This window comes from Xiphias gladius, chromosome 16 (assembly GCF_016859285.1).
Source record: "Xiphias gladius isolate SHS-SW01 ecotype Sanya breed wild chromosome 16, ASM1685928v1, whole genome shotgun sequence".
Taxonomy (NCBI): Eukaryota; Metazoa; Chordata; class Actinopteri; order Istiophoriformes; family Xiphiidae; genus Xiphias; species Xiphias gladius.
This window is the reverse complement of record NC_053415.1, coordinates 7,371,994-7,516,172: the sequence shown is the minus strand read 5'-3', so window position 1 is coordinate 7,516,172 and position 144,179 is coordinate 7,371,994. Positions and strand designations below refer to the sequence as shown.

General features: G+C 39.4%; 5 protein-coding genes across 13 annotated transcripts in view; 1 reads left to right on the top strand and 4 right to left on the bottom strand.

Moving 5' to 3' along the window:
* The window catches only part of epb41l5 (erythrocyte membrane protein band 4.1 like 5), a 37,279-nt gene extending 5,749 nt beyond the window's left edge, over positions 1-31,530 (bottom strand). The window contains exons 1-21 of the mRNA XM_040148225.1: positions 31,340-31,530; positions 30,001-30,212; positions 23,427-23,531; positions 22,311-22,353; positions 21,985-22,063; positions 21,445-21,489; positions 20,388-20,440; positions 17,813-17,933; positions 17,395-17,482; positions 17,039-17,127; positions 16,834-16,903; positions 14,164-14,333; positions 12,853-12,959; positions 12,519-12,537; positions 11,593-11,638; positions 11,113-11,231; positions 3,932-4,083; positions 3,440-3,537; positions 2,934-3,068; positions 1,903-1,970; positions 837-959 (exon numbers count right to left, since the gene is read on the bottom strand). Of these exons, the coding sequence (XP_040004159.1) occupies positions 837-959; positions 1,903-1,970; positions 2,934-3,068; positions 3,440-3,537; positions 3,932-4,083; positions 11,113-11,231; positions 11,593-11,638; positions 12,519-12,537; positions 12,853-12,959; positions 14,164-14,333; positions 16,834-16,903; positions 17,039-17,127; positions 17,395-17,482; positions 17,813-17,933; positions 20,388-20,440; positions 21,445-21,489; positions 21,985-22,063; positions 22,311-22,353; positions 23,427-23,531; positions 30,001-30,180 (1,910 nt within the window). The 5' untranslated portion in view covers positions 30,181-30,212; positions 31,340-31,530. The remainder of the gene's footprint in view (positions 1-836; positions 960-1,902; positions 1,971-2,933; positions 3,069-3,439; positions 3,538-3,931; positions 4,084-11,112; positions 11,232-11,592; positions 11,639-12,518; positions 12,538-12,852; positions 12,960-14,163; positions 14,334-16,833; positions 16,904-17,038; positions 17,128-17,394; positions 17,483-17,812; positions 17,934-20,387; positions 20,441-21,444; positions 21,490-21,984; positions 22,064-22,310; positions 22,354-23,426; positions 23,532-30,000; positions 30,213-31,339) is intronic.
* A 5,182-nt stretch (positions 31,531-36,712) lies between these two features.
* On the bottom strand, positions 36,713-102,931 carry ptpn4a (protein tyrosine phosphatase non-receptor type 4a). Of its 8 annotated transcripts, none has more exons than XM_040148161.1 (28): positions 102,408-102,931; positions 73,822-73,976; positions 67,156-67,287; positions 66,659-66,701; positions 65,755-65,833; positions 64,375-64,419; positions 63,811-63,950; positions 60,265-60,385; positions 59,690-59,777; positions 58,024-58,175; positions 54,365-54,428; positions 53,397-53,420; positions 52,381-52,553; positions 51,208-51,276; positions 50,519-50,653; positions 49,502-49,663; positions 46,590-46,749; positions 45,791-45,874; positions 45,493-45,549; positions 45,025-45,181; positions 43,806-43,972; positions 43,248-43,338; positions 42,963-43,024; positions 41,778-41,924; positions 40,433-40,561; positions 38,079-38,227; positions 37,799-37,934; positions 36,713-37,711 (listed from the first exon to the last, which is right to left on the bottom strand). In XM_040148161.1, the coding sequence occupies exons 2-28, from the start codon at positions 73,957-73,959 to the stop codon at positions 37,316-37,318; spliced, it is 3,300 nt and encodes a 1,099-aa protein (XP_040004095.1). In that variant the 5' UTR covers positions 73,960-73,976; positions 102,408-102,931; the 3' UTR covers positions 36,713-37,315. The 8 variants fall into 8 exon arrangements, with proteins under 8 accessions (XP_040004095.1, XP_040004096.1, XP_040004100.1 ...); XM_040148162.1 differs by having other exon boundaries at positions 46,611-46,749; XM_040148166.1 differs by having other exon boundaries at positions 58,024-58,112.
* Positions 102,932-104,859: 1,928 nt separating this feature from the next.
* Positions 104,860-108,800, bottom strand: tmem177 (transmembrane protein 177). The gene is made up of 3 exons (XM_040147548.1): positions 108,647-108,800; positions 107,451-107,716; positions 104,860-106,958 (listed from the first exon to the last, which is right to left on the bottom strand). The coding sequence occupies exons 2-3, from the start codon at positions 107,649-107,651 to the stop codon at positions 106,227-106,229; spliced, it is 933 nt and encodes a 310-aa protein (XP_040003482.1). The 5' UTR covers positions 107,652-107,716; positions 108,647-108,800; the 3' UTR covers positions 104,860-106,226.
* A 553-nt stretch (positions 108,801-109,353) lies between these two features.
* On the bottom strand, positions 109,354-111,649 carry LOC120801780 (nuclear factor 7, brain-like). The gene has a single exon (XM_040149013.1). The coding sequence runs from the start codon at positions 111,555-111,557 to the stop codon at positions 110,172-110,174; it is 1,386 nt and encodes a 461-aa protein (XP_040004947.1). The 5' UTR covers positions 111,558-111,649; the 3' UTR covers positions 109,354-110,171.
* A 7,057-nt stretch (positions 111,650-118,706) lies between these two features.
* mrasa (muscle RAS oncogene homolog a) lies at positions 118,707-135,112 on the top strand. 2 transcript variants are annotated; one of them, XM_040148867.1, is made up of 6 exons: positions 118,707-118,920; positions 127,758-128,012; positions 129,042-129,195; positions 130,854-130,953; positions 132,106-132,185; positions 133,812-135,112. In XM_040148867.1, exons 2-6 carry the CDS (start codon positions 127,820-127,822, stop codon positions 133,909-133,911), a joined length of 627 nt encoding a protein of 208 aa, XP_040004801.1. In that variant the 5' UTR covers positions 118,707-118,920; positions 127,758-127,819; the 3' UTR covers positions 133,912-135,112. The 2 variants fall into 2 exon arrangements, with proteins under 2 accessions (XP_040004801.1, XP_040004800.1); XM_040148866.1 differs by having other exon boundaries at positions 127,754-128,012.
* Positions 135,113-144,179: the final 9,067 nt, after the last annotated feature.

Sequence of the window (144,179 nt, the reverse complement as noted above, 5' to 3'; positions counted from 1 at the left end):
ACAAACCCACGCACCAATGCGCGCACGCATTACTCGAACATGCCAACAGATGTCAGCAAAGACTACATAGAGAGAGCAACACCTTTTGTCTCCGATCATCGTGAAATCTGTAGTACTTATGTTTTATGTTCTGGTGAGGTGAACACAGGTCTATATAATTATCTATGATATAAAATTGTACAGTGAAGTTGATGCCACTGAAGAAGAAGCAGATGAGCACTGTACTGTGCAGTTGTTACTCTCTAAACTCCATATTTGTACCCTTACATATAACTACTTTTTATCCTCCTTTATTCATTTCTTTTTAAGATCTAAATGGTCGAAAACGTCTTTCTTTCTTCATACTCTAAAGGTCAGAACAGCTTAAGTAGGTTAAATCAATGTGATCATTACAAAAGGTGTTTTTAAAGTCACAGGTACAGTGAACTAACATCAATTTACTTAATCCCAGTCAGGACAGTTGAGTGATTAATCCACGACAAAACGTCGATACGTCTCCTGACAATACATTAAAATAAAATATTGGTGAAAATTTTCACTAAATGTATCATTTGACTTAAGGTTACAGTTAGATAAAGGGAGGGGGAAAAATAGATCATATGTGTGTGTATCAGTCCTTTCAGAAGGTTTAGGAATCTGCAGCTAGCATCAAAGATTTCCTCTTCCACTCATCTGTTCTCCCTGTTTCTCTGTCTCATGATATCTGTAAGCACATGCACTGGGAATAATGAATAAATACAGAATTTACCTGGGTGACAAATTATAGTGTGTAGTGTGCACATACAAATTAAAAACTGCACACAGAGCCTTAAGTACACACAAGCAAACTCACTGACCTGGCCCCTACTAATGAGACCAGTGAAGCTGGCTTTAGCAGGTCCCAGGAGTCCTGGGTGTCAGGGCGACTGCTAACAGAAAGAGACGAGTTACTGCCCATTCTCCCGGCACGCACCTTCAACCTGGCAAAAGACAGCACCTATTTTTGTTTGTGCCAGTTAATGTCTATAAAATGCACATGCCTGCAGGAAATATTCAGTTGATTTACAGAGAAAAAACGTGACTCACAGGGAAAATCTCTGCACAATATAGTATTCATTATATTATCTTGCTTTAACCTATATGACAGTTTCTTAAAGAATTTATTTTTATCCAGGTTTTCTTATAAGTTACTTAATCTCTAAACATAATAGATTCAGTAAATCCCTTTGTCTTTTCAAACCATATCTTGAGGCTATGCAAAACAGTAATTTTGACCAAAATTGTGACCAACAGCATTTACCAAATCCAATGTGGCTAATTCTCCAGTTTGACCCGTTTACTGTCTCTCATACAAGACAGGGACAGGACTTGCTTGTCTTTATGGCTTTGCTTATAGGGATGAGCTGCAAGTGATGTAATGTTGTGAGCTATGCTAATAATCGTCATGAATATGCACAAGGTTTATCATCTCTACCAGCCTGGATTGTGATTTGTGATTGGTTGAGACAATGCAATGACAGTTGGTATGACTCAGGGAAATGAAAGAGGAGGAGGGAAAAGGCCCAGTTTCAAGACAATGAAGCACAAGCGACAACGGCTTTTCTCCTGTCCACGTTTGCTCTATACGGATTTTGTGCTGTACTAACTTTAAAGGAGAAGAGATTAAAAAAAACTAAAAAATAAAAGATAAGTGCAGTACCATGCTATTAAAATATAATATTTTGCACAGTTAAATAAAATTTGAGAGCCTTAGCAAAATCAGTCTTTTAATGTCTAACACTTAGTTCACTCACTGAAGTTCAGTTTAACAAATATAAAAACATTTTTTAACATTCATTCATTTATTTTAATTCTGTAACTGCAGATTAGTGAACTTTGGGGGAGAAAAAAAAAAAAAAAAAAAAAAAGTGGTCATGGTCATACCTGGCAGAAACTTCCTGCAAGTTACAGTTTTTCTCTCCAACCATTACGACGTGTTCCTCCAAAGACCCCTACACAAAGGTAACAGAGAGAGATACATGGATAATCAGAAAGAAAGAGGGAAGTGTTGGGAGTGGGGGACTTATACAGACATGCATCTCCAGTCTACTTAGTAGCAGAATACCATTACAAGTTCACAACTGTGACCACTTCTGCATTTCTGATATATTTGAGGTGTGATATATTATAACTGTGATGATTTAATTCTATTGCGACACACTTCAACATCAAACAGATGCCATATGAAAGGGCTGGATAAGACCTTGTTAAGTTCCATACATTCTGGTACAAGAGGAAGCTCTGGTAGAATGCACTATAGTTTGATATACATAAAAAAGGTCATTATTTCAATTTCTTAAACCAATCAGAGGCATCAAAGGAGGGACAAAAAACCTGCACAAAGAGTTCTCTTGTTGAAATTATTTGGACAGGCCCAATATTATAAGGAATAATAAGCCTCCACCCAAAAACGGGTTAAATTTGACAAATGTTCAATCAAAACAACTTGATTAGAAACCATGGAGCAGATTCAACCACCACAAGTCCATATTTCAATTTGCTTAGATTAGTTTCAGTAAAGTTTCACTGTTCACTTATTATACTTGTGCACAAACACAGAATGTGGAAGGGCTAATATAGCTGAAAGAGCAAGGCTGCAGTCATTTCCCAAAGTCTTTTGATATTCAGTAAGTTGATATACTCATTTAGTTTGACTTATAAGGGAAAAATAAATTGGCCAGTGGTTTGTTAAAAAATAACCTGAGGCAATTCCAGATGTTGATGGGGCTTTTATCCTTACACACCTTTCAAATTAGAATCAATAAACAATACAATGCAGCACTTAATCTAAATGCAAAGTAAAATGCTTTTATAATTATCATGTGAAGTCTAAAGTATTGTAATTGTATTATCTTAGGTTTCTTTTCTTCTTCTCTCCTCTCTTTCTGTCCCCTTTAGCAGAGTCTGTTCCTCACCTTGAGGGCAGCAGCCTCAGCTTGTGCCTTTAGGATGTTACTCTTCAGATCCTCTGGGGTGCGCAGTGGAGTGACAACTGGACTACTGCTTGTACTGCTCAGAGCACACTTCTCTGTGAGCTTCACCACATCCTCCTGTTGGAACAGGGTCAGATGGGGCACACATATCCATTAAAAAAAAAAACAAAAAAAACAACAATAAATAAATAAATACATTAAAATATGTTTTTTTTTAAAAGAGGTATGTTTGTGTATACTTCCTAAACCCTCAACCCAGAAATACTCCCAAAATAATTGGTTAATGTTTAAATACTGAATTCTAGTTGATGTGCTTTTGAAAAAGCCGGACCTCATGCTATGTCACACTTGCTGTCATTTCTCCACGTTTATCTCTGCTGGTTTGGCTCAGAGCTTTACACACATGTTACTAGACTACATCTAGAAGGCACCAAAAGGCTTTTACTAGTGCTGGTTTAAGTAAAAATACTATATAAACAAACACCCACCTGATTGTTCATGGCCATATTGACATTGATGTTATTTCTCGGAGTAGCGAGAAGTGGACTGCTCTCCAACTCCAGTTGTTTCAAACGAGCTGCTGCTTCTGAAGACGCACACAGATACTTTTAAATGTTCACACATACCAACTTCATTGTAATCTTTCAGTGCTTGTACAATAAAACTTATATATTTAATATTATTATTAGGATGAAATTACAAGTACTATTTATAATGTCTCACTTTCAGTGCACTTCTCTAGAAGTTCTCTTTTGTTTACTTATTAACAACATGACGCACATAATGTGCTCTGGAGTTTTTTAATAACTGACTTAATGTAAGTCCAGTGGTTTTTGCCACTATATTATACTGCCAATTACATTTACAGGATTAGAGGAAGATTGGCCTCTAAAACTAGACTTTAAATATTTTCAAATTTGTTAGCATAATTTTCATTGTCACACTGATTCCACTTCATGGTAGGTTTTCAATTGCCTCACCAGTGAGGCTGAGCGGATCTTCTGCTGCGACACTGGCAGTGGCATAGGCACTGCTTGGTCCTGCCTCCTCTGCAGCTGTCATCGTGGGAACAACAGGAGCCCTGAGGACATCATCAATGCATGTCTCCATCAGGTCAGCAACCATGGGCACACTAGAGACGATAAAAGATCGAGGAAGAGGAAGAGGAAGATAAAAAAGAAGCGGTAGGTCAAGATGGGAGTTTACCAATAGCTGCATTTAAATATAAAACATACACAGATACCATGGAGGAGATAATGCAAGTGTTTAACCCAAAAAGGAACAGAAGAATTCAGGATTATACAGCTGTACAACTTACCAGCAGCATCCATAAGATATGAATGGACCCTGCAAAGATGGCATAACTGGCCCATGACAGAATACATTTTAGAATAATACCAATCTCCAATAAACTAACAACAAAATTAGAATAAAACAAATAAAACCAACAAATAAAACAGGATTTCCATTTAGGCTGATGTATTTGGAAAAATATATTTGAAAAAGAAAGATTTGTCATTTATGTAAAGTAACAAGTATATCTGAAATAATAACTCATGGATAAAGCAAATTATAAAGCAACAGATTTACAGAAGCACGATTCAGCCCATGGTAATAAGTCTTCAAAGCAAGTAAAAACTTTTATGGAAAATAATGTGTTGTAATATTCTTAGAATTTGAAGCACCAGGAGGCAAAACATTTGATACATGGGTTTTGGTAGAAGCTCTTCCAGCAGCCCAGTAAGTACCTCATATTTCTGTAGCCTGAAGACACAGTGAACATGAGTAGTATACAGTATATTACTATATACTGCCTGGAGAGAACAGGAGCTCAAGCACCACACGTACAAATATGTGAAGAAAAATACAATGCTTAGCCAGAGGACTCAAAAACCAAATGTATATAAACACTCCCACATGTTCAGTAATCCATGAAGAAAACAGAAGGGACAGTGTGGATGTATCAAGCCCACATGTTGGCAATAAACACAAACGTAAGACAAGAAAGGGGAAATAAAGCACAGATACACATAGCAAGGACGTACTGTGTCCTCCCAAGTAAACACTTAATAGTAATTAGGTACTCTGTTCAGCAAGAAATTCAGTTCTCATACATGATGAGTCCCTCCTCCTCTTCAATTGGTGAAGAGAACTGCTCTTTCATAGTCTTTTGACAGAGGGTCTGAATGTATTTATATAGCAATCTAAAAAAAAGAAAAACTTACGATGACTAACAAAAAAAAAAAAACAGGCATGTACAGTCGCAGTTTTCAATGAGAGATCTCCAAAGAAAATCTTTAACTATCCAGAGATTTAAAGCAGGAACTAAGCAGAAAAAAAACATGAATTTGAACAGCAAATATTTTGTCAAGTTCAATCCTAACAGTAACCTGCTGCATAGATTTCCTTTGTTAGTGTGTTTCATAGTCAACCGCAACAATTTATCAGTCCACTAGCTTGTGGCTAACATTTTAAAATTTAATTTAGTGTGCGCTCAAGCTAAGAAAGAACAGCAATAGAGGATACAAAATATCAGTCAATTTTACATACCGAACAAGAGCCCAAATGCCCGGTAATGCTTCTCTAACAGTCAAGTAGCAAAAGGGATCAAACACACATTAAAAGGGCTATTTGAAGCTACACACTCTTCTGTGTCAAGAGTAATCATGTCTTTATTCTCTGAAATGATTTAAAACATACCGTTCAGAAAGATATACATCCTTTGGTCACAGTTATGTTGTTAACATTTAACTAAGCAAAACTATTCTGAAATCATCTTAATTGGGTGGGTTGTACAAGAAACATTTGTACAGTGGTGTAGCTGAAGTGTAGGTAAGCATTCTGTGGATGTCAACTTCTACACGCTACTCTTTATATTTATCAGCCAACACAACTACTACCTTGATGGCTGGGTCATTTCATAAAAACCCTCTGAACTGTGCCGTCATCGCTGCGGTTGTGTTCACAAAACAAAGATACAGTGTACGAAAAATCGATAAACTCTTTCCATTCAATTTTGATTCCGTTTAATATTTTAATGGAGTTACTCTTGTGTGATTTCTTCCCAGAAGCTGAATGAGAAGGTCAGTGTCAATTTCATTTCTGAGTATACAGTCCAGGATATGTTTAGCACTGGAAGCAGAGACAAACAGCTAACTTCCAACAAAAGACAAAAATTTTTGTTATTCCAGCATGTTTTCAATGCACAATAAACAATATGTAAAAATAACAGATTTGGAGTTCTGCGAGATGCACCTTTGACAGAGCGAAGGTAACTCTTTCCCCCTGTTTCTGCCTGTAGTGCTAAGCTAGGCTACCAACCTATTGGACAAATCTTATCAGATGCAAAAGACATCAGCCTTCTTATCCAACCTCCTTTTAAAACAGAGTAGCAGATCCATGAAATGTGGAGAACAAATTAAATATAAAAAAGAGAAAATCATTATTTTTTCTCATATAAAAATCATTTGATGGAAGTCAAAATTACTATAGCAACAGTGTTTGCTTACAAAAACATGAAGTTCTTTTTGAGAGAGTGAAAACGAAGCACAAGTTAACTTGCCTAAACTCTCCAGGAACTATGTGACCTATTGTTTCCTTGCAGAATTAAGAGTGGAGTTGAATTCCTAGCCCTCACACTGATACCATCTCATCCCAGCCAGCCAGTTTAATAATGAGGTTAGGAGTGAAGGTCAGAGGAAGAAAAGGGGGAAGGAGAGAAAGAAAGTACTGTGGGTAGGACGAAGAAAAGGGGAGAGAAAAGAAAGTGAAAGGAGCAAAGGAAGATTATCTTTTCAGAACTGTCTGGAGCAAGGATCAAGAAAGTGGCCGGAGATGCAGAGATGGACTGAGAAACAGAGCAAAATAAAGTGTGACTGCAGGCTTGGAGAAGCTTGGAGAAGTGTCAGTCTGTGACGGGTGTTACTAGACTGCATAAGTGACACAAAGTGGTTTCTGCTGAGGAATCTTTCAGTTAATAAGGCACATGTGAATTCACACCAAGTGTGTTCTTTCATGTGGTACATTCACTACCACAAATACCAGAAGTTTTTCATTGGCGAGTCACTGCTGAGCCATTCCCATTTATTAGTGTGCTGTCCAATTCATGTCAGTACTGAAGGTGAGACCGCTGTCAGTTGGTCGGATCTTTCCAACTCCTTGTGGGGAGCTTTGATGAGACATGAGCAGGGAGGATGGAGGGAAGAGGATACCTGAGGACAACAGGGTGGAGTAAAAAGAGAAGGACAAGGGGAAGAGGACAAACAGGAGGGGGGTTTAAGAAATAAGGAGTGAGTGAGAGTGGATGAAAACCAAAAGTGAGACTTGGGGTGGGGGGTGTGAGGGGCATTCAATTAAAATAGAAAAAAGAAGATGAATGAGAGGGGGGGGGGGTAAAACAGAAACACAGCTTGTTTAACACAGGAATAAAAAATATAGAGAAAGAAGGGAGGAACAGAAGGCAGCAGAAGAAAATGTGAGGCAGCTGGAAGCTGATAACATTGGTAAAGACAAAGAGATTAATTCTTTGAAGTGTAATTCATTTCTGTGTCAATGCTAAGGGCTCTATTTTTATTTTGTCATATGACATAACCTGTTCATTTTAAACTTCTGTCTGGATAGAGAAATTGTGCCGAGGATAATGAAAAAAATGTTTTAATGGACATGAACCAACATGAATAAGTAAGGCGTGCACTGTTGTGATAAACTAAGCTGTGTCAGGATACTGAATAAGGCATACAACTTATACTACATTGCTTCCGCAATGCAGTATAAATTGTACACTAGTGTGCAGTTAAGTGTATGGTGTGTATGATGAAAAGTGTTGTGACGTGAACACTTGAGTTCAGTGAAGTGGACCGAATTTCTCTGGAGCATCAGTGACCTGGCTTTGCACCTTTAACGGCTGAGGTTTGATGGCTTATGTCAAATTGGTGTTTATATATTCAGTGCTGGAGGCACTATTCATGATGACAGCTCTACTGGGAGTGTAAAAGGTGAGGGAGCATACACTTTCCCATCGCCAATGTAACAGTGACCAACTTGATGGTCTTTGAATAGTTCGTAAGCAGATGAACTTCCACTGAACTTTTATATTTTCCATATATCCTCTCGTTAGCAATAGAGATGAGTTTGTTTTTTTTTGGTTTTTTAACTAGTTCCAAAGGCACTAAAGACTTATCTACTCACATTGATGATAAGGTTACAGAGAAGCGGAGTAATTTAGAGGAATGAGAGGCAAGAGTAAGAGAGCTGGCAAGAGATAAAGACACAGCACTACATGAGAGCATATACAGAGTCAGAAGACAGCTGTAAAGCATATTAACATAAATAGGAAAAAATACAGAAGTACACCATAGGAGAAAACATGAAATTTTGAAGTTACTCAGAGAACATTTTAAAAATTCATTGACATTTCCAATTATAATTGTTCAATTAGTATCTGTTAAAAATTTATTTTAATTAGGAGCTGTTTGATACTTTTGTATACATCCGTATGGAAAAAAAAAGTATCTATTAACTATTACAGGTTTATTGGTACTATTTCCATGTGATTCAAAAAAATGCAATTCACTTTTACAAAACTCTTATCACTGACTTGGACTATTTTTGAGATTCATTCAATCAATAAAGTCAGTGACTCCAACTGTATATATAATATATATACAATTTAGAGCATATCGTCAGCTTTAAGGCATCATATCACAAATTTTATTCTCATTTGTGCTTGGTAAAGTTAGATAATGACTGGTATACAGACAGAGAGATAGAGGACATTGATTGTTCATGTCATCAGGAGAACAGCTGAGAGTTATAGTGCTCCATGCAAAATCATCAGTGTCATCTCAGTTTAACATCTTGTGCTGATAAAATACACAGCAACTTGTATCACTTGTGTCAATGTTGGTAAAGAATTTTGTATGATTGAAGAATTTTCTGAAGGCTCGACAGCATAGCCTCAAGAACAATGGATCATATTCACAGAGCAATGTGGGCCTGTGCATGTTGTGTATTCTGAAAACAGTAGCATAATTGGCAAACTTAATCTTGCTTAAAACACACTCATAACTGACACCTACTCGGAAGTAAAAATCAAGAGCCCTTGGTGTACAGCACAAAATGAATAGAGTGCGGAGGACAAAAATAACACCCAGAAAAGCTTTAGAAATATTTCTCGTATGGAGTAACCAGTATTTGCAGCCTTTAGGATTTACAATTTACCCTTTGAGCAACAAAGTCTAAAAGAGGAGGATACAGCATAATTAGTATGATAGATAATCACACTGTCTTTGCACTAGCCTTATCCAAGATCATGCCTGTGCACCCTACTTTTATGGGTACTATATTAAAAAAAAAAAAAAAAAAAAAAGCCCCTCCTCTACAGAAATGACAGGCAATCCTCTTATTACAGCTGACCAGAAATTTAGTTTACTAGAAATAGGATAAGCCGGAGCTGTAAATCTGAATGAGGTTTTTTTTTTTTTTTTAATGAAGAGGCCAGAGTAGCCTGGTTAGGAAATAATAATACTTACTTTATGCTGGAAAAAAGCAAGTAGGCAAGTCATGTTTTTTAACTGTGTCACCACTAATAACCTGACTTTTTTTGTAAGGCCATAGCATCTCTAATATGTTAGCAATAAGCTGATTGGAAAAAAAAAAACTTCTGTTAATCCTAAAATGTTGTTATAATATCTTGTAATATCTTTACACTTTTAGAAGATAGATGAGCGTTTAAAGAAGATCGGGTGTTTCACAGGATGCACAGCATGGCATTAGGTGGCTAAAAGGAGAGACACCCCGACACGGACCAAATTCTAGAACAGAACAGATCCAAAGAATCAATCATGTCACATCGCTGATTCGTGATACCAAACACAAGATCCCCGCAAAATCATCCCATCATTTCCTGCACCGATTAGGTTGGCATTTCATGCTGATCAAAAGTGGACAAACAAAGATAAACAGGAGACAATGTAAACTGCAAGAGAGCCCTTTTCCGAAGCCAAAATCATAAAGCCCGTCACTGCACAGCGTTTGATTGGTTAGAGCCAGAGCAATGGCAAGATTCAGTGCTTGAACGTACCTACCTGGCCTGCATCCAGACAACACCAATTAGTCCTCAGTACATGCTAATACTGGAACACACAGGGGAACATTACAGGTTTATAACTGAAAAGGTTGCATACATATTTGTATGCATATGTACATTTCACACCCACACAGGCTTCACATAACACATGAAAATGCGTACTGTGAAAAAACAGATTTAACCCACACACAAAAAAAAAAACCCAAAAAATGAAATATAATATATTTATACACACTGCTCTGAGGCAGCAACTCTGACTGAGGGTAATGAAAAATGAGAGGGAAAATATGGCAGAATAGAGGAAACAATGAGCTATGAGATACTACTAAAATTAGATAAAACAATAAAAAGGTAATATGAGAGGCACTGAGAAGAAGAGTGGCAAGTACTAGGACAGTTTTTGTATATCAAATTAAAATCCGGACAAATCCTTACAGAGTATGTCTGCCTCCTCATCTAACCACTACCTGTCTCTGTTAGCTGTCCAATATCAGTCTTTACGCTATTTGTCTAACTGCAGTCCTACTTTTTTTGAGTTTAAATCTACCATCTGACCTGCGCCTCAGGTCATCGTGTTTGCAAGCCACCTTCCCATACACAGTAGAAGTACATAACCTGTATGTCCAGCAAACCTGCAAAAACAGGGCAGGAGCTTGAAAATAGGGAAACAGAACAGCCAAGCAAAGTGAATATACTCTCTCTCTTTACCTCCCTAACTCCTCCTTTCCTGCCTTCCCTGGTCACAACCAGTCAGACTCTCATGGCATTGTACCATGAAAAACACACCAACGGTAGCTATCCACCAACTTCTTTCAGCACCAAACAGGGATCAGTTGGCCCTTGCCAAGCTAACCCAACCTAACTTGCTTTTCCGTCACCGGTTTTGTAAGTTACCATTGGCAGATGAAAAATCTTGATTCTTCCATTTTTCTCTTCCATCAAGAGTTACTAGGGACTGGAGTTTATTTCAACAAATAAACTAAAAAAAATTATAAAAAATAAAATTAAATAAGATCTGAAAGACATTCGAAAGAACTGACTGCACCAAGTGGAACACTCAATCAAGGAACCAACCTCCTTTTTTCTCCTCCAGGACTCCTAGGCAGTGCCTCAATTTCCATCGGTCCACAGGCAGAAGCAGCTGCTGGGGTGACCACAGGCACGCCTGACCAGGCACCTCTACTTGGAGAAACCTGAAGGGGGGAGAGAAAGACAGGAATTATAAGAAACAGAACAAACAAGATAGCGAGTAAACATGGTAGAGGTACAGAGAAAGGCATGAAGAAGCACAAGATTAGGATGAAATGAAAATAGAGATTTGAGATTGATAAATGAATAAACACAAATTTGAAATCTTCCGATCAATAAGCCTCGCTTTCATTGTTTTTTGTCAAAGCCTTTTTACATTAGCCTGTATCTGGTCATACAAATGAATTTGTTTTCTACGTGCTGTCTATTGGGGTTCAAAACCTGCCTGGGTCAATATAATGAGGAGAGATTAAAAAAACAAACAAAAAAAAACAAACAAAAAAAAACAGCAGTTTTGCTTCCCACCTTGTTGTCTTTGCTGGAGCTGACTCCATTGCCTGAGGAAAGAACTCTGAGCAAAGAAAGAAATTGAGATTTCATTCCAAAAAATATAACAGCACAACACCTAAACACTGTGTGTTAATTTATACTCTAAATAAATTAACTGTTTTTCAGTGTCGTCTTAAGAACATTCAAGTGACACATAAACCACATTTTGGGGCAATGCAGATGTACAATTTGGATACATTTATGGCAATACTTTTTCCATAATCATCTTTTTATTTAGTTTACCAGGTTATCCATAAGCCAATCAGCAAATCTCCGTCCTTATTTAAGACGGCATTGCTACATCCTTTCGTCAGGAAAAATGTTTTGTTGCTTCAAAAGTACCGGCACCGTCAGAGTGTAGGTTTTTTTCAATTGTGTGTGATGAAAAGTCACAGGAATGTTCATCATCCCAATGCTTTGAGTCAGCTGGTCCCATGATAGCTTAAAACTACCACTGAAATAATTTCTTTAGCCCACACGCATATTCCTTTAACAAAAGGCTACCTCTGTCACATGATTATAGCAGAGCCTTGTGGTGAAACTGAATGGGGAGAGAGAGAGAGACCAAGCGAGAGAGAGAGAGAGAGACCAAGTGAGAGAGACCAAGCGAGAGAAAGAGAGAGAGAGATAGAGAGTCACAGTACTTGAAAACTGTAGAGAAATTTATATGATTTGTAAATCAAGCAATTGCAAGTCTCCCCATTCTTGTTCATTATCATAAATGAGAAAATGCAAACAGGACTACACAGCAGCTGTGCTAACACAACTGATAAATAAAATGACTTAAAAATTTCTCACCCTTACATTAAAGCTGTAGAACATGGATAGGGCAGGTAAAGTAATTTAAACAAATTTAAACAGGCAATGGCACAATCACATAATTTAAACATCAGTATACTTACTCCTGTGGATTGAATGGTCCTGTAAAAACACAAACAAAGAACAGACAGTGTTGTGTACAGATATATACTAAAATGAAAACCTGAATACATGTTTTCCAAAGAATGCATAGATGTCTATATTTTTACATCATGTATGACCTTTCTATTTCTGAATGAAAGGGTAATGTGACATATATATATATATATATATTATATATATTATATATATTATATGTATACATGTGTTTGCATGTGTATATTTTTTCTTATGTGATATGTTAATAGTTGTTTTGTACTGTATATATATAGTCAGTAAATCCCATTTGCTGTGTGACTATATGAGTGTTGTCCTCACCTCTGTTCTGCATGGTTCTTCTTGAGTAACGTCGACTGGGCCTTCTCTCAAAGGAGGCTGACCGCCTTGCTTTATTGGCCTTGGTTGTCTGATACTCTGTCTTTCCACTGGTAGCACGCACACACACACACACACACACACACACACACGCACACACACGCACACACACGCACACACACGCACGCACACAAACACGCACACAAACACGCACATAAACACGCACACACACGCACGCACACAAACACGCACACAAACTTAATTTACTCTTACAAAGATTTCTATTTGTTCCCATACTGTAAGTAATGGTAACCTTGACCAGCGCAGGCCAAATCATTAAATATAAAAGTCAACTTTTCCTGCATATTTTTATGATGTATCTCATTGTCTCAAAAACTACAGGCGCAGCGATGACCCCTGCTGAACTCTGGACCCATCCAGGCGATAACCTTCTATTAACAACGAACCCTGTAACCTCTGAGTTAAACCAACATTACTGCCAATGCTTATCCAACTGGGTAATGTTTAAACACACAAAGAGGGAAACTAGCTTGCTACTGCAGTATGTTGACACTGAGTGCCTGGTTTGAACCACTGCAAGGATCTGTGTGTACACGTGGGCTTTTTTGTATGTACAGAGGAATGATACTGTACGTCACACTAGGATTATCTCTGTTGGTATTTTCAAACACAAGGTACAGAAACAAACATGGCCTTTTATTGATGTGGCACCTAACTCATCAGAAATTTCTCGTCTCTCCTGTAAATAAGCAATTTCGAGACTTGGGAAAGCAGTTGCCACCAAGTGATGTTTTAGGTGTGCTTTATTAACGGGGCTGAATGGTTGTACAATAGTTTATTTTATGTTTTACATTTGTACCTAATTTTTATCTATGTAAGTTTTTTTTTTTTTTTTACTTTGAAATTTATTTTTTTTGTTGATTAGATTAAAAAAATCCTAATTTCATCCACTGTGAATTAATGTTGTTTAACAATAGAACATGAAAAAAATCCAAGTGGGAGTGAGTAATATTCTATAGGCACTGTAAACACTCTTACGTGCACAGCATTGTACATGGGGAAATGATGTGCCGTAAGGCATGACATTATTATGTAAAACTCATTCCCAACAAAAAACTGTGTTTTTACTGTTGGCTTTATTTTGCAAATCTATAACTGAAATAACTTTAAGCTCTGCGTATTTGATACAAAAGTATATCACAACCCTTGTTTACCAACCCTGAGCCTAGACAAAAAAGCCATTATTCAAAAGCATCCCCAACCCTTCGATTTGCCAGGATATCCATCTATTACCTGTATCTGAAGCGTGATCCCATCCGTATGAATCCAGAGTTTGCAGAGTTCTTGTGTACTGGCCCTCTCAGCCTAAAGAAAGCATGGTGCTCCACAGCACACTTCCAGAGGTGCTTACAGGCCTTGGGATGGTCCATCCTGAAAACAAAGGTGTGCTCCTGCTCTTTACCCTGAGAAGGATTGGAACAGGGTTAGATTTGGGTGATACAGAGAAGACGATAAAGTCTCAGTAGAGTAACATGAAAGCATCTCATATGACCATCTCCAGTTGGAACAGAACTTGCAATCATGGCACATTGTCTTACAATCCTCTACATTTTGAGCTATAGCAGGTTAATTTTTAAATAAACTTACGAATCATTCGAAAGTCCTTCAGTCCTAGCCGATATATTTTCCATAAAACAAAGCTCACGTGCTAGTTCTTACTTGTGGAAGGAGATTGATATGTGAAAAATGAATGGGTGCACTACAGTGTGCAGGTGCTGCCTCATTAATCTGATTTCTCGTTGCAACCTAGATGAAAGCCTTCCCGGCACCGCAGCCAGTTACAAAACATGTGTTGCAGACATTCCAGTATCACAGTCATATTCTTTGCACAGTTCTTTGCTTTGTTTTCCTCCTTTCATTGGTTATCAGGTGTACTTCTTATATTCTACACATGCACCAAAACAGGAAATACTACAAATCTACACTCTGCTTAAGAGGGACCCCTGACCATCTCACCCAAAGCTGAAAACCCCCACAAACCTTTAAACAAATGCGACAGACAAACCAAGATCCGTTCAGAGTACCTTGTCCAGAAAGCACTGCTAGTTTGCACATGCACAGCCTCCAATTTATTCAAAGTCCACGTAATATGCTTGCATGTGTGATCTAATGCAGTTCTGAACCAGCTGGGGAAACCTATTAATAAAAACTGGCACATTTAAAACTCCCAATGCCTGGTTAAATTCAGCATTATAGATGCCAAATGACTCTTGCTTGTAACAAGGTGATTTTTCTGTGGCATTGATATACATAAAAGAAGGCAAAAAATATCTATATAAAGCCCTTCAAAATCTCAACAAGCATAGCTTCCTCCAGGGCAAAAATGCTGTTCAAGTAACAGACAATCTCTAACAAGACAGAGCCACAGTTAAGTCCACATTGTTTAGCATTTTTATTGTTCAACTGACAATGTAGCATATGTTGCTTATGCTTTCACATTGATCCCAAGTCCTCGCATGCCCTTTTAGATCTAAAAAAAATATTTTGCACAGACCTGACACTTGTAGCAATTCTTAGCAGGACCCGACCACCACTATGAACGACAAAGCAAAACTTGGTCCAACTTGGGTCCTCTGGGTTTGATGGGATGGGGTCTTCCCAAAGACCTCTAATAGTAATGCCAAGAGACATATTTAATAGCCAAACAAAGAGACAGAATCTCACACACAAGCTCGCAGACATACTGTGTATTCCAACTAGCTACATTTTCTTAGAAATTCTCTTTGACTATGGGATGTGACTCTTTCACTGCCTCCATCCAACGTTAAAGAGAGCAGACACAATTTACTCTCAAAATATGTGCAACAACTGCCAATGCAGTGACCGTCTGACAAGACTCACAGCCAGCCCCCTCTCTTTTGGTGTAATTTCTAAAGCTCCTGCTGTATGTGTGTGTATGTGACAGAATAGCATCTTGGTACAGAATTAAAAACCCAGATTTACTGTACAGTGTGTACAGTAAATCCCTGCGGTGACAAGACTAGCATACAGTATACAACAGTTTAGTGCAGAGTTGGGAGGTGAGAACTGTGTATGTGTGTAGGAGAATGGTGCATACCAGAAATACCAGAGGGGGCAGGCTTCTTTATTAACCTCACTCACAGACCTCCAGGATGGGCATAAACAGACCCTCCTCTCTCATATACACTAGCCTCTGGGTACTACAATACAAAGTCTTGTTTCATTTTGATTTAGAACCAACCTTTTTTAAGGCTCGGGCACTACTTCAAACAAAAGATTTATTTCATAATTTCATTTCTTTCATTACAAACAAAGCAAGCTCTGCATGTTTGTACAGTTTCTAAAGTGGAAAAAAAAAAAGACTTGTATGGTCTACCTGAGATTGTAAAGAATAATAGCATTATCTTTGTAAGGTATGTGATAAAACTGTTGAGATTTATCCTGAAGTGCAAAGTGGTTTGTTTGTTTATTTGTTTCAGGTTTGTTTTTGTAACAGGGCAAATGAGAAGGGTTCAGTTTATTTTTCAAGCTGTAGTAATTTATAAATTTTATGTATTTAATATTTTGCAATTCACAGAGGACACAGGCTGAAGTAAGCTTGGATTCAAAGTGGTACCACAGTTGGATGTGCACAATTAAACAAAAACTGTATGTTTAGAGATAATTTGTCAAATTATCACAAGGAGAAGTTTACTAAGTTTAATGCTTTTGCCTTGAAACTGTGTCGCTATTGGAATCTATTGTTACCACCTTAAATCCCAAAAACTGACTAAATTTGCCATCCTATTAAAAGTGAGTGTTTGCTCTTTCAGATTCATACACATGCCTACACTGATCCAAATTGAAACAGGAGTGTTTATGATAAATATTAGCTACTGTAGATAAGGAGCATTGGCATTTTCAACATTTCACTGTATAGTAGGTGTGTGTGCTCATGCTCACTTGTTCATCATCCTCCACTACCACAAGTGTCAGCTTGCTCTTCTTGAAATCTAGACGAGTGATCTTGGGCCTAAAACAAACACACAGTACATCCAACACAATCACACAAACAAACACAAACAAACACAGGAATGAGTAAGACTTACAGGTGTAAGCACCTTAGTAAATATTTCAGTAATACATAAAAGGTCATAACCAAATATACCAGAAGAAGAGCCCGATCTTGGTTTGTCCTTCAAACACCAGAACTCCAGTGGGTGTCAAACCCAGACTGTACTCATTACCATCTCTTGCCTGCAGGGCAGACATGGACAGAGAGGCAGGAAAAGAAAGAAAAATGAAGAGATAGCAAAAGAGACAGCATTATGGCCCTATCATATATTTATGTTCTTGTGCACATTCCTTCTATTTCCTGTCTTTCATGAGGGACACTTCCTGTTTTAAATCTTGGCTATGCTATTGATGTGCAACTCCACGTACTACATGTGAAACTACACATAAGTGAAACAGGTAGATTGAGGTTATTCAGTACATGGTAGTGAGAAAGGTTGTGTCAGTTACCTTGACCATATGCATGTCCACCCCATACATTTCTAGCCACTTGGCTTTATTCAGGTAGTTAATCTCAGCTTGGGCCGGTGTCTGACCTCTGGAGCAGAGGACAGGAAAAAAAAAAAAAAAAAGAGAGTAGACAAAACAGCAGAAAGATTTGCATCGACAAAAATACAACTGCAGCTCCAAGTAGAGAGGATTACCCAAAAAAAAAAAAAAAAAAGGGGGGGGCATGTTAATGTATTGTTCTGGTAACTGTCTCTGCCCAAGCCCACACGACATACACACTACAGAGTGAAGCAGATCCATTTGATTTCATAAGATATCTTCTATATGTGGCCATTTTTTAAGTTCATTTCTCCTCATTAACATTAAAGTTTAACAGAATGCCCACACATATAGTAGTTTAGTAATAATGAATGCTTACCTGCAGTCCTTCCATGTGTTGTATATGGCCAGCTCCACATCCTCCGTTTGGTTGGGGATGAAGCGAAATTCTGATACCAGGTCCAAACTATGTTCTAATGGGTCACAATCACCTAGCTCAGCTGAAATCACACAGACAAACATACTTATCAGTTCAAATCCTGAGCGCAATAGGTTAACAATGACAGAATTTTTGAGGGGCTTCAGTCGTGGACTGCATGAGACTGTACAGGTGTATCTAATAAACTGGTACTTCAGTACACAGTTCAACTGAAGACCAAAAACATTTTTCAAATAATACTTGTTGTGTTCATTGACACTCTGCCTTTCAACCTCTGGGTGAGGCCCACAGGAAGAGTGCCTAATACTGTGGTGGTAGGTAATGGGAATACTAATGGACAAAATAACTAATGAATCCTTCCCCCATGTCACAGCACGCAAAGCGTCGTGTAGCGTCGGTCAGGGACTGATCTCACTCCGGACAAGTCATAGATTTTATCAGGTGAAAAAAAAGAGACAAAAAGGAGGTTGAGGTAGGAAAAAACAAATAATCTTCACTAGCATAAGAACGATAATAGTGAAAACAAGACAAAGTGAAAAACCTTATCTCTGGTGAAATTGGACAGAGACTGAGAAGTCTTGGTTCTAATTATATTTTGCAATGTTTGGGTAGACTAGAGAAACTAGGACTTGCTGAGAGCTTTCCAGCTGTTAGCAAAGCCTCAAGATATAGAGGAAAGAGAGGATAATTTCATCCTATTCCTGTCCCAGTAAATGTCAGTGGAACAGCAACATAATTCTGAAAAAAAAAAAAAAAAAATGAAGGGAAAAACTCAACTCGGAAAAAAAGAAGACAGAAAGGGTACTGGATTAGGGGGCCTCAGAGGAGGATGGAGCACTAATGAGCTGGCATTTACCCCACAGTGACTGTGCGCGCGTGTGTGTGTTTGTGTGTGTGTGTGCGGGCATGTGTTTGTGTCCCTCCAAGGGTTTATGCACGCAATCTCATTCCATAAATGTCTCTACTAACTCAATCTTTGTTCCTCTGAAGCATTAGTCTTTATGTGGCTCTTTTAGGCATTTAAAAAAAAAAAAAACAGTAAATATAGATAGTTTCAACATTTAATAGTAGAGAAAGCCCAATCAATTTCTGCTCCATTAGTGCATTTTTAAATGTAAATGTAATGAATGTAGATAGCTCTGAAATGGACAGCAGGCTGTCCTTTTCTAACTTCCAAAATCAAGTTCATTTAGCAAATAATGCCAGTAAACAAGGGAGAACATTCCTGCTGTTACACAGATATTTTACTGACACAATTAAGGAGTCAGGAAACTAAGGAACTGATAGAGGTGAGGGGATACAGTATTAGCAGAAATGCCATTAAAGAATTTCAATATCCTACGAAGAGCTTTGGTTTTTGTCTTTGACAGAGGTAAAATTTAAAAAAAAAAAAAAATTAAAAATGCTGCTGCATTTGGAGTCATGATTATTAAAATATATTTGCCCCCTAACTGTTTTTTTTTAACAAAATATTTTAGTCACTAGTCACATTATTAATTACTCATCCATCTAATCTAAGTTGCAGTGGCAATAGGGAGGGAAGTCAAACACAAATTCATTTTCCCGCCAACAACATCCTTCACGTTCTCCAGGGGGAATCTGTAAACAGTTGCTCCTCTCCTATTAAATCCCTGTAGTTCAGCAGGCATGAAACGGCATGTCGCATTCACAATGAACAGCAGCCTATGGCTCTTGCAGCTCCTTAGTCCGTATGTTAGAACAGCCCGTTAATGCAGGGGGTAACGGCTCACCGGAAAAGTTCTGTTGAAATCTTGGTATTTCCCTCTTTATGTAGTATGAGAAATCACATATCAGCCACATGTGTCTGCAATCTCATTCTCCGGCACTTTAACTAAAGCTACACCACTTTGATTTGCAATCTTATTGTAGCGGAGAGGTTCATGTGCCTCAGTGACCATGGCAGCAATGTTGCCAGGAACGTCACTCAAAGCAGATGGTGATTCACAAAGACACCCATGACCGGTTCGAAAAGATCAGGGAAAACTCCTGTGGAGCAGGGAAACAAGGGTCCACTCCTGCAGCCGGACTTGTGAGTGCATAGCTCTGTTACGTGAGTGCCTTGGTGAGACACAGCTGAGATGAGATGTGGGGACATATTTCATGGGCTCACCAGCTATAAAGTAAGCGTAGGGCTTGGGAGCAATGTCTGTCGGGCATGTGGGAGGGTTGTAAAAGCTTTGAGGTATGTGGACAAAAAGAAACTAGCTTTTACAAAAGGGACTTATTCACTGCAGATGGGAAAACCACTAGGCTTCTTGGTATACAAGTGTACCATGCTCCAAATCTAAAACTGACAAAGGCTTGTTTTACTCACACCACTGTAACTGGTGTTATATTATTGCTACGCAGGTGTGTTGGGACTCTGTGCAGCAAAGATGGCACTCATCTCAGCTCTGCAAAGCAGTGTGCACTGCAAAAAAAAAAAAAAAAAAAAAAAAAATCACAGCTACAAATAACAGAGCTGGAGAGAATCCTGGATATTTGCTGTGCTTACCCTGTAGTGAGAAGGCAGCCAACTCCACTGCTGTGTCAAATGGACATTCTAGCCTGAAAATACAGACATATAAGAGTCAGTCACAGCAAAAGTGATGAACAAACTGCCATAGTCCACCAAAATTCCCCTCTGAACTTCACTGAGTCCTACTGGTCTCTACCACTTCCCAATAGTACTCAGTCAAACAATACAAAAAAACAAGTAAATCTCTTTCTAGTTAAAACTATCACTTATGTTCCGAGTCTTTCTTACTACTGTTAATTAATCCTGTAATCCTATAACCCTGTTAAAGTAAGATGGTAGTGACTACCAACATAACTGATGGATTCATGTTTACCAGGATATCGGCTGATGAAGAAAAGCAATATATTGTGTTGGCTAAGTGATTTAGTGAAATTAGTTCTGTGAAATAACAGGTTGAATAATAAATGCAGTACCAAACAAAAATGACTGTCAGGGGGGCAGTAAAATGCTGACATGGGCCAGCAATGAGCGTGCTTGAAAAAAGGTTGCATTGTTAGTGTTTCTCACCCTGTGATAAGCTTATTATCTGTTCTTTACTGCTCAATGATTCACTCTGACAGCCTCTGAACAATCAGACTGGATACCCAGACAGAATGTGTTGAACAAACATGGGAACAGGTACCCTGAACAACAAAATAAAACATTTGAAGTTGCTATCTTGCTAGCTTTTGAGCTACAGCTTTCTTATGATAAAAGTGGCAACAATTTTTTCAGGGATTTCCTAGTAGTGTAGATAAATCTGGTGTATTTTTAAAAAGGCACCTATAATTACTAATGCATACCACAGTAAATGCAGCAACTGCTGGCATGACTGGCAAAATATGTTCCTGACACAGCACTGTCAGGTCTATTATGGCAAGCTGAATAAGTGATATGCATCCGTCATAATTTAATGGATGTGATAATAATATTTCTGTCTGTCCCTCTCTCTAACTGAATATTTATTTGCTGTACTATGACACCACCACAAGTTTTTTCCAGTTTACAGTTCTTCATTAAGGTGAATAGTTATAAATGAAGGATAATTACTTACTTGCCACTGAGGATGTCTTGCTTTAATTGTAAGACAAATAGGTATCTGTAAGTAAAATGAAACAAAAAGGGTTAATTATGGTGATAAAATGTGACAAAATTTTGCAATTTTATGGGATATGATACAAAAACAACCATCTATGCCAAAGCATAGAACACTGAAGCCACTTATGTTTTTTTTGTTTTGTTTTGCACGTACGTGTGTGTGTGTGGTATGTACAAAATAGGATTGGGTGATTTAAATAAATTCTGCAGTGATTCCTATGTGACCAAAGCATTTTTACCTATAAAACAAAAACACAACATTACTATATGGTTGTGTCTAACTTCACACACACACGCACACGCACACGCACACGCACAGAAGAAACAACCTACTTGTAGAGAGCCATTAAGAACACTGACTTTTGAAGGTTTATGAGATTAACAGATTCAAGAAGTAAACAACCCCAAAAGCCCAATGACATATGTGTTTTTAAAATCCGTGTGTAAGAGAAAGTGTACTATCGTAGGAAGTTTAAGTGCGCACGTCTTAACTCACCTGGTGAGCTCCTCGTGCAGGTTGTTCGGTTCTGAAGAGTAGAATTTCACTCTCATGTGAAGGCAGTATGGTGGGCCGACTGAAGGACAGGTCAAAATGACAGCTGAGTAAATATTATCAAGTTTAACTATGTAATTAACTATCAAAAAGTATGTAATAATCAAATTACCAGGGATGTATTAAACTTCATATATTACATAATATAATAATACATTATTGTAAAGAGAAATGATCCATTCATTGGATGTTTTGCTATATATCATGTAACTAAGCATGTGTGGGGATGGGAAAAGAAATGGGTAGAAGCAAAGCCTCTGTATACTTACTTTTCACTTGCTTTTTGATGCTTTTTGTAACATCAAGCCAATGCTGAAACATGAAGGTTATTAACGATTAAAAAAAGCACAGTATTGCCAGCAAGGTTAAGTTTAGTATTTAAAAAAAAAAATTAAAAAAAAAAATCCTTATGCTTTTTCACTATAACTATTATTATATCTGTCCCTATATTTATATGTGCAAGTGAATGAATCAAAAAATGGACAGTTAATGAAAAGCTGAAATCTGGTAGGTTCTGGGAGGCACACAGACACACACACACAAACACACTAAAGTCAGTGTTCTGTTCTGTTCTGTGCTTTAATTCTTCCTGGAAGTTCTAGCTCTACGAGGCATGAACAATGTCAAGGAGAGATGGTGGCGGTGGTGTGTGTGCATGTGTAAGTTAGTGAGAGAGACAGAGAGAGATAACAGAGGAACTCAAAGCACCTTCTAGTCTACTCTCCCCCACATTCCTTGTTACAGCCCTCCCTCTCTCTATCTCACTGCCTCTCTCTCTCTCTCTCTCAACTTCACTTCGCTCTCCCACCCATTTTACTCTCCAACTCTACCTCTCTCCTCTTTGTCCCTTCCTTGTGCTTCATCTTTACTCCTACCAGCTCTTCCTCCTTCCATGGCCTTCACAGAATATCAGTGTGAAGGAACAGGGTCAGTGGCAGATCAGTGACTTAAAACGCTTTGTCTCAGAGCATAGCCTGACTCCCAGAGCTGACAACAGTCCCATAACCAATCCCTTTAGCCCATTCACTGAAAGGAAAGTCCCTGTCTCAAGCCTTACACCAAATTGGTGAATAGTGATTATGACTGAAATTGAAGGTCTGCCTGAGAAGTGACTGCCTGAAGCACTTGCTGAAACATAAAATAATAACAATACTCAACAGACGGATCACTAGAGCAGGTATTTTAAATATCACTTTGTTGTCTTCATGTATTAATATTTTTCCATGATCCTTAATTGTGGGAACCAAAAGTCACAATACATTATTTTTCATTATTGTTCAACCCAACAAGTTATGTCAGCCATAGCACGACATGAAATTAAAAAACAAAAGCAAAGAGTACAAAATAACAAGAGACTACTGTGTAAAGTGCATCTCCAATCTTACCGGCACTTGTGCTGAGTCCATGAAGCGCAGTCCGAAGTAGTCTTTCTCTACGATGTCCAGATGGTACATGATCTGGTCGAACAGCTCCTCACCTTTGGCTTTTTTCTGACCAAATAAACACACAAACAACAGAGGTCTTACAGTTAGCTCACATCACCAAATGTTGAGTATCCTTCCTTGAAATTCTTTGCCAAGCCTTCACTGCAGCTGCCTTCAGTTCTACTGGAAATGCTTCTGTCAAACGAGATGGGTGCAAGTGGTTCAGATTCATACAGTACTGTCTCCTGCTTGGACTGCATGTTTTTGGGGTCTTTCTGCCTTCAGTTTTGTCTTCAGTGAGTGAAAAGCATGCTCAGTTGGGTTGAGGTCAAGTGACTGACTTGGCCATTGAAGAATATTCAATTTCTTTGCCTCAAGAAGCTCTCGGGTTGCTTTCGCAGATTGTTTTAGGTCATTATTCATCTGTAATGTAAAGCACCGTCATACCAATTTTGCACTATTTGGCTGAATCAGCTCCTCTTCCCATCATTCTGGTACAAGTTATTCTTGGTTTCATCTGTCCAAAGAATCTTGTTCCAGAACTGGGCGGGCTTTTTTTAAATTTTTTTTTTTTAGATGTCTTCTGGCAAAGTCTAATCTGGCCTTTCTGTTCTTGAGTGTTACCAGTGGTCTGCACCTTGTGGTAAACCCTCTCTCTACATTCATGAAGGCGTCTCTTGATTGTTGACTTTGACAATGATACACCTACCTCCTCGAGAGTGTTCTTGACCTGGCTAGATGATGTGAAGGGTTTTTCTTCGACAAAGAAAGAATTCTGCAATTATCCACTTTAGTTGTCTTCTGTGGTCTTCCAGGCCTTTTGATGTTGCTGAGCTCACCAATGCATTCCTTCTTTTTAAGAATGTACCAAATTGTTGACTTGGCCACTTTTAAAGTTTCTTCTATCTGTCTGATCTGTTTGTTTTGTTTTTCAGCCTCATGATGGCCTCCTTCATTTGCATCAACAACTCTTTGGAACGTATATTGAGAAGTTCCCATGAACAGCTACCAAATGAAAATTCAACTCTTGGAATCCAGGCCTTTAATCTGCCTAATTTGTCATGAAATAATGGGGGAATCAGGCCACACCTGGCCATGAAACTGATTGTCAGTCAATTGTCCAATTACGTTTGAGCCTCTGAAAATAAGGGATTATGCATAAAAATGGCTGTAATTCCTAAACAGTTAATGCAATTTTTTTGTTAGACCCCTGAATTAAAGCTGAAAGTTTACACTTCAATCACATCTTGATGGCTTTGTTATAAATTTGTAGTGTTGGTTTACAGAGGCAAAATTTAAAAAAAAATTGTGTCACTGTCCAAATACTTATGTCCCTAACTGTAGCTATCTGAATGAAATGTTACCTCACCTAGGGTTATTAAGAAAACACCAAGTTGCAAACTAGAGATATTAAAAGGAAATTCACAGTGAGGATATTGATACTCATTGGGGATGCTCCGATCGGATGCTGACATCAGAGATCGGTCTGATACTGATTAAACCTGTTCCTTATTTTGTCAGTTAATTGATTTTTCTTTAAAATGTCAGAGGATGGTTCAATTCAATTCAAGTCAATCCTATTTATATAGCGCCAAATCATATCAGAGGTTATCTCAGGTCACTTTTCATATGGAGCAAGTCTAGACCATACTCTTTGTTTATATAGTGAGAAAAAAAGCACTTTGTAATTCCCCACAGCCCAAGGGGATGTTGTCAAACATCTTTTGTCTAACATTAATAAACCAAAAGATAATTAGTTCACCATCATGTAAAACAAAGAAAAACATCAAATCCCCACATTTAAGAAGCTGGAACAAGCAAATATTTGCCATCTTCGCATATAAAATTACTAAAACGATTATTTGATTATCAAAGTAGTAGCCAATTAATTTTCTGTTGCTGTTGAATCATTGTAGCTGTAAAATAACGTGCTTTGGGGAAATAAATGAAAACATTTTTTAAGTGCATAGACATATACAGAGGTTCACAAGACCAAAAGATTCTAAATTGGTTGAGCCTCTCTTTTTGCACCTCTTCAAAAATATTGTTTTGAGTAGAGTTTTTTGCTTGGTTTAAGGGTACATGTTCTGATATGTGCTTTATGAATTCAAAAAGAGAGATATGAGAAATTATTAACATGAAGTATCGAATAGGTGTTGCCTTTTCTGACAAAGCCGTACCAGTTACTGCCTGTCCTGTGCCTGTGCCTGGGAGATCTCTCCCTCACATGTGCACACTCTCTCTCTCTCTCTCTCTCTCTCTCTCTTTCACTCACACTCCCAAACTCACACACACACTCAACTTCCTAACCCTACCATGAGGCACAGCGACAGGGTTACCATGGTAACTGGGGTTGAAGTGCCCCAGACACTCAGGAGCTGAGGGAAGTGGGGTGGCTGAACACATCATGTGATCATCTGGCTCTATGAATTAGGAAAAGATGCCATAGAAGATCAGCCAGCAGCTGCACTTTCTTCCTCCTCTCTTCATCCTGATTTTTTTGTTATTTGTCCTTTTTGATCAATTATCTTTTACCATATTTGCTCTCGCAATCAAATGATTTGTAACTTTAACCAAGAGTATGGCTGACTTTTTACTCTTTCCCAGCTATTTCGTAACACCTACTACAGTTGCAAACAAATTTACAAAACATTTTCACAGTTTTTTTATTTTCTTTTGTGTTTTCATCAGCATTAAAAGCATGTCAAATAATCATAACATTCACAACATTAAGCTAATCTTGTCAATCAAGTGATTGGCCTGCTAGTGGTTTAGTCTAACATATTTATTACATAAATAATGTTATTATTTATTACTTATGCAAATAATGCAACTCACTTTACTGTGCTCTAATGGTGGTAGTTTACTTCTGTAATTTTTAAGGTTAATTTACAATTTATGTACAAAATGTTACCTATAGAAATCAGGGACAAATCAAAGTGGTTAAAAAAGCAAAACCATGGATGAGTAAAGGAGAGAACCACTGGAGCCCTCGAGGTTTCCTTGTCTCTCACACACACACACACACACACACACTCCCACACTCACTCACACACACACCCCTAGAGAGCTCCTGGGCAGCTCAGGGGGGCTGGCCCCATGCTAGCTGGCATAGCTGAGAAGGCATTCTGCACCCCTACAGTACCCAGGGAGAGAGAGAGTACAATGGAGTCATTGTTTGTGTTTGTGTGTGTGTGTGTGTGTTGCACCCAAACTCTTGTTATAGTGCTTGCAGTATTGTTTGGCTGTTTGCAGTCTTTCTGCCTGCCTTTGAGCATACAGTTCTGTCTCTCAGACACTCTGTCAGAATACTGAAGTTACAATTGAGCTGATACTCTCATCTACGGTCATCAAACCAACCAGTGTGGTAATGCATCCATTTAAAAGGGCCCAGACACCATTTCTAGAATAAGTAGAAGGCTTGGGGTTTTAGGAGGGAAAATCATGCAGTTTGGTAGATGCGTTTACCTGACTGTTCTCAAAAAAACACCAACCATTTTTAACATGGCTGTCCAAAAAAGGAATAAAAGCCCTTAATTTATTATTTCCGGGCCATGGTTACCCATTTCACTAAAAGAGATAAGACAAAGCAATCATCTGTCTGTCCTCAATCATGCACCTTCTCACACACTCATTAAAGTTTGTGTGAATCTGCAAATACCACAAAGTCATCCATACACAAGGTGACCACACATACTGGTAAATGGTTTTGTATATTTTTCAGTGAGTCCAGACCATCATGGCTGCAGTATACAGCAATAATGCAACATTTGTCAATAGGCAATACTGTTCAGTCAGTTCACCAAAATTTCAAACTATTATTTTATTATTGCATAATATTCCCAACTTGCCAATGATAAGATGTACTACAATAAATTGAATAATGACTTTTTTTTTGTAAAAATTAATAAAGCCTTGCTTGTGCTTAACCTTTTGTCTGGGCTACAAATCTACCAGAGAAAAGGAAGATGGAGGAGGTGACAGCGTGAGTGGCTGTAGGGTGGTGAGTGGGGGAGGACAAAGACAAAGAGACAAGAGAAGGAAGTAAATAAATGTAAAGGAAAGAATGTGAATCATAAGGCTGTCTGGAATTATGTGTGGACATGGATGCTGCTCAACATAGGTATCCCCAGGAGACAACTTTGGGTGGCCTTACGTACTAAGGACACAGACAGCTGGAAAGCTAAAGTATGTGAATGAGCCCTATTCAGTTTAGATTGTGGCTGTATATTTACGACCACTTGAACATCTAAAAAGAAAAACAAACTGCACCATTCAGCAGGGGCCCCCCACATTTCTGCCCTGATTTGAACTGACAACTCTGTATCTGAAGAACAACAAAACATGATTCAAAACTACAACAAGGGGTGCTATAGTCTTAACTGAAAACCTTAACTGTGTTTAACTTGTTTTATAGATATCATTACTCCTACTCCACAGTCCCTAGCAAAGACAGACCATCAGCAAAAGGCAGCAATGTGCTAAGTTGAACTTTTTCTCAGGGACTGTTTAACTAAATGATAAGTCTGGCTGAAACACTGATAGCGGGAAGCTGCAATGTTTCCCTGCAAACCTGCTCAACTTCCCTCTCTGATGTCAGAAGGTTCGTCTATGTCTATGTTCACACTGTTCCTCCAATGAAAGTTCTGTTCGCTGTGTCACCCAGCTCGCAGACTATATACTTAAAAGACCCAAGTGGAACTATATACTTTTTAAGATGTTGGGGAAAGAGAGGCTACACCATTGTTGCAGGAATGTTGCTTAAAATATAGGTGGATTGCATCTGTGTTTATTTTACAAAATATTTTCTTTATCATCCACACTTCTTCCTGTGGTTGTGTCGAAATGCTGTTGGTGATGCTGTCATTAGTGCAATGGATATCTACAGCAGAGGGCAAGCCATTTAAACAGCTATATAGCTGTGCTCTTAACTGGTGTCTTTCTTTTTGCCTTATCACTTAAAGAGAGAGTTGGATGATAAGAAATAAGGATTTGCAGAAGCTACCTATATCTGGGGTAGCCGACACACAGAGAAAGCTAATTTGAAACCTAGCCAAAGTCCAGGGCCCTGCCAGAATGCATTCAAAAATCCAACTGAATTTGAAAACTTTCTTCAGGTGAAGAAGGCAAAGGTCTGGGAATTTTTAAACTTTGAAAGTGTACTTTGGCTAGGACAAAATCAATTAACTCCATCAGTTAATTAGGTATTAAGAACTAACAACTAACAAAGGCAAAAGAGCATTGTAAAAACTCCAGCCATCATTTCTGCTCAACTATAAGCTAAAGATCGAGAGCAAGAGAGAGAAAGAGAAAACCGAAAGAAAATGAAAACAGTCCAAGCAGATAACATTCCACTAGAAGACAGACTGAATAAGAATATAATCCAACCTTTCTATGCAAATAATACTGAGCTGATAGGAAGGATTTGGCCGGTCTAATACTTACAGCAGGCAGGCTCAAAAATGTGTGACATCACTTGTGAGACATGCTGAATAGTATACATTTATGCATTCTTGTTCAGGAAGCTGTTAAAAAATTTCTGAAATGCCTGGTCGTTGTAGGGAATGATATCCTTTTATTCTGAGTCAGTTAGACTAAAAATTAAAATGAGAAATAAAATGAAAGCAAATTGAAAAAAAAAAAAGAGTTTAAAACAATAACAAGACAGATGTAGTAATACTGGCCAAAGATATTCTCTTCAGCAGATCTTCCTTGGAATATATGCCAGACAGCTACATCTAAAGATGAAATCGAATCATAAACAGCAGTTAGCTACCAGACTGGCCTCACTGGGATGCTGCAGGTTTGACAGATGGAATCCCAGTGGAAACACAAAGTAGTAAAATCTGTGAGCCAGGGAAAAGTAAAGATGACATGGGGGAAGAAGATCCAGGTATTTATCACCTTGGTTCAAAATTATAGTTGCTAAATTGTTACACCAGTTAAATGCTAAATTACATTTTCCCCAGCAGAAACAAATTACACAGAAAGAGGGAGAGGACAGAAGAAGACAGACAGAGCTGCAAAGAGTGAGGTTCTGCTCTATGTCCACTCTGTGATGAGCCCGACATGTCACGTGATGTGGTCATGTGATTAAGTGTGTTCTCCAGAGAGGATCATGGAATTACAGGTGATCAGCAACGCTACCCCACACACACACACACACACACACACAGTCTTAAAAGGACTGCTCTACTGACACAAGCAATGTGGTCACTAGTTCACCTCTTGTGCTTTTGCTTTCCATCCATTCACTTAGAGAGTGAATGGAGAAAGACTGTTGGTGATGCTGAATGACCATTTGACCGAGATTTGTCAGAAACTCCAGTCATTTTACTGAGCATTAACTGTCCTCTTAACAACAGCTGATAAGTATGCACACTTGTAGTAAAGACAGGGAAATCAATTCCGACATGCAGTCTATGGGTTCACATTCCTGTTAAAATGATTTATGCTTTGGTTCATGCCTTGCTAACTAGTTTAAAACTAAGAGAAACATTAAGATAATGGCTCAAATTCCGGCAACTCTCCTTACCGGCAGGTCTACGCTGACGTCCGTCCCGTCCAGTAAGGAAACACGGCAGGTGATGATAGACTTTGCATCCCCGGCAGCAGGGATGTGCGTTGTGGCTCGCTGGGCCTCCCGTAACCGGGTTTTCTCTGCATGCTTCCGGATGGAGCGTCGCCCCAGCGTCCTGCGCAGGAAACTCAGCATGATGGGGGAGAGGGAGGGTTACAGTGCCACACCTGTGAGGGGAAGAGGGTAGAGATTAAAACGTGGGAAATTAAGCTAGTTCTGGACTTGTAAACCGTACAGGCCTTCAGAAATGTTAGATATTTAGAAACAGCGTTTACCTGTGAAAACATGTAAGGGGAGATGTGTCAGGTGAACAACAGTTGTATGCTCAACCACAGCCACAAAGATGCTGTGTGTGTGTGTGTGTGTGTTTGTTTTAGAAAATGTAGTTGTATTACATTGTCTTTGTGTGGACCCATGCAATGTCAGCTGGCATGTATCGAGTTATCCACCATGAATACCTGACATTAACTGAGAAAACGAAAGAAAAAAAAACGAAAATACTTTTGGTCCTGACGAGGCAACATCCCGCTAGCTGCCATCGTTTGGTCTTCACACTTAGTTATGTTAACTAAACAGTGTGCCTGCAGCCTATGTGTCTGTGTGGTGACAGTCGACGTTGCAGGTGACAAACGTTACGTTAAACGTTGGTTAACTAAGATAACTTGCAGAGCCTAACAAGTCAAAAATCTGATGTACAACTACAGATATTACCAGGTATAAAGGTAAGTCAACTGAGGAGAGGAAGAAAAAAAATTATATATATATCCAGTTAAAGTACATTTCATTTTGAGTCCCAGTATCTGTTGACGCTATCTGGATTATCAAAAGGTAACAATAACAGGTAAACGGTCGGATATGGGTTATAACGTTACTCGGCTCCTAAGATGTGAAAACTTGGTTTCAGGTCAGCCATGAAAAGGAACGGCTGAGATGGACTGAGCTTTCCGGGCTGCCAAGCCCCGGGATAAAAAAAAAACACACTAGAAATTGTCTAACACATCTGCTGGTACTATATTAATAAAGCAAAAGCACAAGAAGTATGACCCTTAGCTTACTGCACACAGTTAAGGCCTGAGGTACCTGGTGTAAGCAAAAGCAACAGGTGTGCGTTTCTTTTACTGCACGAGCTAATAGTTAGCAACGAACGCACGGAATACATATGACTCCGACCGTGCAAGCGTGTCCCGTACGGCAAAACAAACACTGGCTTTAGCCTTGAGAGCTGGATCAGACAGGCACTTGCTCCGCAGCCACTTGCGCGGATCCGAGGACGCCTGGATGAGGGGGTACTTACAAGAACCTCCGCGTGTGAATTCACCGTGGGAACACGTCTGCTTGCATTGCAGACGACTAAACAGCAACCCCGCTCACTCCCATGGCTCGTAACTTGTTTCTTGTTTCTATTTCTCCTTTTATTCCACTTCGCCAACCCCCGCGGGATAATTTCCTCCCAGGTCCCAACAAAAAGTAGGAGGCAAAGCTCTCCTCAGGATGTGACGTCGCGATAAATCCCTAACAGAACTTGATTAGCATTTTTAAAGCGACAATCCCCTTTTTCCCCCATTTTTTGAGTTGGTCAATTTAAATTATGTTTCTCGTAATTTGCTTTTCTAACCTCAAAACAAAAACAAAAAAAACACACGTTATATTTGCCTCGAGCATTTATATTTAATATTTTCAGTGATAGTGTCATTGTTACTACAAGGCCAGAAAAAAAGGCTGCTAAGGTATTATACATATATAAAATCAAATATATAAATATAAATTCATGAAAGAGTTTCGATTTGAAACTTGCAATGATGGAGGAGTGATCTCCTCATCCTTTTTTCCGAATTTCAGTCATACAGTGGGGTCAATCTCCATTTGAGAGCAGCACCCCCTTCCGGTTAGTTTAGGAACAATGCTTGACAAATACTGCCAGAGACAACTGTGGTTCTTTTAGGGCTTAAAGTTCATTAAGCTTTTTGAGTAGCAGAGTAGCATAGCGTGTACAGAGGCAGGTGTATTTATATAACAAGTAGTAAGACAGGTATATTTAATTAAGTGTCTTTTGAATCCGGAAAAAAGATCTGGAGCTTTTCATGCCCTCTCACCTAAATTTGAATGAAATGTGAGATAGGTATCATGTTTTATTGTGATTAAGTATATTTTATTTGATTGAAAAGATTTATATGTCTTTGGATTTTTTTACTCTGAATCTTGTCGTTGGTCCCAGTTGAGAAATGGCCAAATCTGACTTTTTATGGGTATCAACAGTATACTGTATATAGACAAGCAATATTTTGCTTCATGGGGCTTATAACTAAAATGTATGCAGACAGCATGGTGGCAGATACAGTAAGTTTGGCCTTTTACCATCCAGAATGTCTAGTTATACTGCCTACATGTGCCTGTGCTCTGCCACACAATACTAGTAATCTCATCCTGATGCATACGATACATTTAAGAATTATTCTAGGCCTACACCCCTTTTAAAGATGAGCATTGGTATACCTCAGAAAGTAAGGAGACTGTCTATTGACACAATTGAAATATAACATTTGAATCTTTTTGTGTGTGCTGAATTTACACTGGCGTTTGGGCCTTATCAGTATAGAAAGTACAGAAGATGCAATTTTTCTTTCCGCTTTGGGGCTTTAATGCACAGCAATAGCACCCCCATTGTGGCCTCTGGCTCAATGATACCATTATGAAAAGATGGTTAGAAACAATGTACATTATTCTATAAAATCATCTGACATTATCATAAATCTCTGAGGTTGACTTATACGCAACACAGAGGGGAAGCTGTTTATTCTGTGGTTTGTTTCCTTAGAAAACCTAAGGAAAGGAAAACCTAAGCAAAATTTTCCTGAAAACTCAGAAGCTTTGATTTCCTTTTCCTTTTGGATAGCCTTCCTAGTATCAGTGTGTTTGGCATTACAGAGAATTAGCACTCTGGCCACCGCGTGTGACCTAGGCTTCACTCTATGGTAATATCTCAAAAATCTAAAATCTAAAAACTTTAAAGTAAGTGATTCTTATCGAGGTCTTCAGCATTGGTGCATCTCATCTGCTCGCTCTAATGTTGCCCAACCTCACTTTTACAGTGTGGAAAAGCAAGTTGATCGGACGCCACGTCTCCATGCTTTGACAGACAAGCTTTAATTGTTCACAATCAAGCTTATAGACATGTCCAAAGCACCGTAAAACCATGATACCAGAAAGAAACAAGCAACTGAGGACAAAGGTTTTTATGACACAGGTAGAAGTTAACCAAGGATATAATACGGTAAAACATTTCTCATTATTTTGTGTTTCATTATATATACACTCGCTGTTATAGATTACGTTTCAAATAAAACAAATTTTGAAATAGCAGTCTTGAAATACACACCATTTGTGTCACATTTGAATCATCCAAAGGAAGAAAAAAAAAATCAAAAATAAAATAAAAACAAAATCTTGCTGCTCACAAATGATTTTCCCTTTTATTTTAAAGATTTTTTTTTCATATACAACATTGTATTTACATGGTCTAGTATTATTTACACAAAATTAACAAGTGGCACTGTGTAGTTAGGAGTTCTTTTCTTTTTCCCTACAGGTGTCTTATTTTTAAACAAAAAAAAAAAGAAGATAAATTAAAAAAAAAAAAAAACTAAACTCATCAACAACTCATTTTAACAATTCTTTATGTCTCCAACTGTTTTTTTTTTTCTTTTTTCCAGTAGCACTACCTGCTACTAAGCCTTCTACAAAGTGCTGTCTTTTCCCTAACCAACTAGAACTGTTTCCATCTTTACAAAAATACAACTAACCCAAGCCCTCCCCATGTCTGGTACCCTCCAAACTACCTTTGATCAGTACCCTAAACGCACAGACAGTACCAATTATGTGTCAACATCAAAACACTTTGAACACAGACAGCTCATTGCTGGACATTTTGTGCAGATGGAAACTCTGGCAGCTTTGATTGATCAATTATTAACCTTTTACTGCAGCGTCAATGTTTTGTTTTCCTGTTAGAAATTGCCAAGGATTTTTGAACTTAGATTGAAGCGTTAATTAATTTAGATTTGGTGTTATTTTTATTTGATGAACCTTGTTGCTGAATGCAAAAACTGATGGGACGACGCCACTGAGGGTTAAATAGTGTGTTTGTTCGTTTGATCACAAGCTCATGCATGTAGGGTTTGCAATGTATCTTTACTTAAAAAAAGTTAAAATCAGTTAATCAGTCAAGTCATCCACTGGTTAGCCTCAGTTTGTCATTCCACAGAAAACAAGCTGTTTGATACTGCACTACTGTAGCCATGGTATTCTGCTCAGATGTGTCATTTGCCTTGAGGCCCTGCAGAGAGAGTGGGATCCGTGTACAATGATCCAAAATAGAGGCATCTGAGGAAAAATAATGAGAAGAATGGCCCATGGATGTTGCGTGGGCTCTGCAGAAATGACTGATATTGACTGAGAGAAGGAGTTTTCTGGGTGAGGGCCACATAAACAGGAGAGATTTTAAAAAATAGAGCGAAGAGGAAAGCAGCTTGTAGGCTCTTCTTCCCCTCTCTACATGTGGCAAAAGTATGATTCAGCTGTTTGAATGGGAGGTATGACAACAGTTTGAATTGTTTTTTCACAGGCAAAGATTCAGCCTGACTAAAAAAAAAACAAAAAACTCTGCAGATAGGCTCTTTTTGCATTTTCAAAAAAACTTGAGATCATGTTAGATTAGGTTTATGGCTTTATGGCACAACCTTTCATTCCAGTTAACAAACAAGCAGGCTTAGACAAGACAGCTAACAAACTAGATTTCATAAATGGCAGAGGATGAGAGGGAGAGGTACAGAGAGAGATAGATAAAGACAAATCTGGGTACACATGCGCGCACACACGCACACACACACACACACACACACGCACACACACGCACACACAGCAGTAGGTTTTTCCAGCAGATTCCGTTGTAGGAGCCAATCACAGCAGGTACTGAAGCAGTCAATAAGAAAAATATCTCTAATTATAAAGAGGCTACACTCCATTCCATACCGCTATGAAAAACACATTGACAGCTTAACCTGTACTTGGACCAAAAAAAAAAAAAAAAAAGACTCAAAAAGCAACTTGATGCTGGGTTTTGTGAATTAAAAATACAAGTCATCATTTACTCTCTTATCACTCATAACATATCATCAAAAACAACATGTGCCTTAAAATGATGAAGTACCACACTGGGTACATGGAAAGCACTGGGAGAGATCAATTAAAAAAAAGGACAAGTATTGGTTGAATGTTCTGTTTGTGCTGCTTCTTTGAACTGTCAACTGTTCCCTGGCAGACCTGCAGACAGATTTAGATCAAATTAATCAGCAATGGCTGGTTTTAAGCTCTGCCCCAGTGACCTTTCAACCCCACTGGAACTGAACGAAAAAAGTACTCCATAAAAATATTTCCTTGGAAAAACAAATAATTCGTTTTACAGAGTTTATGGTTGGGTCACATGATTGCTCATACAAAGCAATGAGCCACCAGTCTTGACTGTAAACGTGTAAGCAGGTATCTGGGTTTGCTCCAGTTTACAGGTTACAAATGTCTTGGTCGCTGGATGTGAAAAAAAAATGTGGGGAGGCCAATGGAAGGAGCTATTAAACTTCAGTTTATACCATTCACACAAAGATTGAGATCAGTTCACTCTCAACAGAGCAAGCTAATTTTTGTGAGACCTTGGGGAAAAAACAAATACTGATTGCATAAAACTTCCAGCAGCTTTCAACCACTTGAGAACTAATTAATTATGGTGTCTGATCGTATGACCCGATTTGTTTCTTAGGTTCTAGCATAATGACCCGTGCAAAGAAATATTTGGGTTGCACAAAGAGGATCGACATTTACTCAAAGTCGTCCTGGTCAGGGGACACCAATCAGAGAGAAGTCTTGCTCTTTGCATAGTGGGGCCTCGCAATCAGTGTCTGGCTCAAGGACACTTCTGCTGCCCACTCCGTCAGTTGTAAGTGAACAGCAAGTTTGATTTAAACATTGAACTGACTGAATATGAATTTAAAGAAAGAAATGAACTGACCTCAGCCTTGTTTCTTAGCTTTATCAGCCATGACAGCTGGAAAATAGCTTAGATTGTAACTCAGTGAGACCGTGTGTCTACTGGGGCCTCTCTTTATGACACTGTCTTGGTTTTCTTATGTTGAATTCATGTTATGCAATGTGAGGAAAATTTTAAATAACTGATCAATGCTCAAAGTTCTATCAATGTTCAAAATGTTCTCTCCCCATGTCTTTCAGAAGGAAGTGTATAGTCGTTGATCAACAGTAGCTGCTGTGACTAGTACAGAAGTGAAAGGGAGATGCCCAGTAAACACAGGCCCTGAGGATTGTAAACCAGTTACTGTATATTCCTCAACACACCAAACGATGGGCACTTCAGAGCATGTGTGTCTGTAAGCTCAAAAACACAGCACAGAGCGGGATGAAGTATCCGACTCGCCACAGCATTGAACAAGAGGTGAGACACAAAGTGCTTTCAGCTGTCCATCTGTCAGTCTGTGCTGTCAGAAACATAGACAAGAAAGCTGAGAAAGATAAAACCAAGTACAATAAATTAAATCACTGTTTTTTTTTTTTCCACAAAAAGCAAGAAGAAATAAAGAAGTAGTTAGAAGAAGAGGAATCACACTACTTTACTACCTAAGATTTAATCAGGAAAGCGTGAAGCTCTGGACTCATACAAACAAAACATACAACTTTTTTTTGTTCAGTGGACAGGGTTTGACACAAACTAAAACACAATAAATACTCTTTCTGAGGAACAAAAGATAAGGTATATCTCTTTATCAGCTAAAAGGACACTAAAAAAAAGGCAGGTCTGTCTGGCAGACTCGCTCAGAAGGGGACAGGGCAACCCTTTGGATAAAAAAAAGAAAAAAAAGAAAGGAAAAACAAAAAACGGGGGGAGGGGGGAGCTTTCCATCCATGGGGCAGCCCTTCCCCTTCGTACTTATGGCACTACAGCAATTCCCCATCCACATTTTATTCTCTCATACTTTTATCTTCTCATTCTTTGTATAATTTTTTCTTTACCTGAACATACAATATCCCCTAATGGTACCTAGTCAACACAGCTCGATTTCTTTTTTAATTCTATCTTGTCCATGATTTTCACGTTTGTTAGTCTTTTTTTTCCATTTTTGTCAGCATAAAGTGCAACAGTGCTTTTGTTCTCTCCTCCAACCACCTGGCCTCTTCCTGGTAGCCCCTGATGACACCAAGAGGTCAAATGTCACAGGTTAGCAGGATCAGGGTCAGGGTTCACGCTGGTCTCGCTTGTCACGCTGGTGGCGCTTGCAACGCTCGGCTCCTCCACCTCCTCCTCCTCCTCCTCTTCCTCCTCGTCCCCCTCTTCTGTCACTTCTCCCACATCCAGCACTTCCACCTCCTCGTCATCATCGTCCTCTTCTTCCAGACCTCCTTCCAGCAACTCCACCACAGCCGCCTCACCTTCCTCTGTCGCTGCTGTCTCTTCTTGCTCTTCTCCTGCTTTCTGCTGCTCTTTCTTCTCCTCCTCCCTCTCATCATTCACCTTCTCTCTCTGCTGGTAGACAGCAGTCTTGAGTGGTTTGACCAAACCTTCCTCATAAACTTTCAGGATGGCCTCACACACAAAACGGTACTGGCTCTGTTAAAAAGAAACAGAGAGATACTTTAGCTGATGGTTTAATGTGGCTGAGAGCAGCTGGACAGACCAATGGATGTGCCCACATACAGGTGTTTGTATCATCATGGCCCTCTGGTCTCTCATGGTCCTGACGATATCTAGAGGATACACCGGCTGACCGCACTCCATTAGACACAATGCCGTCTCCATGGTGATCAGAACACCCGTCCGACCGATTCCCGCACTGGAAAAAAGCAGCAGGGACAGAAATGGCTGTTCAGTAACAAAATAAGTGCAATATAGACTGCAGAAGGAGAGAATTAGAGTTGCTATAGTTGCTATACTATATATTATAGTTGCTATAATTCACTGAACAACTTCACTGTACCTGCAGTGTACCACCATTGGCTGGTCCTGTCCAGCCCGTTTGGTCCGTACCAGCGCCACAAAGTCCAGGAAATCAGTGGAGTCATCAGGAACGCCGTGGTCTGGCCAAGCCAGGTACTGAATCTGAGTAAGCTCTCTCTGCTGCTCGCTCTGAACACACACACACAGAAAGGGAAAAGAAGAAAACCAAATAACTTTGTTTTATTTTCATGTAACTGCTTTTCAGAAAGACTACCTGAGACTACTTAGGGTATTCACTCTCACCTCAGTCAAGACCCAAGCTTACTAAGGAATTAATTATTCTCAGATATCACTCATACTCGACCCAAAACAGGTTATCCTATTTCATGTGGGCGACCTCCAAGCGTGTTTCATTGAGCTCTGTGTCATAGTGGGAGACTGCATGGCACTCTGTGTAATTATGGCCTTTAAACATGTTATGACACAGGAAGTGTGAATAACAAACAGTGGTTTCATTATTTCCACTCCGCTGGACCACTTGGTGATTCACCCTGCTGCTTCCCATTTTATGAAACACCAGATACTGATGATAATATTTTCTGTCGCTATAATGCAGAAGGTCTGTTTTATATTGCTGCAATCAAACTATAAATAAAGACAAAGACACACTTCCTCTTTTTCATTCATAATTAAAAGAAAAATCTGACAAACAGAATATTGTAGCAAGGAAATGTGCATGCAGTGATCAGAAAATAAGGGTCAGTGAGATTTTGCACCACAGGGACACCATGATGACAACTTATAATAACACACACACACACAGAAAGGGAAAAGAAGAAAACCAAATAACTTTATGTTTTATTTTCATGTAACTGCTTTTCAGAAAGACTACCTGAGACTACTTAGGGTATTCACTCTCACCTCAGTCAAGACCCAAGCTTACTAAGGAATTAATTATTCTCAGATATCACTCATACTCGACCCAAAACAGGTTATCCTATTTCATGTGGGCGACCTCCAAGCGTGTTTCATTGAGCTCTGTGTCATAGTGGGAGACTGCATGGCACTCTGTGTAATTATGGCCTTTAAACATGTTATGACACAGGAAGTGTGAATAACAAACAGTGGTTTCATTATTTCCACTCCGCTGGACCACTTGGTGATTCACCCTGCTGCTTCCCATTTTATGAAACACCAGATACTGATGATAATATTTTCTGTCGCTATAATGCAGAAGGTCTGTTTTATATTGCTGCAATCAAACTATAAATAAAGACAAAGACACACTTCCTCTTTTTTCATTCATAATTAAAAGAAAAATCTGACAAACAGAATATTGTGGCAAGGAAATGTGCATGCAGTGATCAGAAAATAAGGGTCAGTGAGATTTTGCCCCACAGGGACACCATGATGACAACTTATAATACACACACACACACACACACACAGAACCTGCAACACAAAACAACTACTGACCACCATTTCTTGTGCGACTCAGAGCCCCTGTGTTCTATTTAATATACTGCCTCGCTGCATTGCCATGGTAACACATCTATCTCCATAGCAACAATCACAGGCAGAGGAGAATGCTAATTGTCTCCTTCTACTTTAAAGGTCATGATACAAGGGCAACACACAGGGTAGTAATCAAGAAAACACAGACAGCAGGAAATGATGAAGAAACAGCAGGGATATTTGATACTGCATTAAAAGTCGATTTTCTGATTAGATTTTGTCCTTATCACTGGCATGGTGAATGACATGTTACATATATTCCTGCAAAAACAAAGATAAATGTAGCTGCACCATTTCATCCAAAAACAAATAAAAGCCTTCAGTTTGGAGGGATGCAAAATAAAAGTTCACCATGACATGCTGAAGTTAGACTGGAAGCATCAAAGGCTTCAACATCACAATTAAACAAACTTACACTCTCCATTTCTGTTTTTCAAACTATCATCGTCCCACTCTCTGTTCCTCTGCTTGATTTCTCTTTCTCTCGCTCTCCATTTCAGCAATCTAATTGACTGGGGTGGTTTGGTTGTCATGGTTACCCGATCCCTATACGTGGCCCGCATGCAGCAGTGGGAGCCAGAAAAAGAACAGCCCACACTGGTCACTATGGTAACACACCTCCTCCGAGGTCCTCAACGGCTCATCCTTCCTGAGACTCTGGTCCCTCTTTTCGATTGGACCCTGAGTCTTTCACCCTCCTCTCTAACCTGCTCTGGTTATCAACATACGCCTTCTCACTTTCTCATCTTTCTTGCTTTACTTTGACTTCCATTCTCTTGTCCTTCTCTTCTGGTCCTAGCTTTACTTTCCGGTTTCTCCTTTTTTTCTCTCCTTTGACATTACGTGCTCATAGGTGACCGTGTGACTGTGTGTGGTTACCTGCGTGTGCACGAGAGTCATCTCTCGGACGAGGAAGGCAGAGTTGCCCTCTTCGTTGTGGCATGTAACTGTAAAGTTTCCATAGGTGGTGGTGCTATCTGGGTTGGGCCAGTACTGGTGACACTTTACCTATAAACACAGACAAAGTATTTAGTTTACACCTCAACATTTAATTTACTTAACAGGTCACAACTGTTATTCTCAGCTCAGACATCAGAGGTCAGGGATTGCTACAGCGTAACATCTTTATCGTTTCTTTGCCACTATATTTAATTCACAAATGTAAAGAATATACAGTACATTCAGTGTGTCTGGAATCACTTAAAACCTTCAGTGATATAGTTGATGATTCTCAAATTTCTTGTCACAGGAAGCAAAATTTATATATAAAAAAGTTTTTCCGTTTGCAACCGTGCCTGTTTAAGACTTACTTTTTTCTAACTCCTGGAGAAATTAGAAAACCATGCATGTTTTTTGGAAATGCACACCTATTTTGATGATTAAGATATCATTGCATCGTTTTCACAGTGACACAACTTTTCCTCACTTTATTTGTGTATTTAATAAATAATGATCAACTGAACTAAAGACAGGGTTTGTAATTTTGCAGAGTTTGTATCGCTTAAGGAATTAAGTATCTCCACATGAGATAGACATTGTAAATAATGAAACACAACTCATTATTTTTGCTCTAAACAGGCTCACTCCGTATCAGAACTTGGGATTTCTACCAATGGAAAACCTAGTTTTATCAGGAGAGCTAAATTCAAAGAGATACTGCGCTCTCTGTGTGTGAGTGTCACAGAGTATCTACACAGAAAAAGTTGCAGCTGCATTTTTCAGTCGTTCGTTTTTACGTGTTTTTGTCAGAATAGGTACTCCCCTACTTTAATCAATCCACCTGTCACATAGGCTGCATAACAGCTCATGTTTTACTTGCGGCATAAGCCTTAGATTACCACCCAAAGCATATTTTTACACGCCAAGTCTATTTTCCTGCATTTTATGCACGCAGCTACAGTGATTGTGTAATGACATCTGAGCACTGCCAAAACTAGGGTGATCTACAGCTTAATACAGTGCCTGAACGTATCATGTGGAGAAACACAGAGCCCCGTAGCTGCTGTTGCTGCTCTGCTAACGTGCTGCTCACCGTGTGCCTTCTGTGTACACGTGATGTCAGACTTCACAGTGTAGCTGCGTAAAGCAATTCCACATGTACAGTAATGGTTTTTGAAGATTTTGCGATGGATTCATTGACAATGAAAGCCGATTTCTTTTAACATGCTACAGTCCATATACTGTATGGTTTCCAGTCCCGCCTTTGAAGAAAATGTCTACGTACCCGCCCCCTCTCAACCTGTGTAGTCAGCATGACAACCATGGATGAGCCCTGTTCCCAGGTCATTTGCCAGAAGTCAGGGCAGGTGTTGGGCAGCGGGCCCTGGCATGCTATGTAGCGGTTTATCAGACTGGAGGCTGGAATCTCCATCTACAGAAAGAGAGACAAAGGGATTGCGATACAGAGGTATTACAATGCAAGGTTCTCGCATTACAGCTTCTTTTTCTTATTTTCAATTCATAAGTTGTGCCTTGTGTATTTTCATCAGTGCAGAGAGCTAAATGATTTTCACGCTTTTCTAAACAGGTAGAAGCACTTAAACTTTGGCCAAAAAATAAATGAAGTTCCTTTCAACATTTAAATATTTAAACGTACTGTTAAGTTAACAGCAGTTCATTTCCTGTTTGAGTCACATACATGGTCAGACCTTGTAACACTATCATAAACCTTGAGTCTGAATTGAATGCCACCACTTCATGCAAACATCACAGCAACATAATAAACAGATATATATTAATATTGCATCTTGTTCCAACTTCTTAGGAGCACCGATGTCCATTTTGGATGTAAAGGTCTGATTAGACAAGTAAGAAGCAGGGGCAGGTGTCCTTCACTCTCACTATGATTATTAATTAAGCCACAGAGATAAACAATGATTCCACTGCTAAATACATTTTAAAAATCCATCCTTAATGCAGCCTGTTAGAAAACTAAGCAATTTCTTTCCTTCATATCATTAATTTCCAGTTCACTGCTGTTTTCACCATGCAACTCTGTTTGTGAAGGCTCTTCCATGTTGAGTAAAGCCATAACAGGACATGAAACAGATACATGAAGCCAGTAATGTTAGCGATGTCTGAAAAGGGCTTAAAATTCATTAAAAAAAAAAAAAAAAAAAAAAAAAGAAAGGTTCACCTCAAAAAGCGCACTTTCTAAACATCCACGAGTTGCTGTTAGATTAAAAAGACAAATGCTTGGCTTACTCAAAAACATGCAAAACATTAAGGCACAGTGTTACTTGCTTGTAAAGCCAGTGTGGTTAGTTCAATCGCCAGTACGGCCACCATAGTATTTTAATTATGTGTTTTGATGGTTAGCAAAACAGACCACCCACCATGCCTCAAATGAGCAAAATGCAGAGACACTGAAGAAAAGATGAAATACAAAAGTGGGGTGGATAAAACTCACATTGATATAATTTGCATTGATGTAGTCATCTGTGCTTTTCAGAATGACCCGCGTGGCATCATCTGCGGGGGAGAGAAAGAGAAGAGAAGGGGGTAAAATTACAGCTAGAGAAAGATGACATAGGTAAAGAGCGACAACATTTCAAAAAAAGGAAGACAGACAAAATTTCAAGAGGAAAACAGGTGGAGAAGGGAGAGAGCGTGATGGGAAACACTAAAAGTTCATGTCAGTACATATCTGAACACACAAGCCAACAGAAATAGACAGATGTGTGCAGTCACGTACAAGGAGAGATGTCTCTGTAGCGATTTTTGGAAACGTTCTGAGGTAATTTGGCACACAGCATGGTCATCCCCGGCCTCTTCCTGTACAGTTGCTGTAAGAAAAGGGACACAGCTTTATATTAAAGTTGTGGAACCAGGAAGATCAATTTCTTTGCCCACGTCGTGTATGTAAATATGCACAGGCTTCTATGTGAGTTCAAATGTATGAAAATATTTAACAAATACACTCAAAACCAACAAGTTTTTTTTTGTGTGCATGAGTGCTTGTATGCACTGACCTTATGTGCATTTAGATGTGTGTGTGTGTGTTTATATTTAACATTCCTTTTCACTGATAGCACAACATCTAAACAGGAAGCTGTTAAATGCTGATGATAAAGGACAGGAGGTTTTTGGAGAGAAGAGGAGGAAGGAAATTTGTGACATTCCTTAAAGTAATCCTATTCATCAATCAAAAACCACTGACTCAAATCTGCAATTCCACAAGCGTGTGTATCTCTGTGTGAGCACATATGCCTGGAGTCTGTTTATGTGAATTTATTTCTGTCTTTCTCCTCACATCAAACTGTGCCAGTATGGCTCCACTGCTCAGGCCTTCCTTCAGTGCGACCATAGAGTCCCTCAAAGCATGCTGGTCTAGCTGGGCAGGGTCCTGAGGGGACTTCTCAGGGATGTACTGAAAATCTGGCTCCGAATCCACCTTCTCCTCCACCACGTCATAGATGGCTGCATGGGACAGGAAAGAAATGTGTCACAGGTTACATACATATCGCTGTTTATGCGAGCCAAAGCCTCGGGAGAGTTGATTTATATTCATGTATGTAAAAGAAAAAAAAAAGAGCATAAAAAATAAAAGACGTATATGCCTATATTTCCTATATATATATATATATATATATATATATATATGCCTATATTTAACAGTAAAATAAAATAATGAAAATTTACAGCCAGTCACTAGATTGATGCAATCTTTGATGTAATACAGGATAGAATGCACAAATCCCTCTTTGACCCAGTTAAAATACCAAGAATTTCCATGTTTCATCATCTTTAAAAAGCTCCTCTCCCCGCTTTGCTAATGCTGATTAAAGGAAATGATTTGCAATCTTCCTACATGGTGAATGCATATAGCTGAGAAGTACAGAAAGCAAAATGTACAACTTCATAGGTCTCCTTTGCAATTACAAAAGTGAGACTGAGCCGCCCAAAGGGGAGCAGAAGCAGAACCAAGGCTTGTGACCAGGTATGTAGCTGTTCATTTTCAGGAGTGGGCTGCAGCAGCTGTCCATATGTTAGCCTACTATCACTTAAGTGTTTGCAAAGTGGAGATTGATGCATCACTAAATTAAAACGGGTCGCATCACACAAACTAATTCTTACATAGAAATTAGCTGTAACTAAATATCCAAACCCAGTGGCTACTAGATGTAGCTGTAATGAAGCTAGCTGAACCAACTGACGAACCTATCTTGCTAATATACAGTACTACTACTATATGACAAAGCTCCATACTTTGGTCATGTGACGATAACTCCCTCTAAAGGGGCAGACCATGAGATGTGGTCAAAGGCCCAGGAAAAAGCTTCTAAGTGGATCCCAAGTTTGCTTTTTTGTCAAATATATGAGCAATTTAGTGTAGACTGAAGAGCATGGAGGAAATGTAGATAATAGTTGACATAGCTGACCTGAAAGTCAATAAAAGTAAGATGCATATCCCTTGCATTTGATAATGTTAAAACATTTCTCTGTAGATCCCACCAATGGGAACAACTCACCGTTTGGTCTGACCAATAGGATGAGCTCCCCAGAGTGGCTCTCACAGCTGGCCTTGATGAACATGACCACCTGGTCATGGGTGTGGTCAGAGATGTCCCGCCCGTTAATTAAGACGACCTGGTCGCCCTCGTTAAGGCGAGGCACACACAGGTCAGCCTGAAAGGGAGGAGACAGGGAGGTGGCACAAGAGAAAGAGAAAGAGAAGAAAGAAAAGAGAAGGAAGAATAGACACAACCGGAGGTGAGAAAAATTTAAGTGAATAATTTTGTTTTCCTGAAATTTTGATAGTTTAGCAACAAATGTTTAGTTCAATAAAATGTTTCCAGTGAGAGAGCAAATGTTTTCAGATGTGACTATGTTAAAATTGAGCATATTTGTGAAGCTGTATTGGCTCATCTAATTGTTCTATTATATGCTAGTATAATATGCTCCTCATCTACTGACTCACGGCTCATATGAGGACTTACTGAAGTTCCCGGAGCTACTCTAGACACGATGATAGGCATCTTCTGGTCAGCACCACCCTGGAAACACAAGGAGACAAGTGTTAACAGCACAAAGCCTGGCACAAATGTCCTCTACTTTTTAGGGAAGGAGTGCAGATGATAAATATGATTTGTGCCAAGGAGCAAAGGTTTTGACAATTCGGCATTAAAAAAAGAAGTTAAAAAAAAAAAGGAAGGTTAGATGGAAAGTTGTACCAAGGAGTCACAAAGATAGAAAGACCGTAACCAGACTTAACCTTTAACTAGAATCAGCTCTCACCTTCACATTGAAGCCGAATCGACCATGTTCATCGGGTCTCATCTTGATTAGGACCAAATTATCATGAGGGACTACTCCATTCAGCTGAAAGAACGCAGTTGAACACAAATACATCAAATTCACACACTGCTTTTGTCCATATTATCCTCCTTTGGGGTACAGAAAAATTGGTTACTGCAACTCTAACACTGGACAATAATGCATACTTGACAAGTCGGAGAGCTGAAGACGTTGGTGTTGATTCTGTGATTCAATATTACGTGAACCCTCATGCAGGTATGAGCTGTAGTTTTTTTTTGTTTTCTTGTTTTTGGTTTTACTAAAGCATCATACTTAAGGGACATGCAAGAATCATCTAAAAGAAAAAGGGATTTCTCCCAGTCCAGCAGTAATACAGTAATGTTGCTATGTTTGGGCTCAGATAATTCAAATCTTAATCACAATCCAAACTGTGGTTGTTTTTTTTTGTTTTTTGTTTGGTTCAAATGTCTAACTAAAAGAGGAGACAAAACCAAACTGAGGGAGAGACTAGATGTTAAACAAATTCACCAAGACAACTTCTTTAGTTGTGAGAAGTTAAGTTTGTCAGTTTTGATTAGTATCCAAGCTTCAAAAGGGCAGGTCTTACCTAATATCAGCCTACCAAGGACAGATTCAAAGTTTATTTATTTATTTTTTTTAACAATGAAAAATGGACTTTGCAAAATTCCTTAAAAGATGTGTAAATGTTTATATATTAAAGTAGTGAGTATTTACTCATTATGTAATGAGTATTTGTGTCTTCTGTTGCCACACTGACCGTGGTCTTGTCAGCACTGACCGGAACGTCATACATCTCGTTGAGGTGGTTGTCCAGGAGGCTCTGTTGGGAGTGCGCCTGGATGATCTGGCTCAAGGTCTTCCTGCTCAGCTGCTTGGGAGGCAGAGCTGGAGGTTGGCCATCTACCCCCTCCGGAGACCTGAGGCAGGCAAAAGGAGGGGGGGGGGAGAAAAGTGTGAAATTCAAATCAATGTTTACAGTTGACAATATTTCTTGCTAAGAAATCTGAAGGGATCAAAAACAGGCTCCAGCTGTGTTTGTTTCTTTTGCATTACAATTCTACATGAAAACACCTGTTTAGCAGCTGCAACTGCTAATGGAGGAAGGGTATTTTAACGAGGGGGGCGGTGAAATGCCCCAAACACACAGGTACAGAAGACCCAACTAATGGTCTAGCTAAAGGCCTTCCTGTCTGTTTAAAGAGGTGGGCTTTGGAAGAAAGAGAGTAAGAGATTGCAAGAGACAGAGAAGCTTAATAGCACTGTGTTAGTCACAATGCATTAACCTCAATAAAAGAGAGGGGGAACCCCCCCCCCTTCATCATCCAGACAATAAAAGGCAGTCAGTGCAGATGGTGAAACAAAACTGTCAGTCAGGTAAGGCTTCCGGCAGCATCATGGCTCTCACTCTGGGGCGTAAAAGCCAGTCATTTCACTCTAGGTCTATATCTGTCTCTGTGTGTGTGTGTGTGTGTGTGGTTGTGTATAGGCACTGCTTAGGGGCGGGAGCACAAGTCAAAGAGCATCGCCTTTGTTTTGGGTGCTGCTACTGGTGCCACTTAGTGTCTTAAATACACACATGCAAACTAACATTTATTATGGGTCATAACCAGGTCAGGCTTTCAGAGGGAGTGCAGTGCACAGCAGGCCTGAGCATAGACCGCACATCCTCAGTTTCCTCAACACGACACAGATGAGTGAAATGGACATAAAGCTCTGCTTTTAGTTTCCTTCTGTCAAATGCTTTGATTGTAACAAAATCCTAAAGGTCTCCTTTTGGTTTAATAAAATTTTGAAAGCATGACAGAGGACAGAACTAAATGAGTGGGGACAGTGACAGAAGAATCACTACAAGCAGCGATAAAGTAGCGTGTTGCATTCAAAACCACCAAAAGATAAATTTAAAAACACTTCCAGTGCACACCCAAGTTTTTTTTTTCAACTGCATTATTGTCTGAAGTTAGGCTTTACCTTTTTAAAGAAACAAGTTAATTATAGCATAAAAAAGTAATTCATCATAAAATACCATGATGTTGTGCGATGAGTGTATTGTATAATTGTAACTTTTTTTTTCCTGACACTGTCAAGGAAATAAAGACATTGCGTTTTATAAGCCATTGCCGTAATATGCTGTGGTTTGCTAAACAGATAATTTTCACTCTGCACAACTAAAAACAGAACCTTGAGAGAGAGTGTGTCCAAGGGTTATGGCTTTGGTGTACTGCTTGAGTGCGGAACCGACATAGCGTATAACTGTGGCCCTGTGGGAGACAAAATTGGAGGAAAATCTTGGAGGAACATTTGGAAAGTTGGATTATGGGCCGGAGCAAAGTAATCGACCTGAAAATATAAGATCTACAAATACAGTGTGCAGTCACTGTACATAAATCTTTAAGATTAGGGATGCCTGACTCTCACCCAAAAGAAAAGGCAGACTCTAATCTACGTGGAGAAAAGAGGTAGCTATTACATACAAGATTTCGAATTGATATCATGTAATCTGAATTGGGACCAAATCTTTTAAGCAGATATTGCAATGGGGTTGGCAGAGGAGGTAATTGGAGCCACCAAAGCTAAGAAAGATGATAAAAAACATGAATTTGTTTCTTTTGACAATAATCCACTTTGGAAACTGCAACCAGTAAACAATTTTCTGAATATTTGCAGCCCAGTAGTAATATCCGAGATTAGGAAGTTCCAGTCCACCCCCAGATTTGAGTCTCTAAAGGTTTTCTTTTCTCATCCTTGGGTTTTTCATGGCCCAGATAAAGGATAAACTAATCTGCTCTGCATAGTGTAAAAATTATTTAGGCAAGAAAATTGAGTGTCAACAGCTGTGTCAACAGAGGATGCATGCCATACACAAGCACAAACCAGTCCAGGCCTATAGCACATGTGCCTTTTAGACCCATGGTTCATTTTGACTGCAATTTTTTTATCCCTTACTTAACTCTACCAAATATCCCACAATTCTTCAGAAGTTTTTTTTTCTTAAGAAAAAGAATGTATGATTTTTGTATGTTTTAAAACTCATTCACAACTCACTTTACTTTTATTCAGAGGCTTTCAGGATTTGAAACATCAGTGTGGAATTTAATCAAAGGAATTCACCAGATGTTTTATAGTGTGTGAGCATAATAAGGACATTCAGAAAACACACAAACACAAATTCCTAGTACAGCTCTGCTGTACATTACAACCTCTCCACCCTGCTAACCGCTATAAACACATTTTACAGGCTGTTTTTCAAAGGGTTCATCTTTCCAATGGGGCCAGCTAAGTGACACTAGAAGAGGGTGTAAACTGTTGGGAGAAGCTGCAGACACAGAGAGACATTTTAAACACCAGTCTACTCAGCAGTACAGTCAGACAGAGTGGCACTTACACTGATGAGTAAAATTTCTCTTCAAAATAAAGGGCAGCTGTTTTTTGGGAGATGCTTTATTTATGAGGCAGTGAAACTATAATGAAATCTGATGCTCTACCAAGTCACAGGGTTTTTGTTTTTTTCCCCCAAAAGAGAAAAAGCTGTAAAGAGCGTGGGCGGGATGTGCATGAAAAACAAGAATACAAAGGAAAAAATGGAAAAAAAGAACAGATGGAAAGAGGAGAATGATAGTGAACTGAACTGATAGTGAACCCAGAATATTGGAATTTTATTGTGAGACTTACGGTGTAGAGTCCAGGCTGATGCTGTTGGCCTGCGTGGATGATGCTGACTTGTGATTGGAGGAGAAGACAGGCAGGCTGGGTGAAGCGTGGATAACATGATCCACCAGGTGGCCAACGGACGACGGGCGTAGTCGTGTGCCCTCTTGTACAAACAGCGAGTTCCTGACAAAAACGCACATGTACAGGACACAATGTTAAATGGCTGGGAATAACACCTTAAATTTTTTTGGTACTGATGAAGATGTGTTTGTTGCTTTAGGTATAAAACCCTGAAATACCCAAAAGGTGGTTTCCAATGTATGCTCAGAACTGTACTCTAATTTACTAATACTCTGATCAGACAGTTTCTGATTTAAAAAAAAAAAAAATCACAATTTTACCTATTTTATATTGTATTTATTAAGGTAAAGTTCTTGTACAGCTAAGTATTATCCTGGTAATGGTACCAAAATTCTGACATCATACTAGCACTAGTATCAAAAAAATTCAAATAATACCTGATTAATGCAAAATCTACACTGTAAAGTGCAGGAGTTGACCAGTAATAGACATGAGATTATGTTTTCTTGATTCTTCTGGGATAAATAGAGACTTGCTCAAGGACATATCTGCAGCATAAATGTTTGCAATAGAGTCCTGAGATGCCTCCCTTAAAAAACAGTCTGTTTTGCAGTTGGCATGTTTGGCTGCTCATTAAGACAAGAGGTAACACTTTCAGAACAGGTTTCCTGATAATAGCCAACAGACAACAGTCACTTACCCACGACAACATTTTAAATTTTTTCAAGAAACATTAATAAAAAAATTTGAACTATACTTACTTTAAAATTATATATACTTTTTTAACTGAATGAATCAAACACTCAATCAGCGCAGCTCATTTGCAGTCAAAACAGTAATTAAAACAGACTTCCCCACGTTGAATATTATAACATTTAAATTTCCACTGACATAATTGTCTAAAAGTGAAGCTGAAGTGAACCTAAACCTAGTATGAACCCTGGAACTTGGACTCACTGATTGGGTGTCCCTGGCGGTGAGCGAGTGGGCAGGCTCTGGGTTTCCAGTCTCTCATCTGATAGGCTGTTCCTGCTGACCGACTCCCAGTCGGTTCCGCCCACCAACTTTCTGGCCAGTGGTTTGCTGGGAGACCTGCTCAGACCAAGACATTGATTAAGTTGCGGTCAAAATGGAAACATTAGTAAACATTAGTAATAATCAGTCTCGGGCGTTACAGTAATGTGATTGCATTTTTCATGATTCGAGAATAGGATTACAATTTGAAATTCAGTTCAGTTACTCCATTACTTAGGGTCAGCCTGTCCAGTGTGTTGAGGATGGAGCGTTTATCAGTTTGGTCTCTGCGTGTTCAGTGGTCAGACTGGTCTGGGATGCGTCAAGTGGGGTGAGGCGGTTAGCCTCTATGAAAAAGGACACGTAATTCCAACCTTGTCTTATTTAAATGTTGTGTGTTCTTGGCTGCCTTGCCAATAGTCACAGGTAGTCATACATCCGGGAGTCACCTAGTTTTATTTAAAGTTGGATTGTGTTTGTAACCGTTCCTCTGATGGTTAGCAAATCCCTCTGGATTGTAGGGCTGTCTACTTGTAAAGCTCAGTGTCTTGTTATCTATTTCTACGCAATAAATAGAATAGATTACAGTTTTTGAGTAACTTGCCCTACACTGGTATAATAAAGCTCATTACCTGGCAAATACTCTGTCCTTGATGCCTTTCTCCTTTCCATACTGCACAGACTGCACCTCTGTCCGCCCGCTAGAGACAGAAACAATAAAAACAACAGTCAGTGGACCGTCCTGAAATAAAAAATATAAAACTGAATGTGAAACAGGCTAAAAATCCTGTTTTTCTTGCAATAATAAGTGCTACTTTGGTTGAATCACTCGCTCAAATCTTCCTGAAACATTCTGCCTTAAAATGAACAACCAGCATTAAAGAGCAAAGCATAGTCTGCCAGCCAGAAACAGCATATTCAAAATGGATATTTTATCATATGATACAATCTTATCAACATGTGAAAAGCACGAATTCACACTTCAAAAGTGTATCCTTGTTGGAGAGTCAGTCAATATCTCAAGGGTAAAAACACTCCCATACCCATACACACACACCGTCAAGCCAAACATCAGTGCAAGGCTCATTGATGTTGCATCACTGCTGCTCAATAATGCATCACAAGACATCAGACTCTCAGTTCATCTCTCACTCACATTTCATTGAAAAAGAAAATTACAAAATGTTACCAATGAAGTCAAATAAAGTTATCACAAGGCAATGTCATAATCCAGCAACGAGAGAAATGTCTGTATAAGTAAATTTATTGTACGTTCTCTGATCCTTTTCTAACTTGAAAGCAGGGAAAATTTCTATCACCAATTAAAGGAAGTGTTTTATTTGTGAAGGGAGTGGTAACAGCGGTGTGGGTCTGTGAAGTGACTTGCACAGGATGCTTGCACATGGACACAAAAGATTCATTCAAAACTTTAAAGACTGGTTGCAAGGCCAAACACAAAGAAGTTCCCTTTCCACGAGTTAAACCATGAATAATTAAGTTGTGCTTTTCTGAGGGATGCAAGCATGAGAGCCACCCACTAGCCTTCCAGTGTTTCAGCCTCTCAACCCAAATGAAAAACTGCATCAACTTCCAAACAAACATGTGCTTGTGTTGGTGTTTATTTGAAGTGGGACTAATACTGGGAGTCAGACAGAGGGAAAGAACAGCCAAAGCGTCAACAAGTCTGGTCCATGTATATGTGTGTGTCTGGATGTCAAGGCAAGACTTTTCAGAGGTTCTTTGTGCGCTTTGTCCATTATCTCCATGTTCCTCTGGAGTGTAAACATGGGTCCTCTTGTTCTTACCAGTATCTGAACTTTGAGCCCAGGGTGAAGTAGTGAGCAAAGAAGTTCTTCTGTGGTGGGATGGGCCGCTCCAGCCTGAAGAAGGTGTGGTGCTCCACGCAGGCCTTCCACAGGTTCTTACAGGCTCGATAGTTAACCATGTTGAAACCCAGCAGCGTCTCCCGAGTCTCGGTCTGTGTCAAGGGAGGAGAGGGTGACAGTTAGTGGGACGTTGAGTAACATTTTGGCATGCAGTGTGTGAGGTGACAGTGGGTGACCAGTGTTCAGCCAGTTTGTTTATATTCGGTAACTAATTTGACATGCAGTAAAGACAGGCAGTGTGTACATTAGTGAAAATTAAAATAAGGTATAAAAATCAATTTTTCAACCATTTATCCATGGCTTTTAGCAATCTATTTCACCTGTTTAACCACAACTTTTAGCTATCTAGTTATTCGACCAATTATCCATTACTTTAAGCTATTACTTTTAGTTAAAAGTAAATTATTTCGGATGTTTATCAATCACTTTTGGGTAACCATATAAACTGTACTGAACTTTTAGATAACTAACTCTTTCAACTACTTATCTATTACACTTACCTAACTATTTGAACTGTTTATTCATTACTTTTAGCTGAACTATTTCAACTATTTATCCATTACTGTTAAGCTAAATGTTTCAACTGTTACTTACAAAGTAACTCCTTACATTTAGCTATTTATTTAAGCCATTTATTCATAGCTAAACATTTAGACTTTGCTGCTCGGTTGTTAAATATTTCAGTCCCAGGCCAAAAACTAGTTCCAGTTATGTTCCCCCTCATTAGCTCTCATATTACATTCATAAATGGATGCACTGCAAAATTTCTTCTCCAGAATAACCAGGACAATTTGAAAATGAAGATTTACTTGAACTGATTACCAATGGATTATATATACACATCATGAACTTATTCGCCTCAAAAAAATGCTGAAAATCACAGCATTAAATTATAAAATGCAATCTACTTATTATCCGTTAAATGACATATTTACCATGTTCATGGCCAGTGTAGCTCTCTAGATGCATTGATGCCAGAAGGAGAAATGGGAGAGAGAGAAAAAATAACTATATAATTTAACTTTTAAATATCAGCAATAACTCCAAGTCTATAAGAAGTCTTAAATTTTAAGAGGATTTTAAGGAGGATAAATGACAACTATGCAAATATTTGTGGTAAAAATAAGCATCAGGTTGACAGTGACTGGTCAGCTGTATGCAGAATTGTTTGATGCCTTGGTAACAAACTGAGATCCTGTGTCAAACAAAGATTGCAGGACACAGTGTGGGATTAAATCAGAGTCAATCTGAACACTGATAGCAGGGGGTTAATCTGATGCTGATTATACAAACATATATATACACAGATGCAGCTCAGCTAACACCTCCAGTACTGTATACACACACACTGAGTGTATTTACATGCACATTAGTATCCTGGTTATGATACTACTAGTTTTTGGAGAATCCTGGTCATGTTTTGTGCATGTAAACACCTGGGTAAGACCTTTTTCTGGTTTTGAGAAATCCGGATATCCTACTTGGACTACTCTGATAGAAACTATGATACTGTGGCATGTAAACACCTTATCCAGGTTTCTGAACCATCTCGTAGTGGGTGAGGTGGTGAGAAATCAAGAAACACCTGCAGGCACATGATCAGAAACCTGGATACTGTTATAATCATGTAAAAAGGGAAATTAATAAAAAGGTTTTCCTTGTTCCATATAAACCTGATATCCCGAATATCATCAAAAACAGGATAAGGCTCAAAACAACAAAACAAGGATACCAATGCACATGTAAACACACTCATTTATACAAACACATACACTGGCAACTCCTTCTTCTGATCATAAACTAGACAAATTGTGGTAGGGAGGTGGTGGTTAAAAAGTGGTGTGTGTGTGTGTGTGTGTGTGTGTGTGTGTGTGTGTGTGTGTGTGTGTGTGTGTAGACTTACCACCTCTCTTCTCAGCTGGATGAAAAACTGTTTGCACTTGAAGGAAATTTTCACTATTTTCAACCTGGAAGCAGGAACAGGAAAAAAAAATCACAGGAAAGTTAGTGTCTCCACAGTTAGTGAGCCCGTCACCTGTAATGAGACACTGATGTTTTTACACATAAATACGCTATCGGTAGTAGCCATGCATCAAATTAAAACTGTGTGACAATTGTGCAAAAAATTAAACCGAGTAATCTTGTTTATTTTGAAATGCTGAAAGGTAGTAAAATCATTAATCACTTTAATTATCAGAACACAAAAAGGGTTAAACACTTGGTTTACTGTAAAATAGAAGAAAAATGTGTTCTGGCTGTTTCAGTAACCATCTAAAAAAAATGCAGTACAAGTTATTGAGGAGTAAATGTAAACATGTAGTATCAATTTCAAGAAAAGAATTGCAGAAGAAAAGGTATCACAGTAGTGCGATGGAGCAAAGCAGTGTCATGGCTAATGTTTCATTTAATGATCACTGCTTTTTAATTTCATTGTGTGCGCTGAAAGGTGCTCCTCCTCGTGACCATGGCCAGCTATATGTGACAATATTTGATGGTTACTGCACTAACATAAACCTGTGGCAGTACGGTAATCATTAACACTTTTTACTGAGATATAGCACACCATAGTCTTACAGATTTCTATTCTTTCCCTTGTCAGCTGCTTAGAAAATCAGTTCACACTGTGCAACTATGTAGCACTAAAGACAGAAATTTTGGCTCTAATACTTGTCACATGATCTGACTTAAGGGAAAAAAAATATATAGATATTGTGTTATTTTTTGCAGCTTCAGGCTGCTTTTAACAGTCATTTGTCAACCCCTCAACTTCCAGTTATCACTTTTCTTTCACTTTAAAGTAGCTTTAAGGCTGGAAAGTCCTCTTATTCCTTACTTCTGCCTGACATAGTAATATAAATATCCTATATTTGCTTTATCCGGTCCACCATAGAAGTTACATGATGTGATGTATTTTACACTGACTGAAATATTCAAATATATTTTAATTGTTGTGGAGATTATATGTTTATTGTTTATATGGTTGCACCATAAAAACTTTTTTCAGAACAATCAAATAAATGTTTGAGTTTAAGACTTGCTATTTCTGGGCAACTGGCTATCCAGGAAGATGACGTCAACATTCTTTACCTACAATGCTCTAATTGGTTGACTATTTCTCCAACATGCAGGTAAGTTTACGCATTCATTACTGGCAATGTACACAGAAGAATGGCAGGTCCAAACTTCTCAATAACTCAATAACTAGAACTGAAAAGCACACTTCTCAATGAATGACCAGTTCCTCAAGTAAGCTGACCTGTGTGTCACATCCCAACTGTTCGTTTAACCTCCGACCCGTTCCTCTTTCCATAGCTGGAGGGTAAGGGTTATAAGAGTGTTGCAGCACTGGAGTCTCCCAATGGTTAAATGATACTTATATCTACTACTCATCAATCTGTGTGTTATCTAGTCATGCGTCTGAAGAAGCAGAAACGGTATAAAATAATATTCGAATCAGAAGACTACACACGCACGGCCACAGTGAGAGGTCTGCAGATGAGCAGCAGAGAAACATAATCCCTTCCTAGAGCTCTGTTGCTGCTGTGACTCATCGCTCCCTGCTAAATATATTTTACATACTTACGCACACACACATTTGCGTGGACAAACATACACACTCACACACATGCTTAGGCAGGGTGTGAGTCATGCCCCATCTAAGTGAGGCTCATTTGTCAGGCTGCTGTGAACAGAAATAGGAACGAGGCAAAAATCTAAATGTCTCTCTCGTTTTTCTGAGACTTTCCCCCTCTATCTCTCTTGACCCTTCCTTGTCTTAAAGGTATGTTGACAAAAAGAGAGAGGAAAAAAGGGCAAGAAGAAAGGAGAGACAGTGAGGCTGAAGAAAGACAGGATGAAGCAGAGAGTATAGGGTTGAGAAACACTATTGACTCTTATGTCTCCCTCTCTCTTTCTCACAAATGGTAGTGGACAGCTGTTGGGGACACCACTGTTGGCCTCTAAATTTAGCTCAACTGACTAGAAATGCAGGACAGGTCAGGTGTGTTTTAAGCCTACACGAGTGAATTTATCTTCCGGAGTTACAGGGGTTTGAGTAGTAAGTAGTTACTCTCCCTCCCATGGTGCCCATTAACATTTAGCCTCCAACAGTGCGGCAGCAGAGTATGGGCGATTTCCACGAATCGATGCTTTGGAGAGAGAACAACAGCAAGAGACATATAGATTGATGAGAGAACGTGAATTAGATGGCAAGAAAAAGGAGGACAAAGAGAGAAGGAGAGCAGACAGATTTCATGCCCATAATATTTCCAGGAAACCTAGTTTAACACAAATCCCCCCAAAAAATATGTTGAATCAAATGCATAATTCTAAAAAAGACCAACTGAAGCTTAAATATTAATGTGCCATGTCAATAATCACTACCTGAGAGGTTACCAAAATATTATGCAGCAAATTTCTCAGCAAAAAGGGTTCCTGGAGGCCGCTCAAGTGGAGCTGGCAGCAGACTGATTGAAACAGAGGTGGGCGGCTTTACGTAAAGAACATCCACAGTTTGATTCCCCACATCCGGGGGAATCTGGCTGGGGGAAAATGACAGACTCACTCTCTACTCTTGTCAACAATTACACCTCGAACCACAGAAAGCAAGCCAGTAAAGATTCAGCTTTTTTCAGTGGAGCTGCTCAAAGTGACTTTGTATGAAACATCATTGAAGAACGCTTTTTTCCCCCCTAGCAGTGTTCCATTTCTCATCCACACGGATCAACTCATTCACACCTCACAGCTGCCAGGTTTTCCGTTGGCCACAGAGTAGCTTCACTGAAGCAGCTGGCTTTCAACAACGTTGCCCGTTGGCTTCTGATCACACGTTTCTTTCAAATTTTGCACCAATTCTTTGAAAAAGCAGTTTGTTTACAGGTACATATGCTTGTTCAAAATGCATATACATTTTGGTTCAGTTGTGATCTCTCTCTCTGTATTTCTCCCTCCAACCCACACACAGGCAAACTTTCTGTTTAGCTGGAACTAGCGAGGGGAATTTTGTCCCAAGGTGTCCCCCAGGGTTTTGTACTTGGCCCTCTGCTGTTCATCCTCCACATGCTCTTCCTCAGTAATATCACCCGTCGTCATGGTCCCCACTGCTATAGCGATGATTACACATTCATTAAATCCAACACCAATGCAACTCACTCTACCCTGACCAACTGCTTTGCTGAAATTAAATCACATATGCAAGCCAACTTCCTCAAACTGAACTGTGACAAATCTGATATGACCATTATTGGTCTCACAGCTCTCACCAAGCCCACCCACAAATTCTCTCTCACTATCAACAGCTCCACACTGTCTCACTCCCCACACCTGCAACTTTGGAGCAATCTTCGAAAGTAACCTCTCTTTGGACCAACATGTAAATCACAACACAAAAACTGCCTCTTTTACACTTTTTTGGTTCTGTTTTTTCACTTTTTGGTTCTTACTTTATCATGTCTACTTATTAACTTGAAAATAGCGGCAGATAAATCTCTCCGCCACACTCACGTAGTTGAACTGGATATTTAACACATGCAATTTTATGTTCTGGGTGTGTTTGTCACTCACCATGGGAAATAGTTGATCCGTACCCTGTTCTTGTAAACCACAATGCCAGCTGACATCACCCCGATGAGAATCTCTGTGTTACTCTGGTCCTGAAGAGAGGAGCACAGAGTGTGTGTGTTTAGTGAAGTTGGCGGCAGGAGAGTAGAGCCAAACTAAGACACAGAGAGAGGAGGAGAGTACAACAGCAAAAAAGTGAGCCAAGAAATTTTTGGATAGGCTTCCTCACTGCTATAAAACCTGTAGATGCTGATGAAAACAGACCTGCCTCAAACCAAGACTAGAGGTTAAAGAGATGCTCTAAGAAACCCACACAGACGGAAATAAGAATCTGTGTGGGACAAAAACAAAGTATGTGAGGATGGGTTCAGGCCAGGGTACAATAAACATCCACAGTAAACTAGATGTTGTCGAACATGTTTAGACTTTTGTCCTCACTGGTTATCTAACTCAGAAATGTAATTCTATGCAGTATGTACTGGAGCTGCACATGTAACGAGATACTAATGATGACGTCTTTGTGAGGGCCTGCTTCATGAAAACGGGACTGACTTTCTAAGAGTTTAGCACAGTAGGCAGAGTTTGTTGGACACCTATGTAAAATCCAGTATCCAAAAGAAATATACTTGATAAATGAATCTAAATGATGATTTTTCTACTATGCTACTATCTGTTGCTCTTATGATGAGTGCTCAATGGTAATGTGTGGCATTTCTGCAGGGTGATGGCATCAACATCAACTGTACACACTGCAGCTCCTCCAACCTGTTCCAGCACCGAGATGCTTGACACCTTAATTGCTGGCAGACTGAAAACAGTGTAGTATCAACCTAGTTGTGACAGTGGGGGAGGAAAACCTTCCTCAGATTGGTACTCCCTGATATCAATTTGATCACAATTGTTGGGGATGGATATGGACTAGATTATCTTATTTTTCTAGGGGGAGGGGGAGGAGAGAGAAGGCTAATGTGAGATCAAAGATGCACTGCTATGTCTAACGGGACGCATGGCTTTTGGGAAAAAAATCATCACACATTAGATAAACTGCAACACACACACACACACACTGACACACACACACACACACACACACACACACACACACACACACACACACACACACACTGACACACAGCAACACACACACACACACACACAGCAACACACACACACACACACACACTGACACACAGCAACACACACACACTGACACACAGCAACACACACACACACACTGACACACAGCAACACACACACACACTGACACACAGCAACACACACACACACACACAGACACACAGCAACACACACACACACACACAGACACACAGCAACACACACACACACACACACACACACACACACACACACACCAACACACACACAACACACACACACACACACAGCAACACACACACACACACACACACACACAGCAACACACACACACAGCAACACACACACACACAGCAACACACACACACACAGCAACACACACACACACAGCAACACACACACACACACACACACACACACACACACACACACACACACACACACACACACACACACAAGCACCAGCACAAACTGTACACAGCAGTCTTTAACAAACACACTCACCTACACACACCAAAATAGACCAGCAGACATGAAATAAAACCTGACTTACCCTTGCATAGTGCAGCTCTACCCCGTAGAGCTCCAGCGTGCGTGCTGTGTTCAGATAATTAAACTCTGACTGGGCAGGAGATAGACCGCTGAGAGAGAGAGAGAGAGAAGGGCACAAAGACAGACAGTGAGGGGAGGTTGTATGTGGGAGCAAAGAGAGTGAGGATGACAGGGTAGGCAGAGACAAAGTATGTTAAAGAAACATTTGGAGAAGAGACAATGAAAAACAAAAAATACGTCATCACTAATAAAATGCAGTAATGGCAGGAAAAACGTCAGATAGACTGTAGCTTATGAGCTTTTTGTGTTTTTGTGTGTGTATCTTTAGATCTGTATGTGTAAGCTCACATTAAAGTATGCGACGTATTGAGTTTTCTTTCATATTATTCAATTATAAAAAAATGTTTGCCATTCCATAATTTTACTATTTTAGTGGTGCTCAGTATGATGTACACTGCTGGCAGAATTTATTAAATGAAACAAATGACGTCAATATAACATTATTTGACATGACTGTGGCACACATTTGAATGTGTGTGGGATCACAGCTGTATTTTTGCGTGTATCTCAGCGTACCTGTGCTGCTGGTGATGTTTGGCGACCTCTTTGTGGAAGTCTTGTGGAGGGTTGGGGATGAAGCTGTAGTCGGACAGATAGCCTTGACTATGCTCCGTTTCACTGTAGTCCCCTAACTCAGCTACACACACACACACACACACACACACACACACACACACACACACACACACACACACACACACACACACACACACACACACACACGATGTCAATGCATCACTTTGTGAATTTAACGGGCAGAGAGGAGGAAAGAGAGATAATGAAACGACATCAGGGATGACAGAGAGGCCTACACTCAGTGTGCAAAGGTATGCTTCATAATTACCCCTGCAGAAAAAATATTGTTGCACAGGACTGCAGTATAACGGAGTGATAGTCGCTGAGTGACTGACTGGGAAAAAAAAAAAAAAAAAAACAATATCTGATATCATGCAATATATGATATTTAATCACAGCGTGTTCCATTTATGTTAAGTCTTATTTTTCTAAAAGTAAGAAATCAGTCTTACCACATTTAATAAAAAATGTATATTGGTAGAACCAAATAGTTTGACAATTGACAATGAAAACCATTTAGACAATGCTGACCAGAACCATCTCCACTGACAAACGTCGTCAGGATATCAAAGTCCGTATGGCACTTAATAATTGACCTTCTTTCTCTCAGTCATCATCTCATACTTTGCAGACTTCCTGCAATCTATTTTACTTTTGTGGTGTGTATTTGTTTACACGGAAAGGTCTTGGAACAATCAGTCAGTTGTGAAAAGAAAAAAAAAAAATTGATGAATCTTCACACCTTAACCGCAAATTATCACACAGTCTATGACAATCCTTTTGTATTAAGAAAAGTGTACATTAACAATCACCACATTAAAAGACACTGAATGTGCACTTAATATTGAAGCATATTGATTACATCAAGAGATTAAAAGCAGAGTGTGCTCCCCATGTAGTGCAATAATACCATATTATTATTTAACGTGATGTATACAAATGGGCAAGTGTGTCTGTATATGTTAATATATTTCCTTGCACATTTTCAGCAGAGGTACAAGGCAACACATACCTATTTCATTATACCAAGGTCCCTCCAACTGTGAAGATAAATCAAGTTGGTCCAATACATAGGGTAAGATTGAACAGGTCAAAACATAAATGGAAACTATAGATCCATTTGGAGTACCATTCATGTTTTCACCCTTTTCTTATGAACAGAGTGCTTTGTATAGCAGATGGCCAGAAGCTTTAATATGTGAGTCAAAACAGACAACGACAAAAAAAGATAAAAAAAATACAGCTGTTTTGAGGATGAAGAAAAGGCTGATTGCAGATAACAGGAAGAACCATAAAGAGTGAAATGATTCCCGGATCTCTGGTAGCTTTCAGAGCCCTCAGAGAGAAAGAGCACAAAGTGAATCCCCAAAGCCATTACCTCACTAGCTAGCAGTTGAAGCTCAAAAGCATCAATCCACTCAAGTAGTCCCTGGACTAACGTACTAGCCAGTAGCCTAAGCATATTGACCAATGAATCAATTCCAGCTCGACCGCTCATTGATGTGCACACAGCTCCAGGGAGAAAGATATGTACAGTCAATAGCTTACATCTCAGAACACTAAGGTAAAGTTGGTTTTATTTTATGCTGCAGTTATTACTTTAACAATGTTTAATGTTGAGGCCAGTGAGGCACAAAGACTAGCTGACAACCTGCTCTGTCTTTTGATATTCATCTTTTGATGTGAAATCCATTCCCAGCTGTAGATTGGCTCGAAATGGGAGAGATTACCTTGAGCTCAGGCTCCTTATAATGATGCTATTGACCAACTAAGCACAAACAAGATGTTCAACTCTCCATTTGTGATGATGGATTTACATTCATTGTGGGTAATTTAGCCCAAGTGTGTATGTGTGTGTCTGTGTGTGTGTCTGTCTGTGTGTCTGTGTGTCTCTGTCTGTCTCTGTCTGTCTGTGCGCGCTTTCCCTTTACTAACAATTAACACTGGACATTGCTCCAACATCCACCACTGTCAATAAGAATAAATTAACAAATGCAACACTACGCAACTCTGAATACCAGCTTTAAAGATGTAAAAGTCTTTGCTGATACAACATTTTTGTAGTAATTAAAAACATCATTAAAGCCCAAATCTAATGCTTTAAAAATAAACGTGTTGTTTTTTTTTTTTCCCAAAACACCTTTATTTCTGAGGAAGGAGGAAGTTGCTACAGTTTTCAGATAATATTTGGGTAAACTACTGGATGGGATTTGTGATGTTTTGAGAAAGCAAAGCTTTAGTGTGGGATTCAGAGTGATCAGTGCTGGCGCTTGGGCCAAGCTAACTGAATTAGCAGCATAGCAGCTGCTTCAAGCCGTTTTTCCAAGAGCAAACATTTATCTTCATAATCTTGGCTGGCACTGAGTGAAGTGACAGCATGGACCTAGCTACAGACAGTGTGTGTACGTGTTTGTGTATCTGTGTGTGTAAAAGCAGTAGTGTCATGATGTTGGCAGTCTAGGCCAAATCTCTTCTCTGACCTATATACTGTAGCAGTGCAAATTCCCCACAAAAAACGCCAGAGAGGTGGAAGACAGACAGAAAGAGGGAGGGAGGGCAGAGGGAAGCGGGGCTAGAGAAGGGGTTTATGCGCGCGAAAAAAAAGGGGGGGGTAAGCAGAAAGGGATGAGAAAGACTAAACAGTGATAAAAGAAAGAAACAGACAGAAGGCAAACCAGGCTGCATGAAAACAATGAGCAGCAGTAAAAGAGAAAGAGCGAGTGAGACACACCCGTGCGTCAGGAGTCATTATTCTGATAACAGAGGGGCCCAGTCAGCATTTAACCCAAGCGCTAAATCACAACAGTAGACGAGATTAACGCTGAGGCTGAACGTACACAGGCATAGACTGGCCTGTAGGCCTACAGATATGTTTGTTAACCACTGGGTTTGGAAAACATGTAGGCCATGAGGTGTTGGAACGACACTGTAAGCAAGAGTACAACATTTTATTTGGTTGCCAACTGCATGAGTGTGGCAATATTTGGGTTTCTGTAATTAAAGTGTAGAGAAGTGTCTAGAACTAGGAAACTCAATCAGACAGTACATCTAACACACTTATTTATTTGTTCTTTCAGCACTGAGGCACAATAATAAATTCACACGTGTGTAGTCACTAAAAACAGAGTAAATAAAAAGGATAATGCCTGTTAACTGCACTTGTTACCCTAAACATCCACTGGGCTGTTTAATGGCCATTAGCCTTTCCATTTGCCTCTGCACAATATTTGGCCCATAAGGCTGATTTGGACCAGTACTAACGGAAAAAAACAAGCCACAGTCTCATAGAATATTTATATCCCTTAAATTAATATCAAATATCACAACACAGCTTAATTGAATCGTAATGGCTTCAGAGCACCAACTATAAATGCACTGTAGCAAACCACAGTCATTACATTTAACAGTGGGTGTAGCTAAAGAGAGGCTAATGAATTGCCTTTCCATTGTTATGCAGAGTGGGTGTGTCCAGGGAGCACTACTTACACTGTACAGCATAGGATGCCAGCAGTGCGGCTGTGTTGTGTGGACAGGGCAATCTGGAAGCCGCAGGAACACACACACACACACACCCACACCCACACCCACACAAAAACACACAAAAACAGACATACAGATGATTCAGCCTTGGATCGATACAAAAGACAGTGCAATTCTTTTCAAATAGCAGAGATTAAACATCTATGATAATAATAGTATTACAGAAATATGAGGAAAAACATAACCCTCAATAACATTATAATCTACTATCTGACAAACTAAGAGAAAAAGCGGTAATGCTTATTTTCTCTGACAAAAACAACAATGAGCATGTTGTGTGTTTTTATAACTGCCCAGTGACATTGTGAGTATTGTATATTTTTGCATATAAACTATTTCAGTCATACACTTCTTGGCTTCTTAGAATTTAGACCCACTAACACTCTCCACTAAAACCAATGCTAATGCAATAATCGTATTTCTCTAAGGGTATCTGGCAGCTCTTTGAGGAAGAATGTCCCACTCTGTTTATACAGCAACATCTAATACACACTGGGATGACATACTCACCTTCCAGTTAATATATCCTGCTTGATCTGAAGAAAATATTGGTACCTGAGGGGGGACCAAAACACTGCATTAGGATAAGAGGCCAGTAAGCCATTACCTCTGTTTTAATGGAATATAATATGATGTAAAGACAAGCAACAAGTAAAGGCCTGCCGGTCCAATTATAATGGCGAGACTTCTGATGGAAATGCCTGTTATGTAAAATGAATGAACACCCTTTCGGAGAGCTTTTTGTTTAATTAGTTGTACAATAAGCATATTAATAGAAATAATGCAGATTTTTTTTTTTTTAGGAAGGGCTATTCTAGACTTCTATGGATATTCCTTTCATAGAAGATATTTAAGAAAATTGTAAATAACCTAGTGTTACTGAACTCGAGGATGATAACTCACGCTATTGCTCCTGGTTTCAGTATTGTTTAACAAAAGGCTACTGACACTACTGATGTCTTAGACATAGTGTCAAGCTATCAGGAGTGTGTTTTGGTTACGAATTGAATGTACAATACACCAGATCAGCATGTCAGATCCAAGGCTGACTATTCACTGTTACAAGCTGTATGCAAAGTGTTGATAAGGCTCCGGGAGCGAGGCCATGGCTGAGAGGCTGTAATAAACACCAGGCAGAAGAGAAGATACGGCGCTGTGACACCTCCTCTGCGCAAAGCGTACTGTTGCAGACCTTATGTTTGCAGAACTGTGGGCTGCACTATGGCCTTGATACCAAATATACCAGCTTCTTATTTTCTTTAATATGCCTACATCAAACAAGAGAATGAAGCTCTGGTGTTGGGAATCTGTTTGCAATGATTAGATCCCAAAAGTTTTTTCAGAAAACCAAAATTACTAAAGATTAACAGAAAGGAAATATATTTACTCTTCGTATACATACAGTATATAATATATACCTTCTTACATAATGAGCTCTGGGAAATGATGTACCACATTTACAACTGTGTAGTACCTGCACACTAAATTAATGTCATTAAACAGGTTCAATTCAACTCAACAATTAGTGTATTTCTCTTGATAATTGCAGCAGTTCTTCAGTTGCAGGTAGCCAGCAGTTTAATGTAATAATGAATCTACTTTTAAATAATTCTACATACATATTTAAAAAGTGTGTATGTATCTACATGGAGGTAAGACCTATTGGACAATATTTCAAAACACCAATTTTTGCAGTTTTTTTTTTTTTACCTTGTCCTACACTGAACTTTAGCAACATCAGCAGCAATACAGAGCTGTCCTTTTTAGATGTGCAGTCTCTTAACGAATGCTTTCTCACAGTAACACCCTACCAACAGATAATACTGAGCATTTATGTGAGTGATAATCAGTATATAACAGTCTTTTTCTCTGTAAAATGAACACTCTTACCGTGTGTATTCTTCCTGAAGTTTACTGGGGTCTGTCACAAAGAATTTGACTCTGAAGCTCAAGTTATGGGGAGACCCTCCTAGAAGAAATTACGATTAACAGTTAGAGGGATAATAAGACAACTTGGCAGACCAGTGAGTGGATAGGAATTGTAACTACAATGTATGCTGATATACTGTACAAGCCAACTGTATTTTGTCCTACAGTAAAATGCTTGATTTAGAGAACACTGGCTGCTTTTGTGATTACTGTACTTTCAATGTTTTATATGTACTCGTGTAAGAACTTAAAGTTGCATCTGAAAATGTGTGAAATATTAATCTATCATCATACACTTTGAGACATTTTTTACAAATAGTAAAACATGCTATTGTAGCTCTACAAGTAACTTCGACACTTTTTTTTTTAAATAAGCCTACATTTTAAAAAAGACATCAGCCTCTATTATTGTACTGTTTAAAATACAAAACCCTGTGGTTACTCCTCAATGAGTCAATCAGTCAGCAGAAAAACTGAGTTGAAGCACAGTTCAATCATTGCTGGAGGAGGACTGAAGATCGCACTAGGGCTAATTCTTAGTTCTACATGTTACAAATTCTTTTACTCATTATCAAAAATAGGAGCAGGGTTGAGATGCAGTTTAATCATTGCTTAAGGCAGATTCAGAATTTATAAATCACACTCAGTGTAGAATGGAGACTTTTGCTTGAGGTAGGAGTGTGGGGTTTTTTTTTCCATCACTGAGGCTGGACTGCAGACTACTCCTTCAACGAGCTGTTAATTTTAGAAAATCAAGCAATTAAGTTAGTCTTGAGTGAACTTGCTTGATTTTAGGACTTTGTGATGTTTGCTTAAAATGGATTGGACTGGTTAATTAAGGTGGGGTGTTGTGGGTTTCACCTACTTTTTAACTGTTTCCTGATGGGCTTGTTGGGATCGAGCCAGCGCTGTAAAATATTGATTGAGAGACACTTAGAGAGACCATAACGCTTCCACAGCATGACAACACAAGCTAAATTATTCACCAGTAGCCGCACACACATACAAGCTTGTCAGAAATAATTAAACACTGTGAACGTGGATACAAACACACACCGATATATATTTGCTGACATATTGCAAATGTAGAGTCCAGATAGTTATTTACACACATAGGATATATCTGATTTTTTGAGACTGATCCAGGTACAGAGCATCTGTAGAGCCCTCCTGCAAGTTAACACATTTACCTTCATGTACCTTCGTGCGCACACGCACACGCACACACACACACACACACACACACACACACACACACACACACACACACACACACACACACGCTTAAAGATAACTATTTGTTAATGTAAAGCCAAAGTCAATACAACCACACAATGCATTATAAACGCCCTACAACTTAACCTTGATTGAAAACATCACACTGACTGGTGCATCTGAGGAGTCATCAGCCAAGTGGAGGCCAAAGTAGTCTCTCTCAGTCAGCTCCAGGTGCTTAAAGACAGCATCCAGCAACACCTGGCCATGATCCGACTTCTGCAGAGAAGGACAGAAAACAGAGAATTAATTCAGAATCTGTTTCTCAATTTGGTATTTTGCACAAAGTCCTCTGGATCATGTCCTTGCCTCATCACTGCTTCTGTACTGCTAAGGGGAAGGTCACAGAGGGAACATTGAGGGCATGTGATGGAGCGAGGAACTGATTAAACAATATCTTGTGCCATATTGTAGTGAAGATTTAAGCATAGTGCTGGAATCCCCTTTTCCCACCACAGATATCTAAATGATTTAAACACTCACAGTGCTCAAGAGATATTTCACCAAGTTAAGATTCATGTCTGATTCATCCATGTTGAGCCATATCTAATATTTTTAGAACCAATGGGGAATGACATGTATAAGGAATTAAGTTGACCTGTGGGCTATTGTCATATATTTATCTATTTTGCCGCTTGGTTTATTCAGTGACCGTGTAACACCATCTGGCAGCTTTCTAGCAACTGAGCTAAGTTATATCGCCCTAAAAAACGCATACATTTTCAAGCTAACAATATTTAACATCTAACATATAATAAATATGTAAAACCTATTATTTGTACTTTAAAACTGCATGTCCAAAGTTTCACCTACTTACACCTGTGAATTAGCTTTTCTTTTTCTCATTTATGTCAGAAAATCTATTGTCTTCAGTCATTATTTCTCCACTGAGGATACTAAAAAGGAATGACTCCTTAGAAACAGGAAAGCCAAAGATAGAGGTATAAAGAGAAAACAGAAAAAGTACGTAGTGTGCACTACGTAGTGTTTGTGGGGGGGTGTTAAGTGAGAATGAAGATTCATTGTTGAATTTTCATAACAATACAACACTAGAGGCAGCTTAACAATTAAATGCATGGGCCTCCCAACATAATGCTTCAGTAAACCAGTTGAATCCTTGCAATGGAATCAGTGAATAAAATGTCAAATTAACGGTATGAACAGTAGCTACACAAGAAATGACAACAAGGTTGTAAATAAATAAATAAATAAATAAAAGAATTTCCCTTTTACGCAGAGTTAATAGAGAGCCACTGAGAAAGATGGGACAGAGAGGGACTGGAGGAAAAGGTGGATGAAAGGCTGTAAGAATGAAAAAAAGGGACGAATAATTTATTAAATGGATCATTAATATCGCATCATTTCATGAGAGAGTAGTAAGGGAGAGAGGATAAACTGTGGGACCACAAGTGGAGCAGAAATTCACACCTGATCCTGCTGCAACGTTGAGAGAGGGAATGAAAGAGGGAGAGAGGGAGGGAGGGATAGAGTGTGCAACTCCATCAAAACCCCCTTGGGAGAACAGTTAAGACAGACACACACACACACACACACACACACACACACACACACACACTATTCACATGTGCTGGGCGTTGAGAGTTGGACGAGAGCTGTGTGTGTGTGTGTGTGTGTGTGTGTGTGTGTGTGTGTGTGTGTGTGTGTGTGTGTGTGTGTGTGTGTAGGGAACGAATGGAATGAAAGTTGACAGTTGACACCTTGACACGTTGACATGGCAGCCCTCTAGGATCACCGGCAGTCTGGTAGTGCTATGGTGTGTGTGTGCGTGCCATCTACTACTGTCAAAGGCTTGTTAAGTACAGGTCAACTCTGATACCCTCTGTGCTCCGTCCCTCCCTTCTTGCTCACTTCGCTACATCTTTACTATCATGTCTAGATGATTGAAAAAAAGATCAAAGACCAGTTAAAACATTTTTTATGTCAATATGAAAATCTCAAACTATATTAGTGTTGAAGAATTTGTCTTTTTCAGTTTTGCTCTTTATCGACACTAAAGTGACTACTGAAAATGTGTCTTTGCTCTCTGACACAGCTAAATCTGAAAATGTTGGTGTTGTGTTGCGCTACGGTCGGGGAAAAAAAAAAAGCTAATTTTTCACCGTCACGAGATCCCTGCTATCTGATTGTCCTGCCATCTATTTTTGAGAATCTTAACTTTGCTTTAAAAATAGCGTGAAACCAACTAGCGGAAACATTCTTCTTTTACAAAATATAAGGCTAACTTTTAGAAAATGATGAGAAAATACAAGTGTGGACAGATTAGCAGTTGTAAACACACTGACTGCTTGTTTATTGTCCTGTCATGAAATGAACCAAACTCACTCAGAGACAAACTGGCTACTTCAATTAGAGGCTGATGGTTTGACAAAGTATCCAGAAAGTCAGATGATTTATTCAACTGGCTGGGGTTGAACAGACAAAATGCGGAAGTAAAAAACATGCAGGGCTCTGATATGATGCTTCGCCATGTACGGCTACTCAAAGTCATGCGTGAGAGACAGCGTATGAGTCTGTGTGTGTCAGTGTGTCTGTGTGTGTCTCAACTGCTTCCCCCCCTTTGTATGAAGCTGCCTTTCAAGCTGAATGTGGGTGCCCTCTGTGCACTTTTTACACTGAGCTCCCAGGAAACCCATCGCCACTTTGTGTATATATGTGTGTGTGTGTGTGTGTGTGTGTGTGTGTGTGTGTGTGTGTGTGTGTGTGTGTGTGTGCGAGCGTGCGCTCGCATGCCTGCGTGTGTGTGTGTGTGTGTGTTTGTGTGGTGGTGCTAGCCTCTTCTGGTATTCTTAAAGCATGCGAGCCAAATGTGTGATCGTTGCCACTGCAGGGACAAACAGCTATACATTGTTAAAACTGAGCCAGGAACACACACGCACAGACTGTGTTCAAAACACACACGCACGTGCGCGCACACACACACACGCACGCACGCACGCACGCACACACACACACACACACACACACACACACACACACACACACCGAATTTTAAATGCTTTATTTGAATCTTCCACTTCAAATACTTAAAGAACAAAAAGTTGGTTTTGTGATAAGCCTGTCAATCATAGTCCACTAACATTTTCAAGGCTGCTAAATATTACTATCATTAATCTATACTCACATTCCATCCAGCTCATGGATGTTTTTAAGCAGGGATTGGTATTAGATCAGCTTATCTGAAAAAAGGTTTATGGAAACGGCATTTCAGAAAAAAATAAAACATTAAAAACAAAAATTAAATACCATCAAAAATATATCAAAGATATAACTTGACAACTAAACACAAACACTATATTCCACCCAGGCACACTATAGAACACCATCACACCTCCCTATTTCTGGATGGAGGAGGGCCTAAGCGAGCAAATTGCTCCCACAGCCACAACCATCCCACAACAGAAACACAAATATGCTACGCTATCCTCCACAGTTTTCAGATAAAAAAAAATCTAACTCTAACACATAATTAAATGAAATACTTTCGCAAACACAGAGCAGCTGTAGTCTATATTTTGGCTCACCCAGTAACAGCGATGGCACGTCAACTGTCGGAGCATTAGTCATTAGGACTAAAAGAATAAATGTGTGGGACGATGGGTCATTTGTCAACTAGGGGGAAAGCGTGAACCATGTTCTGCGTGGGTTTACCCAAGTAACATCTTTATAAAATTAAACCTTTCCCGCAAACATGTCACTGCCACCCTGTCTCTTACAGATTGCATCGTACGTTGTACAATTAACCTGCATTGACTATTAAATGTTAAAAGGAAACATCTTCACAAAAACAGCACACACACATTTAGCGTTTGGTTAGGTAAAGATTATGGTTTCAGTTTCACACGGATTAAGTCAATGCTGACTTGAAGCGTGAACCATGTTCTGTGCACGCCTGGCTTCCTCAGAACCATTTTCTGTTGCGGTAGAAGAATGTTACACTACTTTCTGAGCTGGAACAAAATTTTAAAATGAAACAGCCAATGCACGTTTCTACATATGAAAGAAATAGGCCATAGGGGTCAGTCCCTAGAAAAACCAGAATTGTTTAGAAAAAATGTCTATACATACTTTCTTCCACGTTACTTGCATTTGTATTTCATACAGATGTTTCATTCAACAGTCAACTAAAAGCTACTGGATGTTGCAGGATTATTAATCTTTTGCCCCTCTTACTTGCTCATTATGAAGACCTACTTGATTACCAAATGGCTAATGCAGATAGCCTGATGTTTATGTGGTTACTATGGTTACCGCTGCATTTGTAACTTTATTCTGAATACGTCCTGCTTCTGACCCTGCTTTTTGTACAGGCGGAGAGGTGGGTCAGTAGTGGGTTTGTCTTTTTTAATTTCTTGTCATATCAGACTTTCAAGCTACACTAGATTCTGCTTTGTACTGGTATCATTTCAGAGACATTTTCAAGACTTTCCATCTGCAGGATCATCAATACAAGCGCTCTTGTGCACCCAACCCCTCGCACCACGAGCGCTCCGGTTCCCATGACAATAAGTCACTGCTTCTGGATTTTCACTCTCCATTAAAATCAAGGCCAGTCGGCCAGGGAGAGGATCAATAGAAGTATTGTTGCTCTTAGGATGGCTTGTCTTTCCAGGAAGTTACTGCTGCGGCAGGGGTCTGATCAATGACACTGTCAGAGAGACTGACAGAGACCAAGTCATTCATTCAGCAAGAGGGGGGAATGGCGGGCAGTCTGGAGCAGGAAGCAGAGAGGCTGAGAGGGAGAGAAATTTCCAGGGAGGAATGTAAAGATAGAAAAGGGAGAGGAGAGATTTTATAGAAAAGACTGTGATAGAGATCCACAATTATGGCTAAAAGCATAATCCTTATTATTTTGCAAATGTGCTATTAGACGTAAAAGAACAATCATTTCAATGCTTTACAAAAAAAAAAAAAAAATCACAAAACCAAAATGACTTTGGCAGTCCTAATTTATTATACACAGAGATGTATCAAATATATATTATTATCATTTCAGCAAATGTCTTATTTTAGATAGAGTACCGTGAAGAAAGCGTCAGGTATGATGTAAAATTGAAGTTTACTGGCCATTTGGTTAAATCACTATGAGTTTGATATATATAGATATATAGATAGATAGCATTAAAACCTTATTCTTCCAAAATTGTTTTATACATGGTTCACATTGAACTCAAGATCTCGAGTACTTTTGGTGGGAACCGTAGACAGAGCGGAACAGAAAAGAATGGCAGGAAGTGAAAGACATACCAGCTACAAACTAGTGTGTGAAGGAACATACAAAATCTAACACGTTTTTTTCTCTCTCGTTACCTGCTTCTCTCTTAGGGTTAAAGTAAATATAATTTTTTAAAACTCTTCGCACTCTGAATAAGCCCATCATAGTGTATATCATTATTTGTGCATTTCTGTAATATTTCTGTGATATATATTAATGCACGCGCACACACACACACACACACACACACACACACACACACACACACACACACACACACACACACACACACCCCAACAGGATGCGATCTGTCAGAAGGGATGATATTAGAATGATGATATCAATTGTATTTTCTGACTCACAAAGGGAATTTCCTTCCTTGTAATGTCATAACTCTGATCGTACATTTGGAGGAACAACAACATACAGACAGACACAAAGAGAGTGAGTGGGAAAAGGAAATGTGTTATCATATGAAGTGACAGACCAATGGAAAGGGCAACATTTGGGCAAAATATAAACCTCACGCAAACATACTCAGAGAAAGAAACACACGCGCACACAAACACATTCGCTCTCTAAACCTTCAAGGTGTGACTGCGTGTGACTGAATGCCTGTAAAGATCAACCACTGCTCAGGGACCAGTAAGGAAGAATACTGAAGCCAGTGTGAGAAAAAAAATTTAACCTTAAAGTATCATCGGAAAAAAATACAGCGTGGGTTGCTTTTTAAATGTCTGCAAACATGTAGAGACAAACAGAGCCCCCGCCCCCCCAACTTTGAAGTTAATTTGAGGTGGGCTTGAGGGGAAATTTACAGTAATGGGAGTAGTTGGGGGGGGCAATATTGTTGCTCTAATTTCCTGTTTTTCTTCCTGGAGGTTTTGCTTGGGTTAATGTATGATAATAGGAATATAAGAACAATGTCAATAGTACATTCTGAACATTTTGGCACCTAAAAGTAAGCTAAAATAGCTATTAGCAATTCCTGTTTGCTGTGTGCCTATGGATTTACAGGCAGCTTTTACTATAATATTGTGATACTGAAGAAAAAAATGTGACGATTCCTCAGGCATGTTCTGGAGTCATAAGGAGCGTCTCCAGTCCAACGTTTATTTCCAATGGACATCGGCGGTAATGATAACCTCAAGGAACCTCAAGGAAGTCACACTGAATCCATAAATATGTGTATCATCATATCACCATATGTGTATCTATGTGTTCAGATTTGACTAAGTTATTACCCAAAGGAGGAGGAAATTGACACAAATTGCAGATCATGCCTCACGTCTCTCACATATTTATCATGTTAGTTATTCCAAACATATAGTATGTAGGTAACAAATGTGTTTTAATTAAAGGTTATTGCATATTTTTTGACAGCACAATAAAGTTCCCACCTCAGTCAAGCCATTTTGACAGGCTTCACATTAATTGGATTCTACCATTTGCTTTTTTCCTTTCTAACTCCGTTAATAAGAATTTACAGTAAGATACTTGAATGGAGGAGCAGTACTTACGCTGACTTTGAATGCTTGGACAGTGTTGTCCAGCAGCAGTACGTTGCACACAACCTGTGTGTGCTGCCTGTCTCGCTCCAGCTCCGTCGCCCGGACATTGTAGGATCTGCCAGCAGGCAAGCGGAAGCGTGCGCTCATCACGCTCCTACCAGGGTCTGCAACAACCAAAGACACAGCAGAGAGGAGGAAACGATCAGCGAGGGAAGCAAGAGGTCAAACGGAAAAAGGAAATGGGGCATCTTTAAGTCATGGTCTGATCTTTATACATACTATATCAACCTAGGTGTACTTCAGGTAAAAATATCCACCTTCTGTTTACAAAGAACACAGTACACATGAACACATGTACAGTACGACATGATGTACTTTTCTCTCAACTGCCTTGGTGAAGGCAGCCACACAGCAAAGCAAGTCTGTACAAGCACATTGAAGCAGCAAAGACTGACTGCTTCATAAGAAAAGAATGTCAATGAGTAGGCCAGTAGCAGATTCCCTACCAGGGGATGTGGAAACTATAAAGTGGCCAAGCATTAAAACACATCACAAGATGCCGTAAAATGAGAAAAAAATCCTTTAGCTATAGAGCTTAAAATGTTTGCAACCCTCCATGACACATTATTTCAAAATGTGATTATATTTAATCCTCAATAGCAGGGAATGATGTGCGCACGACAAGTGGATAGTTAATACAACCACAATTCCAGCGCATCTGGTCCTTTCAGCTGTCCGGTTTAATTTACTGTATGGAAGCATTTATGAATTTTATACTATTTTAATCTTCACTCCACTCTAATAACAACTTCACTCGACAGGTGTCCCTCATCTTTTCAGATGAAATTTGATCAATACCTTTATTTTTATTATTTCATCACCACTGGCCTGGATGGAATGGCTCATGATTGGTTGGTAAATGATGGCAGCGCAAACAGTGGTTGGTTGAGGGTGCTTCGTCTTCTCATCAGTGGGAATAAATAACAATAATGCAATCTGAAGCTGCTCCATTTAGAACAAACCAAAGCCCCTTAATACTGAGGCCATGTCCGCTTTCCTTCGCCTCCCTCGATTGCAAACTGGTAGAATGTGGCTTGAATATAAGTTTACACAAATAAAAAAATGTCTCATCACAGACATACTGGCATCGGCATATACTGTGTTTTAATATGTAACAGGGTGAAGACTTTTATATTAGACATTTCAATGCAATTCAATTTTCATAAAAATATTGGTTTTATTTATTTATACACAGACACACAGACACACAGACACACACACACACACACACAGACACACACACACAGACACACACACACACACACACACACACACACACACACACACACACACACACACACACACACACACACACACACACACACTTTTTTTTCTTGGGCAACAAATGCCATTGCAGTGGGTTTTGTGTCTGTCCCGTCTGCCTCCTGCTTTTTTTATTCTTAGGTGATCTACCATGACAGGAGACATAATAACTCCAAAAGGGTCACGGCCCCGTCATCGAGAACTGCTGTATTTGTACTGATGGCTCTGCGTGAGCGCATTTGTGTTTGTATATAGTATATATAGAGGGCTCTCTGCGTGTCTGCGCTGCTTGTCACTATATATCAACACAAATCCCATGACCACAGGCAGATGACTGCACACACACACACACACACACAAATCTATATATGTTAGGCCACCGCTAACAGCCATAACAGCCCGTCTTGTCACCTCCAGACATTATGCTACACACAAACAAGTCTTTTTTAAATCTTTAACAGATGGCCTCAATATGCATGGAATTTTATTTATTGTATATGTTTTGTGATCGCATCCTAATCATGTTATTCACCCTCAACAAAATATGAAGGGGGAATCTCAAGCACAGAAAGTATAGACACTGTCCTAATTGTGGAAGAGCAATATTGCTGAAACAGGGTCTTATGATGAGAAGTAAACATTGGGCATCTATGATGGGTATTTGTCTATCTTTTAAAATATTTTTGTAGGAATAATATTCATTAGCATTAGGACATTCAGCATTTTTGCTAAAATCTGATAACCAATAATTTAAATTTCTAACAATTTCTTGTTTCTCTACAATACCCCCACGTCAAGTCTCCAGTTTCTGCATCAAGCAGTCATTAAGATCTTTCATTCTTCATTCATTTTCAGTAATTCTGGTCACATAACATCTATCAATCAAGTGCTTCATGAAAGAAGCCTGGCTAATTGTCTGTTGACCTCAGGACCTCTGAAGAAGTGCATAAAAATATGATTAAAGAGGTGCTTAGGTAAACAATCATTGCAGCTGTACAATTACTCCTGTTTGTTACCGTTTTTTTAAATAAATGGTTAGCCTAGCTTAGCAAAAACACCCGAAACAGGGAAATAGATAGCCTGGCTCTGTCCAAAAGTAACAAAATTTGCATACCAGCACCTCTTGAGCTCAGTAATTAACTTATACATGTTAACGTATATGTCATTTGTTTTATCCGTACAAACACCAAAGTGTAAAAACAAAAATTTGGGGTTTTTATAAAGGCTCATGCGTAAGACTGTTTCTTGGCCGGGCGCACTGACTACTTGGAGTCTTTTTGTCACTATGAGGTTGCTAGGCAACCAGCTGCAACTCCAGAAAGTTACTGCTAAGCTAAGTTAACTGTCTCCTGGCTCTAGCTTCATATATAACAACAGATATGAGGAAGGCAGCAATCTTCTCATCTAACTTTCAACAAGAAAGCAAATTAGTCAAATTTCCCAAAATGTCGAACTATTCCTTTACATGACACATTTTGGTGGAACGTGTCTGTAGTGATTTGTTCGATGTTTTGTTGTTTTTTGCTCCGCCCTTCAGTGCAGCTGACAGAGAAAGGCATGTCTATGATGTTCTAAAAAAAGTTTCAATGAATAGCAAGTTTCTCTTGTCACTCGGACATCTGATCAAGACCAAGTTCCATGTCCATGGCACTAAAACTTTCAGAAAAGGAATAAAAATACCCTTTTTACCAACAGTAACGCTTATCGCTGTCAGCACTTAATTAATGGGACATCATATTGGTGTAACACATTGCGAAGATTATCAGCCCACATAGTAATAACATTTTTAAAGGAGCATTCCACTGGTTATACACATCAAAATAAGTTCTATAACAAAGCGGAGTATTTCGTAGCCTGTGAAAACAGTTCTACGTCGTCTGTGGCTCTGGAGGAGTCTGAAAAATGACCCCTGATGATGTCACCAGGGTTAGCACTGTTTGGGCATGGAGACTACAATTCATTAATGAAAGGTTTGCAGAGTTTCTCTGTATAACAGCAATGGTGCACCACCTCACATGAAATTCAGACTGCCCCTACTAACAAACGTCTGTAGAAATTCTTACATTGTTATGAAATAGAAAATTAGCCTACACAGGACAAGAGCAGAGCAATTTCTAACAAAGAAATGCTAGCATTACAGGAAGTGTTGGATCCATTGGTCGACAGCTGGTAGGTAATATCCAACCAGGCGTGAGGCTGGTCATACTGTAGGTCATGATGAGATGAGGAGATCAATACGCCCCGCCAACAGAACAACCACACACACATGCATAAGTACAGGCACACAGCCACGAATGCATGCGAGCACCCGACAACACAGGCAAACACGCACATTAACGCATGCAGGCTGATGCCAGCTGCAGTGATGCCGGCTTGGGAAACAGAGCAAATGGACCAGCAAGATGAGCAGAAAGGGATGCAGAGATGAAGCCATGCAGAAAGGAAGGAAGGACTGAGGAAGGCGCAGCTATCCCTGGCTCACACTGAGGAAATGTGGGATACATAAATGATGAACTCTGACACACAGACGCTCTGCACAGGCTGCATCCCCTTCCATGCTCTTTTCCTGTCCTAACATTTTTCTGCCACCCAGCTGAAGACAATTTAAAGACCACAGACCACATTACTGGATCATCTCTGTAGTATGCAACCATTTAATCACAGTTCTACAATTTTTTTCCCCAAAAGCACCTTAGCATGCAATTTTAAATTATTGGGATCATTTAAAATCATTTACCATATTTTAAGTTCTGTTTTGTTGTATTTTACTGGATTCTAATATTTCTGGTTCTATCTTTCTCTACTCTATTCTTCACTATCCTGTTCTATTGTACCATTTTCTATTCTACTGCATTGTATTCTCAATGTTCTATAATTTTCTGCTCTGCTGTTTTCTTTTCAGTTTTGCTCTGCTGAGCTGGACAGGACAGCCACTCTCCCCTGAGAGAACCCTCCAGAACTCCGGAAGCACGCTACCATTATTGCTTCCTGCAGTCTGCAGAGCTTACAAACAGGCAAGACTGTGCGTGCATGCGTGCGTGCGTACTCTTGACCCTAAAGCTTCCCTCACTGGTGGGCTCCTCTGGCTCTCTCAACTTATTGCCAACGCAGACAGTCCAGCGGCCTTCCCGTATGTACATAGGAATACACATCCTTCATATAAACACACCTACTGCAACATATAAACATGAATATGCACACACACACACACACACACACACGCACATGCACACGCTATCTAACATCAACATCAGGTTGTGTATTGCTCCACTTTTTCAGGATACACGCAACACAGAAGTACAACAATAAAACTTATCTGAACTACTGAACTATGAAACTAAGATTCCCCCCATATTTAACAGAATAAAAGTCTTCAAAGGAGAAATTACACAACAGACACCGGCGTTTCCCAGTTCAAATCTGGGCTGACTTCAAATATGGGTAAACTTCATTTGCCCCATACATTTCTATTTATACCCCTCATTTCTTCAAAAGAAACTCAAACGACATGCTACGTATGTTTTCTTTCTGTCCCTTGGTGTTGCTTGGGAACAATTGAAATAATAGCCGAGCAGTTAGGAATCCCAAAGGAATTGTACATCACTGCTTTACAGTGTTTCATAAAGCCTAAACTAGGCCACAGGCAAACAGGTGGTCAATTACGGATGTGTGCCACTGTATGTGTGTCTGTGTGTGTCTGTGTGTGTCTGTGTGTGTCTGTGTGTGTCTGTGTGTGTCTGTTTGTGTCTGTGTGTGTCTGTGTGTGTCTGTGTGTGTCTGTTTTTGTCTGTGTGTATGTGTTAGAGAGAGATTGCAGACAGCTTGAGATTGCTGTGAAATTTGACTGGGAAAAAAAAACAAAACAAACTTAAAATCCCTCAGAGATTTTTCTCTATTTCTGCGTATAATGTTTAAATAAGAACATAGGAATGAAACATGCACTATACAGAGAGTGGAGGTCTGCATGACACAGACTCAAACCTGGCCTCACCCAGTGCAATATTTCAGTTACTCTGTCTTTATAAATGAAGAGGTATGCTTGGTATTAAGCTAGTAAGGCCAAGATCTGCTCTCAGCCTGGAAGGAAAAAAAAAAAAAAAGACTGCCACACTCACCCATCCTCTATCTACCTGTGTCTCTTTATAGGCCTACACCCTCCCTCATTCACCATGACCCAGATTTTACCACCCTTTCCCTCCAAGTATTTGTGTCATACTCCCTTCTCCTTTTTTTCACCGCCTACCATTCATCCTCCCCTGTCCACATCCAAGCAACCCAATGATCTCTTTAATATTACTTATTTTATGTAGTTCAACAACAACAGCAGCCAGTGTGATGTTTAGTGTCTGTGTGTGTCTGTGTGCATGTGTGTGTTTAACTGATGGATTTAAACAAAGCGTTTAACATGTGTCTATGTGGGGGAGGTGGGGTGCCAGGGAAGTTGTAGCTTCAGGAATGTGGGCAGCGACTGACCTCTGACCTCCTTTATGGGTAGCCATATGTGGCCCTGGATAATGGTAAAGTCATATAGTGCTGCTTGTAATCTGATTGCTACAGTATAGTCTCTTAAGAGAAGAGACCCAAAGAAGTGTAATAAATCTTTTGTACTCTGAAAGTTAACATGACTACTGAAGAATAGCTCTCTTTGATCCTGAAAATTCTGTCCCATAATTATCTTCAAAAATTTTTGTTTCACCATTTGTAAACATTTCCTTAGAGAAGTTGCTGCTAATACAATTTCCTTGAGACTAAATGTTGACTCATATTTTTCAAAAGGTGATGACAAAAGGTGAATTTCTCAGGATTCTTGGGAAAATCACTACTTAATGATAGTTGATGCTGTAGCTGAAATGTATTCCTCGCCTGCCTAAGCAACATATGCATAAAAAAGGAAAACACCAGCAGTTTCAAAAGGATTTTGCAGCAGGACAACCCAGAGTTCTCAATCCTGCAACATCACACTTCCACCGCTGTGAAACCGAATGTATAAGCCAACAGATGGACAACTATGAGTCAGCCTGACAGTGTGTGTGAGTTCCAGCTGTCTAAAGCAGTTTGTTTCTTTGGGTTTCATTGTCCTCAGTCATGCAAAAATATGACTTGTGAGAACCTGTTTTTTTTTTTTGTTTTTTTTTAAATCTTTACATAGACTACAATGACAGGTCAAGCAGCTGTAAGTCTTCCCAGTCTTTATCAACTTCCAAAAAAACAATTAACATTACTGTTATTACCTAAAATATGCACTTTAATCATCCATTAGAGCTACTTTCAGACCCGCTCCTTGGTTTAATTTTGACCTGCAGTTGTGCACATGCAGTTTTAAGTGTAGTGGGAGATTATAATGGATATTGTGCGTCCACTACTAATCATTACGAGAGGCGAATGCGTTTTTTGTTTATTTGTTTGTGTGTGTGTGTGTGTGTGTGTGTGTGTGTTATTGAAAGAGTTGTATGTTGTTGTTCCTCCAAATGTACGATCAGAGTTATGACATCACAAGGAAGGAAATTCCCTTTGTGAGTCAGAAAATACAATTGATATCATCATTCTAATATCATCCCTTCTGACAGATCGCATCCTGTGTGTGTGTGTGTGTGTGTGTGTGTGTGTGTGTGTGTGTGTGTCTGTGTGTGTCTGTTATACAGACTTGTAAACATGTGCAAACCCATGCTTGAACTTCAATGAAACCCCTGTGGAATAAGCCTCTCCAAGTGCATGAGTGAAAAGCCTGAGGGGGCTTTCACATCAGGGACCCTGGCCTGGACCCAAATACACTTGACCCCAAAGTCCAGTTTGTTTGATCAGTGTTAACACTGTGTACCATGCCCAGGTCCACTTGAAAAGATGGTCTTGATTACAGTTAATGTGTACTCAAGTACGGTTTGCATCAGTTGTAAAAGCTACTGCACCAAAACACTGAAGTAGACCGCTATTTAGAATGTTATGTCACAACTATTTGACTGCCCTGCTCACACATGGCCGCGAAAGGATTTCTCTGGTTTAATGAGGAAATTAAATGCTTGCTTGAAATTTGGGCAGATGAAAACATGCAATCACAACTGGACACTACATACAAAATTGTCGAGATTTATGGAATAATCCAAGAGTATTTACATGTAAGTGTATATGATAGAAGAACAGGAAAAAAATGCTTTTCTATACTGGAGCGACAACATAAACAAATGTCACTTAATAGATGACACAAGTACATTCTCCTTCTTCTTTGTGTTTATTGGCGGATCGCAAACCATCTAAGTACTTACCATCACCTACTGTGTTGGAGTGTGTAGATACGCTATTGTATTCAGATACGGAACAACATTGCTAAGGTGAAAGCTAAGCAGCATTGTGAAGATGGGGAGGCAGTTGTACTCACGTATGGTACGACGTAATTGTACCTAATATGAAAAGGCCCTGAGTTTTCATATTAGAGCAGTCAAGTCCAGTTCGCAGCTTCAAACAACCCCTCGTTTTTTATTTCAACATAAATGATAAACATGTGCTCCCAAAAAACGAGGGTAAAAAGGAATAGTGTCCCAAGTAAGGGGTCCAGGACCCAATTAAAGACCTGTAATATTGACTGTTTGCCAACTGAACTTTTATTTTTATTTTATTTTTATTTAACACTGTGAAAAAAAGACGTGTTTCGCCACAGGTCCCACTAGATGCTAATAATGATGGCAGCTTTAAAGTCAAACTTATATCAAACTGCATGTTTTTTGGCTGGACTGCAACAGTGGGGCCAGCCCTATAAATGCAAATGTCTGTGACTGACTGAGTGAGTGCTGACGTTACACAATCGGTCGGCCGGCACAGTGTTGGAGTTTCCCCAATGATGCTCTTTCAAAATGAACTGGCGCAAACAGTTTCTATTGCATTATCACGGGGACGTTTACAGGCAGCGTTGCCAAGTTAGAGCCTCTGTCACTAGATTTACAGACTTTTCTCACCCCTTTATCAAGCTTTCCTCACAAAAGCCCCCAGCGACAACTCTAGCAAACTTCTGATGAAACCTTTGCTACTTTCCTTAGAAGAGAGTTGCCAGTATTGCCCTGTGAGCGCGAGGTCAGGTTTTCCCCCTGTAGGCACACACCTCTGTGTGTCTCATTCAACTGACCACACGGCAGCTGACAGAGACGTGAATAGGCTTCTAGCTTTCTCTGAGAGATCATTTTACAAGTAGATATAGCAGAAATCACAGCACAACAGTTGTCTTTAACCTGTGGTTCTGGTGATTCTGTCTGACGACGTCGCGGTTATAAAATCAGGATTTTAGCGGTGCAGAGCAGCAGCTTGGAAATGCCTTGGCAGTGACTGCTGCTTAACACATAATCTTAATGGGCCACGTTTCAGTCACTATTTTATTCTTGTACTGTCTGACAACAGAAACAGAAAAAAATGCAAATCGGAGCAGCTTTATTGGGAATTCAGATGTATTAAATTACTGCATATGTGAGCACAGAGAGAAGAAGAGAAGCAAACAAATAAAGGGCGTTCCAGCCATATACCAGGTTTTGACCCAGTCTCTTTATGCTACAGCACACAGATCTACTTTGTAAATAGCATGTCATGTGCTCTTATTTGAGGAAGAAACTCAATACCCCAAAGGAACAAGTTATTCCTAGATTTTACAAGTTGGTTTCATAACTATGTCTTATTTGTCCATTTTCCTATCAAAATACCATTGATTCTCTGTCTATGTAGACAGAAAACTTATCTGCATATAGCCATTTTGCACAACGCAGTAACTTTCACCATTCTATCATTAGATGATGCAAACAGCATGAGAGACAACACAAAAAGAGCCACAGACTTTGAACAACATACCACATTAGCTTTCTAGATAGTGTCTCCTCATCTATAAACAGGGACACACCTTGATACTAAGTGTGGAAGTCACTTTGACAGATTTTTGACTGCAAAAAGGAAGGATCTGTAATTTCAGTTGGACTTACAGAGAATCCATTTTGGCAATAAAATGTGAACGAAACCATGTATCTTTACAATAAAAACTGCACAGGGTACCTTTAAGATTATTTGCTCCATTTGTACATTTGTTCTGTTTTGGAACAAACATGCAAAATGACAAAAAGCAAGTCATGCATCAGTCAATGTGTCCTGCAGCTTCTGAATGTGATGTCTGCATTCTAATAACTATCAATAACTAATCCAATCAACGGTCTCGTTATACCTGAATTTTATGTAACTTTATTTACATTCATTGTTATTGTATTCTAAACAACTTTAACAGCTGTTAAATTTTGTTCAAAGTAATGGTATTATCCAGTCTTACAATTAATATACAAGACCTTATTGAAAGATATAACTGCATTATAATGAGACTATTAAATCCTTGATTAACCTTAAGTGCAAACATTCACTAACCAGGGTGTTTTTAGATTTTTAGATGTAGCAAAACTTTTCCAACCAAGCCTCTCCTCTCCTCACTTACTATACCATGAAAACTGAAATTAAATAATTAACTTGTGTGACAGTTTATTTATTCGATGGTGAGGGTGGTAACTAGTTGATAACTAAATGCTTTAGATTGTCATCTTAATCAAATCTTAAGAGCTACAGTCTGAAAAACTATTATTTCACTTACAAAGTTGATTCAGTCAATCGGTAATCTTAAGATGAAAGGTGCAGGGGTACGCAATAAGGGTAAAAATCTATCATTGTATGTATGTCATTTCAATGATTTTAAAACTTTTTTAAAATGTTCAGAAAAGTTTTTATATATGGATTATTTCATGTATAAAAACAGATGGTTTATTTGTGATTTTTTTTCCTAATATATCAATAGGCTACAGAAGTAAGAAAAGGAGAATTTTATGTACATAATTTGAAGGGCGCATTTCTTTTCACCCATTATGATGACCTAATAACATCAGTGAACTCTTGCTTCTTTACAGTGCACTTTTGACTTGTCACACCAGAGAAAGTACAGGAAGCGCTAATATCATTAACTATGGCTCTGGCCCAGCAATTACTGCCGTGCAATGCAGCAATTAATTATGTTATTAGTTACAGGTCAACACAACCAGAGATGTAAAAGAACTGCCTTGGTGTAAACAGTTAGGCACAACATCTGGCAGCTGACAAACTTTTGACACAACCCTACGCGTACCAACTAAGTTTTTGAACTAACTTTGAACTTTTGAACTTTGAAATTTGAAAAAGGGTATCTGATCTATTTCTTTCCTCCCAACATGATAGAAACACTACTAGATTCCTTGATTGTAGCATTCCATGAAACATTTTTTTTTTCTAATTTTTTGCTTTTTCTTCTCCTCTCCTCCTGTCTTTTATTGTCAGTATGGCCTGTGAAGCTATTATGCGTATTATAGTCATCAGTGCCATAGAGCAGCCATTTAATTAAACATGCGCACGCACGCACGCACAGACACACGCACGCACACACACACACAGAGAGACAGAGACAGAGCCATTTATAAAATACCTGTCACAGAGATTCCTACTGAATGAAAGAGTCAGATGATAATGGAGATTGACAGGCATTTGCAGCAATGACTCTTTTCAGCTCATTCACAAATGCACTCATGTCCACTAAATGTATCTCACATGACCATCATAATATCCTCATTATGATATCCTCCAATCCACATCCTCCTCTCCTCCCCTTGCCCCTAATAGCTTCTATGTTCTTCTACTCTCCTCTACAACCTAATGTTCTCTATGACTTGTCATATTGTTTTCTCCTCTACAGCTACACTGCACTTTCATCTTGCTCTCCCCCTTCTTGTTGTGTCCCTTTAATCGCTATACATGCATTTTTTCTTCATTTTTTACTTGTTTTGTCGAGTTGTTCCCTCCAGTCACGCTTTTCCTCTAAACCTTGCTAACATGTACTTCCTCTAGCTGCAGAGCTAAATGCATGCACAGGGACATTTTTCCTGCCCTCCAACAACTTAGTAACGTGTATTCTTTCTATAGTGTCATTCTAATCAGTTACATCAGGCTTTTCCGGTAATTCATATGATTTCAAACCATAATCATAACACCCTGGTGGATACAATTGCTTTTTTTTTTTCCAATTTGAGATTTTATTATATAGTTTATTTCATTTCATGTTTATATGACAGATTTCACACTTTTGTGGTTCTCATTCTACAAAACAACATTTAGCTCACACTATAACAATGTTACGAGCTGTGGAAACAAAACTTCACTTCAAGGTTCATCCACTTCACATGATAGTCTATTACACACACAAAAATACACGTTCTAATTAAAACATAAGAGTTCAATATGTCCACTAAGACCTTCACTTCAATCATAGCTGTTACATACATATTCATTTATAATGTAACAAAGAAAACAATCCAACGCTGGAAACTTTCATGTAAAAACTTTAGTATGACTGCATTGACAGTACTATGATCATCATAGTGGTTAACACACATACCTAGGTTTTTCTGACTTGAGTTGATGGTTTGAATTTAAATGTGGCACAAAGGTCACAGTGGTGGATGCAAGCAGTGATGGAGAAAACTAAACATTTTTAGGTCTCTTGCTTTCAGCTTACACTGAGAGTAATTATGAAACTAAACAGGGACAGAGGTTAGCCTTTTAATTTGCTTTGTGATCAATAAGTCATACCCAAGAAATACCGAATCACAATGCTTTGCAAAAATTAAAATAATAAATTGGCTAGGCACCTACACATTTCAACTCACATTTTTCATCAGGGCATTGATGTATTTTTTGGTATTTTTTAGTTATGACCTATTGATCACAAAGCAAAGTACATGTCTAACCTCTGTCCTTATTTAGTTTCATGATATGTCCTTGGATCCAAGAGCACCTGGATTTGTGAAGCAGCACTCCTCAACCAGCCAATCTACTGGCATTTGCTCATTCCATAATTGCAAGTACTATTCATTCACAATGATCAGGTTGTACTGTGCAACAACAGTCCCAGGAATAATTCAACCAACAGTCTTACCACTGAAACAAAACTTACACAAAAGCAACACGGCTGGTTCAATGATTTATTTAATTCACAACACACAGACAACTGCTGCTTCTTCATTTCTCTAAATAATTTCACAAAGCTTTATTCTACCAAACAGGTATGAAACCTGTAGCCGTCTCCGCCAGCAACACTGTGCTGCTCTTTACAGATGACAGCTATAATAAAGACATGACACTTTCTGGATTTGTTTGCTACAGAGCTTTTATACTACCTTAGTTCAAGGTGTAAGTAGCTCCTTAATAGTAAAACCCTGGACTAATGGATTAGTTGGAGAAGAATAAAATAATATTGAGGCTTGTCAGAGTGGACAATTATTTTATAAACATATTGGCTATTACCTGCCACCAGTTCCATGTAATGGGGAAGAAGTAAAGGAAATTTTAAATGGCAAGGCTAAACTGAACACACAGATTGGAAATATGAGAAGGGTGGGACGACGTTACCTCATTTATATAACAAGAGGTCCTCTACTTTACAGTAATGTGCACACACACACACACACACACACACACACACACACACACACACACACACACACACACGCGCAACCCAGTGCGCACACACAGAAGAACAGAGATGCCGGTTTGATTAAAGCAGCACATTCCCCTGACTTTTTTCCTTTCCTGCTGACACTGGCACCTTTAAATGTTACCAGGGGTCGTGTTCTGAGAACGTTGCAAATTTCCACCCGTATCCAACGCAAATTCCTGCCCCACCAGCAGGGAGGCCAGGTGTTTTGTACCAAGCCCACCCCCCCTCCTACTGCTGCTAGGTTAGGTTAGGGGGAATAGCAGCTCAACTACGTGACTGAGGACAACAGACACATTTACACCTGACCAAAACAATAATGTATGTAACTACACCTACTCAGGTCTGGGATTTCAAGCCGAAATTTAATCTGGGGTCCCATTTTTTTTGTTTTTTTTGTGTGTTTTTTCATTTAGAATTAAGAAAGGTTCATTTTCTTGTCATTCTATTGTCTCCTTTAAGATTTAGGTGAGAAGATGAATGAAGATGAATGCATCATTATATCACAAATTTAACAGAGAAAACATCTGACATTTGCCATTTTCCACCAGTTAGAAGTACAGTTGTTCTTGACAAACAGTGCTCTATGCAGCTCTATAACTATTCCAATTCTGATAAAAGATCCACCATCAATGTCAATGTGTGTTTAACAGCATGTAGGATCAATAAGCAGTAAGTTAATCAGCCTCTCTTCATTAGGATGTAAAAGCTCCTTTGACAACATACACCATAAAGAAGCAGCACACATATATGCACAAGCAAATACATATACATTCATGGGTGATTGTGCGTACATGAGCTGGTGTTGACTCTTTTGCATTTTAATTGTTTAAGCTGATAGGAACTGTGTTTGTTTATGTGTTGAATATCTACAGTAACCTAGGTCATCCATCCACTCATACACGCATTAAATCTTTAAAAAGGCTTTCAGTATTAACTGTAGAAGTCTGTTGAAAGGTCCAAAGGCTTTTACAATGTTTGGTTCTGAATTACGAAAAATCCACGTGTCTTTGAGGCATAATAACATAATGTGTGCGCAACGGAACACATACACATGTGCCTACACATCTGTATCATGAATTTAACTTTAAGCATTGCTGCAGAACGGCAGAAAGGAAGCGAGTCAAAATTAAACTAGTTGCAGAGTTGGGCATCAACACTCCAAACATTAAAAATAAGAACAGAATTACGCAGTGTAAAGCATTTTGATGCTAATCATGTGAAAGCAGCTTTAGCACTGCCTGAGCGCACCAAGGCGCTCATACAGGCCTTAGAGTGGAAGATTCCAAATGCCATTAGTATGAAAGTATTCCAACACACTATTCTACCTTGTTTTTCAGTGGCAGTGACAGAATTACTCAATTGTCTCTGGAAAAGGGCAGATACAGTAAATGCCATTGCTATGGACACTACAGACTGAGACGGGAATTAATTGATAGTATAATAATGGCATAATAATTGATAGAACAAAATAACTTACCAACTCAAAAAGACGGAACAAGTGTTACATTACTCCACACTGTGTTTTTTTTTTCAAAACATAAAATGACCATAAGAACTGTGTTAGGTAATTTATACCAGTGTAGACTGTAGGCCAAATGTAACAACAAGACCAAGTTTAAAATAAATATACTCAAAATAAATGCTTGATTTTGGCAAGGTCTTTCAGTAACAAAATCTGTCAGTCTCTTAGAAAAAGACACAGAGGGGATAACGTGACAAAGTCATGATGACTACATGATTTACTTAATCCCCTGCACCCTCAGGATGACCTTGTATTCCTATTCTTAGAAGCCGTAGCTGTTGAGGCCATGACACTCAAACACTGCTAAACCAATCAGAACTTATCTCATCAAAGTTCGACCCATCTCATTCATTATCTGTCTCCCCCCTCACGACTCAAGCCGTTTTCTGAGAAGCCTTGGATATTCCAGTCTTGCTCTTTGCCGAGAAACAGAAGCAGACTGGGACATTTAAAATGAGAGAAAGGCTGTGGGGTAGTTGAGGAAAGAGTACTAGGAAAAGGCTTTTATCATAAGCCCAATGGAAGCAATACAATGGTCATTTTCCTGGAAACTCTGCACCTCCTGCGACAGATCAGAGCTGTACCAAAGTGTGTCCATATTATCAATGCCATACTGTCTCCAGAAGGTCACTTGCTGGGTACTAAAATGAGATTGTCTGCTAGGCCTGATTCATTATTCACATGTAACAATGAGTTTTCAAGGTCTCTCTGGAAAAACTACAATATAGCCTAATCTTCGGGCCTGTTTGTATAACAGAAATTTAATAATTTTTTAAAGAAATTAAGAAAAAGAATGACGCATTATTGCACAACTGCTTAACCCTACGCTTAACGAAAACGTAAATGAGAAGCTGAGTGGTAAACCCACAATATCTTACAAACATGGGAAGATGGAAAAAAAAATAAATAATCTTCTGTCTTTGATAGTACACAACCAAAAATACAAATGTATATTCATCAAATGAAAATGTAAAAGTATGCTAAAAAATACGTTGTCTCACTCACACCTACAACCATATGCCCACATCACACATAAAAACTCAGGTTCTGCTACTTTAAAAACATCCTAAATTTTAATTGTCTAGGCAACCTCAGCACAAATGTACTGAAGGTGAAGAGAAACATGACCAGTGACTAATGACTAGTGACGTGTGTGTGTGTGCGTGCTCCCACAGCTAGGACATATTGTGGGTAAGTAGAGTCTGCTCTATTTTGCTGATGAAAGGAATTCTGTTTGACGCATAGTTGGAGATGCTTAAGTTTAAAATGTGTTTGGTCTACTATGTTACATTTTTGCTCACATTTAATTTTTATACAGCCGCATGGTTTGATGCTCCAGTGCAGCACTTTGAGCATAGAAGTTTCTGTGGGTGGGGGGAAACATTTGTGGGTTGTGAGAAACAGTGACAGCAGACAGGGGATGTAGCTAGCAGTACCATGAATATTAAAGATGGAAGGCCTATAAAATATCTAAGTATAAAATATATAAACTCAGATATTGTCCTTGGGGTGGGATTAAGATCAACGGCAAACTATTTAACTACACAGCTAAACAGCCGAAAGGACCTGTTGCAACAAAGGCGACTCAAAAGAAGAGTTGATGATTAAACAGCTTGTTTGAATGTATTATATACCTCATATAACAAAAAGCATGTATGTGTGGGAGGGGTGTTAGGGGATACCACAGGTTATATGAAGAGGTGAGGATGAAGAGATGGAGGTGTGGAACACACTGTGGTTTGTAAACAGGGCCAAAACAGGAAAGCGTGGGCCCACTTGACAGTCACCTCATACTTGGTACAATGTTTCCACACTGTAGAAAATAAGGTTCGCTGCCGATGACAAATACTGAGACAGCAATTTCTCGCTTTTTTGCATGTCCTGAAGGCAGGCAGAAACGTGTGACTGGATTAATCCGCTTAAAGGCCACAGTTTGTTTCATACAAAATACCAAGGTGCATGCTTATGTGTTTAACTCAAACAGCTGATACAAAATCTCCCAGCATCAGGCTTTATAAGTGAAGTTTTATTTCTGCTTGCAACAGTTAGCCCAGTACACTGTCAATGTCCTGACACAGGAGTAACAGCTTAGCTGTATTAAAAATACAGGTTAAATTTTTGCAGTAAAATTCAATTCGTAATGTAGCTTTATAAGGTTACATATGTAGGTCAGTGTAGGTTGTGCATTTGTAGTAGTGTTACTAGGCAGATGGCATTTCTTCTGCAGCAATGGCTTAGCAACAAGCTCAAACCAGGTTTAACAAACATGGGTAGCCGGTTCAGCATTAATCTGATTTTACAAAAGAAGATTAGTGCAACCTCAGACCTAAGTGAGGGCTTAAATAAACCAATGAAACAAATTCAACTTCAGACAACTGATGGTATTGTATAGAGTGGAAAAGTTAAGAAAACGGACTATGGGCCACCAATTAAAAGACACAAAGATGCACACTGAATTGGGTTTATATATCATTTTTGATGTTGTAATGTTTGACTGTAAAGTACCATTTTGTAAAGTACCAGTTTATATGTTTGTCTAATGTCTATCATTTCTCTTTTCTTTTTTTTTATTACTCTCCACTAAAAATGTAAATGATATGCTTTGATATGATTTTAGGATTCTGATGAGATGCTTTTAGGTCATGATTATTTGGACTCCAGATTTCCAGATGTCATGAACCAGTTTGGCCAGTTTACCTACTTCATCCAGATGAACACCTGCTTTTGTCATAACACTTTTTATAGAATTACTCTATATGATTTTGTTTGGTCACCTTGCTCCTATTTAACATGAACACAACAGCATCCCATTCGCTTCCAACCAGTATACACAGCTCAGTTTTGCAGCAGTTGTAGTTGTTCTTGGAGTTGATCAATGATCAATAGTAATGCTTTGTTACATTCATGTAGCTATGATAATTTATTAACTCCTCTAAAAATCAACAAACTGCAACTGTGTTGATACACATCCAGACACATGGCAAAATATTTGATATCAAAGTTCTCAATTGTAGCACCTGAAACCAGCTATCAAGTGGCCTGAGGAACAAACCTGAACTAAAACTATAAAGTAAAATTATTGCCACTCCTCACAGTGGTGGCTTAGCCAGTTTTATCAGTTTCCAGGTTGATGCTTGAGCAAGGGGTACTGAAATATGCAAAGATTCATGGCCCTGTAAATAATGTTTCTTAGATTAAAATGTCCAAGAAATGCCATGTACTGTCCTCTTGCTCGCAGTGTCCATGCTGCCTCAGAGGCAGACAGAGACAAAGCAGGCAGAGCAGCCGTGAGTCAGCCAGAGCCAGCCCCCTGCCTCATGCTGAAATCAGAGAAACCACAAGAATGTAACAGCTTCTGTTATTATCCCTCCCTGCTGCCTCCCTGCCTGATAGCCTGCCCCAGAAAATAACAGCGAAGCTGCCTGTTTCTCTAGCAAACACACACTTACACAAACTCTTTCAATAACTAACACACACACACACACACTTACACAAACTCTTTCAATAACTAACACAGCAACACACACACACACACACACACACACACACACACACACACACACACACACACACACACACACACACACAGAATCTTGTTCTCATGTTCTCCATCCTCTGACATACGCACACAGAGACACACAGATTCTCTACGGGTACGACTGTCCATTTTACCATTTTGCTAGCTTTCTTTCTTCACACACAAATACTCTATATAAGCTCATACACACACATGACCTGACAGTAGGAAAAACAAATTGCAGTCTATGTGATTTTGCACTGAGAATTGCTGCAAACCCAAGGCTGTCAGAGGCAAAGTGGAGTAAAACAGATCAATATATTAAAAGACTTCTCACAGTCTAAATGAAGTATTAAGTTGTTCATTTTATACCATATTCATTTAAAAACGTACATTTTACCAGTTAAAGCCTAACATTTTGCCAGTCATATATTGAGTCATAGCTCTTGAACAATAAATCCGACATTTTTGAACGTGGACCTTATTTTCCCATGTTTTTGGGTTTAAACGATTGATAGGGACAAATATCTTTGCTATTGAACCAGTATTGAGCAAGTCCATTGTACCCAGAAACTACTAAACAGCTGCTGTAGTGTAATCAAACAGTGCATTTGCATGTCCACTAAAAATGTTTATTTTTGCCACTGATTGGTTCAGATTGTTATTATACATGTCTGACTTATAATAACAATTTGCACCTGTCAGTAGCAAAAACAACCACTTTTATTGGACATGACTCATAAAAATTCTGAGTCAAATTCCAGCTCAGTAGTGGACCAACTGCAAAGATTCAATCATTTACACCCAAAAACATGGGAAAAAGGTCCAACTTCAAAAATCCCAAATTATCCTTTAAGTCTCGACCCCCCATTGAAGCCCTGTTGTTTTCCCTGTATGCCTATGTTTAAGCTGAGCCCTTTAAAAAAAAAAAAAAAAAAGGGATATGTTACATTACTGGCTTAATCTATTTATTAAAGTGATGGCTTTTTGGCATTAACAGTCCCTGTCATGTTCTTTGATGGTTCTATTCAAAACATACATCTGCTATAATGTGATATAAATGATTATAGGACATTATCCTTATTAATATCCTGACACTGTTTCAAACAAAATCGCCAAGCCATTTGCAACAGTGTTGTAAAATGCGACAAAAGGCTGCAAGAATGGAGCCCTGAGTTATTGAGGAAACGTTAGCCTAAGGAAAGGATCTGTCCTCAGGCTGTGAGTTAAAGTTGAGAAAGGTTAGTGCAGGCCTAGATGTCAACAAAAGAGTGTGAATGTTTGTGTGTGCGCTGTTCAGAGTAATCCAAGCACATGTGGGTGGACACACCCTCCTAAAAAGCAGGCCCATCAGCCTTTTTAACCAGATATCTTTATGCATGTTGTCAATCTTTTGCCTCTTGCTCTCTTCACTGCCTCATCTCAACTGCACAGTGATGACATGTTTACACATAATACAATCAGCACCTGTCTGTTGACTAAAACAGAGGAAATTATGGGGGACAGAGTTTACAAACAGCATGTCTTGAGCAAGCTCGTCATATAGACTAGGATTCAAGAGCAAGAAAGATAAAAAATAAAGGAGAGGAGGGATGGGCAGAAGACAAGCCTGACAGTGGAGACACTGAAAGCAGTATGAAATAAAAACAGCAGTACTAATGTCCTGTGTTTTTAGACTGCTCTGTCTGCTCCTGTTTAAGTTGGATATGGAATCCCTTTGCACTTCCTCCACAGATTTCCAAGCTAAACAAGCAGCGGATAAAACTAGGTTTTACCATGTAAACTGTTGATCTTCCAGAAATAACGCTGTCAAGTGTCACACAAAAACACACTAGACATCTGAAAAAGAGCGCAGGAAACTAAAGGTTTAGAAACATGGACAAAAATGCAAAAGTTTCTGCTTCTAGTTCTTTAATAAATGGTGAAACCAAAATGTAACTTACTTTCGCTAATGCTGCTCATTTGCAAAACAGTGAATTATCTAAGGCTGGAAACATGTTCTATAGCCTGTAATGTCACCAATTTTCAGATATATGATTGTAAGCAAAATTAAAAAACAAACAAACAAACAAACAAAAAACCGTGAAACCCTGGTAATTCTCATGTGTACGCAGCAGAATAAGAAATGCCATCCATTTTTGGCTCTGACCCACTGTTCTTAAGCAACTGTGTCCTTTGACCTCCTGAGGTATTCAAGGCTCTTTCAGCAGCTGTTTCACAGGCAGACCTGAGGATCTGAAGCTGACACACACACGCACAAGCGCTAAGCTCAGGTTGCACAAGCAACAGGTTAAAATGGGCACATGGCAATAGGTCTACAACTATTTGCTGAGCACATCCCCCTTTAGGAAATGGTGTGTGTATGTCTAAATGTGCGCTAAAACTGCATGTGTCACAGTGTATACACATTTTTGGGGAAAATGCGAAGGGTGGTAGTATAGGAAAGAACAAGTCGAAACACGCACTGGAGCCTAACTCTTGAGTACAGAGTGTAGGAGCCAGCTGTACTCACATACCTGAGGAGTGTAAAGGTGGGGGTGGGGCTACAGTGGAAGGGAGTCCTCTTTCAGATGAAAAATTTTTAGGTATAATCATATCATTCAGTGGTTACTCTTCAATAATATGATGACATGGACTGGTAGGGGTGAGGAAGGACTCATTTCATCATCTTAATCCCATTCTGAGTCCAGCCTCACTCTGATGGCAGTTTGCATATGAAAGAATTGCTTGTTACATACACTTGACCAAGAGTGATTAACTAATTCCCAAAACTCATGCAATACTTTTGTTACCATACCTAGGATATGTTCTCAGAGACATTATAAGGGAGGAGACAAACCACTTAAAGAATCCTGAATAGAAAAGTCTGTAGCGCCAAAGATGGCAGTTGTATAACACATATCCTGCCCCTCCCCCCAAAAAGCCAGTCTTCTGCCTTTTAACAGCCAAATGGGAAAAATATCAAGCCAATTGTGTTATTGCACTGATGCAAACACGCAGCTGAGATTCAAGACAGTTTCCCTTATAACACCTCTGGATGAAACGATGGCACACGGCACTCTGGATAGAGCCGTAAAAGAAGTTGGTGTCGTGAAACCTTGCGCTTGCGTGGGAGAAGTATAACCTGTAGAAAAAAGCATTTTAAGCTTTATTTTGGGGCAAAGTCACCAATCTTTTTGAGGGGTTTTTATCAGATTTGACTGATGATTCTATACATGCAGTTTTTGTCCGGTGACCAATCATTGTGCAGTTATGGTTCTCTCTGCGTTCATTTAGATGGGGGCGTGGTCTGAGCCCAAAATAACTGCCTGGGGGTGTTGCCAAGATGGCTGGCGAGTGGTGAGACTTGCCTATAAGGACTTTGATGTCCTAACTACATTTGTAGTGTGCATTAACATTCGAATTAGGGAGTCAAACCCCTAAACAGTATGCTCAACAGACAATTTCATATCGCTACCTGAGCTGCTTGCAAACGTACTTGATGTGTCAACATTATCAGACAGCTAAAACAAAGGTTAAAATTTCAATTTATTCATCCATTAAAAACATGGAAATTAAAGACAAGAATGTCTATGCAATGGACAGAAGGGAGTGTACATACTGAGGAAAAGAAAGGGACGGAAAGGTAACTGGCAATAGGTGAACAGAAAAAAAGAACAGTAAATGAGGAGAAGTTAGCCTAGAAGTCAAATTTTAATCCAGTGTCCCTGGCCAGTTGTTAAAAAGGAACCCTTGATCCACCTTAACAAAAAAAAACAAACAAAAAAAACAGTTTTGAAATCTATCAGTTAGTTGAATGAATAAAATATTTTTTCTAAGAATGAATAATGCATAATAATTACTGAGACTCTCTTCCAATACTCATTTAGTGCATTGATGGAATGCTGCACAGAGATTCCCTTTTATTTGTTTTGTAATTAAAGCTTTTTTTAGTAGAGGTACACACTTTCCTTTAGAAAGAAATATTGGTATTTGAACTCTGAAATGTAGTATGAGACCTGGTGGTAGTGTTCCAAAATGGTACCTTATGTATGTAATGGAGACTACATATATAGTCTCCATCAGTGGAGACTGCCTGTTTCGTTAAACCTGCATTTTCTACCAATAAGGCCAAAAATCCAGTATTGTTTTACATATTCAATCCAACCACTGATGCCAATCAATTAACCCCAGTCCCCTTTTGTTCGCCCAACTGTCCAGCACCCTTTTCTCCCATTCCCCCTAGTTATCCAATGGACATCCCTGCATTGATCCATTTCATACCCAATGATCATCAGTGATCGTTTTAATCCTTTAATGTCTTTATGGTGCACTCTCTTAATCCAACCGCTGCATGGCTAGCTAGGTTTATCTCACAGCCCCTAAACCATAATCTAGCTATCTTTATCTCCTGGCTCTGTTGGCATAATCTAGCCCTGCATTTTTCAGGAAACTGGGTTAGAACACACAAGTGACTCGTCAGAGGGATGATACATGATGATGAATTAAAACAGATATCTTGATGTTGCCAAGGCCTAGTGGAGTAATGTAAAGGAGTCGAGGGAGAACTCAACCTAATTAATCATTTTGTAGATGAAGTATTCATGAAAATTTAACAATTTAATTTTTGCTTCCTATGCATTATTTTCAAGGAAATAATTAGAAAAAGCTCTTTTTTCATTACATATAAACCCCTAAAACAAAGGGGATGTACTGCATAACTTGTTTCATGTTTTATTCCACCCCCCTTTATTTCCCAAATCCTAAATTGCTTTGTCTTTTTTGTATGTTCCTCTGAGAGAGACCTTTGATAAGAGCTGTAACACTATCTTACTGCTCCCAGTGGGACAGAAAGAGTACTGTTCTTTCACAATATGGGCTGGCCTGGAGTAATGATACAGCACAATAGCCACAGAGACCTAATTTCAACCCTTCCAATTTAGAGAGATCTCCAAGAACCCGTTGAGTAAATTAGAATGTGATGTACTAATTGTTGCAGGTATCACACCTGCAACAATTCAAAAGGCAGTAACAAAGTCATTTGCTTCAAAGTCAATGAAAAAAAAACATATGCTTGATGGAGAATTGTTATGGCTTTTAATGCAATATGGGATCACAAGAAGTGTTTTGTGTTACACTCTGAGACACCGGCATGAGTGTAGAGTCCCAATTCTCTCTGAGTCTTCTATACCTATTCTGGTGAACTGGTGAACTGGTGAGTGTGTGCCCGAGTGAGAGAGAGAGAGAGAGAGTAGGTAGGGGGTCTGTCTCTAGCTCCTCTCTAGCTGGATAGCATGCTGTTACAGCTAATCAAACCAATATGGCTGCCCACTAACTGAGAACACCATTACCATAATATACAGTTTCATCTGATTAGTTATGCATGATTCAGATAGGCCGACGATGGACACACACATACATACACACATACATACTTACACACATACACACACACACACACACACACACACACACAGAGATAGAGAGAGAGAGAGTGAGAGAGAGAAGGGGCAACCCAGATCTGACGATAATACATCAAAAATAAAATCTGAAAAAGAACAAACACATTCAGACAGATTTTTCAGGAAGCAAGCTAAATCCCCTACAAACACACTTTCTATTAAAATATACATATAATATATATAATATACATATAAAAATATATAATCGTAAGGAATCACTGTGATATATTTATGACAATACTACGACTGCCAAATATGAATAAACGTTGTTAATTCCAAAACTAAATAAGGCCTTTTCTCTGCCTGTCTTGAATCTGCCCCCAATCATTTAAACCCAATTCACAAAGCCACTGTTATTTTTGTCCCAGTGTTCACAGGCAGAAAATAATAACATGCGAGTCTTCTCCACTACTTTCTGAATGAAACTGAGACTACCATGATAAAAGCCAGACAAATGCATCCACATTTGATATAATTATTCTCTGTGACCAATCAAAATGTGTCACTATTAATATGGCACTACTTGCTTTCTATTTCGGAAGTCTAGATCTGTCAAAGTACCTTTGTCCTGGCATTCTGTAGCTGTGGTATCTTGTACAGAATAAACACAGCTGTGTTTGGGGCTTGGGGAATGATTTCTGCTGAAGGGTTGTGCCATATCCAACCCCAGCAACAGACCACTAACTAGCTGCCTTTCTGAGAGCTATCTGGCTGGGTATTTATGAATGGATGGCTCTCTGGCTGGTTCACTTAAGGGCTGCCAGTCAGACAGGCTGAAAGAACTGTGGCTCAGGACAATGATGGTGATCTGTGAGTAATACGGACCTATGCCACATTAGGCATATTTGTACATGTATGATAACTATTTTGCCTCCCATTTTAAAATGCCTTATTGGCAGCAATTACCCCTCATGTAATTACTAATGCAAGATGCATAACATTCAAGAAATAAACTGGCACTGTATCACAAGCAACTTGGCACCAGACAGGTTGGTCTGCAGCCACTGTAAAATCAAATGGCTGAACTCTGCCTATCAATGGCTAAGCTTATAACGCTTCCTAACTGCAAACAGGACTGTGAGCTTTCCAGAGGGTTAGAATGGAATGGGCTGACAGCTGTACCTCTTGGTCAAACATGAACAGGCTATCACCAACAGTCAGCCTAGGTCACAAGAAGCATGGTGTAACTCAAAGAAAGAGGAAGATCTTATGAGGGATCTAAAAAAAGGTAAATACCACTCAATTTTAAGTCATTAATTTGGGGACAAAATGAACCACTCAGTAGCACTAGCTTGACAGTGAATAAGTGACTGGATATATGGACTTAAAAAGAGTTATGAAAGTCTCTGGTGACAGAAGTGAAAGTTCAGTAATACTATTCGGTTTTCTCATACTACTTCTGGCAACATTTCCAAGCCTACTAATGTAAGATACGCAAATGCTAGCATCTTTAAAGCCTGATAGTGTATCTTTCCTTCAGCACCCACCTAGCAGTCCTCTAACCAACACTTGTCAGTTCACACCAATACCAAGCTGTCAGCACTACTGAGCACCATGCTGAGTGGTAGGGTGTGCCTTTCCGATGTTGAGACTAACCAGAAAGAAGGTGTCAGACAAAGATAGAGAGAAAAGGGAAGACTAGAAAACGCAAAGCAAAGAGATGACAAAAAGACAAGAAAGAAAGAAATATCAGAGAGACAGAAGGTCAGTAAGCAGCTAAATCTCAGGGTGCATATAAAATATATAAAATATATATATATAAAATATATATATTATATATTACATTACACACACACACACACACACACACACACACACACACACACACACACACACACACACAATCTTTAAGCATAGAGTGTTCCACACATCCCCTAACATAATGTACTCCTAGCCCATCCCACAATGTATACACATTTCTCAACCTTTCAAGCCAGCAAGAACAATGGTTGACCTTTGACCACCCTGCTATGTGAGCCGGTTTATGATGTTTAACCAGAAGGTTGTCATCTTAACGCATCTTCTCTACTGGACCCAAACAAACCTGTGGAAATACATCTGCAAAAATGGCATGATGATAAATGGGTAGTGAGAGGGTCTAAGGATGCCAAAGTAGACATGGATTTACTTCACCTCCTAGTGTACCACATTAACACTAATGAGACTGTCTAAAGTTTGCAACAACCAACCAAAGCATTGAAGATCTGGTGCTGGCAGCAAAATAGTATTATTTAACACTGTTCTTCACTTAGTACATTCTTCAGTTCCAAATAAAACAAAATTGTAGAAGCAGAAGTCTACACCTAAACCATTTTTTGCCCTTCTTGTCAATGCAGACCATTTCTACTGGCAACACTGACCAACAATTTCCTCAAACTGCATGTACTACAGGCCTGCAGGCTATGCCGCAATAATTTCAACTAAACTGAAGACAACTGGTTGTTATTAACCAACACATTTAAATCCTGAGGTTGAATGGTTAAAATAACTTGTGGATAAATTACAGTTTGCCTCTGTACCATATCCACTGTAACATTTGATCCCAAGTTGCCTTGGGATCTTATGACACTATCTGTCTCCTAGCTTGCTCCCATGGGATCCCTAGCCCTCTGCTACCAGGTTAAGTTAATCCCAATTACCCCTGCAACACCTGTGCCCCCTCTGTCTTCCTACCTCCGTCCCTCTCTATCCATATCTTCCCCTCACTTTTTACTGCTCTCTGTCCCTCTGTCTCACACACACACACACACACTTCTGTTGTAAACCAAGGGGATGGCTGGTTCAGGTGCGCTGCCCAATTTAAGTGCCACAGGCAATTTAATCTTCGCCAGCTGAGTCCACCCACTTCTTCGGGTTTGGACAGAGCAAAAGCAAAGAAATTTAGAGTTGAATCCAGGCATTCAGAGTTCAATTCTGTTCAGCACATCATTTATGAATTAATAATATGCATAGAAATAGTCAGACTGCATTTTTATTTAATGAAAACAAATTTTGCTCAGCCTTATTTAGTCATGTTGCGGTACCAAAAGCACCACAGCACAGCTTCCAATCCTACTGTATTTTTCAGCTATCAGAGATGGGATTCCCTTTTTCTGATTAAAGATTGAGTTTTATTTGGGCTTTCAGAGCTGTTCTGTAGGTTTCAACAGCAGTAAGAATCATTTTGGGAAGACAGGAATGATGCATATCAGCCTTTAAAAGAACAACTATCACTAGGTGTGTGGAAACAAAAACAAAGGTGAGGTCAGATAAAAATACATAGATGAAATCAGAAAATTAAGGGATGACAACAATGTGGAGCTACATTAAGCCAAGCTCATGTGGGTTTATCCAACTGTAAATAACTGCACAATTATATGTAACTTAATAATAATTGTGATGTTTTGCTGCTACCCACAGTTGATAGCAAAACTGGCATCAGTGAGCTGTGAAGTTACATGTCATTCACATGGCTAAGGACTGTACAAGCCAACAAGCCCGTGGCAAGTACTTTTCTAGTAGTCTAGTCTAGTCTAATGCAAAAGAATCCTTACTACCACAGCTTTAGCATATGATGGCAATAAAGGACTAGAATGGTGTCCCAAATAAAAAATGTGCAACATGGCAGGCCCGATTCCCAAGATAAGTAGTTCAGCTTCAGCAACCATCAGCCCCCAGACTGGGACTCCCAAATGTATTCAGGTCAAGAAGACATACAAACATTAGGTCACAGTCATCTTTTTGGATCCCCATCTGTTAAGCTTTTTGTTTATAGGGATTCCTTCAGAAATGGATACTATAGAAAAGCTCTTGTCAAAACAGTTCCCACTATCTCATCTTACAAATAAAAAGTCCGTAAAATTACACAGGATATACAAAGTATGTCATCAGGTTGGGGGTATGGGGGGCTTCTGGTGCCCCCTTCACAGATCCCTGGGGATCCCCAGTGACACTTTTGGGCATGCTGATTTTGCTGAAAAACTGCAAAACCCAGCCCTGAACCCAGCTACAGGACTTCATTCACAGATCCTTCCTTTTCAGCCTCTAACTTAGATCCCATTCCGGAGGCAACTGTGACATGACTCTAAAGTCATTTTACAGTGTCGATAGCTAAAAGGACAAGAGAGAGCCAGAGAGGGAGAGATAGAGGCCAGACAAACAGGACAGAGCAGGGTCCATATGATCTCAGCAGCGGCAGCAGACTGGCAAGCAGCAGGCAGCAGAGGAACCAACTGCGACCCACAAGAGGTGGCACGGATGGTGGAGGATTACGTCATCGAAAAAAAGGAGGACGCCTCATCACAGCAAACCCACACATCCAATACTTAACCCCACATAGTTAACAGCTTTTCGCCCATAGAGGCAGGGGCCATTTCTATCATTTAATTAGCAAAAAATGGACAGTTATTGATGCACGGGCCAACAAAATGCAGGGTCGCAATAAGCAGCTTATCCATATAGGGCCTCTTTTGTGACAGTTCTAGAACGTGACACGTACATGAGAGCAGTTGTAACTAACGGTACCTCGCCAATCATCTAGCAGTGAATGACAAAACCCCGCATCCTGTTTATCCGAATGATTTGTGTTCGTATACCGATTCATCGTTGAGGCTACGAAGTAAGATAGTCCCATTAGCTCAGTCAAACAACACTTGCGCCAAAAGACGGCAATGCAAATCTCCCAGTAATCACTAATTCAATGACTATTGCATGCGATAAAGCAATGTCATATTTAAAGCCACAGTCGTAACATAACTGACACTGCGCTGGTTCCATTGAACGCCAACTGGACTCTTGTCGTTAAAGGGCTTATTGTACACTGTACAATGAATGAGCTACTAACGGCTTGTTTAACTAAATTATATACGTCGACTACAGGAAGGCAGAACAAAGTTCTACTGATTCAATAAACCCTTAAATGCATACCAATGCTGCGCACACTGGATTAGCTACTGTTTCGCAGCTACGTAAAGTAAGCTGCGAGATATTGAATGGGCTAAGACATAGCTAGCTAACGAGCAAGCTACACAGGCAATGGCAATTGAGGTTATGAAATAAAATGTATATAAGGTCTCTGTATTCCTTTTTACGAGATCCCACTTAAACAGGCATGAGTGTAACTACAACACATGCCCTTTGGAGTAACGTTTTCCCAATGTTGTTTCACAATATTAGCCAATTTAGCTTTGCGGGCAGCAACTTGGATAAAAGTGACAGCGCTAAGCTAGCTAGCTAACGTCAGTTGGCTGTAAAGACTGGTGGCCTGTGAATGAGTGTCTTTCTTACCGTCATAAACTGCTCCAGGGGCGTCCAGTTTTTAAGGAATATAATTTTTGCTCTATGAGAAAATGGTTTGTGTAGGGGCGATATAGCCCGAACATCCAAGATCAGTTCCCCCGCTGCCGATGAAACCCGAGCATCATCATTATCACCGTCTTCATCAGTACGTGGAGTCCGCCGCTGCTTCACACACATCCATCCAGCAGAGCGGGGCCTCCTCCGGGCTCGACCATGCGACTGGCTCGGCGACGACGGATAATCCACAAAACAGGAGCCCCCGCAGTAACCATTGGCTAGACACGGCGACTAGCAGTCATTTCAGGTCGAGAGAACGCGAAATATAATCCAACGCATGCGTAAAAATAAAGAAAATGCGATCAGCAAAAAGCTTACAAGTGAAAAAAATTGAATATGAAATCACCAAATAGACAAATTCTGCGTTTCTGACTTTCCCAACATAAGCCCGTCCGCTGTTGTCAGCGTTCCCTCGTCTCTCTGCAGCTGCTTAGCCTGCTCGCCTGCCTTGCACCACAGCGGTGATGAGTGAGGCGACGTCATTGCGCAAACCGAGCGCACGGGGGCGGGGCCACGGAGCGGGAGGCGCGCTGTTTGCTTTTGAGCGCATCCAGGTAGAACCAGGACAAAATCTAATCTAAATATTCCCACACAAAAAGAAAGTCTTTTTTTAAATTTGTGTCAGTCAAATGCTGACGTGAAAATATTTTTTACCATGTGGTCACAAACGCTGATATCAAGAGCTGACAGAGGTATGTTACCTTCATATCCATATATACTGAAAATGTATATACCCTGACTTAACTGGAATGTATTTTTAACTTGAAATGTCTTTTTGAAAATAGAGGCAGGTTACGACTTGAAGGAAAACCCTGAATGAATGAGAGGAGAAACGTTACGAATGGAGATGCTTCCACACAGGTGCACTGCATGGTACAATTAAGCAGTGAACATCCATTGATGCTCTGTGGCCTGTATAAAAATGCTAAGCAGACCCAGTTGTTTCTGATTTTGTATCAAGATGGCAAGAGAAAAAAAGATCTAAGTGACTTTAAAAGAGGGTTCGTTGTCAGGAGCTTGAGTCACAAAGATTGCTCAACTGGCTAGTTTTTCAGTAGGAACAGTGACTAAAGTGACATCTGCATTTGGATCTATGGGAAAGACGTCAGTATATAGGGTTGGACATTGTCGTTGACGGCACATATGATGACCGTAGTACTGGTGTACTGGTGTGACATGTAAGGAAAAACAGAGGAGCAGGAGGTCACTGAGAATGTCAGTGCAGGATGTGATCAGACTGTGTCAGCAAGAACAGTCCGTCGACAATTACATAGAGAGGGATATTATAGTAGAGTCGCAGTGCATAAACCTCTTATTACAAAGATGAATACACAGCTGAGAGTTCAGTGGTGCAAAAACCACAGGCTCTGGTCTACAGAGATGAGGAAAAAAGTGATACGGTCAGATGAGTCATCCCTCATAATATTCTCCACAAGTGGGCGAGTGCATGCGTGGTGTACACCAAAAGACCAGCACAGGCCTGAATGCTGGACCCCTACAGTGAAGGGATCTGGTGGTTCTGCTATGCTATGGGGGGTATTTTCCTGCCATGGTTTGGGTCCACTTGTCTGCTTAGAGGGAAGGTTCACTGCAAATCAATACAAAGCTGTTCTGAGTGATCACCTTTTTCCTGTGATGAAACATTTCTATCCTGACGGGAGTGGTCTCTTCCAGGATGACAATGCTCCCATCCATAGGACACAAGGGGTCACTGAATGGTTTGATGGGTATGAAAAATGAGGTGAATCATACGCTGAGGCCTTCACAACAGATCTCAGCCCAGCTGAACACATATGGGAGAAAACCGCTCTCCACCACCGTCATCAAAACATCAAATGGGGGAATATCTTTTGGAAGAATGTTGTTCATCCCTCCAGCAGAGTCAGCAGACACTTGTATAATCAACACCAAGGAGCAACAACGCTGTTCTGGTGGCCCAACACCTTAGTAAGACACTTTATGTTGGTTTTTCCTTTAATTTGTTAGTGGCTCTGTCTCTACAGAAGGCAGAATTTCAGAATGAACATCTTTGTGAGACTTTCAAAATGAATGTAATTATGAACATTACTTTTCTTTTTCTCGTTATCTTTCACTTCAAGTCCAAGCCTGCCCATTCAGACCAAATGAATCTGGAGCACTGTCATTCATAGACACTGTAAAAGAAAGATGGTAGCAAATTGTAAGAGTGGTAATGTGGCCTGTACTGACCTCCAGTGGCTCAAAAAAGAAACAGTCTACAAAGAAACAAACAACTGTCCATTGTACAGTTATCTCTGTAGAGCGAACAATGAAGTAAGCTGATGAAGTGGAGCTGTGAGAGGAAGACAATAAGCCCAGTGTTGTTGATATGCATATCTCAAAATCCACTTTGTAGTCAGGGAAATGATGGAGTAGACCTAAAAATTCAAATTTATTTTCTTTGTCTTCTTTTTGAAAAGAACATTCATTTTTTTTCCAACTTTTTTTTCAACTGTGTTTTCAATTTAGGATGAACTGATGATAAGGGGATTGTTTTGGAACAATAAAAATGTTTAGTTCATGTATTTGGGAAAGCATTTCTCGAAGAGTGCAGAAAGTCAAAGTTTACAATCTGCCATAACCATGGATCTGGAACAAATTCAGGTTCTTGCTCAAGGGCAAAAACATAGAGAGGACAGTCGCTGTCAGAGAACACTGAGCCCAAGCTGTCCTGATTAAAAACAGTGCCGATACTCTACCAGTTCTGCCGTCTGCATACGTTTTATGTCCAGGTTTTATCAGAACGTGTGCCTTCTAGTGTTTATCCCATTTGCCCAATAGAGAAAAACCACAGGATGAATTTCCACTTTGAAGCTACTTCTAGGGAATGGTCTACCTAAGGACAATGATGTAAAAAGTGTCAATGCATGTCTGTCTGCAACACTAATAATTAAATGCTGCTATATTTAGTTCAGTCCACAGGGTATAAGATTGGAAATGTAATTAAAACACCATATCTGAACCTTGTTAATATGCAGACAGACAACCTAAGGGAACTTGGATGATATACGATGAGTTCTGAGTCACCATAAGCTGCATATTAAGATTATTATCACTAAACAAATTAGTTAGGGTCATGCAAATGATGTGCGGGTATGCAGAGTGTTACTCTCCTTAAGGGTAATTTGAGACCTGAGCTGAGAAGCATAACAGAACATTGCTGTTCATTATAGCGATATTAGATGATCAAGTTGATGTTATTCATAAAAGGACAAACAGATGAGTAGGTAAATAGAGCACAGGAAAAGACATAAAGATGGAGCTTTTATATAGGTGTACTGGGAAAACACTGCATCAACCAGATTCTGTTACACCACTATCTCTTCAAAAATTGCAATTACAAAATCTAAAAACAATGTGTTTTGGGAAACAATATTACTCAGGATAATAAAACTATATGTATGGCTATATACCAATAAATGTAAGTGAAGAAATATGTTTTTTTGTATTTTGGGACAAACCGACCTGTTAAACTAAGTGTTTTGCAACACTGATCATTCCTAGCAGGTTGTAGTTGTAATATCTAGAGCCAAAAAAATGAGACCTCATTCTGCATGGCAAAGACATACAGTGTGTATATATATCATACATGTACATACATACCTATACAATATATATACAACTACGGCCTATTCAGAGATAAGCACAATTTACAGTAGATCATTGCAGTTGTTCATGTGAGGCCCTGTGACATTGATTTTAATTCTCAACATAACAGCCCTCCTCCCTTTTTCAAAATTTCTCCTCTTTCAGCAGAGCAAGGATCCCTTCCCTCCTGGATGTGTACGGTGTGTGTTTCAGCTGAAGGAGGTTAGCAGGAAACAAGTTCCCACTGGGAGCATACATCTCCTCTCCCTTCTGGCCCATCAGAGAGCGCAGAGTCTTGTTTCTGGACAGAATCTTATCATAAAACTCTACCCCTCCTTTAGCATAATTGCGCGACACTCCAGCAGCACGTCTGTCTGAGCTATAGTCAATCCACTGGCTGACAGCATCCGAGGTGAGGAAGTAAGACACGGCGCCGAGGCCTAGTGCCAAAACGTTCACAGCTCCGCGAAGCAGCGCAGGCCCCGCGTGGAGCCCGAACACCTGCTTCAACACCACGCTGTACACCCAAACCCCACCCAGGCAGAATGGGGCAACAGCAGCATTCAGAACAGGTCCTCCGGACTGCAAGCGGGCCAACTCTCTCGCTATGGCAAACTTCTGTGCCTCAAGGGAGAACGTCAGTGCCTCCTTGAGCTCAGAGCCAGTATCGCTGCTCCAGTCCACCGTTTTGCCGTTGATGAAAATGCTGCGGTTGGTGATTCCACTCAAGTCATCGCCTGTGCTGTTAAAGTTTGCTGGGATGCCAATTTGGGCCCCCGCAGGGAGCCAAGGGACACCAGCGCCAACCGGATGGAACCCAAAGGAGGCAAAGGCTGAGAAATTCTTGGTTGAGCTGATACCATAATCCTTCAACACCTACAAATGACCAAAAAAATGTGAAAATATGGATTTGATGTCACTTTTTTTCACTGCACAGTTATCCTCTACTTTATTGGTATTGCTATTCCATTAGGTATCAATTTATGGTTTTTTGGCAATTACATATGTGCTCTGTGTGTGCTGTAATTAATTAAACTTAATGGTCTGTACCTTTTGTTGACTATTCTTCTTACTTCAACTACTGTAAAACTGTTTTAAATGTTATGCATTCATATAATCCCAGTATCAATAACTGACATAGAAGTTATTGCTCATGTACAGCTCTTTTTAATTGCTAAAGAGTTGCCAATGAAGTGAATGCTGCAATGTCCTTTGGGTCTTTTATCTCATCTGCACCATCTGCTAATAACTGTACACATCTAATTAAGTTTACAAAAAAATGTTATTAAATGTGACCTTGCAGTGAGAGAGAAAAGAGAGACAAAAAAAGCTCAAATATTAACTTCTGCACACACATACACACAATACCTGCTGGAAAACCTCCTCCAGCTTTTCAGAGAGTGTGACCGGCTCTCCTTTGTACCAGGCCTGATACAGTTGACGGTAGGACTTGTCAGGGAAAACATGGTAGAACATGTTGGCTGCAAAGGCTCCGCCACAGCTTGCAATGAGCAGCGGAGTCCGGTACTTCTGAAGAAGCACTGAGTACTTGAGGAGGCGAGACGCCATGTCACGTTTCTTGCTCTTGACTGATTTTGTGTGAGTTCGGTGCTGCAGACTTCAGTAGGTAGCATCTGTGAAGGAGGCAGACAGTACATTCATGAGTATACCAACAGGTTTGCATGTAATGGACAAGCAAGAAATCAGCTCTCGGTAGTAAGATGACAACAGAAACGATTCCCTCCCTTTCAAAGAGGCTAGGTAGAGTTTAAGTGTCTTTCCCAAGGACATGTCACGCAGGGATTTGAACCTTCGTTGTCCTGTGGAGGAAACATTCTCTTTTACGTCCCGGCCTCTGTAACATCAACTTCATCACAAACCATATTCGGTTTCATTTTCAGAGATGCACACGACAGTCCCTGGTCATCATGTCTTCAAAGTTAACACATTTAATCTATCAAAAATAATTGACAATAATTTCATACGATGCCCGGGATGTTTGTTAACACACCATGGTACGTCGTAAGTGTCGTCTTTTGCTGGTCGGGAAACGTGGAGCTCACCTAACGACAATTTTTTAACCGTATCTGACTACTCCGGCTGAGTGAAATGACCGACAAATCCATCTCTCTGCTTGGTTTTGAAGACCAAATTGCTCAGATATTTTCTTTAAGGCCATGTCAGCCACCCCTACACACACCAGCAGTCCTACACAAAACGTACCCACATTGTATTTTCTCAGCACTACCGAGGTGAATTTAGCCTAGCAAAACATCACTATACAATCACTACCTCGAGGCATTTGACGTCGCTAAAACACTGAGAAACGACACTAACACACCCTAAAAATAAAAACGTTACTGCTGCTAGTTGATACATTCAGCTTGTAACGCTGTTTTTCCTTTACTACACATTACATTACAGTAGCGTTAGCTAACGACCCTAAAAAGGCAAACGCACCTATTGAAAACCGCTTTATCTCACTAAATGAGTAAAATAATAAAGGATAAAAACGACTACATTTACTGTCTTCCCAGCCAACAAACAACCTTTTTAACACTCACATGTTCTGAACATCTTTGCAAGGACGGCGACCCAGTACCACAGTTACATGACAACCAGAAAACCCTGTCCGCAAAGCGGTTCAGCTGCCGTCATGCTGTTGCACGACTTGTTTTACGACAGTGTGTTTTTAAGCGTACACTCCTGTGTGTCCGAGTCTTTGGGCGGGATTCAACCCCCTCAACATCAGTGTATTTAAGCCATATGTCCACTGGAAATAAGCTATTAAAAACATCACAAGCCAATGAAATGACTTAAACACTACAAGTTATGTCTTCCATTAGAGCAGCTGGACTCAAGCAGGGAGGATACGATCAGAATGTTAAACTAAATCAATAAATAAATGAATGAAACAATTTCTCATATGTATGCCCTGATTGATGATAATAAAAATATTCAGAATCTGAGTTGTAAAACAGAGAGCAGTACTTGGTTAGGTGGTGATCTTTCAATTGAATGGAAGTAATTAAGTTAACAATATAACCACATATGGATTAGTACACAATTAATAAACATAGCTGGAAATAATCATTCAGTAACTTGTTATAGAGCAATAGCAGAATTTACCTGTCAAGTACTTACTCTTCAGAAAACTTGTTTTATATTTCTCTTTCATTTTCATTCACAAGGCAAATTATGCTTTATTGCTTTGTAAATATTCTTTTACAGTTATATGTCTACATAAGTGGATCGATTCAAAGTTATGCATATAGAGGTGGAAGAGGTTTTAATAAGGCAACCATGGTGCAAGAGAGGGCAAAGATTTGAAATGCTTACATACCAAATAACTGTCAAATCTTAACAAACCAAAAACATTTTGATTTTTGAAATATAAAAGACAGTCTAACAGTTCGGCAGAGAAAGCAGAAAAATTACAATCAATCAAAATTGTATGTGCACTGCACTGTTCAGTGCTGAATTACCTGACCACCAAGATACCACAACAAACTTCAACGAAGTGCAAGATAAAGGAAAATACAAATACAACAAAAGTGACAAACTTTGCAACTTACAAAGTTACATTTAATTGCTGTCAGTTGGTTGGTGGGAAAAGGTCCCCTGTGTAGCCTTGGCAGTATGGCTGAATAACACCTTGACAGTGCATGATCACTGTTAAGAACACTCATACTTCTGCAGTTTCGCACTTTGACAGTATTAATATAGTTATAACAGGACACTCTCACTATGCTTTCAATTACTTGGTCATTTTTAGTATATTTTACATTGAACACATCTCTGACCATACTTTAATTACCATTAAATACTGCTAATATTTCTACAATTTAGGCCAACAAAGGTTTTTCATGTTGCAGTATTCACAACCTTCATTTTCCAAATATGTTATTTATCAAATTACTTTTGTTGCTACAATGACAACCTCACAGAGATTTAAAAAAACAAAAAACAAAGTTGAAACAAAAATCTGTCTTACAAGACAAATCAATAAATCCATCACGAAATCATTTTCACCTTAATTCTCTTATTGGTTCTTAATCATTTATCCTCTTGTCTGTCATTCTCTAACAGCTATGTCATCATTACAGACAGTTTCAGGGGTAATATCTTCAGTGGGAGGTCATTCCAGGTGTTGACGTAGGGAAAGAGTTTTTTGGTGAATGTGTGTCTGAAGGTGTGTATAACTGTGTCAGCATCCGGATCGGAAAAGGACAGCGTCCCTTCATCCCAGTCCAGGTGCACTGTGACCCTCTGAGGCCTGTCCTTCAGGGGGAGGAGAGAGACTGGACGTGATGGGCAGAATGCTTGGAATTTACCGTGACAGAACCTCACCATCCATAACCCAGACAGGATGTTTCCCGTCCTCTGAGCATCCTGTGCTATCACACCCAGGGCCCATACTGGACTGTCTCCAACCTCCACGTCCCATCTGTGACTCCCTGCGCTGAAGCCCTCAAACCCCAGGACGCAGCGGTGCTGCTCCATCCTCTCTGGGGTTGAAGCAAGCGGCTGCGCTGGCCCACATCTCACACTGGTCAAACACTCCGACAGGTGGAGCTCTTCATGGGCGGTGTTGGGGTTCAGGATTACAGGGGTGTATGACACTATCTCCTTCATTTTGCACCAGACGCTGAAGCTCATATTTCCCAGGTATTTGGCAACGTCGATCATAGCCCCCGTGACCTGCTGTGGGTCATCCGGCAGGGGGCGCTGAGCTTCTTCCTTTAAAGCACTGGCTTTTAACAGGAACGACGTGTCTTCCTGTGTCAGCCCTTCTTCTGTGGTTTTAATGGTACTTTCCAGAGCGTTTATTTGTCTGGTCAAACAGGCAATCTTGTCCTGCATCACCTTTCTTTTAAGCTCCCCTTCTTCCTTCAGTGCCGCGATCCTGACCTCCTCCTCCGTCTCCAAGAACTCCCGCAGCACCCTGAACTCCTCCCTCACCTTCATCTCTGTGTCCTGGGCTTGATTCCGGATGCCTTCTTGCGTCTTCTCCCATTTCGCTTTCACTTCATTGTAGAGTTTCACTTTCTCCCGTAAAGGCTTCAGGCTTTCCACGAGGTCATCTCTGTAGATCTCCGCGGCTTCTTCCACGGGTGTGAATCTGTGGTCCCTGTGCTGCCTGGAGTCCCTGCAGACAAGACACACGGGCGTCCGGTGGTCCAGACAGTACAGCTTCAGCTTCTCGGTGTGCAGGCGGCAGACGACCCCGGACTCCACCTCCAGTAAGAAAGCCTCGCACAGATTCTTCAACACCAGGTTCCGAGGCAGCGTGTTAGACGGAGACGACACCGCCTTGCAGACGGGACACTGGCGTATCTTTTTCGTCCTCCACCAGCAACGCACGCAGTCGTTACAGAAGCTGTGGCTGCACGGAAGCAGAACCGGATCTCTGAAGACATTCTGGCAGACCGGGCAGGAGAGCTCGGCAGCTGGGACCGGCCAGCTGGAAGCCATTTTATCGTGCCGCCGCTTCTCTTTGTGGACCCGAGATTCTCGACGACCGACGGACTAGCGCCCCCTTCAGGGGGAGCGCGCCGCGCGCTGGATTGTGGAGCACAGCTCTCTCCTGCCACATAGCAACTGCTGCGGATGGCGAAATGCAGGCGCCCGTTGTGCCAGGAGACAGAGCTGTAGATGAAGTTGTGTGTTCACAGGCCTGCAGAATGGGGCCCCTTAGAATGAAACAGTCACATTGCTGGTAATAACGTGATCGCCGTATCTTCAATCATGTTATAAATCACTGGCAAGAAAAAAATAGCCAATTTATTCAAATCAAAAACTGAAATCTCTCACTTACAAAAGTATTCCGACCCTTAATTCAGGACTTTGTAGAAGCCCCCTGTGGCAGCAGTTACAGCTTCGAGTCTTCTTGGGTGTGTGTCCTCAAGCTTTGCACACCTGGATTCGGGCAGTTGATCCCACCAGACTGGATGGGAAGCTTCTGCGAGCGGCCATCTTCAGGTCTCTCCACCGATGCTCTGTGGGATTGGCGTCTGGGCTTCGGCTGGGCCACTCTTGGGACAGCCATAGACTTGTCCCGTAGCCACTCCAGCGTTGCCTTGGCTGTCTGCTTTCTGTATTGTCGTGGCAATGAAGTGTGCCAAAAGTGAAGGGGGCCGAAGACTTCCTGAAGACAGAGTGAGCCTAATTTTTAGTTTTAGTTCACTTTCGATTAAAAAAAAAAAAAAAAAACAAATTACGGAAAATGTAAATAAAGTGAAAATGTAAGTGTTGTCCCCGATAGAGTTGCAACCTGTCCCAAGTGTGAGCTGGGCTCCAGCCTCCCTCCAACCCACACAGCGTAAACAGGTATTGAAAATTGATGGATTACCTGGAAGTTTTGATGTTAAAATGATATAAGCCTTTTTATTTTATTTTTTTTATCAATTCCCTTTCTTTTGAGTAGAAAATGAATATACAAGGACCTGCTAAAGGACTGTATATTGACAACAAGACATCCAGCACCAGAGCATAATTTTTTCACAAGAATCTAGATGCCAAAGCAGCCTCAGGGATATTTCTCTCAGTGTACAGTCACATTTCCTTCAATCCAATAGAAGGAATAAAAATAATGAAATATTTAGCAGAGTGCTATCAAAGAATACTGTAGACTTCTAGTATAACACTGTACAAAACGGAGTAACGGCACAGTGCTAGACTGACTTCTCCATTGTCAGACGTGAGATACGTCAGACGAATTTTTCTCAGAACAAAGGTAGATTTTTACCTGCAAGGCAGCTGGAGCCGGCCAGAGCTCGCACGCTTCCCTCCCTGTTGTTCTTGGACAAAGGCATGAGCTTAGAAAAGTGTAACCCTTACTTGCTAATTATACATTTCTCAATTTTATGGCAAATACTGAATACAGCTCTCCAGATCACAGATCATTTGCACTTTGATTCACTCAGCAGTGTATTTATTTATTTACTTACTTACTTACTTATTCGTTTATTTATTATATTGCATAGTGGGAACCAAGCCACCCAGACTGTGGCTACGTTGAAACCTCGAAACCTTGGATTCCCTTCTACCTCTAAGGAGAAATTAAATAAAACTATTTTTTTTTTTTAATAGAATAGAGAAGGATAAAAAAAATTATAAAATTTAAAAAGAAAAAGTAAAATGTGTAATTTAAGGTTACTGGAGTGACTTTGGTTAAAAAGGGTTCATTTTTTTATAGTGTGTACCTGTATATTATATGTTATTTTATGTGTAAGAGAAGCAGATAGAATAGAATAGTTGTTGTCCAGAGGATAGCAGACAGAATCATAACATCAATCTTCCTTGAACAGAATCATACTAGTTACTGGCTGCACACGGCACTGATAGAGGAGGAAGTGAAAGTTGTGCAGTTGCTTAAAACACTAGTGAGAAAACCGTCGGTATCTTAGACTATCTAACTTACCTCTAATGTCAGTAATTCAAATCACAATGTGCAACTGCTGGAACAGTAAAGATGCTTCGTATTCAGAGGGTTTTCATCAACAGGAATTATGATTATTATCATGAAAACTTGCAGTAAAGTAAGATTATATTATCCATTTGAACAAAAAGTACATTTTATCCTCCCAAACCCTTTTAATCCTCTGAGCTCATTGTACTCATATCTGGCTTGCAGTGTTTTACCCTATCTCTTCATTAAAACATAAATATAAAGCTGATGCACGTTCAATATGCTCTTATTTAAAAGATAGTAACACTTTCATCACATAAAATACATAGTGTGCAGTGATCTGGAGAGGAGAAACCACTGCAGAAAATAACAAATGAGAGGCTTACACAGAGAGGAAAAGATGATTAGATTTATCTACATAACACCAGCAGACTGATGATAATAAATCACTTTGTTCACGTCGGGATAAGCCTGAAGTAGGTCAGTATAACAGTCATCGTAGTACAGATTGATATGGTAAAACTGAAAAATGTATCACTTTACAGTGTGTGTGCATACAGGCGTGTGTTGTGTGTGCATATGTATTGTGATCAAATCAGACGGTCTGATCCTAGTGGAAAGAAGCAGCTCACTACTGTCTCCATGGAAACAGGCAAGAGGCAATGGAAGTTTATGTCTTTGTTTATGTGTGTAGTATGTGTGTGTCTGAAGAGAGAGAGACAGAGAAAATCCCCTATTCTATTCTATTCTATTCTATTCTGAGATATGAACCTTTAATAAATAAGTGCACAAAGCACAATAATACAAGGGAGCATAACCAGTTTGTGTGTTATTGACATTCATGTGCCATTCTCATCATTACCATCATACAGAGATGTGTCAGTCCTGCGGTGGACTGGAACCATTTCCATAGTGTTTTCTCTCTTCAGCACAATGTATGCTGGAAGAGGCCAAATCCCTGTGGTTGCAGGAAAATATTCATGCACTTCATTTTTTGAAAGCTGACAGTGGCATCAGTGACCTCTTGCACACTCTTTCTCCTGATTTCAGGTTGGAGACAGCAGCGAGACCACCGGCAGCACCTTTCACTTTATGCAATAAACTAAACAAACTAAATTCATACACGCTGCATTCTGTCTGATCCCTATAGGCTCCATTCATATGTGTATGTGATCATACGTTAAGTGGCGGAGGAGTCAGATGTTTTGGAAGGCATCCCTTGAGCTCAAGGGAGCTATTTGCTGGACATTGCATTGGATTCAGTTTGTGTTTCTTTACACATCGATGCATGTGCACACACTGTGGATGTGCCAGTGCATAAATACTGACAAACACACACAGGCATCACTGGTGCTTAATGATCCATGACACGGACCTTACACAAGGTGGACATGATGAACACTGCAATCTGTGAAGAAATTCAACATAAAAAATTGTACAATTGCTATAATTCTTCCTGTAAGGATTAAAAAAAAATGAACGTATCATTTGGCCTTTCTGCGACTGTGGGTGTAGGGCTGCCATCAGAGAGGCTCGAGCTGCACTCTGTCTGACCCCGCCCTACAAACACTAGCAGCATCTGAAGAAAAATTAGGAGGAGGAGACACAAAGCAATCAAGTCTCAAATTAAGATCCTATCAACTTGCTGTCCAATGCGGCTGAGTGACCTCTCAATGAATGAAGAAATCAGTAAGCCAGTCAACCAATTCAGCACCTCTTGATTGCTTCCTACAAGTCTTCCAAAGCCTAATCAATAGATCCTTACATTGAACAGGGCAAGCTTCTGACCCCTACATAAACATTACTGGGAAAACAAAAACAGGATTTTTGTGTCACTGCTGACCTGATGACAACATATGCAGTATGTCCTGTTTACCTTTGATTTACTATAAGGTCTTCCGTACCTGGAGAATTTATAGTACTGGATAGCTCCATTTCTTTTTCCAGCAGTATAAAAATGAACTTTCGGAGAGGGGAAGAAAAGCGCCCTAACTTAACCGACTATAACTGTTGATCTTCTTGATTCTGTTCTGATACGTTACAGCTGGCCAACACTGTAACACACTGACGCGGCAGGAAGTGTAATCTGAAGATCTGGTAATGGTAGGTTTTCAGCCACGCTAGCACCATGGCTCTGTGGATATGTGTTACAGTGGTCTGTTGGTCAGACCACTGCTTTGCTAAACATTACCATCTAAACATCAGCATGTTAGCATTATAATTTTGAGCATGTTAGCTTTCCCACATTATTATTATTATCATTATTATTATTTGGCTTACAGTCTCAGGCAATACTCCAGTATTGGAGTACTACAGTTTAGCCTGAATTGGTACAGATGTGCACCTTTATTCCGTTCACTATCAGAAAGCATCGTTACCCTCTACACATGTGGTGGATCAAAAGGTATCTCTATTTTTCTGCACTTCACTTCCTATTTTGGGTCATGTCTTGTTTTTAAACTGTAGTTTACTGAAGTGTTTTTTTTTCCCGTTAACTAAGATAAAATCCACATTATGTATGTGACATTGGTTATGACTGCTTGGCTCATTATTCTTCTTTCTTTCTCTTGCTGTATGGGTGTGTGTACTGTATATGTGGACACGGTTCTAAATAGCTACAGTAGATTGGACTGGATATACTGGTCAAACATACTGAGACGGAAAGACCACTTCATTTCCCATCACTTAGTCACTGTAACGTGAGTTATAAAACATTGAATGCCTGGATTATTTACAAAGGTAAAACTCATATCGAGCTTACTCTTCCTCATTTCAATTGAATTATATACATCTTTCTCTCCCTCTCTCTGTACACACACACATCTCTGATAGTTACTGGTGATGGACTTCTGCATTATAAACACTCTTACCAGTAATGTGGAAATTGTGTGCATGTGTATTTTGTTTCTCTGAGCATATACTTACATTTGTGTGTATGTGTGTGCACTACACTAAGTCATATCTCTTTTTAAATAATACATCAGTAAAGATATATCTCATGTAATATCAGCATTCCTAAGTGTTTGCACTCTGTTCCTTGTGGCTTGGAGTTGATTCAGAAAATACTCATTTGTTGGCAAACAACCATATGCCTCCAAAAGTTTCTGGGAAGCAGGTCTTTTAAGTAGCTACTTGCTACTGTGAGTAATTAATAACTAATTCAGAAGGCAGTCTCTGTTTGAATTAGGTAACTGCAGATATTGCCTGTCAGAGTTACACCGTTTCATTACCCCTAATACTTGTAATCAAATTATTTACTAACCGTTTACTGGATAAGTTTTAAGATGAGGAATGTGATTGCTCAGAAATGATTCATTATCAATTTTTAATTTGTAAAACAAATAGTATACAGTGATGCTGTGCTCACCAAAATGAAACTGTGGCCTACAGCATCTGCCCTAAATCTGGTCTCAGGAACACCCACTCCCTCTCTCCCTCTCTTTACCCTTTCACTCTCAAGCATTTTGTATTGCACACACACACAAACAAAAACACCAACACACACACACCTCCCTCTTTTCTCCTGATCGATCAGATCCTTATCTGTCTCTTTGACCTCTAGCTAAAACGAACAAAGGGAGCATTGCCGTATCCTTTTTTTCCTGAGCATGTTCACTGAAGAGGCAATGTCACAAATATGTTAATGAATATACTTTATGTTTAACGATTACCTTTGTTTTCATACGTAAAATGTCTGAAAACTGCATGTGCCTGTGTTGTGTGATTTTTCCACGTGAAATCTTAAGAAAATCTACAAAGGTGCAATGGAGTTACCGAAGGGGAAAAAAATGGAGGTGTTCTCTCATATTTATGACTTAACACCTTGTGGTTTTGAGATAAAAAAAATCGGGTCTTGTCTCACCATAAGAAACTAAGTCGTAATCATGAGATATGTACTAGATGATTACATCAAAGTTTCCACTTTCTTTCTTTTCTGGTGAATAAATGTTCCTCTGTAAAAAAAACACACATATGTCTATGTTGTATATATGGCCAAAAAGTACTGTATGCTTATACTGTATGTGAATTCATAAACCACATGTGAATTGATGTTTCACATATGACATTACATGTGGGATTGTTGTTTCACATGCAGTGTCTAACATTTCTTTATGAAAATGTAATGGGTTTATATCAGGGGATTTCCGTCACGGGAAAGAGAGGAGAGAATTACATAGGCCTCCATGCAAATTTTTCACATTTGGAACTGTTTTACACGTGAGAAACATGTTAAATGTATATTACATGTGATACATTGACGATGCAAAGGCCTTTTTTGTCACGTCAAAGTCGGAAAAGCACGGGTGTAAAGAATATAATCGATGATGGCTAAATCCCATGTCACCGCTTCAGCTTCAGGGTCCTGGGTTTGTGGCTCACCGTCACTCTCTCATGGTTTGCTGGGGCACTTGAGCAGAACCGGAGCCATTAGTGACACCCGCGCTTTTCTCTCTATGAACAGTCAAATTCTTCTCACACTCATACCAGTCCTCTTAGTGCATGCTTTGATCAGGAAATGAAATTGGATGCATTTTAGCTATAAGGGAGGACAACTGCGGAACCACCCGACGAATGAAAGCTACAACAGTGACCCAGAAGAGTGAATAAATCAGTGACCTAGAATCTAACCTGGCAACGAGAACCGATCGGCTGAAACCTCACCTCTGCTGTGGTCCCCGGTGTATTAAAAATGTATACGCAAGATTTGAGGGTCTCCGTGTCAGGAGAGCCTCTGCCGCGGCACACAGCTTTTTGAGGAGGGTTGTATCAGGTGCGCTCACTAATTATTGCAAACGGGAGAAAAAAAAAATCTGAAAAGTGTGAAAAATCTTAGATATTAACGATATTAACTGGATTAGACATAATGCAGGTCTATCAATAATTTAGAAGGATTGAGATAGAAATGATTTCATCTTAAAAACAGACACACAGACACACACGTTCCACGCCCCCCCCCAATGAATCCATTTGACTGCCCCTAAATTAGGACCAGCTAATTTAACATGACTATCCCTTTAAAGAAGTCCGCTAAATAAGGGAACAGTCCATTTCACTAAAAAGGGGAACTTTTTTAAAGCCTCGTGAGATTTCAGAAATTGAACGCTAGAAATGTGTTATGAAAGAAAATGAACAGGTCACTCCCCGATTTCTCGTGAATACCGATATCACGTCACACTGAAAACCGACATTTAATCGTTTCATGTCCTAACAGAAACGGCGCTCACCCCTCCGGTGCTTTTCTATATAGCATCAGCTGTTGCAGTACAAAGATTAGCTCCTCAACGTATTGTTTCGCAGATGTGGGGAGCACACTCCCATCTGCGGCGAAAGGGCGGCGGTGGCTTGAAGCCGAGACAGAAAAAGATGAGGAGGAATATGTCGGCGTGAGGACGTTTCTTTGTGTTCACGAAAGCAGAGCTCATATTGGTAAGTAGCTTTCCTGGCTGAGACCGAGGAGGTCGGGAATGCGTGAGTCTGTATTTACGGACAGTGCGGGCAACACGTACCGTTAATGTAAAATTCGAAACTACTCTCAGTATATCAACAACTTACAGTAGCCTAGCTAGCTGTCATCATTTCGACCAATGACAACGCTTTAAGCCGCCAGAACTGGTTGGCTCGTTTTAATTAATAACATAAACGACTGTAAACCGTTTGCGGAAATTCCTTTTTTTTGATGCAAACTTCAAGAGAGAGATGAAGCAACCGAAATCTGCTATTCAGGGGCGGCTACTGTCGGTTTTCCATATGGCCTTTCTCTCTGTCTGTCTCTGTCTCTCTCTCTCTCTCACTCACACTCACACAAACACACACACGCACGCACGCACTCATAGACGGGCCTTGCCTCTGTGTGTCAAAAAATTTCCCGAGTGGACGAGAAAAAAAAAAAAAAACCCCACAGTGCTCGTCTGTTCTTGTCTGTCAGAAATGGACACGAAACCTTCTACTATACATATACTAACCACCCTATCTAACGGCTGTACACACAGTGGTGTCCAGCTCTGAAGGAGAAAGTGGTGTGCAGATTTAACAGCTGGACAGAGAGAACAGAGAGATTCTTCATGTATCAAATCATAGGATGAGATCATTCAGAAGCACCAGTCAGTCCCCAGAAAGACAGACACACACACACACACACACACACACTCACAGGCACAAACACACACAGTAGGCCTGCACATATACACACTCATAAACACACACATTAATCACTATTAATAGCAAAGTGAAATCACCAGATAATTTGGCTGTCTGGGTACAGATCCGCCTTTATCCTTCCATCATAACTTCATGGAAATGTCAAACCCTGCAGTTGCTGCTGCTGCTGACGATTCTTGTGAGAGTAATGGTTAGCTGACTTTTGCGTACTGTTTCACAATTTCCTGAAAGCTTAATTGTGACCTTTGACCAGGGGGAAATTACCATTTGGATGATTTGTAGATGTGGTTTTTTCCCATCCAGTAGAACTCATTGTGCGATCTGTTGCATGTGTACTAGCCTGGTGTTACTCCTTTATTAAAAATACCGATTCCTTTTAGCTTCAAATTGGCAGTCTCACCTAGGTGACATTCCTGACATTTCAAAGTGTGACAAAAGGTTTGCCTATAGTGCAGAATAGCAGGCTGATGACCAGAAGGTTGCAGGCTTAGTTAGGCTCCGACAAAACTGAATAATGAAATCAGTTAGAAATGATGGATGATCTTTTGCTCGTTACCTGAGGTGCCTTTGGGCAAAGGGAATATCCCCTGAACCAATGAAGAGCAAAAGGATAAGACATTCCACCTTATATGTGTGAATGTATGTAACTATATGAGTGGTAATTAAGGCATGAACCTGACCAGGATAAATAATAATACAGTATGTATAGCTTATTATTTCAAACCCAACTGATCTCGGCCTACCCGTTGAGGTGGGGACAGGAGCAGTCAAACCTTAGCTATAATACTACTTTGCAATAATGTCATTGTCAGTTCTTAAGGGTAATTCAGAACACCTATAGTACAAAAAAGTGTTACCACATTGACTCAACTATATTACATTTCTTTTGATACCCATTGCCCTTACTGAATTTTCTTTATTTTTCAAACTGAATGGATGATATTCCATTCATATGAATATTTGCATGCTGCTTTGGGACTCATTCAAACATTTGGGCTTGAGGCTATTGTTTCTGCTGCCAGGTTTAAGGGTTTGACTGAATTGCCCCTCAAGTATTGACCCAGGTATCCTTCACTTGTAAATTTGCATACTAGCCATTTGATGTACAGTATATTAAATGATTGTGATGATGAAGTAATATTTTAACTTCTAATGTCAAGTAATATTCATGCTAGTTTCATCAGAGGGCACAGATAAAAATAATGCAAGAAGCAATACGTCTGTCCCGTCTCCAGGTTACAGAAATGGGCTTTCATATATGTTTCAGCCAAATTCAAGGGGCCGTAAGAAGTGTTTACTACAGTGAATAATTGAATAATAGGTTACTCAAGTTGTAATTCCAACGCTATTATACATTAGATCTTCAGTTTTTAGAAGACATTATGTCCTTACCTCATTGCATTTGATCTTTCTCCAAGATGCAACTGGAAATCAGTTGTTCACATACATCAAGTACTTAATCGTTCATTCAGTGACATTGATGCCTGGCAAGGGTACAGTCATGACATCCTGTGGCCTGGTTGCTATTCCCCAAAAAGTAAATTATTAGAGCGAATGAATGGAAGCCAAAGACTAGGAAATGCCCTCATCAAGTCACAGTGCATTAGTGCGATATTTTGGATTGTGTACGAGAATTGTGTGTGAATGGCAGCCTCATCTATAGAGGAATTCTTTAAACAATGTTGTTTTATGAAAAAGGTATCAATGCAGTTATGGCTAAATGGGTTCTCAAACAATGCAGTGACAATGGAGACTGCCAAGTTAGTCATTGGTGATGACCCATAGTCATGTGATCCGCTGTAGAGCCACCTATTTAGCTATTTGCACTTTGTCCTCTCAGCCAAATGTTGCACAGGGTGTTAAATGTCTAGGTGCTAAGTCTGTCATCGTTTGAGGAAATGTGACGAGGGGGACAGTCTGACTTTGCTTACATCCTTTTCTGAAATAAATTAACTGAAATTACCACATTAAATAGCAGATTTTCAATGTATGTGTTCCTGTGTAAGACAGGCACAAAGTACATAGCAAATTACTTGTTGAAATGAGTTCAAAGACATCTCAAGTTTAAAGACATCTGAATACACATTATTATTAGCATAGCCTACTGCTGCTCAAATAATCATCAGTTTGATACAGTCTCAGGAAGGAAACTAGCCTGTAAAATAAGACACTGGCTCAGATGAGAAGATTGCATCTAACTGCACAGTGAATTTGGACATGTGTGAAGGAGATGCTAGCGATATTAGAGGTATTGTTTTGTACAGAAAACATCTTCTAAGTAAATTTGATGTCATCTTGGTGAGCTTGGTGAAGTAATAATAATTGTAGTAATGATAGTAATAGTAACTATAACAACAATAATAATATAATATAAAAATATGTGTCTGATTTTTTTTACTACATTATTAGGGATTATTGCCAGTATTGATGCTGATATGGAAATGTTAGGGTCCATTTGTATTTGCCCTAGTTCACCTTTTAGAGAATTACTGCTTTTACTTCAGTTGTCTAGGTGACAAGAACCAGAATCCTGCTTCTACTAATAACCAAAACTCCAAAAAGTCAGGGTTTCAGCATTCAGGGAAAAATATTTTCTGGTTTACAAGAGCAATTCATGAAATCAAACCGTACATTTCTTAAATGAGTTTCATAAGTCAAAGTTAAAAAAAAAAAAAAAAAGATCACTTCAGTTTACAATTCAAGAAAAAAATTAAAGGAGCAGTTGGACTAAAGTTTGTCACATGACAGAAACTTGAAGCTTTGATACATTGTGAACTCTGAACTATATCTTAACACTTCTTCTTAATGATCAGTGAGTATTGATATCAGTGCTACAGTACAGGCTGGGGTGTGCACCGTGTCCCTCCTTATTCCTGTTCTGTGAGTTATGTTGCTGCTTTGTTCCCATGTGAAGAGGGAAGTTGCTTTATACTTTCCCGAAGCAGCAACTAGCCACTTCTCAAGCGCCCATAGAGTCTTTATGGAGTGAAGACAAAGATATGGTTCAAAGCACACCAGCTTCACCTATCTATATGTAAATTCACACACCAGAGAGTCTGTGTCTATGTAGACAGATGTGCAGTAAATTGACAGAATACATAATTGGTTGATGCTCGTCTTTGGTCTTGTAGCTGTCACAATAGATGAAGAGAAACTTATATATCCTGGTTATCCATAGCCGTAGAGATCAGCTCTTCCATCGAGGATTCTAGTAAAACAACACATGCTTTGTGGTTCTTGAAAACACTATTTATGCATCAAACATGGCTCTGTCAATATCATCATTTTCAGTCCCTTTTCTAACAGCTTGCCTCTTGCATGTTAAGGCCAAAATAACAGGCCGAAGGTTAATTCTCTTCTTCCTGTTTTTGTTTGGCACAAACAAAATTGTGCGTTGCAACCATCATCTCTTAAGGACTGGGGATGAGTGGCTTGACTATTTCAATAGATATGGACGGATAAAGTATCTGTCTGGACTCAGCAGGTTAAATCTCAGTTTGTTTTTTTCTACTCTCTGTCATCTCTTATTCTCTGTTTCAATACACTGTAGCAAAACACACAGTTTGTGTGTTTTTTGATCCATTCACACATCTTGCATTTCATAAGATTTATACAAAAATCTTTTGAAAACCCCTTACCTTTTAATCAAGGCTAACAGTAATTTCTGCACTGCTGCATTTAGGCCTTTAAGCAAAGCGCCATTTGGTGTCGAGTGACATCAATAAAAATTAATATGTTAATGACAACACTTCTGTTACATCATGTCAGTTATTGACATACAGAGCTGTAGCTGTCAGAAAATTTGCTTATTTATTTATTGCTGTTACATAGAAGAACTTGATCATGCCAGAGAGGGTTGACAGCTATACATACCTGTGTTGTACAAGTTCCATTTCTCTTGTCAACAGTATATTATATTTCTAATTTATCCCCTCAATTTTCAGCTGTGGAAAATGCCAGTTTGGTGTGATTGGAAGGTCAAAAAGATTCAAAAACACTGGTGTGGACATGAGTTAAGTGTTGCTCATGATGCTGTAAGTATGTCCTTTGCAGCCTTGGTTGGCCCGCTGAAACATCATGGTTTGTAAAGCCACATTGGTTAGAGGGCTAACTTTGGCTGAACACATAGTAAAATTTCCTTTAGAAAGTTTCCACTCCCAAAGGAATCTGGTTTAAACTGGTGTCAGTAGATTACTTTAGTCTCACAGGCTGAGACCGGTGATGTTTCAGAGAACTGTGTACCCCACCAAAGAGACTCACAGGGGGAAATGCTGACACACCCAACAAGGTTGTGACCTGACTTCGCTTCAGCTAGGACACACCATCCATGACTGGTGTGAAAACCACAACTGGTGGTAGGCTCTGTCATTTCATGGTGCTTCTCAAGCTGTTGTTTTTGTTTTTCTGCACAGCATTGAAAATCTGTCGAAGACAGTGTCTTCTGAAATGGGATACTGGCTTAGACACCTATTTTGTAATGTTGTGACAGCCAGCCAACTAACTGACTGAAGAGGCTTTTCAACATCAGGAATTTGGCTTAGAAATTCTTTGCCCAACCTGGCAGGCTGACTGCCGCAGACTGATTGATTGGCTGGCTGGCTTTGGAAAGGAAGGAAACATATTCCTTCCTTCTATTGTGCTGGGCAGGAAAGGATGGACTTTAGCCAGCTGACAGCTGTTTCCTGGTGGATGAAGGAGGAATGGGTGCGTGGGTGGGTGGTGGGAGTGTTATGCTAGTAGTGAGTGAATGTGTGTGTTTTTTTTTGTTTTTTTTGTTTTGTTTTTAAATCTGCTTTTGACTGTTGCTACAGTTTAATGAAATCTGTTGAAATCTATAAATCTAAATGTTTAACATTGAGATTGAGTAGAAAAGTTTTATTTCCTATTTGTACTAACACTGCATGGCTGGACTTAAATGATTGTATTAGTGGTTTGCATTTCTTTAACTCTACCAATTGCATATATGTAAAGCTACAATATACTTCTGTAAATCAAGCTAGTGCTAGCATGAGATTCAAAGGCAAAAAACTCTGCTCCTAACCCCCGAATTTATGCAAATTTACGCACATTTCTATCCCCCACTGTTATCGATACAACAACTTTTCCACCTCTCCCAAGTGTAAACTTTTTTGCGATATTTCAAGATTTTCTGTTTCCACTCAGGTTTTTTTATGCTCAAATTGAAAATGTGCATCCAAACAGCTCGATTGAAAAGCACCTATTTACATTCAGTCTTTTTTTGATTAATGCATTTCCTTGCTCATAAAACATTTGCAAAGCTGATTTTTTTTTTTTTTTTTTTTTTTTTTTTTCAAATATTATAACTCATGAATTGCTTATCATTCATGTTTGCTAGGTTGCATTCTTCTTGTTATTTATTTGCCTTTTTTGCTGTGTAACTACGTTTCTCTGCTGTCAACCTTCAATCCGTAGAATAGCTTGTGTCACTTGCAACGCATATTCACAAACTGTGGTCATGCCCACAGTTTGCACAATAGCACTACTAGTGGTCAAAAACTCTACAGGATACCTTGAAGTTTATTTGATTTGACTGACAATTCGAATTCCACCAAGTTTATAAGCTCAAACCAGCATAGATATGTTTTTTAAGGTTGTTTTTTTTTTTTAAGGGTAAGCTGGATCATGATTAGGTTAACCAAATTTGGGGATACACTATACCACTTATGGGCTTATTATGGTTAGAATTTGACTGTCATGAGTGATTGGTAGACCAAGTCTGTTCCAGTCTGGGCAAGTTGTTGTTGACAGTCAAGAAATAAAATCACATGGTGAGTGGTGTTTTGATTTTAATATTTACCTACTGATCAGGTTGCTACTTTTCACCCTTGATCAGATGATTATAAACATGTTTTAGCATTACATAGCATATTATGTCTGGAAACAGAACAGTCAATTTCACACAGCAGGCTAAATAAGACTAAAAAAAGTGGCCAAAAATGGGAAGCAGACAGTAAAATAGTTGTGTTTATGGATCAATTCAACACTATTATGTTTCATCTCTGTCAACTTTGTCCTCATGTGACCTTTTTTCCTCCCCCTCACTCTTCTGTTTCTGATTTCTCTCACCCTCCTCTCCAGCTCTTGTCTTGCTCCCCTCCCATGTCTGCCATTCTTTCTCTAGCTCTCAGCATTGTGGCCAGCTGTGGTGTGAGCTTTTTGCCATAACAGCATAAGATTGGATGACACATATTAAAGCTCCTACAGTAGCTCATTGGCCTTAATGATTTCACCCATTCAGTTTTACTGTATTAATGTACAAGCTGTTCCCCTAGGTTGCATGTATGAAATGCATCTGCATCATTTGCAAATGTTTAAGTAGATTTTTTTTATTATGAGCCACTACTTCACTTATGTAGAAAGAATGCTCTTGCATTAAACCTCTCAGGCTGTTACTGTTACAAGATTTATTTATTTTTTTTTTCTTCCAAAAAGCCATAATTACAAACTATAGTTACCCATCTGTGTCGGACTGGAGCCATCATATTTCTCTGCTGGTTCTGTGGTCATAGCAGGCCAGAGAGAGAAGACAAAATTTAGCCAGGTTTCCTGGCTAAATTTTGGCCAAAAAGAGCCAAAAAGAGGGTGCAAGTAGTTTTCTATACAACAGGACAATAAGGCCTGTTGGCTAGAGGCCTTCGTCCAACCGGGTATATTGTGGCAGCTGTTTATTTTTTTCTTGAAACTAATCTGCTTACAAAAATTTAAAAATATCAGTATCTTATTGGGTATTTTATTTTAACACAGTAACATTCAGGCACTGGTCTTGATGACAAATAATTCTGCATTTCCTGTAGCTGTCTCAATAAAAGCCTTTTGCGGTTTGCCAGTTGGAAGCTTTTAATATGAAACAGAAACTGCAGGAAATGTTTATTAGTAATATGTTAAGATGGCACATACTGCTCCAATATAACCGTAGGAAAGTGGATCAGAAAGTAAGGAATACAGAAGTGGTGCAGAACTCCAAACCAGAGCGACTCTTGTGTTACACTAAAGCAACTGAAATGCTGAAAGCTGAATAAATCAGATCTCTAAAAATGATGCTTCCTCTCTAGACGCTTGCATGCCTGCGCGCTAATCAGTTTAGTGTAATGATACAGCTAAGTTGGGGTCGATCACAGTTTTGCCTTGTTATACTGAAGCAGGACTATAATGTTGTTGTTCCATGTGGTTAACCCCTTCTTTGAGGCCACAGTAGAAATACACATGATCACAGCCCAGCACGCTGCGGTCACGCTAAGGCTTGTCTTACAAGGGGCTGGTGGAAAAGGACAGTGTCAACTCTGTCCAATGTCTCAAATTCAACCAGTTGAGTTTTTGTTGTAAGTATGATAGATAAAATGTTTTTCCTTTTTTAAATAAAAAAAATAAATTACACATGATAGGTTACTCTGATTACCCCTCATATTGAGCATGCTGACGTCCACCACAAACATGAACATTTATGATCACATTAGCAAAACAAGTCATTAAATCAGAATGTCAGGTAGCCCTTTAGCACTATGAGTGGACTTAATCTTGCTATTTGCCTTGTCATAGCATTTTGTGGGGATCTGTGGTTTTATTTCTGCACATCTTGCATAAGTACTCAATTCAAGACAGTTGTGTCCAAAAGATGCAACTCCAGTAATGGCTGTTAGATGTTGGCTCCAAGACGACTGAGTATAATAAAGGGACTAGGAAACACTAACTTCTCTGTAAAACACCAACTTTTTTGTTGAAATAAAAAATATTAATTGTTGCACTTTAACTTTTTACTTTCTTGTTGTCTTTCTCTGTTGGGTAAAATTTAGAATCTAATTTACTGATACCCAGCTATGAAAAAATGTGTTTACGTGGACTTCAATGATGCTGAACTCTGTATTTTGCCATTTCTCAATTTTTTTTTTTCTATTTTCCATCGTTCTGCTCTCCACACCTCCTAGCTGTGTTCTGTTATCTCCATGGTGATGAAAAAGCAGCTGCAACAAAGAACCTTAACACCTCTCTCTCTCTCTCTCTGTCTGTTGCTCCCTCCCCTCTCTATTGTATATCCTTTTGTCTTTCTTTCTCTCTCTCTCCCTCTCTTTGTCTTCCATTTCAGCCAGGTGTGTCTCATAAGCCACCTACTAGCCTACTTCCCACCTTTACCACCAGTGTCGAGGTAGACATGGCAACCAGCGCTGTGCCAAGTGACAACCTGCCAACGTACAAGCTGGTGGTGGTGGGGGATGGTGGTGTTGGGAAGAGCGCCCTCACCATCCAATTCTTCCAGAAGATCTTTGTGCCAGACTATGATCCCACGATAGAGGACTCATATCTAAAACACACAGAGATAGACGGGCAGTGGGCAATACTGGATGGTGAGTAGAAAAGTATGTGTATGTGAAATGAACCAGATAGCAGCTGAGAATTTTGGAAAAAGCACTGCTATGGTGCATGTGGGAGAAATTATGTATCCTTGCCCCTATAAAGTATTCAATTTATGCTGGAAACATATAAAACTCTGGAAAGAAATAGAAAACAAGTTGCAAAACTCAGTTTAACAGTTTTTTATATAATATATATAATATATATTATATATATATATATATATGTATATTATGTATAATATGTATATTATGTATAATATGTATATTATGTATATATATGTATATTATGTATAATATACATATTATGTATAATATGTATATATATGTATGTATATATATGTATATATATGTATGTATATATATGTATGTATATATATGTATGTATATGTATGTATATATATGTATGTATATATATGTATGTATATGTATGTATATGTATGTATATATATGTATGTGTATATATATGTATGTATATGTATGTGTATATATATGTATGTATATGTATGTGTATATATATGTATGTATATGTATGTGTATATATATGTATGTATATATATGTATGTATATATATGTATGTATATATATGTATATTATGTATGTATATATATGTATATTATGTATGTATATATATGTATATATATGTATGTATATGTATATTATGTGTATATATATATATGTATATTATGTGTATATATGTATATTATGTGTATATATATATATGTATATTATGTGTGTGTATATATATATATATGTATATTATATATATATGTATATTATATATATATATAATATATATGTATGTATGTGTGTGTATGTATGTGTATATGTACAGTTAATATCTGGAACAACTTTAACTCTTTATCAAATGCTTTATAGGTACTTAATTGACTGTCAAGTTGAATCAGGTGTGTAGGTGGTGCAATAAGAAATAAAACAAAGGCACTGTCACCTTTTTCTACCCACTTGTGTTTGCAGCTGTATGATGTAAAGTATTACATTTGTGTCCCTCCGTCTACCCAGTGCTGGACACAGCTGGCCAGGAAGAGTTCAGTGCAATGAGAGAGCAGTATATGAGGACAGGAGACGGCTTCCTCATAGTCTTCTCTGTGACAGACAAGGCCAGCTTTGAACATGTTGACCGATTCCATCAACTCATACTACGGGTTAAAGACAGGTATGTCCATGCAAAAACTCAACAAAGTAAAATTGAGGTATGATTTTGGAATGTTTTGGGCATTCCAACTGTATATTCAAAACTCGTGTTAATTGACTCAGAGGCAATGTTATGTTATGATTAATTTAAACCACGCATTTAAATTGGTGGTGAAACTCTCTTGAATTGCACAATATTTACTCTCTTGAAAAGAACTATCTTCCCAAGTTTTCTAGGGAGAGAGTGAGAAAATCAAGAACTCCAGCCCAGAGAAAGCAGTGGAAATGAGTTGTGTGTACGATGGCATGCACAATAAACCCAGCTGGTCATTTTTCTGTGTGAGAAATGTGACAAATCATTCCAACCTGTCCAGTTAAAATGACATTTTGATCTTAAAACACTTAAAACTCCTCTTTGATTACTACAGAGGTGAAATAGGGTATGACATCTGCTTAGCTTCCCCTTTCTGTTTGAGCAACTTTTTTTTTTTTTTCAACAAGTGTGTTATTTTTTTTCTTTTAGTTATATATATTGGTTATGATCATAATTTTTCGTCAAGGTTATCGCTGTGATCTAAGAACACTGAAACAAATCTGGAATGAGTCTGTTTGGGAAAGTCAATCATCAGAGTGGTTGTATATAAATAAACCCAACATTTGTCCCAGTTATCTTAACTAAATTATTAGGAAGTGAAAACAGAAGAGAATGCACCTAAAATTCCCAATCCAATCAACCTTTGCATTGAGAATCTGTGGGTGTGCAACTAAGGTAACTATAGTAAATCAAATTGCCATACCAGGAAGTCACCTAAAGAGGAAGTAACTCTCTCAGATGTAATAGACATTTACAATATGGTAAAACTGGGGATTTGTTTACAACCTGACTGATCTTCTGACTGCTAATGTTTTTTTGGCCTTTTGAGTTCAATTTCTGTGATTTTGCTGGCTCAATTGAGTTTTTCTCTCCAATATTATACAACTATCAGAAATTGGACCCAGTATGATATTACTTTTAAGGCCCAGTGAGCTCCATCATATCATCATCTGATTTGGTCTGATTTGTCCATGTGCATGACCCATTTAAGGACAAATACACCACACACACTAAAATTCTAAATACTAAATATGTAACTACTTAATGCTATCTTGTCATTGCAGAACATTTAACCTCACAGAATGCCAAACTTTGCCTGCCTCAGTCCGGACAATTTGAGTTTTGATGACTTACCAGAAATGGTTGAGTCAGCATTAACTGGTAACGTTGTCATATTTTTCAGGATAAGAGTGATTAAGGAACAGGGTCTCTTCCTTGCTTGACCTTCCTAAAGCTGCAGACTAGTTGGGCAGAACACTGGATTTGTTTCCAAAATTCCTGTCAGTTGTGTTGTGAAAGTCAATTGTAAAGGAGGGAAGTATCTGTTCTCTGACAGTGACTGACAACAGCCAATAAAAGTGAGCTTGAGATGGAACAAAAATAGAAGCTAGAATTTAGCAAGTTGCTGTCTGTCCATATGTGGTGATGCTCTACTGTAGCTCACTTTTCTGGAAGATTTAGCTGTTGCAAAAATTTGAAAATTCCGTATACTAGTGTTGCACATGATGCACCTTCTCTTTTCTTTAAAACCAGTGCAAGTTGTACCTGAGGTTGTATGTGTCACTTGTGTGTTGTTTTCCTCTCAGGGAGGCCTTCCCCATGGTGTTGGTGGCAAACAAAGTGGACCTGGTCCATCTGAGAAAGGTCACCACTGACCAGGGCCAAGAGATGGCTGCAAAACATAATGTAAGTAGTGAACCTTTCCTTAAGCACTTGCCCTTGACTTATTGGCAGCTTTCTGCAGCAACCTGATTTTTTTTTTTTTTTTAAATGTGCATATCTTTAGCTGGGTTTGTAAAAGACTGCCTGTGTGCACTGCAGATACTAGCGGCAGTGAAAGGAAAAATCATTGTTTGCAAAGCTTAATAAAACCTTAATGATATAGTATGATACAAGCTGTGCTCACTGCAATCTGAAAAACACATCCCTTCCTTACATCATGCACCATTTACACTGATCTGAGAGAACTGTTCATTACACAAGGTCAGCATCAGAAATTACATGAACTTTAACAGGGAATGGTGAACAGTTTTGGAGAGATCACTGCTCTCATGGCTTCAAATCTGCCCTAAGTAAAGAGAGAAAACTAACTCTGTTATCTAGGAGTATTAACTGTCAGGAATATATTTTTCAAAAAATGTTGTAGGGTCATACATTGGATCCAGGATATTTCTCTTTTTATTTTGATTATTATTGTGCGTCCATTGTATTCAATACTGTGCAATCATGTAACCTCAACTTTCAGGCCCAGTGAGAGGTTTCAGAGTTGCTGAGTTTGCTTTGTCTCTGTGGTGTTGAATGAGTTTGGTCAATGACAGCTCACTGTGCCACACACATACTGTTTTTCCAGTTCCAGGGATGCGACTTCTTGGGACTTTTTATGTCATGCTGTTTGGTTTTTTTTTTCTTTTCTATTTTGGATTCAAGGGCCCCTTTTTAATTTTGCAAATTGTGTTGTTCATACGCAGCCTGGCGTCGTGACATCTGTCTCAGTCTCTGTCTGGAGTGATACTGAATAATGATTGTGGGCAACTGTGTTTTAAAATCTTTTTTCATTGATTCTTATTCTGTCTTCATATGATTCTCTACTAGTTCCTGGCCATTAGGTACCTGTACCCTATTGTTTCCCAACTATAAAGCATTTGGTTCTAAAAGTTGAATGGTAATTGTATTATGTCTCCCTATACTGTAAATTCCTATAATTTATACAATTCTTTTATAGTTATTCAACCAGATTAGTCCTGTCATATGTCATTGACCTGTAAGTCAAGTAAACAACTAATACCACTCCAAAATACCACATGTACTTATTTTTAATATTTCTGCTTGCTTCTTCAGATAACTTATATCGAAACAAGTGCTAAGGATCCTCCAATGAATGTGGACAAAGCCTTTCATGAGCTGGTCCGCGTTATAAGGTAACTAACTTATATGGTAACGTTAGAAAGGTTAATTTCTGTAAGATAATGTAAGACAGATTCACTTGAAGTAATAAATGTTTAACTGTTCCAGGACAACAAAATAGTCTCAACTCATCCTTTTCCCCTTCTTTCCAGTGTGTATTTCACTTTTTTAGCGGTTAGAGGCACTAAGAGAGGGTTACGGTGGTGTGTGAGGGTAGTGAAATTGTTTTAAGGAAGAGTGGAAGAGGAAAGAAAAAATCCAGAGCTATTTCCTGTCTTGACACGTGTAATTTCAGAAGAATTTGGCTTATGTCCATTATTTCTATGTGGTCATATCCTGTTTTAAGGCCTTCTCTTGTTTCAAGGACCAATAAGCAACAATTAGTCATGTCATAGTATTTTAGGACTTGAGCTCAAATTCATAGCAGTGGAGGACTGCTGTGCTCAGCTCTGTATTTGTAAAAGGAAACTCAACCACAGAGTAGTGGCGAGTCCTCATAGTGCATATGCCAGCCCTGTAACTAACGCATGAGGAAACTCTGTACTACTGTAATGTACCATAACTGAGGAGTAGATTGATGAATCAACATTGCCCTCTGGTGGTCAGACTGTAGAAAGCCATTTGTGTGGGGAGTGGATAAAACAGTGTGGGGTTTTTTTCTCAGTGATGCATCAGCAGTTCAGGTGGAAATTGTGTATCCTATTTGTACTTCTGTAAGTTGCCTTCGGCTGCCTTGAACATTCACTGGAAAATCTCTTGAGAGGTGATACATACTGTGGGTTCTAAACTTAGTGTGGCTTACTTGTATAGCTGCCACTACGACTGTGATCTACAATAGTTGCTGCTGGAATTACAGACACTGCAAAAATGCAATGTGGCAAGAGTACTAAAAAGTGACATTTGCAAAACAAAGGGAAAAATGCTTTAACATGGAGGAATAATGGACACATGTTCACCCTCACCAAAACTGACTGAACAGACATTTCATGGGATAGTTCGTACAGTATAAATAGTACATCTTGGGAAACATGTTTGTTTGCTTTATTGCTAAGAGTTAGATGAGAAGATCAGTACGACTCTCATGTCTCTATATGTAGCTTAGCGTAGCTTGACCAGCAACCTCACAGTGGCTACAAGGCTCCAGGAATTTACTGGGCCCAACCAAGAAATCGTCCAGCACTTAACCCCCCTCAAAACCGCAATGTGTTGTTTTCATTCTTTTGTTTTTGTATGGAGTAAACAAACAAGATATAACAATAGAATTAGTAAGTTGTTGGGATGTAAAGAGCCAGGCCTGCTGTTTCCACCTCTTTTCAGTTTTTGTGCTAGGCTAACCGGCTGCTGGCTGTAGATTCCCCTGTACGGACATGAGAGTGGTATCAATCTTCACATCTAACTGTCAGCAAGAAAAGCAAATAATCTTATTTTCCTTTAACGCCATCTTTGACAAAAAATGACCACTGAGTTGAATAAACTGCTCTTGTATGATTGTAAATTGAACATTATGAGCCAGCAGGATTATTGGATTATTACGGTGTAAGATGTTGGAAAACGCTAGACTTTGAGTTAAGATTATTCAGTCAAATATTTTCTGTTTTGTGTTTTTTTTTTTTTTTTTTCTTTCTTCTCCACCCCCACAGACAGCAAGTCCCAGAGCGGAACCAGAAGAAGAAAAAGAAGATGAAGTGGAGAGCAGAACGTTCCACAGGTTCCCACAGGTTCCACTGTGCCATATTGTGACCTCCCTTGTCCTCTTTATCATTTTTAACATACACACACCCACACGCACACTCACATACCTTTGGATGTCAGGGAACTCCCCAGCAGTGGTTAGCTACTGGAGCACAAAAGGGATGGGGGCTTCGATGAATGGCTGAATGGATTCAGAGGGACAGAGGGACAAGTGAATCTGTAATGTTGGACTGATGTCCCCTCAGCCCTTCACAATGCCTTGGAATGAGTGCTATGTCCTCTTCTCCTAAATTTATGGTCCCCTTCGACGATCTTTTGATCCCTCCCATCTGTATTCAACACAGAAGAACAGTGTCACCAAACTGTTTCTCAATCAAGTGTAATTTTTGAATTTATTGTCAAATGTGGCACAAGACGACAGACTCTAAGGAAAAATGACAGATATAAGAATCACCTTGGTATTGGAACTTTTGTTTTCTTCATAAAGGGAAGGAAAAGGGAGGAACTGGCTCAAAATGGCACCTCATGTTTCATGGACCGCCAACAACCTGCTGGTCATCACCTTTCTGTCCTCACACTCCTACAGTTTCTTGGAGAAGAGCACCTGTGTGATCTCTAGATAGGTTGTCTTTAGTTGTCTGTGTTCTCTCATTGTAGAGTGGACATCATAAGGGCATAGTGAATGATTATGAGAGCGGGGACAGTTATTTTTTTCGTATTGAAAATAGGTTTTGTGTGGTGTTGTTGATGAGTGAGCTGCCAGTTCTGTGAGTGTAGCGTGTACCTTGTGGTCATGTGACGCTCTGGCTTCGAGATGTCAGTTCAGAGAGGATGGAAGGACGTGTCATAGCAAGTGAAAGAAATGTGACGTGATGCTGAGAAAATGTGTATTGATTGACAGGTGAATGCTATGGCCATATCAACTTGTTTAATACATGTTAAAATATTACAATTGTAAAGGAGATTAAGATTGGTCGGTGTATGCGGTTACACTTTAATGTAAATGTAACAGGGTTTTTATCAACAATGATGTGTCAGCAGCCATGTTTACAGACACTCTTATAAAGGATTATTTTCCCAGAAAAACAGAAAGTATATCAGAGCCACTTTACATCAATTATTTGAATATAACTGTGGTTGGTTTAGGCTGCCTCTTCATTCATCTTCAATGGCAAGACGAGTGCAGTCTTCATCAGTAATGTATGATGTATGAACAAGAGCCTTGATTTTACACATACGCACACACACATACACATACACACATATATGTATGTATATATATATATATATGTGTGTATATATATGTGTGTATATATATATATGTGTGTATATATATGTGTGTGTGTGTGTGTATATATATATATTAAAAAAAAATTCTTTTCAGTCTTAACATAATATTAAGCAAAAGTTTTGTGTATCTAAAAATACAGAAAATTACAATTATATTTGTGATATTAAAAAATCTAATTATAAGTGGCAATGTAAACAAATTCAATGCTGTTTTACAAAGGATCTGTAGGAAATTCTTAGTGAAATGGAATAGATAAGGTATAATGAGCGCTTCATGTTTCAGAGCTGAAACAGGCTGGAGAAGCTGATTTGCACTGGCCACTAACCAAAATAATGTGATGTCACTTTATTTCAATCTAGGGGCTTTTCAGACTGCACCACTGAATTCAGGACTATGTGCTAAAACATGCTCAGTAAAGGACAATAATCCTTCAGATTGGGGATATATACTGTAGCCCTGGAAATCAGAGTTAGAAAGCCCTCCTGAACAGGCAGATGTGATGCTCCTAGGGCTTAAAGCCATGTTAACCGAGCTACAGACTATGTTTAGTTGTAGGAAACCACACACTCGAAGCAACAAAATATTCAGTATATTCATGTTTGTAGTCATGAGGTGGATAGGAATGTACAATTTAATAACCTATGAAATGGCTTGTACTGTTAACGCACTAAAGTTTCGGTGGACAACTTTTTTTGTCTGGATGAATACCGTCTCTTGAAGGAATACATTTTTGCACTTTTAATACAATTTCTGACTTTCCTATTGGCATGTTGTTTTCTGTTCAAATCTGTAAGTGAAATGAAAGGCACGGTCAAAATGATTTAAATGTAAAATCAAATAACAAAACAAGCAAATAGGCGATGAGCGTTGTAGCCCTGTGTGCCTGTGTATGCCTGTTGCCTTGGCGATGATTGTAACGGAGATTAAATAAGATGGAATTGAATCATTTGAAAGGTATTGAAAGAAAAGTTCCATATTACTCTGTTTTAAATTAAGAAGGTTGAGTATGAAAAATCTCATATATCAGATGGCATACAACTTCACCTCAGCATGAAAGTGGAAAATCAACCTCAGCAAAAGATGGAATACAGTATTAATCTGCATCTACTGTTAAAGGGACTTCACAAAGAGTTTCCAGAGAAGGACTGATAACACTGAAGTACTGAAAATAGAGCAATGAAGCAACAGACTCTGGATCGTGGGGGAGAAAAAAAAGGAAAAAAAAAAGAATGTGTTTGAAATGTTGCATCATGTATGTTTGATACCATTTTGTATTATTGATATGATTCTTGCAAAGTGTTTTTTAAACGACTGAATAATTTATTACTGTCTATGTTACCTCAGCGTGTCCCAGACCTGGACAAAAAAAAAACAACTAAAGTCTCCCGTATTTTTCTTTTTTTTTTTTTTTTTTTTTCTTTTTTTCTTTTTTCTTTGGGACTCTGAATGGGTCAAAGGCCTTTTGCTCTTGAGCCCCCTTATTAAGAGACTTGTAATGTGTTGTGGACCAAGGTGAAGAAACTGAATTTGGTCCTGAGCCTAAAAAAAAAAAAAAAAACCTCTGCGTTATTGGAGCTCATGTGGACAGCCTCACAGTGAAAATGTAATCACACAAGGGTCAACACAAGAAAAGTTTGTCATCCCACTAATAAAATATGTTTCATTGTTCAATGTGAAATTCCTTAAAGAAATAGTTCAGCATGTTGGGAAATACACTTAATCACTGTCTTGCCAAGAGTTAGATGAGAACATTGATAACACTTTGATCTGTATGGTAAATATGAAACTAGCAGCCACGTATTTTAGCTAAAGACTGAAAATAGGTGGAAATGTTTAGTATGGTTCTGTCCGAAAGGTAACAAAAACAGCCAACCAGCACCTCTAAAACTCACTAATTAGTATGTTTATATCTCATTTATTTAATCCACACAAGTTTTGGTTTTACGTTGGTTAATGACCTGGATTATTTCTCACCTTTGGACAGAGCCAGGCTAGCTGTTTGTCCCCGTTTCCAGACTTTAGGATAAACTAAGCTAATCAGCTTTTGGTGCAAGCTTAAGATTTGCTGCACAGAATTGAGAGTGGTATCCATCTTCTCATCTAACCCTCAGCAAGAAAGCAAACACATGTACTTCCCAAGATATTCCTGAAAGCAGACCATGTTCTTGTTACCTTTCACGGATTAGTCATTATGGCTGGTACAAATAAACCTGCAGATACGTTGCATGGTTTTATATATCACCAATTATTTGACCCTGGAGTATATGTGAGCTAAATTGAGCACTTTTGTTCTCAATGATTGGAGAGGTAGTATTCTTTTTCAAATAGACACCAAGCATTGTTAAAGATATGCAATTGAGTTGTGTATATCCTGAAACGTCAGTATGTAAAGGGCCGTGTAAATGACAACAAAACAACATTTGAGTTTTCACACCAGTTGTGTAATGTGTGTTTTTGGACAGGTCTGTTGTGTTCTAACTGGCTGTGTCAGACTGAGGAGCTAGACGAGGCACAAACAAACTGTGGCCTTTTTATCTAGCCTCAGGGTTCGATTATATTTCAATAAAAAATACAAGTATTGTGACTTTACATGTTTGACTGCTTTATTTGTTGTGCGATACTGGGTGGGTGTACATGACATTAAAATGCAGAGCCAAACAATAACTCACTGCTGAATAGCCAGTGATCAGAGCTGTGTTCAACAGCCACGGTGAACATGGAGACACATGTTTTGAGAGTCAACTTGCTGGTTCAGCGGAAGCTCCCCTCATTAATCTCCAGAGCCGTCATGGCCCATTGAATTCAACACTGTGAGAATGCTGAAACCTCCATTTTGCCTCATTGATTTCAAGCCCTCGGGGAAGTGAGGCAGGCCGGCACACAGAGCAGGTACTGCATCTCTGCTATTGATTTATAGTATATTCCTGTTCTTTTCAGAGTCAAACTGGTACGGAGAGGTGCTCAGCCTGAGACGAGGGACGAGAGAGCTGCAAGATGGTGGTCAGGGTTATTAAAAATATTTCAGCCGTGGATATGAAAGTCAACTTGACAGACCTCCACATGATCAGGACAGTTACCTACACATATAATGTGGGGTATGCAGCATCACTGAGTCCCTTTAAAAGACTGCAGATTTTACATCAGAAGATGTAACAGGATGTAGACAGAAACTGGACGCATTTTGTCTGTATCCTATAGTTTCTGCACTATCCCTGGATGTTTTGTGAGGGTCTTACCACTGGGGGTCAGCACTTTACTACTTACTTATCCTCTACCTTCACTTGCATTGTAAAAGTTTAGCCAAATACAAATGTTTGTACTACAGATCCAACCCATGAGAGATCTGACAAGGATGACATCAAAGAGATAAAAACTCTAGTTAAGATAAACAATTCCTGAAAAAACAATTTGAATGTCTGAACAGTCATTTTGCATGTTAAATCAAACAAATTGCAAAAATGTTCAGTAGGTGCTCTGCAATAGCTTGTTTTTGTAATACACAGAGATCGTTTACATGGAAATAATCAAATGAAAACAGGTCAAATACGTTTTGAGAGGACACAGAGTTGTTGTTGAGGGAAGAAAGAGGCAACAGACTGACATTTGTGACGCTCACGGCACTTCAAGCAGATCAACGGTGTTGTCCCTCAGCTGTTGTCCCTGCATGACCACCTTGCTGCCACCAAAGATCACATCAGTGTCGCGGCATGTGAAGTCAGTGGGTCTTGGCTGGAAAAAGCTCGTACTCCCCCGCTATCATGCCACTGCTCCCGCACTTTACACGGTTCTCTGTCTAATCACATACAGCAGATACATTTCGATAATCTCACATATGACACACACCTCATGTGTTGTATCCCTCCTCCATGCAGACACTTCCTGTTCCCAGTTCATATTGTAGAGCAATGCAGCAATGCAGACAACTTTCTCATTAACCCAAACTGGAAGAAGGTTCCACAGCCCATTTGAGGAGTTTATGGGTGTAACTCTCCTTTAATGTTTTTCCAATGCCAGATTGGTTCCCAAATAGGCCTATACTGTATGTTGGCAATAGCATATCTGCACCTATCAGATTAGCAAAAACAAAGAACATCTTCCCACGGAAAGAACTTCTACATCCACTTTAAAATACCAGGACGTGTCTACCGACATCCACACTCTGGATTGGATTGAAATTACTGACCGGGGCAGGTAATGTCAAAATCCTCCCACCTGCCCTAAGAGAAACAAATCCTGTCCGAAAGGAATTCATTTAGCGTGTTAGCATGCTAACATCTGCTAAATAGGACTAAACACAAAGCACAGCTGAGGCTGATGGGAATAGCAGTAGTTTTGCTGGTATGTGGTCATGCACCAAAGTACTGGAGAAATTGAAATTTTGACCTGATGATGGCGCTAGATGTAAAGGGATCACCAAAGTTATTACAATTCACCCTGAGAAGAAAATACTGTCACTGTTTGTGCCAAATTAAATGGCAATAAATTTCATTGTACTGATCACTAATACTACATACGTGGAAGTGTATAATAATCATTCTATAATCCTACTTCCAAATGATATTACCATATCAGTCTGAATTCCTTTAAAAGGAGGGTGGTTTGACTAAGTGTGACAGTGGAGCTGCTGTGTTACACATGAGAGAAAAACAAGGGGAAACGAGACATACGTTGCCCATTTTCAGCTGTGGTGAGCTGGTGGGTTGAGCAGACAGCCTGGACCTGTCTGGGACCAACAGAAGATTGAGCTGAGGCGGTCAAAGAAGTTCTTCAAATGAAATGCCAGGCTCTGGAGAAATCAGGTCACTTTTGGATACATTTTCCCCTTTTTAATACACTCAAGATTGTCTATCAGCTCCACTCAACATGCAGAAAAGGGACTTTGCTGAAGAGTGAGAATTCCCCCACCATCAGTCCTCATTACTCACACCGGTGTGTCAGTTTTTGCATTTGATGCGGGAATGCTCCTCAGTAAGCAATGCTGACATGCAGTATAATAATGATGTAGTAATATTTAGGAAGCAGGAAAAACACAACATGATTGGATAAAAGGGTCACAGAAGAATCAGATGTATCAAGCAATGCTTGTTTGTGGGATCAATCCAGTCTTTTTGTGGTATTTATTGACAAGACAGAATATCTATGTAAGCAGAAAAAAAAAAAAAAGGCTACTGCTGGATCTGCTGCAGCGAAAAGGGTGTTAGCACCGTAACAGAAACTCCACATTCTCTGTCAATTTACCAGCGTTGTTGTGAATATAAAGGGTACCCATTGTGGCAATTGATCTTTACGCGACCAAGATCGATGGGTTTAATTGGGATGTCGCCGAGGGCCTTGGAGGAAACACCTGAGGTAGCGAAATCTTTACCGCTGCCAGAGCCGCTTACTGCTGCTTCGCCCACGCTTCCAGCACTCTCTGCACGACCTTCATCACGACAGGGGCTCGCTGTATATCCTGTACCTCCCATTTTCCGTTTTGCAGTCAAGTTCTTCAGTAAAAAATACTGATTTTCCAGTTCGGGGAAAAGGGCCGCTATAACACACGGTGATTAATCCACACACACTTGCCAATTTAACAGGTACACCTAGATAAAACTAATGCAGTATAATACAACCTGTATGTGTCACAGCAATCCTTTTGAATTTATGGTCCAGTATTTTCTGTTCAGGTATCTGATCTATAAAATGGTTAAAGTGGACGTTGCAGTGCTCAGTTGAAGAATAAATATTATCTATATTTAGAGTAAATAGTGGGGGAATTTCCTGCTCACTGTAGAGTCAACTACTGAGTATCTATTACGGGAGTAGTGAATGAATGAGGGAGTGATTTTGGACGCAGCATTAGTCGTGCTCATGTGTATTTGTATGGTTTTGCGGGTGCATTGAATCTGACCTTATGTTAGCTATAACCCAGTGTCATGGATGCCTGTGAGATCCAGAGATACTTGACTGGAGAAGTAGCTGCAAATTGATGATGGATATCATGATGGTGACGATAACAATACTGAATATAAAAAAAGAAAGCTCGCTGACGTTTACTTATTATTAAGTGACACCAGCACACAAAACAGTGTGCGATTTATTGTGATTGTCTATACTAACTCTTTATATCTTCTACATGTACATTTTAAAACAATCCCCTTATTTATGTATCTTCTGGTGGGGACGTTTTGCTTTGTATTTTATGTTCTACCTTCCTATTTCTAAAAAATTTCAAAATGGAAACGAATGCTGAGAAAACCAGTTGGTTTTTTGGTGTGATTATGAAATGGGGGGGTCCAAAACTGACGCCAGAATTTAATCAATTTTTGTTTTAAATTGCAAACCAGATTTATCCAGTTAAAATTTCTGAAATGCATCTACAAATGCTTGAAATAAAATCCTGGCAGACAGCAGAGACATTGATAGTCTGTCTAAAAACACAACTTTGTAGCCAATTATTTTAAATCCTCCTTGTTCAGTTGTTCAGGTCATGATTTGCTACACACCTTGGTGGGGAAGGTTAACAAATTAGGGGCAAAAATATCCACTTTTGGCTGACCAAAAAAGGTTTTGGTCAGCCAGTTTTGGTTATTATTCACATGTAGATATTTATTTAATTTCTAATCATTGACTTTATTGTCTGTGGTCATATTAGGGAATATAGAGATCTACTCAGGCTGTTTGAATGATTGACATATATCCCAGACTCAGGGAAATGTTGTATACCCATCACAATGGGGAGCCATCAGTGACATGCTGACCCTCAAACCTCTTTTCCATGCGATAAAATGTCTTTGACACAAGGCAATGAATTTTGCCCTGTCCTAGATGAAAGGAGGTATTAGGTCTACAAGATACCGGCCTCGTACTGAGGATTCAAGGCCACCTCCAGACGCAGGCAGACGTGTGATGAGAAATCTGTCCCGTGCTGACCTGCAGGAAAATAACAGCATAATGGTTAGATAGCTTATTTTCAACTCCAGCAAAAAACTGGAAAAAACCCTGGAATGAATACAAATGATCTCATCCCTGCTGAGTGTGCCTGGTTTGGATTTACTTAGAAATAAGAGCAGAGCTGGGTTGCTTGGACGCCTTTGATGGTGATTCATTTTAATTTTTTGCAGGAAATAAAAGGATCCATGCCAGAAAGATAACAAGCCCGAAGGCCAATGAAATGGAACTTCTAAGTGAAGAAGCTTTACACGTTTTTGGTTGGTCCACGTAGCCTTTCACAGCAATTTATTGTGTGATCTCTAGATACCAGGTCTTGAATCTGTCCCTTTGGCTTGGAAAGGTTGTTCTGAACTGTGTTATTTTTATGTGGAAATTGTGGTTATCGAGAAAATTCTCCAGGTTTCGGGGAAAATTTGCAGATTTGGGAAAATTGCAGATTCTCAACAGTACTGGGAGGATTGGTTGGTTTTCTAATTTTTTGTCATATGACTGTCAATTTCTGGGTCTGGGTCTAATGTATTTTCCATTCCATTTTCCATTTTATTCTCTTCTTTAACAGAGAATAAAACAAATGACTGGCGGCAGTATGGTGTTAATTTCAGGACATCTTTTCAAGGGCTATTACATTGCAGTTTCTGTTCTGTTACATTCTGTAAAAGACTACTATCACTGTGTGTAGCTTAAAAGCATGTAACATCCAACAAATCTTGCAAATTAGATTCAGACACATAATTGTGTGAACTGTACAGTATTCGATGCTTCACCCAGGCCTTTGCATTTTGAATTCCTCCCGAGCAAATTGCAAACGCATACAAACATTCCTCGTTTGTAATAAACAGTAAATGATTACCTTCCTTCACTCTGTCCCAACTTGTGTATCAATTTTTAAATACAAAGGGAGATGACTGGCAGGTAAAATGCTGTTTTTCATGCTATTGTCACACAAAAAAACCCGCGTAATGAAAAATGCATTGTGCTTTATCAATGTTGACGCCATCCACGGCAGTTCCCCAGACAAGTGCAACAAGTGCAGATTTCCCACGAGTGAGACAGTCCAGGTCTGCAAATTGAAAAAGTTTGAAAACAGAACTGATAAGATGATGTACTATTTCTGGAAAAAGGGGACATGAAAAAAAATCCCACTTTTTTTGTAGTTTCCTTTTACACTATTATTTACAATGTCTTTGTCCCAGTAGGTCAATACACAACACCATCTTGCTTTGTTTCCCTCAATGTCCTCTTCAGAATTAACATTATGATTACAGCTGCCTGTTTTTGTCCTCTTGCCCCTGAAAAGACTGGCTCCGGTGTACCTTCATGTCTGTCTCTGTTAACACTTGATCGGACTGCAGGAAAGTCCCAGTGTTAATCAATATGTTTAGTGTTTAAATCCCTGATGTAACACTGTAAAATCATTGGACGTTTTGACAAAATCGCAGAGATAGTTTATCATTGTGCTGCAAGCTCATTAGTGCATTTTGCAAGATGAAACTGCTAAAATAGCTGCTTTGAGAACATGAACCTTATTTGGGAAAAATATGCCCCCCCCTTTTCCCTCCATGTTCTTTTTGTATATACATGTCTGTGCTTACTGGCTTGTTACAGAATCCTGAGTGACAAACAATTATGGTAAAGTTGAAAACACAGCAGCTCAGGTGTAGTGAGGTTTTCAATAAGGTTTAACCAATGGATGAGTCACACAACTGTGGCAATGAACAGAAGAACGCTCACAAACCTGCCAAGCTGATGAGCGTCTAATTTATATCCTCCCCAAATAGACTCCATGCTGTGAAGCGAGCTAGCAGGAAGCTAGCAGGAGTTATCGCACCCTGGCTCAAACGGCTCCTCTCTCATCTCAGGCACTCCTAAGCAAAGCAACCGGCCAGCCACACTCTATGGACGTCTGTCAGGTCTGAGGACCAATTTATTCAGAGGCCAACCGCTGAAGAGCTTCTCTGTAATAGCTACACCTTCCTCATCAGTTGTTATTTTTAAATACAAGGCAGTAAGTAAACAATTTGCTCAGCTCTGACATTTAATTTACTGCAAGTCGAAAACACTTCTACACGTACCCTTAAGATTTTTGTCTGCA

Excerpts from the sequence above, each read along its gene's own strand:
- mrasa (XM_040148867.1), top strand. The coding sequence starts at position 127,820 with ATGGCAACCAGCGCTGTGCCAAGTGACAACCTGCCAACGTACAAGCTG. Across the intron at positions 128,013-129,041 it reads GCAGTGGGCAATACTGGATG|TGCTGGACACAGCTGGCCAG; the intron begins GTGAGTAGAAAA and ends CCGTCTACCCAG. Across the intron at positions 129,196-130,853 it reads ATACTACGGGTTAAAGACAG|GGAGGCCTTCCCCATGGTGT; the intron begins GTATGTCCATGC and ends TTTTCCTCTCAG.
- LOC120801780 (XM_040149013.1), bottom strand. The coding sequence starts at position 111,557 with ATGGCTTCCAGCTGGCCGGTCCCAGCTGCCGAGCTCTCCTGCCCGGTC.
- tmem177 (XM_040147548.1), bottom strand. The coding sequence starts at position 107,651 with ATGGCGTCTCGCCTCCTCAAGTACTCAGTGCTTCTTCAGAAGTACCGG. Across the intron at positions 106,959-107,450 it reads TGGAGGAGGTTTTCCAGCAG|GTGTTGAAGGATTATGGTAT; the intron begins GTATTGTGTGTA and ends GGTCATTTGTAG.
- ptpn4a (XM_040148161.1), bottom strand. The coding sequence starts at position 73,959 with ATGAGCGCACGCTTCCGCTTGCCTGCTGGCAGATCCTACAATGTCCGG. Across the intron at positions 60,386-63,810 it reads GGCATCCTATGCTGTACAGT|CTGAGTTAGGGGACTACAGT; the intron begins GTAAGTAGTGCT and ends GTGTGTGTGTAG. Across the intron at positions 53,421-54,364 it reads TCCAGCTGAGAAGAGAGGTG|AGAGCTACACTGGCCATGAA; the intron begins GTAAGTCTACAC and ends CAATGCATCTAG.